Genomic DNA, 115,619 nt, shown 5'->3' with positions numbered 1-115,619 from the left:
ATGACAGACCTAGACAGCATATTGAAAAGTAGAGACATCACTTCACTGACAAGGTCCATGTAGTCAAAGCTATGGTTTTTCCAGCAGTCATGTAAAGATGTGACAGCTGGACTCTAAAGAAGGCTGAGCAAAAAAAAAAAAAAAAAAAATTTGATGCTTTCGAACTGTGGGGCTGAAGAAGACTCTTGAGAGTCCGTTGGACAGCAAGAAAATCATACTAGTCCATCCTAAAGGAAATTAACCACGAATATCCAAATTCAGACTTAAACTGAAGAAAGTAGGGAAAGCCATTAGACCATTCAGGTATGACCTAAATCAAATCCGTTACGATTATGCAGTGGAAGTGACAAATAGATTCAAGGGATTAGATCTGATAGACAAAGCGCCTGCAGAACTATGGACAAGAGGTTCCTGACATTGTACAGGAGGCACTGATCAAGACCATCCTCAAGAAAAAGAAATGCAAAAGGGCAAAATGGTAGTCTGAGGAGGCCTTACAAATAGCTGAGAAAAGAAAAGACGCAAAAGGCAAAGGAAAAAAGGAAAGATACATCCATTCAAATGCAGAGTTCCAAAGAATAGCAAGAAGAGATAAGAAAGCCTTCCTCAGTGATCAGTGCAAAGAAATAGAGGAAAACAACAGAATGGGAAAGACTAAAGATCTCTTTAAGAAAATTAGAGATACCAAGGGAACATTTCATGCAAAGATGGGCTCGATAAAGGACAGAAATGGTATGGACCTAACAGAAGCAGAAGATATTAAGAAGTGGTGGCAAGAATACATAGAAGAACTGTAGAAAAAAAGACCTTCACAACCCAAATAATCATGATGTGTGATCACTCACCTAGAGCCAGACATCCTGGAATGTGAAGTCAAGTGGGCCTTAGAAAGCATCACTACGAACAAAGCTAGTGGAAGTGATGGAATTCCAGTTGAGCTATTTCAAATCCTGAAAGATGATGCTGTGAAAGTGCTGCACTCAATATGCCAGTAAATTTGGAAAACTCAGCAGTGGCCACAGGACTGTAAAAGGTCATTTTTTCATTTAAATCCCAAAGAAAGGCAATGCCAAAGAATGTTCAAACTACCGCACAATTGCACTCATCTCACACACTAGCAAAGTAATGCTCAATCTTCTCCAATCCTCCAAAGTAATACTCAAAATCCTCCAAGTACATGAACCATGAACTTCCAGATGTTTAAGCTGGATTTAGAAAAGGCAGAGGAACCAGAGATCAAATTGCCAACATCTGTAGGATCATGGAAAAAGCAAGAGAGTTCCAGAAAAGCATCTACTTCTGCTTTATTAACTACACCAAAGCCTTTGAATGGATTACAACTGTTAGGCAGGTAGAACAGGGAAGAGGAGGCCAAAATGGCGGTGGCTACAGACAAGGAAGGGAAAAGCCCGCGAAAATGAAACAAAAGAAGGTCCGAGGACTGGAGTGAGGACCTCAGGTAAAACAAACAACACTCCTGGCTGGCCCAATTTATACAGGACAGGCCCAGGGAGAGATAAACATATAAATAGAGGAGCCAAAGCCAGTTCTCTCTCTCTCTTCCCACCCCCCCAACCCCCCCAACCCCCCCAAACCCCCCCAAACCCCCCAACCCCACCCCCCCCGCAGCCCCACACCGTGCGCTGGGGCGCTCTTCTCCTCGTGTCTTTAGATCAACCTGCCCTCACGCCTTGAAGATGGATTTTCCTGCTATCTTCTAAATAAAATGGGCTTCCCTGGTAGCTCAGAGGTTAAAGCATCTGCCTGCAATGTGGGAGACCCGGGTTCGATCCCTGGGTTGGGAAGATCCCCTGGAGAAAGAAATGGCACCCCACTCCAGTATTCTTGCCTGGAGAATCCCACGGACGGAGGAGCCTGGTGGGCTACAGTTCACGGGGTCACAAAGAGTCGGACATGACTGAGTGACTTCACTTTTACTTTCTAAATAAAATAGAGCTGTAACACTGAGCTGTAACACTGATTTGTCTAAGAGCTATAACACGGTCTATCCAAGACCTGAGAGCTGTGAAACACCGAGGGGGCCTTAATGTCCATCACTCCAAATCTTTGTTGTGACGAGACAAAGAATCGAGGAACATAGACTCGCGTGACGCAACAAACTGGAAAATTCTTCAAGAGATGGGAATACCAGACCACCTTACCTGCCTCCTGCGAAATCTATGCAGGTCAAGAAGCAACAGATAGAACTGGACATGGAACAATGGACTGATTCCAAATTGGGAAAGGAGTACGTCAAGGCTGTATATTGTCACCCTGCTTATTTAACTCATATGCAGAGTACATCATGAGAAACGCTGGGCTGGAAGAAGCACAGCTGGAATCAAGATCGCTGCGAGAAATATCAAAAACCTCAGATATGCAGATGACACCACCCTTATGGCAGAAAGTGAAGAACTAAATAACCTCTTGATGAAAGTGGAAGAGGAGAGGGAAAAAGTTGGCTTAAAACTCAACATTCAGAAAATTAATGTCATGGCATCTGGTCCCATCATTTCATGGCATATAGATGGGGAAACAATGAAACAGTGAGAGACTTTATTTTGGGGGGCTCTAAAATCATTGCAGATGATGAAATCACTGCAGCCACGAAATTAAAAGACACTTGCTCCTTGGAAGAAAAGCTTTGACCAACCTAGACAGCATGTTAAAAAGGAGAGACATGACTTTTCCAACATAGGTCTGTGTAATCAAAGCTATGATTTTTCCAGTAGTCATGTATGGATGTGAGAGTTGGACTATAAAGAAAGCTGAGCACCAAAGAATTGATCCTTCTGACCTGTGGTGTTGGAGAAGACTCTTGAGAGTCCCTTGGACTGCAAGGAGATCCAACCAGTCCATCCTAAAGGAAATCAGTCCTGAATAGTCATTGGAACTACTGATGGTGTGGCTGAAACTCCAATACTTTGGCCACCTGATGCAAAGAATGGACTGATTGGAAAAGACCTTGACACTTGGAAAGACTGAAGGTGGGAGGAGAAGGGGACATCAGAGGATGAGATGGCTGGATGGTATCACCGACTCGATGGACATGAGTTTGAGCAAGCTCTGGGAGTTGGTGATAGACAGGGAAGCGTGGCATCCTGCAGTCTATGGGGTCGTAAAGAGTCGGACACGACTGAATTACTGAACTGAACTGAACTGAACTGATTCATTGGAAGGACTAAAGTTGAAGCTGAAGCTCCAATCCTCTGGCCACCTGATGCAGAGAACTGACTCATTGGAAAAGACCCTGATGATGGGAAAGATTGAAGGCAAGAGGAGAAGGGGACGACAGAGGATGAGATGGTTGGATGGCATCACCGACTCGATGGACATGAGTTTGAGCAAGTTCTGGGAGACACTGGAGAGCAGAGGATACTGGACTACTGCAGTCCATGGGGTCACAAAGAGCTGGTCATGATTCAGTGACTGAACAACAACAAATGCATTTTGCTATTAATCTGTTGGTTTTAATTATTTATTCATGTTTCCTCCCTGTTACATTGCCCTCTGTGCTTCCAAGGCTCGCCATAGACTCAGCAGCGAGAGTGTTTCCTGGTGTTTGGAAACTTCTCTCTTTTTAAGACTCCCTTCCGGGACAGGACTCCCTTCCTGGGTCAGAGCTCCCACCCTACCTCCTTTGTCTCGTTTTTCGCCTTCTATATTTTTTCCAACTATTTTTGAAGATAATGATCTGCTTTTCTGGGTGCCTGATGTCCTCTGCCAGCATTCAGAAGTTGTTTTGTAGAATTTACTCAGCGTTGAAATGTTCTTTTGATGAATCTGTGGGGGAGAAAGTGGTCTCCCCGCCCTATTCCTCCGCCATCTTAGCTGGCAGCTGCATTTTGCTATTACACAAGTAATATGTGAAAACAGAGAGACACCTCCCCAGCAACCATTTATTTTTTTTCCAGCTTTTTTTCAGGTAAGACTGACAAACAAAAATTATGGATATTTAAGGTGCGAAACATGGTTTATCTGATATACGTAGATTATGGAATCATCACCATGATAAAAGCTGATTAACACCTCACAGAGCTACCCTTTCGGTGGGAAAGGTGAGAACACTTAGGACTACTATTAACACATTTCAAATGTACAATGTTTTATTACTAACTATAATCACCACACTGTATGTTAGAGCCCTGGAATGTATTCCTATTATAATTGGAAGTTTGTACCCTTTGACCAACCTCCCCTTACCACATCCCAACCAGCATTCCACTCTTTGTTGCTATGAGTTCAACTCTTTTCTGGATTCTACATAGAAATGAGTCCATGCCTTATTTGTCTTTCTGTGTCTGTCTTTTCTGACTGAGCACAATGTCCTCCAGGTTCATGCATGTGGTTGCAACTGATAGGAGGTCCTCCTTCCTCAAAGCTGAGGAACACTGCGTTGTGTTTATACAGATTTTCTTATCTAGTCACCTGTCCTTGGACACTTAGGCTGTTTCCAAGTCTTGCTTATCACGACTCATGCCGCAATGAAGTTGGGGGTGCAGGTATCTCTTTGTGACAGTGATTTTATTTCCTTGGGGTATGTATCCAGAAATGGGATTGCTGAACCACATGAAAATCCTATTTCTAATCCGTTGAGGAAACTCCGCACTGTTTGCCATAGTGGGCGCCCCGGTTTACATGCCCACGGTGTACCAAGTTTCCTTTTCTCCAAGTCCTTCCACTAATCATTTAATTTATATGTACACATAAACAGATATATCTTTCCCCTCAAAATACGATCATCCGGGAAATTCCTTGGAGGCCCAGTGGTTAGGACACTGAGCTTTCACTGCCCAGGGTACGTGTTCAGTCCCTGATTAGGGAACTAAGATCCCACAAGCTGTATGGTACACCTCATCCCCAAACAAAAGATCATCTTGAAGTTGCTGTTTTATAGCTAGGTTTCCCCCTTAGTAGGCGTCCCTGGTGGCTCAGTTAGTAAAGAGCCTGCCTGCAATACAGGAGACCTGGGTTTGATCCCTGGGTTGGGAAGGAGGAAATGGCAACCCACTCCAGCATTTTTGCCTGGGAAATCCCATGAACAGAAGAGCCTGGTGGGCTACCGTCCATGGGGCCACAAAAAGGGTTGGACATGACTGGGCAACTAAACAGCAACAACAAATCTTATGCAGAAGCAACTGTTTAATTCATTGTATAGACATAGACAGGGGACTTCCCTGAAGGTCTGATGGTTACCACTCGGTGCTCCCAATGCAGGGGGCAGGGATTCAGTCTCCAGACAGGGGACTAAGATCCCTCGTGCCACACAGTGTGGCCCAAAATAAATTAAAAAATCCAAACAGGGAAGGATACTGAGGTGCTAAGAGGGTGACTAACTTACAAAAACACATCCCAAAACTGGTCAATGACGGAATTAGAATTTGAGGCCAGGCAGTAATTCCAGATTCTCACTAAGCTACGGTGGCCTTTTTGACAGATTAGAAAACAAATGCTCAGTCAACGGGGCGTCTCAGGTGGCTCAGAGGTAAAGAATCGGCCTGCCAATGGGTCAGAAAGATCCTCTGGAGGAGGAAATGGCAACCCACTCCAGTATTCTTGCCTGGAGAATCCCCATGGACAGAGGAGCCTGGCGGGCTACAGTCCATGGGGTTGCAAGAGTCAGACACGACTTAGTGACCGAACCACCACCCCCGGCCCTTAATTGTTCACCTGCAACCGTGAGAGTTATCAAGCCCAAAGTATCTCGCCAGCAGTGAATGTCCGGTCTGAGGAAGCCACCTGCAACAAGGCGCCTTCTAAGGCGACGCTTCTCAAACATCCTGGGAATCTGAGTCTCCAGTCTGGGACATTTTGATTTAGGAGGTCAGGGGTGGGGGCCTGAGACTCTGCATTCCTACCAAGCGCCTGAGGGGTCCTGCTTGATTCTCTGGTTCACGGTTACACTTTGTGCAGCAACGTCCTGAAATAATTAGTTATTAAATACTTGACCAGGCTCTCTAGAGGGTAAACCTTGGAATCCATGTTTTCACTACATTCTCAAGGTGATTATAATTTTCTCTCTTGTTTTCTGGTGGCGTTTCTATTTTTGTTGTTGTTTTTATCTGCTTGATTTTTTGGTGGTAGAATATATTGTAATGTCAAATTTGCCGTTTTAACCACTTTATTTTTTATAAAGTATTTATTTGTTTTTAGCCGCGCAGGCTCTTCTCCAGTTGCCTGAGAGCGGGGGCCGCTCTTCTGTGCAGTGCTCGATTTTCTCGCTGCGGTGACTTTTCTGTTGCGGAGCGCCGGCTCCAGTGGAGCGCGCTTCGGTAGCTGCGTCACGTGGGCTCAGAAGCTGCAGCTCTCAGACTCCAGAGCAGTCTTAGTAGTTGTGGCGCTTGGGCTTAGCTGCCCCGCAGCATGTGGAATCTTCCCGGATCAGGGATCAAACCGGTGTCCCCTGCATTACAAGGCAGAGTCTTAACCCCTGGGCCCCCAAGAAGCCCCATTTTAACTATTTGAAAGTATGCAATTCAGTGGCATTATGCACACGCACGGCACTTGGCAATCATCCCTCCTCTCCAGTTCCAGAAGTTCTTCATCCAGAAAAGGAAACCCCGCATCCGATATCAGTCCCTCCCTATTCTCCTCTTCCCCAGCCGCGGGCAATCATGGACCTGTTTGGGGGTTTTGTTTGGTTACAATGTGGCATTCGGGATATTAGTTCCCCGACCGGGGATTGAACCTGTGCCCTCTGCAGCAGAAGCACAGAGTCCTAACCACTGGCCCGCCAGGGAATTCCCCGAATCTGCTTTCTGTTTCTCTTTCTGTCTGTTCTGGATATTTCATAGAAATCGAATCACTCCATATATCACTTTTTGTGTCTGGTTCCTTTTACCCAGTATGATGCTTTTAAGGCTCATCCAAGTTGTAGCGTGTGTCAGTGATTTATTCTTTTCCCAGGGTGTCTCTTATGTCATCTGTGTGTGGAGAACAAGCTGGATCCTATCTGGGCAATGTAGCAGTAGGGGCTGAGAGTACAAGCTCTATGATTTGATGGTCAGTTACATCCCCTCGGAAAGCCTCAGTCTGCTCATCTGTAAAATGGGCTAATAGCCTATCCCTCACAGAGTCAGACACGACTGAAGAGACTTAGCTCACAAGCACAGGACTATTTGCAAAGTGACTGGCATGTGTTAAGAGCTCAGTTAACTATTAGGTACTGCTGTTCTTCCATCTTAGGGGTATGCTGTAATCAGTCAGACCAATCTCCTACAGTTGGACATTACAGTTTTTCCTATTTTTTTGCTGTTTTCAACAAATGCTGAGACAAACATCTTTAAATACTCAACACTTTCCCATTATTTCTTTAGCATAAAACCCTGGAAGTGCCATTGGCGGGTCAAAATTTTATTTACATTATGAAATATTTCTGACATGTAGAAAAAAACAGGGAATATAGTGAATTCACAGCTTCCACCTGCCAGCTTAGAAAAAATAATTGCCGGTAAGAATGTCCTGAGTAGCTTTCCTGACTGCATTCCTTCCGCTCTCCCCCAGGGGTCGCCACTAGGGCACCCCCACCCCCACCCCATGTCATACCCAGGCAAGTTTGCGTTTTATTACATGTCCACACACAACTCCTGTTTCTTTTTTTTTTCTTTAACCGTATGCATTCGACTCTGTAAACTTCTGCAACTAGCAGGGTGCTTTGGGATTGTCCAGGCTGATACACCGAGTGCTGGATCACTCACTTTCACTGCTGTATAGCATTCCCCTACGTGAAGATGCTGTAGGCAGTGCTTAGTCGTTCAGTTGTGTCCGACTCTTTGCGACCCCATGGACTGTAGCCCGCCAGGCTCCTCTGTCCCTGAGGATTCTATAGGCAAAAATACTGGAGTGGGTTGCCATGCCCTCCTCCAGAGGATCTTCCCAACCCAGGGATCGAACCTAGGTCTCCCGCATTGCAGGCGAATACGTTTACTGTCTGAGCCATCCTTGGCGGAAGTGGAGGGGGGATGTGCCTAAGTTGGGGGTGTCTCAGATCTGAGGTTAAGTCCTAGTTGGGGAAGGGACAGTAAGAACAGAAGATGAGAGCCTGGAAGCACAGATGAAAGACCCTGGGGAGGGTGTTCAGGAAGATCTCTCAAAGAGGGGTTCTCATTTTATAGATGTGAGCCTCAGGCCCGTAGAGAGCAAGCCGTTTCTCCACAGTCACAGAAGGGCTGTTTGCAGAAACCAGCTTCATACATTCATTCCTTCAGCACAAATTAACGAAGTACCTATTCCATACTACACATTGTTCCAAGAGCACAGAATATTTAGCAGTCAACAAAACAAAAACCGCCTGCTCCAAGTGTGCGGCTTATTATTCTGAGCGTAATTATGATGAATTGCTAATTATGTTCGCTTCTAGGATTGTAGCAGGAGGGTGATCCCTATTGGGGGCGTCGGGGGGGTGCCCCATGAGAGCGCCCCATGAGAGCGCCCCATGAGTCACGGCTTTCTCCAAAGCCCCCACTTCCGTCTTTCTGATCGATTCACCCACAGAGTGTTATTGTGGTTATTCAAAATTAAACAGGGTTTTTTGGGGGACGAGAGGGTGATCTAGAACGGGGAAGGAAAGGAAAAGCCCTTTGTACTCGGCAGGGTTGTCAATAAAGTTTTGTCGCCTTGGCAACCGCAGGTCCAGCCGAGTTGGGGGTAGGGGGGATGGAAAGAAAGAACAGAAGTGCGCGCGCATTCACCTCCCTGGTCCGCCGCGGCTTTCCTGCTTTCTCCCTCTGGTGGCCGAAGGTTTCGCCGGAGAAGGAGAACAGGGAGGGCGTTACCCTAACGGTGATAGGCGGAGACCTTAGCCAATGGAAGCATGAGTCGCTCCAAGGCCAACCAATCACACTCGGGCTATGTAGCCGACGGAACCCTCCCTCTTCCCTCTTGTACCCAAATAACCCGACCCAAACCCGAGTTTCTCCCGGAACGACAGCGCTTTCGGCCAATGAGAGCGTCAACTTCTGGCTGTGGGCGGGGACTCGTCTCCATGGCAGCAGCGGAGGGACAGGGGCGGCAGCCACTAGATGCAGTTGGCGGCGCTTTGACGGCAGGGCGGGCGTGGCGGGGTTCTGTAGGGGCACCGAAGGGGGGCTATAGGGGCGGGGCAGAACGGAGCCTGACCAATGGGGGCGGCGCAAGCTTCTAGGCAATTGAAGAGTGGCGGAGACGTTGGCCAATGGGAGGCCGTAGTGGCAGTGACGGGGTGGGCCCGGCAGGGCTAACTGGAGGCGCGGCGACCCGGTCTGACGAGAGCTGGAGGAGGCTGTGGGAGGTGGTGGCAGCCGCGGCGCGGGCGCCTGAGGAGGAGGAGGAGGAGAAGCGGGTGAGGGGCGGCGCGGGGCCCGACCTCTGAGCCCCTTCTCGGCCCCCGCCCCGCGCCGCCTTGGCTCCCGGTCGTCCCCAGCCCCGTCTGTCCCCTGGCCCGCCCGCCCCTCCTCGTGCCCAGGCGCCCACGTCTCCTGGCCCTTCGGCGAGCCTCAGGCTGCTCTCGGTGCCCAGCCCCTTCCCTGTGCTTCCTCCCCTAGTCCCCGCTCTCGCGCTTCAGGCCCTTCCTTGGACCCTCAGCTCGCCCTCTGACTCTGCACTCCCGTCCTTGGCCCTCAGGCGCGTCCCCTGCACTCTCGCCGCCTGCCCAGGCCCCTGGAAGCCACCCCTCCCCCAAGGTCTTCCCCAGGCCCGTGTCTGCTCCCCCCAGTTTTCCTCAGCACCTCAGCCCTTTAGGCTGGGTTCTCACTGCCTACCCAGGCCCTACCCTAGAGCCCGGGCGTGCTCCTCGCGGCTCTTGAGGGTTCCTTCCTGGAGCCCCAGGACTCTCCCTGGCCCCGTTTGCTTCTCCAACCCCGTTGTGGAACCCCTGGACCGCCCCCCTCTACCTTCCCAGGACCCTCCCTGGACCTCCAGGTCCTTCTGTGCTTTCTCCGGACCCCTGGTCTCCCTGCTGGCTTTTCCTGGGGTCCTCGCTGGGTCCCCAAGCCTCCCCGCGGGCAGCCCGGGCCTTCTCCCTGCCCTGGCTCCCTCCCTGTGGTGTCCGCATTTTGCCTTTACCCCCTCGCCCCTCTGCAGCTTCAGTTCCGTCCCAGCGCCGTCCCGCAGCGCCCCCTCTTTAATTTTCCTCTGCCTTGGGGTCTCTGCCCCCTTTCCCAGCCGCTGTAGCGCCCCTTCCTCGCAGTCCCCCGTCGACTCCCCGAAGCACCCTGGTGTGGGTGCCGGGCAGGCCTCCGCCGTCGGGGTTAGGAGGCTTGTTTTCGTTTTGCTAATCGCCGTCCTTCTCGCGTGTTTTTTCTGGGCTTCCTCTGCCTCTCCACACGTTCCTTTTCTCTCCCCCCTCCCCCCGCTTTGTCCTCCGCGCCCCTCCCCCGGAATCCTTGGAGAGAGAGCAGGTGCCGGAGCCTTCCTCGCCTTTCCCTCCCCTCACCACCCCTCCTCCTCCAGACTGCCTGAGGTTTCACCCCGAGCCTTCCGAGGAGGGCTCCCGAGGGCTGCTGGGGAGGGGGGTGGCGGCCGAGGCCGGGAGAGTGGGGGTGGGCTGAAGAACGAGCGGTTCTGGCCGGGCCGGAGCTGCTGCTGGGGGCCCCCTGACTCCCACCTCCTGCAGGACTAAGCCTTCAGGGTTATCCCAGACTGCCAATGAATCAGCCTTCCCTGGTCTGTAGGGACCTTTGCGTGCCTTCAAGCGTGCGCGCGCGTGTGTGTGTGTGTGTGTGTGTGTGTGTGTACGTGTATATGGGAGTCCTAGGGAATCTGCGTGCACACATGGGGTCTGTGAATGTGTGTGCGTGGGCAGGGGCGGGGGAGTTGTCATAAGTGGTTTATGTCTGTGCTCAGGAGGCTGCAGAGGTGCAGCTACTGAGGATGGTGGCTGGCATCCTTGGGGGGGGTCTCCCCATTGTCAGAAGCGCTTGTTGCCTTTCGCCTTCACTGAGAGCCCTGCGAAGTCAGTACTGCTTCTCTCCCCGCTTTATAGATGAGGCCAAAGGGCCTGGCCCAGGCTCACAGGGCTCACAAGTGGCAGAGAGCAAGCATACACACGGGATCCCAACGCTGCGCCCCTGCCTCGCGTTCCCCACCCCCTGCCGCCACCACCAGAGGCAGCATGGTGCGTGGGGCACCATGGGGCCCGACAGAGTAACCGCCAGAGAACTGTGTGAGAATGACGACCTGGCCACCAGCCTCGTCCTGGACCCCTACCTCGGCTTCCGCACCCACAAGATGAACGTCAGGTGAGGCGACCCCGGGGACGGTGGACCCAGGGATATTGGGACCCGGGACCCCTGCCCCGCCACCACCACCCCTCTGCCCCATCCTCCTCTCAGCTCCCAGCGGGGGTGGGGGTGGGGCCTGGGAAGGCCCACAGGGAATAGGCCAAGGCCCTGGGACCCAGGCATGCCCTCTCCCCCAGCCCCGTGCCCCCCCTGCGACGACAGCACCACCTGCGCTCAGCTCTGGAGGCCTTCCTGAGGCAGCGGGACCTGGAGGCTGCGTACCGGGCCCTGACGCTGGGAGGCTGGATGGCCCACTACTTCCAGAGCCGGGGCCCACGGCAGGAGGCTGCCCTCAAGACCCACGTGAGGGAGCCCTTCCCTTTCCTCCCCTTGGCCCTCATGTTCTGTCTCCCCCACCTGTCCCAGGCCCTCCGCCCTATCGGGCAGACCCTCAGCGCAGCCCCCCAGGACTCCCTGACTTCCTATCCATTGGGACCATCTAAAGCAAGGCTCAGAGACTGCTAGGACAGGTGCGCTGGGGGGCCCTCTGAGATGGAGTCTAACCTCTTATTTGACAGATGAGGAAACTGAGGCCCCAACAGGGGAAGTGAGCCTCCTGAGACCACACAGTGAGTCAGTGGCAGAGCAGGACTAGAACCCAGGAGAGAGAGGGCCAAGGACGACCCTGCCCCAGCTCCTCACCCCACCCACCCCCTCACCTCCCCCAGATCTATCGCTACCTCCGCGCCTTCCTGCCTGAAAGTGGCTTCACCATCTTGCCCTGTACCCGTTATTCCATGGAGACAAATGGAGCCAAGATTGTGTCAACTCGTGCATGGTAAGAGGGCAGGATTCGCAGCCCAGGCCTTGCAGGAGGCATCTCTCCCCAGGGACAGCTGGGAGAAGACACCCCCCTCTCTTGTGGAGGAGACCCAGCACTGTGGCAACAGGGCCATGTAGATGTCGGTGTTGAGAGAAAGGAGGCGGGGCCTGGCCCTCAGGACCCCCTGGCCTACCACAGCCCTCCGGGAGATGAGACCCCCTCCAGCGACCCAGGCTTCCCAGGGCTGCTGGGAAAGGACTGACCTTGTGATCGAGAGTACACTGCTGTCCTTTCTCTCATCCTCACCAGACTCCCCCCCGCCAAGCAGCAATCACTGCTGGGTATGAGGGCCAGGCAGTAAGCAAGAGGAACCCTGCCCTCGGCATGCAGTCTAGTGAGGAGGGAGGTGGTAGTGGTGCAAGCTCACAGGGCTGAGCACAGCTGTGCATCCTGAGCCTGCCGGGGATTTCGAGAGTGTACTTGGGAGCCAGGCCGAGGCTGAGACCCACAGAGTGACTGAAAGGTCTAGTGAAGAGCCTGGGGTGCCTGGGTTGGGGGGTCTTCTAGGCAGGACTGGACCGCGGGAAGCTGAGGCAGTGGGCACCGGAGGAGCTGAAAGCAGGAGAGGATGCGCACCAGGCATCTGTGGGTGTAGGGCAGCAGTGTGCCTTTCAGAGACATTTGGGTGGTGGAGCGCGCTGGCCCGCATCAGTTCTTCCCACAGGAGGCTTGGGATGAGAGGCCCCTGTTCCCAGTGCTGGTGGCTGGGGAGGTACTCACTGACCCACAGCGAGCCGGCTTCTTGGCAGGAAAAAGAACGAGAAGCTGGAGCTGCTAGTGGGCTGCATCGCGGAGCTGCGGGAGGCCGACGAGGAGCTGCTGAGGGCTGGGGAGAACGACTTCAGCATCATGTACTCGACCCGCAAGCGCAGCGCTCAGCTGTGGCTCGGCCCTGCCGCCTTCATCAACCACGGTGGGGGCGGGGCTAGGGGCCGGCCCAGGGGTAGGGGCGGAGGGGCGTGCCCCAGTTTTCTGGCTCCTCTGACGCGAGTCTCTTCTCTCCCCTGCACCCCCACAACTGGCTCCAGACTGCAAACCCAACTGCAAGGTGAGACCTGGGAATCCCACATCCGGGGAGGAAGGGGCACGTGGGGAGGAGCTTTCGGGTCAGTGAAGAGCTAGAAACTGTCGGGGGTCTCCCTGCCTGACCGTGCAGCTTCCCACCCGTCCTTGCCCGTGCCGGGAGGGAGGAGGGGCCTCTGGTAGAGCCACACTGGGACCCAGTCACACTGCCACCTGCTGGCTGCAGCGCCCCCTCTCCGAACCTTGGCCGGGGGCGGGGCCGGTTGAGGGGGAGGGTGGTGGTGGGCAGACCCGAGGTGCCCCTGCCTGTGCCTGTTGCCCGGCCTCCCAGGCAGAAGCCCCTGCAGCTGTGATGATAGCAGGAGGCGGGGGAGGCCCCGGGAGTGAGGTCAGAGAGAGCCCTGCCCTCCTGGAGATCCAGGGCTCCTCCTGATAGGAGGCCCTGGGAGGCAGAGAGAGGCCCCCCTGTTCTGTGTGTGTGGAGGACCGAGTGCGTGGGAGGGAGTTGAGGGGTGACGCCCAGCAAGGCCTTGGGCGTCTGCCCTGCAAGTGTGGGCCTCCCTGGCCTTGGCCATCCTCCAGAGCCCCCCACGTGAGGAGGTTGGAGTCCTGGCTCCACCGCCCAGGCCCTGGTTTCTCTTCTCAGATGGGAAAGGATGAGAACTTGCCTGCTGGCACAGCTGTGAAGGCCGCTGAGTGTCAGTGTCTTGTGGGGTTTGGGGCACAGACAGTTGTTAGGAGGGAGAGGAGGCAGGGCTTGGTGAGAGGGGTGCCAGCCTCCTCGTGATGCAGAGCCGAGGCTGTACCAGTCAGAGCCAGGTGCTGGAGGAGGAGGAGAGTTTTCCCAGGTGTTGAGGGCGAAGGGGCGCGCCCTAGGGCATCTCAGATGGGGCGTCAGGCTGGAGGGCTGGGAGGCCGCGGCACGGGGGCTCCCCTCGTGTGTGAGCTCGGTCACCCCATGGCGGCTCCCGTGGGGTACAGGCTGAGGCTGGTGGGTAGCCCAGGGCAGGGAGACCCTGAGGGGCCGGCTCCAGAGGGGTCTTAGGCACGGAGGGAATGCAGACACCTGGCAGTGCCTGCTCGGGAGATGCCGGGCAGCTGTTCTGGCGTCAGGCAGGCCAGAGGCCAGGGCCACTCCCAGGTGTGTGTCAGCCTGGGACGAACAGACCAGTGGACAGATGGACAGGCGGGTGGGTGGGAGTCCCGCCTCTCCCAGAGGAGGAACCTAGAGGCAGGAGCAGCCAGATGAGGGGGCTGGTGATCCTGGACTGGGGCTGGGGGTGGGCCTGGGCCTGGAGAAGGGGAGGCGGCAGAAGCAGGCGGTGCGGGCCAGCCACCGAGGAGCCAGGGGTTGGGCCGGAGGGAGCGGTTCCTTTGCGTTGCCAGGCCTGGTTAGGTCATCGTCCTGCAGCGAGGGCGGGAGCAGGCAAAGCAGGGGGGGATCAAGGAGCCGGCACTGAGGGCAGGCCCTGGGCAGAGCGCGTCCCAGGGCTCGGCCCCTGCCCATCCCAGGGGCAGGCGGTGAGGCCAGGGGCCCAGGCCAGGCCAGGAGGTGGGGGCGGGGAGCCAGGCCACCCCCAGGGCGGGGCACTGAGCCTCTGGCCCCCAGTTTGTGCCTGCAGATGGAAACGCAGCCTGCGTGAAGGTGCTCCGGGACATCGAGCCGGGGGACGAGGTGACCTGTTTCTACGGCGAGGGCTTCTTCGGCGAGAAGAACGAGCACTGTGAATGCTACACCTGCGAGAGGTGGGCCAAGGGCCTGGGGCTGGGAGCTGGAAGTGCGTCCTCGGGGGCCCAGCCCTCCCTCCTCACCACCCTCCCACCCACAGGCGAGGGGAGGGTGCTTTCCGACTGCGGCCCAGGGAGCCCCTGCCACCCCGGCCGCTGGAGAAGTACGAGCTCCGGGAGACCAAGCGGCGGTTGCAGCAAGGTCTGGACGGGCCCCGGTCCTGTGCCCACCCACTCCCGCTGCGCCGGGACCCTTTCTGCGGTGAGCACGGGGTGGGCGCTGTCCGCGGGCCCGTCCCCTGCCCCGTCTTTGCCCTCCTCCTCTCTCGTCCCTCCAGGAAGAGCCTTGGAGGCGGCCAGCCTGAGCGGGAGCTGTGCGCCCTTGCAGGAGCCCTGCTCACGCAGCTGCCCTCTCCTCTCCCCTCCCCCGGGCCTCCACAGCCGCCTGCCAGCCTCTGCGCCCCCCACCCTGCAGCGCCCGACTCGATGCCTCGCCCCTCTGGCTCCAGTGGCTGCCTCAGCCCCAGCTCCGGGTGCGTCCCCGGAGGCGCCGACGCCTGCAGCCCCGGCGAGCCCCGCCGCCTCCTGTTCTCCGAGCTGCCCGCATCTCCCTGCACCGGTGGGGAGGCTGCGGCCCCCACTGCTGCCTGCGGGCAGAGGCCCGGGTGGCCCTGGGTCAGGCCCCCCGCGCCTGCTGGGCCCCCCAGCAGGACTGGCACTGGGCCCGGCGCTACGGGCTGCCTTCTGTGGTCCGTGTGGATCTGAGCCGCGTGGCGCCAGCCCTGCCTGCCACTGCCAACCCTGCCCCCGCCGGGACCCCAGGCCCCATCGCCATCCCCAAGCAGGCCCTTGCCTTCACCCCCTTCTCCCCACCCAAGCGCCTGAGGCTGGTGGTCAGCCATGGCTCCATTGACTTGGATGTCAACAGTGATGGGCCGTGATGGGCTAGACAGGGAGACCTGGGCCCGGAACGCAGGGTGTCCTTCCTGGTCCCCTCCTGCCCAGCTTCTCGGGGAGCCACCTCCAGAAGGAGCTCTTGGACCCCTGGGAAGGAACTGACCTTCGACTCCAGCACAGCTTTGACCTGGGGGCAGGTTGGCTTGGATACCCCCAGGGATCTGACCCCTGACCCTTTGTGACTGCTGACCCCTGAGCCACCCCCATCCTGGCAGGGAGCCCTGGCCACTGCCCTCTCTCTGCCCCCGCCCTCGCCCCCAGCCCGGCCTGCAGGGCTGAAGGAGCCTTCACCTGCCCAGGGAGCAAAGCCATAGGGGTGGGGCTGCCCCGCAGGCCTGGGGGAGGTGGGGCTGGCTTGGGTGGCCTCCCTAGACATTGCCCTGTGGGGGAGGGGTCAGTTTGCTCTCAGCCTGTGACTGTCTGAGTGGGGGGCGAGGGGGGTTGGCCAGGGGCTTGTCCCCACCACGCCCGTGGGTCTCAGGGAGGCCGGGTGCGACCTCATCTTTCTCATGGTGCTATCCCTGGTGCTACTGGGGTGTGGGGGGTCTCTCCGCTCCCCCACACCAGAATGGGATATGTTGGGGGGTTGGAAGCACTTGAACTTTTTATTTTATTTTATTAAAACGTTGTTATAAACAGCGCTCTTGGAAACATTTCATTTTGATTTATGTTCTAAAGAGATGTCCTTTGGGAGGGTGAGACCCTATGCCTTGATGGGGAGACCAGACTGGGAGGAGGCAGCCCAGACTTTGGCCCCTGAGAAGCTTGGGAGGGTGAAAGGATAGTGGACTCTGAGGATGGCCAAGTACAGAGGCAAGAATCACACTACCACACAAACTGTGCTTGTGAAGAATGCTTCCAGACCCATCATCTCATGCAGGAGGGGAGTCTGCCCATTTTCCAGATGAGATACCTGAGGTCCAGCAATAAGAGTGACTCACCCTGGGGCACGTGGGGCCAGATCACCCTTGTCTGAAGTCAGAGTCCCTCATGTGTGTCATCTGGGTTGGCCTAGCTGCATGAGGCCAGGACAGTGAATCGTCTGATTTCTTGAGATCCAGTTCTGTTCTCAGTTCCCTGACAAGGGATTGAACCTGGGGCCATGGCGGTGAAAGCCCAGAATCCTAACCCCTGGACCACCAGAGAACTCCTCCCACCACCTCTTAATTCTTACCTCAACCCCCTTTTACAGAAATACTAACAGCTGACAATTAGTGCTTCCTAACACCAGGCGCCCCCCCCCCCCAACCCCCTGCAAAGTGTCTTGTGGACATTTTCCTTCTTGTTCATTGAGGCTTCATGACCATATCGCAAGTGTTGGGGGTCAGGTGTGGGCTGCAGGCCCTGGTTTATCTCCTCCATGACAACCATGGAAAAGTTTACGCTGGAGGCTGACAAGGCCAGGCTGTGTTGGTGAGGAACGTGGAGGGCCTGATGGGACTGTCGAAAGACCCGGGTGGGCCAACGGGGTGGCCAGTTCAAAGCAGGTGACTATTCTTTTTAACTTTAAAATTTGTTTCATATATGTTTGAAGTTTGAAATGAAAGTTACTCAATTGTGTCTGACTCTTCGTGACCCCATGGGCTGTGGCCCATCAGGCTCCTCTGTCCCTGGAATTCTCCAGGCAAGAATACTGGAGTGGGCTGCCATTCCCTTTTCCAGGGGATCTTCCTGACCGAGGCATAGAATCCAGGTCTTCTGCCTTGCAGGCAGACTCTTTACCATTTGAGCCAGCAGGAAAGACCATTTATGTGTAGCCTGTTTGATTCCGAACGAGGAAGTGTCTTTTTTTCCATGAGAGTCCTGCTGAACCTTGTTAGCTTTCTCCCTGAGGTTAAAAGTAAGAAGGGAGAGGGCCTCCCAGTCAGCAAGTGGCAGTGAGGAGGATGAAGAGAGATGGCTGACACAAGTCACTAAGGAACCCATCCCTCTAAACAAGCAGAAGTCCATGCCTTCTAGACAGATGTGACAGCTGAGCAGGAGTCAGCCTGGATGGACGCTGGAGGTTCCAAGGGCCCCGTTTCCCATGTAGAAACTGCACATTCACGTGTGTGTTCTGAGCCCAGAGGGCTGAGAGCCTTCGTCCAACCCTCAAAAGTGTCTGGACCCTAAAACAATGGAGATGAGAAAGCAGTGATCGGGTCTCTCATCCTCAGCACGGCTGCCGCCTTAAGCTGCCAGTCCTGTGTCTCAGGACCAGGGCTGGGCTCTCCAGCCTCCACCCAGAGATGCCAGTAGCACCCCCTCCGTGGTGACAAAAATATCTGTGGTCCTTGCCAAATGTACCCCTCGGGGCCAAAGCCAGTCCCCTGCAAGACCTCTGGGCTAGAGTGACAAGATGATGGGGAAGGAGATAGGTAGGTACTACAACCGATGCCATCATGGCCCACAGCATCTGCCCCAGCGTCTGCCCCAGCATCTGCCGCCACAGCAGCGCTGCCAGGATGGCCCCGCACCTCTGCAGGTGGTCCCAGAGGGCTGGCGCATCTGCCTGAGGCTGCAGAGCTGGTACTGAGCCGAGCCCACCTTGTGCTGCCAGGCAGATGGAGCCCTACCCTCGACAGGGAGCTGAGAGGCGTCCCTGTGAGCCCGCAGCCCCTGGAATGTCCGGGTGGATCTGGGGCTGGGCGAGCCCAGGGGGAGGGCCGGAGGGTCAAGGCTCAGGCTGAGAACCCCATCATAGACCAGGGGGCCAGAGCAAGGAAACGGGGAGGTTGGCTGGAGGAGGAGGAGGAGAGAGCTGAAAGAAACGGGAAGTAAGCGCAGAGTCTCAGGAAGTGCCTGAGACAGCAGGGGACCCAGGCAGGCCTGGCTCCCATTTCTCCCCTTGAGGGCACTGTCTGACCCTCTCACCCTCGGCCTCCAGGAGCTCCCAGGTGGCGCTAGTGGTAAAGACCCACCCACCTGCCAATGCAGGAGAAATGAGTTCAATCCCTGGCTGGGTTGGGAAGATCCCCCTGGAGGAGGGCATGGCAACCCACTCCAGTATTCTTAACTGGAGAATCCCGTGGGCAGAGGAGTCTGGCAGGCCACAGTCCATGGGGTCGCAAAGAGTTGGACATGACTGAGGCGACTGAACACACACCAGGAGCTCCAGGGCCCTGTTGATGTGTTTGGTCACCCTGGGCTTGCCGATCGGGAGGGCAACTGACAGTCAGTCACCCCACCACCCGGTGTGATGTTGGGCACCAGAACTGGACCGACATGCCACAGGTTGTCCGACAGATGGAGATCTCACACCCCCTGAGAGCAGCTGGGCTGGACACTGTTCTCACTCGTCACACGACATCATCCTACCCATGGCCCTGCAAAGTGTAGGTGTTATCACTGTGATCTGGGTGAGAAGGCCCCAGCCCAGAGGCCTCTTAGGCCATGGGGCTGGCAGGCTTCAGGGCTGGACTTGAACCCACGTTCAGAGCTCATCCAGGCTCTGAGGTCTTTGGGAAAGAGGCAGGTACCAGAGGAGAGGCCGGCTCTGAGCTCACGGGAGGCCCAGGGCTTGGTTCAGCAGTGGCTTTCATGGGATGGTGGACAGAGCACAGCGCCCGGATGGCTCACAGAGCGAACGGTTTTCTGATTCTATGATCCTGAACCTGTCAGGGGAGGCAGGAGCTGCAGAGGGACGGGAAGAGGGTGGTGTTGATGAGAGGAGGCTGGAAGAGGTTGAGGATGGAGAGGAGGGGAGCTGGGAGGGGAGCAGGGATGCAGGTGGGGGGAGGGGTGGGGGACGGGAGATGCCGGAGGCCTCCATTTCCTTTGTCCTGGGAGGCTGACCTGGGGGTTTCAGGATGTAGCCAGGCAAAGCTGGCCCGGGCGTGGTGGAGGAGGTGTTCACAGCCAGAGTTTGGGGCCTGAGAGCGTTGGTCCGCTGGCTGGAGGTGAGGTGGTTCTGGCCCTGCCCTGGGCTCAGGCATCCAAGGGACAGAGGTGGCCAGCAAGGAGGCTGGGCGAGTCAGAAGTCCCAGAGGCGGTGGAGGGATAGGGCCGGGATCTTGGCCCCAGAGGGGAAGAAGGGGGAACGGGAAGGGGCTGCGGCGGAACTGGTGCCTGGGGAGGTTGGGAGGCTGGCCGTGGTTGCGGCCGCACAGGTGTCAGGTAGTGATCGGCACTACCTGGGTGACCTCAGCGAGTGTTCAGACGGCCTCCGGTCCTTGCTGTGACTCAGAGCTTGCCCGCGTGGCACCGCGACTTGCTTTCTTCCCCGCGGCAGCGCCACCTCTATGTGGGCCAGAGGTCTGCAGGTCAGCGGAGGTCGCAAGAACGCCTCACACCGCCCCCCCCCCCCCCCCCCCGGCCCCGCCATAGCTTCCAGCCTGTCTGAGTCCACACCCTGTGCCCTCATTTGCCCGGGTGCCTTGCAGGTTGTGGTCTGAGAGCGGAAGCCTGAGGCCAAGGTTTCAGTGGAGCCATCGTGGGAAATGGCACGTTGGGGTGTGCCCTGGGGAGGGGGGAGATGAGGGCAGTGTAGAGGGGTCGGGGGGAAGTGTTCTCCCCCAGCTCACTCAGCCCCACCCGTCGTCCCACCTCTCCTGATAATGGGGTTTGCACCATCTCTCTGCACAGCTGGAGAAACTGAGGTAATGCAGGTCAGGAGGCTTGCCCCGGGGGGGGGGCCCCAGGAAGTCATCACATGATTAGTAATAGCTACCTTTGAACCCTGGGCTTGAATGGGGGGCCTATGAGATCACTGCAGGCAGAGTCTGGGGGTCCGGGCTGCCCCAAGAGGCTGACAGCTTCAAGAATAAACAGTCAAATCCACCCCACCCCCACTCCCATGTCCATCTAGGGCAGGACAGGGCTAGAAGCCTCAGGCTCCAGGTTCTGTCAAGGGTCACTCAGCCTGGCTCAGGGCAACGGTGGTGGTGGTGAAGGTGGAGGTGGCCAGAGAGGGGATATATTGAGAAGCATCTGGAATCAGGATGAACCTCAGCATTGTTGTGCCTGAGCTTGGCTGAAGGGAGGCTCAGAGATGGAGTGGGGCAGGGGCAAAGAATAATTCAGCCTGGAGCTCCGGGTGTCTTGGAGGCGCTCACAGGGAGGGGTTGGCAGGAGAAACTGAAGTGACGTGTTTGAGCAGAGAGGGCTGCTCCTGGCCATGGACAGGTGCTGAAAAGACCAAGGGGACCAGGCGGGGCACCCTGTTGGGAGAGGCTCAAGTGGTGGGTTCCGGGATGTACCGGGAGGGGAGGGGAGTCAAAGAGGATGGGGGTGAGGGAAAGGTGGAGAGCCAGGAATGGTCTGGAGCAGGGAGGGAGAGACGGGGCCAGTGCCGGGCGGTATAAACATCGCTCCTCTGTACTTGAGATGGGATGGAGGGGGTGGGACTGGTGGCCCAGGAAGGGAAGAGGACCCTGAGGGACTTGAGTGACAAGTGGGGGACTGAGAGGCAGGACGACCGTGGAGCAATCGTAGCGGAGGAGTGCTGGGACTCAGAGAGCCAAGGCAGACCCTGCTGGAGCGGGGGTGGGGTGGGGGGAAGCTGGGGAGGGGACAGGAGGAGCTCCCTCACCCTTCCCACGCCTGGAACCAGTAGTGTCGGCGGCAGGGTACCGGAAGGGCCTCTCGATGCTCCCTCACCTTACCTCACCTTACCGACAAGACATTAAAGAGAAATACCAACAGTAACACCACTTTATTTGAGGCTTAAAGACGGGGCGGAGCGGGGTGAGGTTTGGGGTGGTGGGGCCCATTTTCCGGGAGATGAGAGGATGGGGCGGGGATTGTCACTGGGGCTGATTCTTCGGAGGCGAAGCCGAGTTCAGACCGTTAGATTTTCCCAGCAAAAGTCCCGTCCTTGATCTGCTCTTTCCAGCGCTGCACCTGGGGGTGGGGAAGAGGGGAGTGGGCGCCGTCCTAACTCAGCCGACCCATCCACCCTCGCCCGGCCCGTCCGTGCGGCCCTCTGTCCGCTCACCCAGCTGATGGGGCACAGCGAGTGGTACACGCGGAAGTAGTACTCGCAGGGCTGTGTGCTCTTTCCGCGGCGGTTCATGGTCTTGATGCAGCGATGGTAGTCTGCCGAAGGGGGCGGGGCGGGGCGGGGCGAGCAGGTGGGTAGTCCCGCCCCCACGGGAGGCCCCGCCCCCCGCCGGACCGGCACTCTCCCCGCCCGCCCCCTCGTAGCCACGCCCCCCGAGAGGGCCAGCCCCGCCTCCTTCCCCAAGGCCCCGCCTATTCTCTCTTCCCTCCCTTCCAGGACTCTGTCACACGCCTCCAAGATAGGCCCCGCCCCTTCCGAGATTCAATCCCAGCCCAACCTGGAGGGCCCCGCTCCGCCCTCCAAGGCCCCGCCCACCTCCCATAACCGAGACCCCTTCACGACTCGGACCTTCCTCTTCCAGGCAAGGCTCCGCTCCTCCCTCGACCCCCCGCCTTCCACGGAACGATCCCGCCCCCGTTAAATAAGGCCCCGCCCCTACCTGGTAGGCCCCTCCCCCTCCGAGATTCAGTCCCAGCCCAACCTGGAGGCCCCGCTCCTCCATCGCCCCGCCCCTCCAGGAACGATTCGCCCCCTCTAAACGCCACGCCCCCTTCAAAGAGGCCCCGCCCCTTCGACCGTCGCCGGCTCCGTCTCCACCCCAACGGTCTCCGCGACCTCGTGCGGGGCGCGCCCCTCCCCGCCTCGCACCTTCTCTCACCCGCCGCCCCTGACCTGGCCCGCGAGGTCTTACCCAGGAAGTTCTGGTAGCAGTTGCGGGTCTGGTTCTGGTTGGGGAAGCGCGGGTCGAAAGGCGGCGTTGGCCATTTCCCCTTGCAGGGCTTTGGGCACTCAGCACCCAGCATCGGCGAAGGCGGCGCTGTGGGGAGGAGTGGGTTCCGTGGGGCCGACCAGCGCCCCTCGCTCCGCCCGGCTCCTGACGCTCGCCGCGAAGCCCAGCCCCCGTCCCCACCTGTCCGGCGCTCAGCAGACGTCGGCTGGTCGCTGGGTCAGCTGTGCCTGTGGTTCCGTCGGGGGTGGCCCTTGCTGCGGAGTCTCGGGGGTCCCAGCCCAGAAAGCACTACCCCTCGGGCCCGATTGGCTGGGCCCCCCGGAGCCCCAGCCAATGGGAGCCGCTGCGCTGCAGGAAACGTTGCAGAACGCCGGGCTGGGGTCGGTGCGGACGACCCCCGCCTCCGCCGCCCGCCGCCCCCTCTCGGGGCCGACGCGAGCACACAGGCAGCAGGCGCTACTCATTCAGGCCGAGTCTCAGACTCGGGCTTTTAATCTCTGCGAAGCTGGGGCACCACGCGGGCTCTCCCGGGCCTCGGCTCCCGCCCCATCCCGTCCCCTATATAAACGTATAGATAGCTCTGATCTCTACCCGACAAGAAGCACCCCGCCCCCGCCCGGCCTTTTCAGCACCCTGCTTCTTACAGTAGAGGTGCACAGCACCTGGGGGCCTGTGAGGAAGAGGAAAGAGCCAGGGTAAGGGCCGGGCTCCTGGACGCTAGGGCCAGGTGTCAGGCGTCAGGCGGACCTACAGGGCTCAGGGGCTACCTGGCCCCGGTAGGCTCCTCTGGACACTGGCGACTGAAGTTGAGTCCCTCGCATCCCACTATTGAGACTGCTGCGAGTGCGGCCTGCTGGAGAGAGAGAGAAAGAAAGCTAGAGAGGGCTTGGGGGACCCGCGGGGAGAGAGTAGTGAGTGCCGATGGGGGGCGTTCCTGCTCCTGGGCCTGGTAAGCCTGACCTGGAACCCATGTTTCCTCCAAGGTCCCTCCTAGGTTTCCCTCCCTCCTGCCTCCTCCATATCAAGCCTGACTCTGGATCCTTCACCCCAGCATCCAAATACACTAACAAACATCTCCTTTTTCTCAAGAAGTCCTCTCATGTCCCACATCCCGAACCAGCTTCCTCTTCAGGTTCCTCCTTCCCTTCCAGCGAATTTCTTGAAAAGAGCTGGTGAACCCCTCCTCTCCCATTCCCCTTTACGTGTGTGTGTGTGTGTGTATGTGTGTGTGTAACGACTGGGGAAATACACAACCTGCAAAAATGACCATTGTAATGATTTGAAAGTGTGCAACTTAGTGGCATTAAATTGCACTCATAATGTTGTGCAAACACATAGTTTCCAGGACGTTTTCATCACCCCAGAAGGAAACCTCGCATCCTTGAGGCAGTTGCTCCCCACCCCTCCCATCCCTTGCAGCTCCCGGCAGGCAGCCACCAATCTGTTTCCTGTCTCTTGGGATTTGCCTCATCTGGACGTTTCATGCAAACCACATCGTACACGACGTGGCCTTTTGTGTCTGGCTCCTTTCACTCAGCCACGTTTTCAGGAGTTGCAGCTCACTGATCCTGCCCCGTGCTCGCCTGAGCCTGCCCCATTCAGGTCCTCCCTCTTCCCCTCCTTGCTGTTAAATCCAGAGGTTCTGTCTGCCCCCCGACCCCCCGTCTTCCTTCACCTGCTTGCAGCATTCGACACGGCTACTCCCATGATGTTCCTGGTCATTTTCTTCACTTGGTGGGTTCAGGACGCTTTTCCATGCTCACCCTCTCTGACCGTGTTTCCCCTTTCCCTAAACACCGTGGACCCTGTCTCCGCCTGCCCTCACTCCCTGGTGACCTCCCAGGCTTATAGCTTGCAGAAGCTGTCCACGTGCGGGTGAGTCTCCACATCATTCTAGACTTGTGTCCAGCAGCTTACCCCACCTCCTTACCTGACATCTCAGAGGTGAGATGTCCAGGACGGAATTCCCAGTCTTCTCCCTGACACCTGCCACACCCACAGCCTCCGCTGCCACACCTTCTGGGTCCCAAACCTCAAGGTCACCCTCGGTGCCGTATCAAACATGCACGAGCTGGCCCATGGGCTCAACCATCAGAGCATCTGCAGAGCCCCACTCCTCCATACTCCTGTCCCTGCCCCTCTGGTCCAAGCCACCATCACCTTGTGCCTCAGTCACCATGGGAACAGCCTGGCCCACTCCTCTCCCGGTGTCCCCCCCCCCCGTCCCCCTCCACCTCTCCACCCTTCAGCCAGAGAGCATCCTTTCTAATATACGTAAGTTCCAGCCATCCTGCTCAAAACCCTCCAGGGCCACTCAGCAGCGAACCCACACCACTTCAGGTGGCCTGCAAGGCCCTGCGTAACCGCGATTCCCACTCCGGGCCGTCCCGGAGCTCCGTGTCAGCCCAGCACATCACGTGCTCTCCTGCCTCAGGGACTTTACCGCAGCTGTTCTTTCTGAAGGGAACGGATTTCCCCAGATGTCCGCACAGCTTCCTCACCTCCCTCCCTGAGATCTTCACACAGATGACACCAGATCACTGAGGCCCTCCTGGACCAGCTCAACCCGGTCCCGGAACCTGCCTACCCCCACACCTAACTCTCCCTACCCTGCGATGTGCCCAGAGCCCTCCCGCCTTCTACCGTACAATACAGTTGATATGGATTCTGTTGTCAGAGTTGCCAACCTCAGCACTACTGCGATCTTGTGGGGTACCATCCCTTACACTGTGGGACGTTGAGGGGCATCCCTGGGCTCCACCCCAAAGATGCCAGGAACAACCCCCTCCCCAAATTGCTCAGTGCCACATCCCTAGTGCATAGAATGATGCCTGGTGCCTGGTCGACGCTCACTCTATGCTGAGAGCCCAGAGGGAAGTTAGGAAAGAGGGAGTGAGCCCCCTGCCTCCTTGTGGACACCAGGCAGAGAGGATCATGACCACCGCCTAATACCTGGGTGACGGAGCAAAGGCGCCCAGCTCGTCCTTTATCTTCTCCACCTTGGAGGCCTCATCCTCCATACTCTCGATTTCCAAGAGGGTGGGCAGGAGGATCTCCAGGTTCGACCCCACTGTGGCCACAGGGCCCTGGTCTGGCCCCCTCTCAGGCTCTTGAGACACTCTCCTGGGCTGCTGGGAGACCCTGGCCTCCATCTTTGAGATGGGGGTCAGCGAGGTGGGCGACTCGGGTATGTCCTCCCATCTCGTGGAGGGCAGAGGGATGGGAGTCTGAGAGGCAACATTCATCTTGGGGCTGCTGGCCCCACGCCTGGGGCGAGAGGACACGTTGGAAGGTCCCTTTGAGTCCTGGGGCATCTCCTCCACCCTGACCCCCAACCGTGGCTGCTCCCTGACCCCCACCAGCGTCTCCTCCAGCATGGACAAATGGGTGGGGCTGAGGAGTACTCTGCCCATCGTGGACAAGTCACACCCCTGCGAAGTTGAGAGCCAGGAGGGCAGGTCGACCAGACCTGACCTCAAGGTGGGGTCCTTGGAGCCGGCGATGATCATCAGCTTGGCAAGCGTGAGCCCTTCCACGGAGAAGGGCCTGGTCTGCTCCTGGGGGGCTTCTTGGATGGCCAGTTTCTTGGTCTTGACCCACTTCTTCTGCTGCCCCACCTCCTTGGATTTGAAGCCTGGCATGTCCAGAGCAACCTCCTCCTTCATCGTACGGACCCTGTCCTCCAGTTTGCCCTTGCCCTTCAAGCCGTTCATGGCGATCTCCTGGGCCCTGCGGATCAGGACTTCCTCTGACTTCTTCTCGGTGGTGGTGAAAGGCACCTCCACGGTTGTTTTCTGAGTTCTCGTGTCTACCACGTTCTTCTCCTTGGTGCCCATTAACTTCACCGGCTCTGGCTTCTCTTCAGGCTTCCTCTTCGCAAGCATATCCCCTCCGTGGCTTCTGGAGGGCACCACGCTGACGCTGTCAGGGCCCAGTGTCATGCGGTGTTGGGTGGGTGAGGTCAGACCCTTCTGGGAAGGGGCAGGTAGGAACACAGATTTCCTGTTGGGAGCAGGGTGGGAAACAGCCTTTGGGGAAACACCAAGTGTTCCTGGGGCCCTCTGAGATGGCGCAACCATGACTGGGGCCTTCTGGGGGATGGCTGGTGCATGACGGGGTTTCTGAGATGGGCCAGGCACAGCTGAGGCCTTTTGGGGAATGGTTGGTACATGAGGGGGCTTCTGAAATGGGGCCTTTTTGGGAGCAGGAGAATAAGCTGTGGCCTTCTGGGAGGGGCCGGGTGCAGTGGACATCTGCAGTGGAGCAGGCATGGCTGAGACCCTCTTGGACTGGTCAAGGATGAATGGAGCCTTATGAGGGGCAGTGGGCACAGCTAGGGGCTTCCAGGTGGGTGGCAGAGGCCTGGCCTTCTCGTTGAAACTGGGGAAGTTGGGAGTGTAGGCGGCCGGGCAGATGGAGCAGCTGGACATGGTGCCGGTCTCAGGGTCCATCAGGTTGTCCATGTGCTGCTGCCACGCGCACATATCCAGGTGGTCACTTGTGCCCAGAAGGGGCGTTTCAGGGCTGTGCTCCGAGATACAGTGTAAAGGGGTCTCCAGTAAGCCTGCCAGGCACGTGCCGCCCACAGAGTCAGAGCAACCCTGTGGGTGGGGGACGCAACGGGAGCGGTGGTCAGGCTGCTGGAGACACCCAGACGCCGGCCGCGGCCCCTCCGCCCTCAGACCCGGGGGTCCAGGCCCCCCGGCCCCTCCTCCCTCAGACCCTGAGGTCCAGGCCCCCTGCCCCTCCTGCGCTGTCTCAAGCATCGCCCCAGCCCTGGATACACATCTGCCTTGGGAGAAGGCTCCACGTGGTCTGTTGTGTTGGAAATGATGCTGAAGATGGTCCGAATGGTGATGCTGGGCTTCTCTGGGGGGTGGGGGGAGGGGATGCAGGGAGAAAACAGTCTAAGCCCTCCGCAGAAAGGTCAGAATTTCGGGGGTCCATTCATGGAGGAGGGTGTGTGCTCACCAGAAACTTGGATTTCAGTCTTCGGTCTGCCAGAGGGGAGATCGGGTTGGGGCCTGCAGGGGAAATTCGATGTGAGTCTGGCAGCTTCTGCACCGTGACCCACCCCCGGCCCCCTTGCCCTGCTGGGCGGTGAGGCCCCACGCCTACTTCTTTTCCGTGGATTTCTTCCTGGCGTCCACGTGCTCCAGCTGGGACCACAGGAGAGGCAGAGAGTCGCCCACGGCCTGAGACTTGAATTTGCGCTTGAGGGGCTGGTGGTGTGTATGTAGTGGGGGGCGGGTGGTGGTCAGGAGGTACAGCCCCTCAACCCCTCATGCCCCACCCTGCTCTCCCCGACCCCCGCCTCCCCAGGCCCAGCGGCCCACTCACCTTGGCCTTCTGTCTCTGAGCTGTCAGAATCTTGTAAGGAAAGGTGGGCTCGGCAGTCGTGACTGGAAAGAGACAGGGACCCGTCAGGTCAAGGACCCAGGGATGGTGGGCGGAGGCCCCGAGGAGACTCACGGCGGGGCTCAGCCAGGGGACAGGGGAAGAGAGGGACTGCTGGGGCTCCGTCCACGCATGGCAGAGGAGCTGAGACTGGGGGATGGGCCTAGTGGACACCCCAGCCAGCTCACCTGAATGTCTGTGGTGGGACGGGACCTGTGGAAGGGGAGGGGGGCAGTCAGGAAGGGGGTCTCCTCCTGGTGTCCATATCTCTCCTCCCTCAGACCTGGGGGTCCAGACTCCCAGCCCCCTTCCCAGGGCTCCTATACTTTCATGGCGTTTGGTCCTGACTCCCTCTGGAATCCAGAACCAAAGCTGCCCCCAGGGGTCTGTGGGGGTCAGGGCCGCACCTGGAGGCGCCAGGTGGAGGCAGGAGGCCCTAGGTGGGAGAGGCCCGTGGGGGGCGTGTGCAGGGTCCTAGGGGCCCAGGAAGTGGCGGGCTGCTGGAGCTGGCTGATCAGGCGTATCCAGCGGTCGAACAGGAAGCCGACCTCGCCGTCGGGGGCGTCCAGCTCCAGGTAGTAGTAGCGGCCTGTGACCAGGCGCAGCTTCAGGCGCCAGGCGGACAGGTCGTGGACGTAGAGGTGGGCCAGGTCCAGCGGGATCATCCTGGGAGGGGGACACGGCGGCGGTAGCGCGCGCGCCGGGCGCTCGGGGGCCGGCGGCGATAGAGCGCGCCCCCCGGCGCGGGGCACGCGGGCGCGGGTGGAGGCACCTGGTGAGGACGAGGTTGGAGCACTCCCTGTCCTCGGGGGGCTGGGCCATCAGCAGCATGTCCGGCAGCACCAAGCCTGGCAGGGAGGCGGCCACGCCCATCGTCACTCGGTTGGTCCTGTGGTGCACGTACACCGGGGCCCCTCGATTGGTCACCTGGGGGGGTCCAGGCAGAGGGGCTGGGACCACTCGGGTCTCTACTCTCCCCTGGCTCCCCCACAGCGAGCCTCCCACCCCCATCACGCCTCCCAGCTGCCTCTTGCCCGCCGAATCCGCCAGCCCGAACCGGGGAGCTCCCGCCCCTCTTGCCCCTCTTCCGCCTGCCCGCGGGGCGCAGAGAGCCGGGGACCTGGATGAAGTTACTCTCGAACATGGGCAGCGGGCGGAGGGGCAAGTGCTCCCCCTGCTGGAGGGTCTTCTGCAGCTCGCCCAGAGTGGGGACCCACTGCGGGGGGCCCCGGAGTGGCTCCGGACGCCTCCTGCTCCGGAGCCGGTTCATGGAGGCTGCAGAAAGGACGGGTCACCCGGGGGCGCGGAGGCAGGGACCCGGCACCCCGGCGCCTGGCTGCCCCGGCCCCTGCCCCAGCCCACTGGGCCCAGCCCCTCGGACTTCAGCGGCTCCAGCGGGTGGAGCTTCCCCAGGGCTCGGGCATGGCCCTGCAGGGGTGGTCCGCGCCCGCCTGGGGGAGGAGCCTTCCTCGGAGGGGCTTTGTGACCTCATGGACCACAGGTGCGGTGCTTCCCGGGAACTCCTTAGGGACAGTGGGCTCCCTTTTCCTCCTCCTGGGACCCTGCCCCGGAGTCCCAAAGGCTGGGGTGGGTGAATCAGAATACCCCCTGCAGACCCAAACTAGACAACCCAGGGCCCTGGGAGGGTCCCTCTGGGAGGCTATAAATGGATAATTAAATCCAAGGGTTTCTGACTGTTAAAGAGGGGGAGGCTTCAGTTACAGTCCCCACTTGCCAATGACCCTTCTCCATGCTGCCAGGGGCCTCAGTTTCCCTGTGTCTAACTTGTGTCTGTGGTAATGGTTGCCGTATGTGGTTACAACGAACTTGCACTGGCCCAGTGCTGTACGTTCGGACATCAGGTTTGGATTGAGCCAGACTGGGCAGAGTCAAACTGACTCTCCCTAGCTGTGCGGCCTTAAACGACAGGATTCCCCAGGAGCTTGTTCCCTCCTCTGTAAAATGAGGGGGGTGGGTCCCAGGGAGTGCAGGCAATCTGGTAAGGGAAAGCCCACACTTAGGGCCTGGCCCACAGCAGGCCTGCCATGAATGCTCATTCTTGTCCCTTTCTGAGGTCTTCTGGGGAGGGTGGGTGCTGCTACTCTGTCATTCTAAATATAGTGTTTATTGTTTTTTTTAATGTGTCATGCAAAATACGTGGTCATTGTAAAAGTTCTGGAAAATACAGAGAAGCACAAATAATGAAAGTCACCAGCAACTCCACCCCCACCTTCTACCTGAGCTGGCCATTGCCAACATTTTGGTGTATTTCCTTCTAGGGTTTTAAAATAATCCATATATCTATCTCTATCTAGCTCTGTGTGTGCGTAAACCCACACACAATGGGAATCACACAGTGGCTTGTAGCCCGCTCCTCCTATGCCAAAGGCAGGCTCTGCTAACATCTCTCTTCGCGGCTGGCATGTTCTGTCACATAGATAGGCACTATAATTTATATAACCATCCCCTACTATTGGGCATCTAGGCTGTTTTCAATTGGCTGTTGTAAACACTGCCATAAAGGACAGCCTTGAACTTGCAACTTTGCCCTGTACTAGTAAACTTCTGGAATCTTCCATTAAATATTTATTGAGTGCCTATGAAGTGCTGGCCACCAGGTGAGGCTCAGCAGCACTAAGAACTCATGGTCTCTGGGGGTGACCCACAGAGTAGATGGTCCCCCCCCCAGGGACCCCAGCATCGAGCCCCCAGCCCCCAGAGAAATCACCTCTAAGTGGATGTGTATGACGAATTTAATTCCCCCTTCTCCATCTCACAAAGGTTTCTCACATTTTTGTACAAAAACCCAGGCCTCCTTTCCCCCTCCCTGCCCGCCCCAACACAAAAAGTTAATAGTTTAATAAATAATAATATGCTCCTGCCCAGGCCCAGAGGGGTGGGGGTCAGGGAGACCCTGTGGCCAGACTTCTTAGAGACCCACGAATCTGGGAGCCAAGTTCCTTCCTCCTCAGGGACCCTGGAGTGCACCTGCCTCCCACCACCCCTGTTAAATAAATAAGTATAAATAAGGCACAGATGCCCCTCTGCCCAGGTCTCCGGGGGACGGATCCTGGAGGGATCGTCTCTAACTAGGAGAGAATGGAGTCGGGGGAGGGGGGGATCCTCTGACCACCAAACTCCATCCCGAAATAAATAAATAAATAAGATCTGGCTTTGAACGGCGCCGGTGGCTCTGGGCGGAGGGTCACAGCCGAGTTTTCAGCAGCAGCAGGCCCCGCACGGCCCAGTCGAGCGTCAGCTGCAGCCCCCCTAGGATGGCGTGGGCTGCCCGGATGCCCCCCCAGGCCGAGGCCGGGGGCGCAAGGGGGGGTGCCGGAGGGTCTGGGGGCGCCTGGGGCAGGGCCAGGCGGGACATCTGTCAGGAGAGGACAGAGGGTTAGCGTCAGGCCAGGGGTGCAGTAGGGTGTCTGAGTAAGGGCGGGGGGGGGGGGGGGGAGGGTTGTTTGAGGCCTGTGCTGAACCAGGATTGGAGGAGGACCAGGGGCCTATTTCTACAGCGTCTCGGGGCTGGAAGCTGGGGTGTCGGGGGAGAGTCCTGCAGGATGCTGAGTTCAGAAGTTTGAGGATGGGGTTCCAGAGTCAAGTTCAGGGGGCTGGGGTGGGTCTGTAAGTTCAGGGCTGGGATCCTGGGGCTAAGGTCTTAGATGTGGGATCTCTGGGATCAGGCTCAGATACTCATGGGTGAGGGCTGGGGCCTCCAGGCTGGGGTCTCAGAGCTGAGAATCGGAGTCTGAGTTCCAGGGCCTTTGGGCTGATGTCCAGGAACTGAGGATTGAAGGCTTACCACCTCAGGGTCTTGGGTCTGGGGTTTAGAAAGTCAGGGTCTTGGGGTCTTAAGGGGTCACAACCTAGGTCTGAGCTCTTGGGGACTCAGGGCTCAAGGTCTGGGGTCTTCTCATTGGAGACTTCAGGATCTAGGTCCTTGGGGTTCTTGGGGTCAGGATCTAGATCCTTGCAGAGCAAGGGTCTCCAGGCTGGTTTTGAGTCAGAGCTCATCCTTATAGGGTCTGAGGTCTTAAGCTGTCAGAATCTTAGGGCCAGGGTGTGTGTGTGGGGAGGGGGGGAGTCTCAGGGTCTGGAGGTTCAGAATTTCCTGGGCTTGGGGTCTGGAATCTTCCTGTCTTGGGGCCAATGTCTCCAGGTCTTGGGATGAGGGTTTGGACTCTCAAATCTTAGGACTTCAGGGTGGGAGACTCAGAGTAACAAGATCATGGGGTCCGAGTCTCCAGGTGACAGTTGAGTTTCCAGGCAGGACTTCGGAGTCCGGGGGCTCAGGGACATGGGGAGAGGGTCTCAGAGTGGGCCTGCAGTCCAGGGGCTCAGGGCCAGGTCATCGTACCAGGAGCTGCAGCCGGCGCAGCAGCCGGTCCAGCCGGGCCTGCAGGGTGCCCAGCTCGGGCTCCAGGGTCCGCAGGGAAGGGCCTCCTGAGCGTCGCAGCCACTGCACATGCCTCAGGTAGGAGAACAGGTCTGCCCGCAGCCGTGTCAATACTCCTGGGAGCTGGGGGCCCGGCGGGGGAGGTGGGGGCGTCAAGGAGCGCCTGGCAAGCGCCCACACCGGCCCTCAACCCCCTGCACCCGCTCCACTGGCCCACCCCCGCCCTTACCTGCAGCGCTCCCAGCGCCCCCGCACTCATGGCCAAGGTGGGGAGCGAATCCAGGCTGTGGTCTCCGTCAGCTGGGAATTTGTCTCTCTTGGGGGGAAAAGAGACCGTGAGAGGGACCCAGGCCAGCCCCAGGGGGTCCTTCCTCCCCCATCACACGCTCCTGACCCCCTTTCCCCCGACTCGGCCACCCCGGTAGCCCAGAAGCCCTCTGGTCTCGGTCCTGGCCCCTGCCCGTCCCCTGCAGGCTGTCCTACCAGCTGTGCGGCCAGCTGCCGAGTGTCCGCCAGGAGGGAGCGGGTCAGGAGGACAGCGCTGTCCAGCTCAGCGCGAGGGTCCGGGGAGGCCCGCGGCGGGGCGGGCGGTGGCCCCGGGGCAGCAGCTCTATCGGGCCACAGGCTCAAGGCGGCCAGGACCAGGCAGCAAACACCTGGGTAGGTGGAAAGGTGGGGGGAGAGGGCAGCGGCGCAGCCCCGACCGGGGGTCTGAGGGAGGAGGGGCTGGGGTGCGGGTCCTGGGTCCCCGGGCGGAGCGCCGAGGGCTCGGCGAAGGACCTGGGCGGGTTTCCCTCTCCCTCCCCGGCTCGGGCTGCCCCGCCCGTCGGAGCAGACGCGGCCCCGGGGCGGGTAGACGGGCCGGGCGTCTCCCGTCCGCCCCCGGACGCCGGAATCCGGGCCCCGGGGCGGGGCACGGTCGGGGGAGACGCACAGGCCAGGACCTGCCCCCCTCCCGGGGCTCGGGAGCCCGAGCCGGACCGAGAGCAGGGGAAAGAGACCCGGGGGAGACGGAGCCGCCGGAGGAGCCCCCGCGGGGGCCGGCCCCAGCGAGCCGCAGAGTCGGCGATGCCCCGCCGCGCACCTGGGCGGCGGGCGGCGGGGAGGCCGGCGCGCCGAGCGCGCACGCGGCGGGCGGAGAGGGCGCCGGCGGCGAGGTGCGCTGGGGCCCCGGGCCGCCGCCGCCCATCCCCCCCGCTCCGCCCACCCCGCCTGCCGGCCAATCAGCGCCCCCCGGCCCGCCCCGCTCCAGCGGCACGCCCCCGGCCCGCCCCCCGGGCCCTCCCTGCCCGCGGTCCGTCGGTCTGTCCGCGTTCGTCTGGCTCTGCTGTTTCTGTCCGCGCCCCTGCGTCTTCCTCTCTCCTCCCCTTGGCTGGGCGCGGTGGGAGGTGAGGGGTCCGCTCTGACCTCCTGGGGCCCTCTGCCTCAGTTTCTCTCCTGGAGCCTGTCGGTTGGGGTCCCCGGGTGTCTGGGGCCCCCTGACGCCCCGGGGGTCCCGGGCCCTTCGGGCTCAGCCCCTGGCGTTTGTCTGCCTGTCCGTGGGCCTCCCATCTCTGTCTCTTCGCCTGGCGCTGCCCCGTCTGGGTCTCCGCGTCCCTGACCCGGCCTTGCACCCCTCCCGCTGCCCGTCCCTTGCCTAGGCCCCCTGCGCTCCCCGAAGGTCCTACTCGCTGCGTCTCCGCCTCCCCATCGCTGCCTCGCGCTCCTCCGACGCTCTGTCTGCTCCCCACCCTTCCAGCGACGGTCCCTCCCTCCCCGTCCACCCCCCCCAACTCCCCGCTCCAGGAACTTGAACCAACTTACTGTTCATGTCCCCACAGGGCAGGGATTCCCCAGGGCAGGGGGCAGGGGGCTGGGGGCCTTTAACCCTTCCCTGTCCGCTGCCGTGGGAGCCCTGGGGGTCAGCTGGGCCTCGGCCTGGGGAGGGGAGGCATGTGCGTGTGAGCAGAGAGGGCCGCGGCAGTGAGGGAGTGTGCACGCCTGGGGGGTTATATAGGGGGCCGAGGCAGGCGGGCGGGGGGCAGGCGGCAGGGGAGGGCAGCCTGACACATCCTGACTCACCCTCCCTGCCTGCCTTTTCCATTCAGACGGAGCCGGCTGCCTCGCAGGGCTCACGCCGCCGCCGCTCTCGGAGGAGGGCACGGAAGGAAAAGTTGGAAAACTTGAAAAGGGAAAGGGGGGGGTGGTCGGAGAGGGGCTGGTGAGGTCATTGGCGTCCCCTCCCTCCACCTCCTCGGCCGGCCGCCGGGGCAGACACACGCTGTTGAGAACGGGGCCTGGCTGCAGGGTGTGTGGGGGGGGGGGGGGCGGGTGGGCCCGGGCTGGCAGAGAGATGGGGAGACGGGGAGCTGAAGATGGGGGCTGGAGGTGCGAGCGCACAGACGCTTTTAGGAACAGAGAGAGAAGGGGCTGCAGAGACCCAGACCCAATCAAGGAGGTCCAGACACACAGAGAGATGGGCCGCAAGACAGTGATGGAGCATCTGAGATGCAGAGAGAGACACAGAGATCTCCCCAGAGAGACAGAGACAGCCAGAGAAAACCAGCGGAGAGAGGTGAGGTCCAGGAAGCGACACAAAGACAGCAGGAGAGATTTGGAGAGACCCTCCCCCCAAAAAGGAAAAGAGACAGAGACAGGTGTGTCCGAGAAAGGCGAGGCAGGGCAGCAGCAAACAGAGACACAGGCAGGGTGACAGAGATGCAGCCACCCCCAGGGGTCGAGGTCCCGAGAGAGGCATCTGCTGGCAAGCGGTCAGCCATGGGGACCGATGCGGAGGGGGGCATTCTCCCAGAGACATGCTGGAACGTGGAGAGAGAGGACCAGAGGCACAGACAGGGACCAGGGGCGAGAGACACCCAGCAGGTGTGGGACCTCGGACACGTGGCTTCACCGCGCTGTGCCTCAGTTGCTCTGTCTGTGAAATGGGGACCCCCCAGGCACCCTCCCCAAACGCCTGCGCAGGGAGACAGTGAGTTCACTCCTGAAAAGTCACAGTCAACTCTCAGCCGATGTGAACCATTGCCATTCTCACCACTGATGTTTTATTAACATATCCAGGGAGACAGATACAAAGATGTGGCCCCTAGGGAGATGGAGATAGGGAGACAAGGAGAGAGCTGGGGGTGGGCAGGGACAGGAAGAACACGTGCAGAGAGGCAGAGAAGCAGACAGGGGCTGGAGCCGAGGGGGACACGGATTCCAGGGGGCAGTGGTGCCAACACAGACGCACGTAGACCGGGGAGCACCAGGGGTACGGAGCAGAGGTGGCCCCTGGGGTTCATGGCAGGACGGAGTGAGGGACCCAGACAGGAGCCCAAGCCCCCAGGAGCACCCCCCAGGATAAAGGTAGCAAATGAGGACGGAGGAACGTGAGAAGTCAAAAGGTGACCAGGACTGTCAAAGGTTCCTGCAGAGCACCCCCCCACGCTGCCCCCAGACTGTGCTGAGCGGCTGCAGGGGGACCCTTGGGATGCATGGCGGCTGGAGGCCCCCTCCCATCCCCCACCACTTGGGGGGTGACTGCTGAGGCCCCCGGGGAGGTGAGGTCACAGCCCCCCACGGTGGGACATGACCTCATCGCCTCAGGTGAGAGCTCGCCCTGCCTCTCTCAGTCTGCCTGGCCACCCCTGCCAGGGCCCCCCAGGGGCCCTCCCCAGCCCCCGCAAGCGCTGGGACCCAGGCCTCTGACCACTGGGTCTCCGCCCCACAGGGGGCCTGTTTCCGGCTGAGTCAGCGTGGGGGGCCCGAGGCTGCGTCAGTGAGGGGAGAACTGACGTAGCCCCCCCCAGACTGGCGGGGCCAGCCAAGGTGACTCAGGCCACCAGCCTGGGGGATGGCCTGGCCCGAGGGGGTGTGGGGGCCTGGGCCTGGGGCCAGCCTGTCGGAGGGCAGCCCCTCCACTGACAGGGGGCAGGACAGGGGAGGTGCCAGCCCCCACCCGCTGCTTCAGCCGAGGATCACAAGAATGCCCCCCCAGCCTTCTCCCTCTCTCTCGGGGATCCAGACCCCCAGCCTCCACCTCCTCCTTCACGTCCAGGAGCCCAGCTCCCAGCTCCCTCCTCCTGCAGACCCAGGTGTCATCCAGGCGTGAAACCCTTGTTTCTCTGGAAAGAAAGACGGAGAGAACTTGTGGGCATGCTACAATCTGGGGAGTGCAGTCCGGAGTCCGGGTATGGGTCAGCGGCCCGGGCCCAGCGCCAGCCCCAGCCCCCTCCTCGGCCCCCACCTGAGGGTGTGGGAGTCATCTCCCCGCCCAGGGTAGGGGGCGGGCTGCAGGAGGCTGGTGGGTTCAGGACGGGAGGGTGGGAGTTCTCAGGACTCCTGGATCTTCCCCGAAGCTGGGGACACTCGGGCCACTTCTTCGGAGAGGCAGAGACAGACCCCAGGGAAAGACATGGTGGAGAATCACAATGACAGGAGATGACAGTGAGAAGCGGAGACGGGACCACACTGAGGCACCAGAGAGAAAGAGACGCAAACAAGCAAAAAGTTGGGGCCCACAGAGAGAGGAGCTCAGGGGCTTAGAGGCAAAGACCGGGAGAGACAGAGGGGATTTGGGCGCTGAGGGGTGGTCACAGATGCGGGAGGGGGGGTGAGATGCCGCTGGGAGATTGCGGGCCCCAGGGGGTCCTTGCTCATGGGCTGGCCCCCGGCTGAGGTGGAGCTGGCCGGCGTGAGGTCAGCAGGTCCGAGGCTGTGTGTGTCCGTCTGTCTGTCCCTGGGGGGTCCTGTCTGGCCTCTGGGGGGTGACGGGGCAGGCGGGCCGCAGAGGCAGCCCAAACCTGTCATTAGCGGTGAGGGCCGTGACGGTGGGCCCCCCCAGCCCCAAGCCGCGGTCCAGGGCGTGCGGCCCCGCCCCCCACCCCCTCCTTGATCCCTGAGGAATCCCGGGAATTGGGAAGTGGGTCCAGATGATGTTGACACAGGAAATGGTCAGCAGCTGCCGGGCCTCAGCCCCGCAACCCCTCTGACCCCCACCCCCGGCCCCCTGCCGAGCCCCTCTGACCTGTGTCATCTCTGACGAAGGCAACCCCGGGCCCACTCAGCACCCACCAGGATGTTTACAGGAGGTGAGGAGGCCGGGAGGCAGCCTCACAGGGCTTCTGGGGAGGGGGCTCTGGACTCCTGGTCAGCTGCCCTCAGACCTCGGCCCTGCCCCCTGCACCCTCAGACTGAGTCAGGACCCCCCGGGGCCACCTCTGTCAGACCTGAGTCAGGACCCCTGGCCCCTCCTCCTCAGACCCAGGGGTCCAGGCCCCCATCCCCTCCCCACTCAGACCTGGGGGTTCAGGACCCCATGCCTCCTCCTCAGACCCGGGGTGCAGACCCCAGCTCCTCCCTTAGACCCAGGGATCCAGACCCCCGGCCCCTCTTCCCTCAGGAACACAGAGGTCCAGAACCCCAGCCCCTCCCCATTCAGACTCCAGATCTGGACACGAGGACAGACCACTCCAGGGGCGATGAGCCCCATCCTCCCTGGCTGGAAGCCGAGTGCAGGTTCGGGGGAGAACTCAGGATCAGTTCCCAACCCAGTCCCCAGGTTGGCCTCCTCCGCCACCACTGGGGAACCGGACCAGAAGCCTGGGGACCCCAGTTGGGTGTGTTTCCCCGTTTTCGGGTGGAGAAACTGAGACACGCTAGACGGGGCTCCTTTCCTATGACCCCCTGCCCCACCAACCAGGCCTCAGAGGTCTTGGATCCCGGGGGGCCCAGCCCTCTGGTTGGTTACACATTCCCCATTGGGGGCCTGGGTGCTCTTGGGACCAGGGGGCGCCTGAGCAGGAGCTATGTGGCCTGACCCCCATTTTCCTCATCACCCTCCTAGGTCTGGTTGCTCGGGAGCCTCCCTAACAATGGGGCTCAGTGAGGTCCTCTGGGCCTCAGGCCCCCCACCCCTGGTTGCTAGGGAGGGCATCCTGGTCTGAGGAGCCTTTGGGCCCCGTGGACCTTCCCCTCAGGCATCAGTTTACTAAGCAGAGGGAGGCCTTGGCAAGAGGTCTCGGGGTGCCCACTCTTGGGGTCCCCTGGTTGGCGAAGGGGAGATGATTTAGACTCCCCCTTGCTTTGCAGCCGGGTTGCTGAGGGGACTCTTCTAACACCAGGGACCCATCCCACCCTCAAGGCCCCTTCCACCTGGTTGCTAAGGAAGCAACTCCCTAGCAACCAGGAGTGACCAGGCCAGTGTGACCCCCCTTTTTTGCTTCCCCACTGCTGAGGGGGGCTCCCTAGCAACAGAACTTAGAACTTTAGGGGTCAGGCAGGGAGGTGGGTGGGGCCAAGTCGGTTGCTGGGGTGATGGCCTTCAGGGTCCCTCCCCACAGAGGCCCCAGGAGGCTGGGGAGGCAAGATGGTGGGCTCTGGGATCCCAGCTTTGGGTCTCCTCCTGCTCATGCAGGGCTCAGCAGGTGAGGGCGCTGGCGAGAGGGTCGGAGGGCGGAGCCGGGGGCCTCCTCAGCCTCCAGTCTCGCACAGGTTCTTTCTTTCACAGACGGGAATGGAATCCAGGGATTCTTCTATCCATGGAGTGAGCAGTGGAGGACACTCGGGGTCCCTCCAGGGACAGAGAACCCTGGGTCTGAGGAGGAGGGGCTGGGGGTCTGAGAGAGGAGGGCTGGGGCCTGGACCCCCGGGTCTGAGGGAGGAGGGGCTGGGGCCTGGACTCTGGCTCTGACAGAACAGGGGCTGGGGGCCCGGGCTGGAATGGGCTCTGGGCAGGTGGCCTCGGGCCCGGCCGTGGGCTCCGTGAGGACGCTGCCCCTCGTGATGGGCCCCCAGGTTGTGAAGGAGACGTGTGGGACCGGGAGAGTTGCGGGGGCCAGGCGGCAATCGAGAACCCCAATCTCTGCCTGCGTCTCCGATGCTGCTACCGCGACGGTGTCTGCTACCACCAGCGTCCGGATGGTGAGCGGGGAGCCGGCGCCCCGGGGTGGGGGCTGGCGGCGGGGAGCCCTGGGTCTCACCGCCCCCGTTCTGCGCAGAGAACATGCGGCGGAAGCACATGTGGGCGCTGGGCTGGACGTGCGGAGGCCTCCTCTTCCTCATCACCAGCATCTGCCTGTTCTGGCGAGTGGGGCTCGGGTGCGGGAGGGCGCCCCTAACCCGGGCATGGGGGCAGGGGTACGGCGCGACTGACGGTGTCCCTTCCCTGCCAGGTGGGCCAGGCGACACGACCTGCTGCGGCTGCCCTGGTTCCTGAAGGGCAAGTGCAACCTGTCCAGGACGGTCTCTTTGTTGTCCAAGGACCGGACTCCGAGCGAAAAGAAGACGCCCTCTGTCGGCCGCATCCCCCCCGCCCCGCCCACGGAGGGGACCCTGGATGCCTCTGGGAGCACTGAGGGGGAGGGGACGGAAGGGGGCGAAGAAACGGAAGGGGGGGACGAAGATGATTAGGGGCGCCCCCTGGAGGGGCCCCTCAATACAGACGTAGCACAGAGATGCTGTCTCTTTTCTGAGAAGCATGAAGCAGAGGGCGCGGTGCTGGGAATGTGTGTGTGTGTTCTGGGGGGGTCTTGGGCTGACGGGGGGGTGGCCTGGGCTGTGATCACGGGGGATGCGAGGGGACAGGCGTTTGGAATGGGAGGGGCCCTGGGGTAAGTGCGGAAGGTCTGAGCTGAGAGGTACCTGGGCTAATGGGCACCCTGAGTTGAGTGTAGGTCCCAGGCTGTGATTAGAGGGGGTGGGGATGAGTGGGGGTGGCCTCAGCTGAGACTCCAGCTGGGCTGGGGGGGGGCGGATTCACGGGCAGCCGAGCCCCTCATCTGTCCTTCTGCCACTGTCTGACAGTCTCTGCTGCCCACCCGCCAGCCCATGGGATCCTGCGGCCCTTGGGCCAGCAGCAGCTTGCCCCGCTTCCCACCAATGCTGGACGACTGCAGCCCTCGGTCTTGGGAGGGAAACCTTCCTGGAAGCTCCTTACGGTTGAAGACTCATCCTGCCTGGCCCCCTTCCTCCCCTCTTCCTTTCTCAGGAGACAGAGCCCACACCAGCCTACCCTCCACGTGTGTTTTGTGTTTTTCCCAATAAATATCTTGCAGTCTTTGTCCCTCGTCTGCCTCTCCGGGCACCCCAAACTAACCGAGGACACTGGGCTGCAGGAGGTCTGGATGGGGGGTTGGGTCTGGGCTTGAGATTCTGGCCTCCCTGCACCACCCCACCCTGCCCCTGGCTCCTGTTCCCCCTCCACAAGGGGGCGGCCTGGACAGCTGGGCTCCTAGGGCCCCTTCCTCTGCTCCAGCAGCATCTCTCCCCAGACAGACACGCAGTGCTGGGAGGCAGAGCCGTTTATCTGGGGCAGGAGAGATGGGAGACAGGCAGGCGTATCCTGGTGGCCAGGGGCTGCTGGGGGTGGCAGCGCATCTCCGTCGGGCGCTCACAGCTGGGGCCACGCGTTCATCTGCAGGAGGGAGGGTGGGGTTAGTGGCTGCCCGGGACCCCTGGATCCCGGGTCCACCACGCACGGCCAGGGGCCCCTTCCTCCTGCTTCGGCCCCTCACAATGGACTCTCACATTTGCTTATTCAGTGCTCCTCCGTTCTTCGCGGCCTGCTGTGCAGCAGCAACTGCGCCTTTAACTCAGCAGACCCCAGGGGTACAGGGTGGGGGATGAGAGGCAGGCAGAGGCCGAGAGAGGGAGAGAGAGGTCGAGGGACCCACAGAGGGACAATGATACAGAGGGACATGGGAGATGGACTGTGACAGACACAGGGACACAGAGAGGCAGAGAGAGATGACACGGGCTGGGGCTATGCCTCTCCACGGGTTTTGGTCCCAGAGGCAGAGAGGAGCACCTGGAGTCCCACCCACAGTCCCTCTGTTCAAGTTCCAGTTCTCTTTCGGGTGCTGGAGCCACCTCACCCTGCTCGTGATAGAGTCCTGTCTTTGGACAGGCCCGTTCTTCTCAGAGGGGCCTAGAGTCTAATCAGCTTGTTCGCCAGTTTCTAGCAAGTGGTTCTGGCAGCAGAGGTCCACCACAGCTGGGTTAGACTTCTGGGCAAGGTAAAGTCTTTCCAGGGGGTAATGTTAACCACTGGTGGTTATTTCCGCATGGTATGTCAAATTGTGTGTCAGCTCATGCTTTGTCTATGCATACATTTGTTCATCTTCAACTGTTTCCTCATCTGAACCACAACATAGCATATGAACCGGGTGACTATTCTCGAAATTCTCTCTCTCTCACACACACAATAAGGTATATAACTAGCATCCTTCTGGTTGCAGAGGAGGAAAGTTAATTCATCACCAATAGAGAATGTCTTAGGACATGGATTTAATTCCTTTATGGAACCCCTCATTTGGGAAACTGGTTCGGTCATCCATCCACTGCTCCACTTACCTATTCACCTACCAACCAACCCTTTCATCTGTCCTCTCATCTGTCTGCCTACCCATCTGACCCAAATCCATTCAACTACCCATCCACCTAACTGTCATCAATCAGTCCCACCATACTGGGAATTCTCTGGAGGTCCAGAGGTTAGGACTCAGCACTTTCACTGCCGTGGGCCTGCGTTCAGTCCCTGGTCAGGAAGTTTAAATCTGACAAGCCACACAGTGCAGCCAAAAACAAAATTCCAAATCCCCCACCATATCCATCCATCCACCCACCCATCCATCAACCAGTTCATCCATCCATCCATCCATCACTCATCTATCCATCCATTCATCCACCCACCCACCCAATCATCAGCCTCTGACTTCCTGAGTTCACTCTTAGCTGGAGAATGCTAAGAACAAAGACACCAGAGACCCAGATCTTACCCTCGAAGGTCTCCCTCTTGGGTGTGAGAGACAGTATCAGTACACACACACACACACACACACACACACAACACATGGCAATATAAACAATAAAAGAGGGTAACTCAGACCATGAGAAGACCCAGAAAAAGGCACTGAAATCGGAGTAGGATCGTAAAAGACATCTGGTAAACTTTCTGTGCAGAGTGAAGACCACAAGTGCGCCCCTGATGAAGGTGAAGGTGTGGACAGAGGCCAACCGGTGCGAGACATCCCAACCCTGATGGACGGGGGTGGGGGGCAGAGAAGGCAGGAGAGTGGGGGACACACACAGAATGAGTGGCTTGGATTCAACCAGAGGGCAGCAGGGAGCCACAGCAGGTCTCTGCACTCTGGAGAGTACAACAACTAGCCCCCCGGGGCAAGACGTGGTACCTTTGGGGGACCTCAGTGTCCTCCCTGGGATGTTACGGTAATATTAGTGACCTCAGAGACTGGTACACTGGGAGGACTGGATGGGAAATGAGACCGGGTGTGCCTGAAGACTGGAGACACTGGGACCAATATCCCCAGATATCCAAGGAGCCGACAGTGACTCTCTAGCCCTCATGGCTGAGATGTGTGTGTGTTCGTCGTTCAAGTCATGTGCGACTCTTTGCAACCCCATGGACTGTATGTAGCCCACCAGGCTCCTCTGTCCATGAATCCTCCAGGCAGGAATACTGGAGTGGGCGGCCACGCCCTTCTCCAGGGGATCTTCCTGACCCAGGGATCGAACCGAGGTCTCCTGCCCTGCAGGCACTCTTCTTCACCATTTGAGCGACCTGGAAATTCCCACGTCTGGGGAAGGGCTCTCATTTGTCTCTCCCGGCCTGTACCCACGCGTACTGTCTCTGGGTCTTCGTCCTCTGGTCTCTGTGCTCTTCGCTTCTCTCCCTCCCAATCTTGACCTCTATCTGTCTCTCTTCCCCGCGTGTCCCTGTCCCCTTCTCTCCACTTTCCTGTCCCTTTGACGCCTCTTCCCTCGTCCCCGCCCCGCCCCGCCTCCCCACCCCTCACCTCGGGCTCACTCGGTGCCCGCTCCCGCCGCCCCGGGCCCAGCCTCCAGCGAGGCGAGCTGCAGGCGCACGCGGCGGGAACCGGCGGCGGGCGGCGGGGGCGTGCGGGCGGCGCGGCGCGCTCCCCGGGAGCCGGGCGCGGCGCGCCGGCCGGCGGCGGAGGAAGCCGGCGCCGACCAGCGGCGGGAGAGCTTCCGCGCGAGGCGGGCGAGCGCCGAGGGCCTCAGGCCGTAGTCGCGCTCCAGCTCCTGGCGCGAGATCTCGATGTTGCCGGTGTACCAGAGGATCCAGCCGAGCAGGCTCAGGAAGACGAGCAGCGCACCCGTGTAGATAAGCAGGTCGCCGAAGTCGCGGCCGCGCACCTGCAGCTGCGCGAACACGCCGGTCAGCAGCGCCGCCATGCCCGCCACGTCCAGAGCCACGGCCAGCAGCAGCGCCATCCGACAGCGGCCCAGGCCGGACGCCAGCCCCGGCGCGCCCGCCGCCGGGGACGGTGCACCGCTCGGCGGGGTCCCCGGCGAGGTGCACACGGCCGGCGCCGCCGCCATGGCTGGCTGGCTCTGACCCGCGGAGAGCGCGTTCCGCGTTCCGGGTGCGGTCCGGGGCGGGGTCAGGGTTCTGCGCCAGGTATGCCCAGCGCTCTCCTGGTCACCTGGGCTGGGCCGAGTGTGGAAGGGCCCGGCCCGGGGGCGCCCTGGCCCTCAGGAGCCGAAGCTGGGGCCGGCTGGGCGCACAGGTTAGTGTGGCCCGAGCCCCCTGCGCCCCCAAGGAGTCTGAAGCCGCACGTGGTCCAAACTTAGGACTTTCTGATGGAGGCACCATAAGGCGCGGGGGGAGCCCTGGCATTGTTTCTCTGCCTGCCTCCCGCGCCTCCTGGGCAGTTGCCCCCGCGGTGGGGACAGGTGGGGTCAAAAAACAAGGATCAGACAAAGCCCTGGGCCCTCAGGAGGAAGCAGGGGATCGGCAGTCAGAGCGCCTTAAGGGATGGAAGTGGGCACTTATTGCCTGCCTGCCGAGGTCGCCTGTGTGGTCAGGAGAGAATGATCCCAAAGACAGAACGGTGGATCGGACTCACAGGAACTCTGTTGTCACCATCAGATTTAGAGGGCTCCAATGGAAGGAGCAAGGCAAACCCCAACGTCCCTGTTTGCTCAGATTTCTCCTGGGGCCTCGGGACTCATTAGGGGCGAAGTCCAAGGGCAAGGAGATGGACAAAGCCTCTGCCCTCGAAGAGTTCCTGGACATAATCACGAGTTGTCCTGATGGAGGTGACATAAAGGCCCTGTCATTCCTTCTGTTCACTTGGGAGCCTCCCCAGGCCCTGTGCTGGCCAGGCTGCAACAGAGATGTATCAGGCGAGGCTCCTTCCCCTTAAGGAGGACCCTGACAACAGAAAAGAAAAGATTCATAAAGTGTAACGGCCGTGAACGGTGCTGGTGGGAATGGGGCGCCAGGCCGCAAGGCACAGGGAAGAGGGGGAACGGGAATGGAAGCTCTAAGGGAACCAGAGGTTTCGCAGGCAAACCTCCTCTCCTCCAACACAACTCGCCCTTAGAGGAAATCCACGTCCCCCGAGGGTGGTGGACTGCGAGAAAGCTTCGTCCAGCTTCTCTCTAGACTCACAGGGTTCAGGCGTTGAAGAGGGGCCAGAGGAAGGCGAATTGAGAGAAGGGGCTCCCGGGGATAGCCGAAGCTTTCCGAAGGTGGCCGAATGGGGACCGAGTGTTTCCGAAGCGATCCGAAGTGGGCAGGAGGCAACAGGACGGAAGGCGGCCCTCCTTCCGAAGGGCGTTTCCGGAGAGTTCCGAAAATGTCCGAACGGGCTTGCTGCCTTCGTCGGGAATAGCCGACGGTCTACGAAGAAGCTGGAGGTCCTTGAAGTCCCTGGAACTGGGGTTAAATAGTGCACGCACTCACAGGTTCATTTATCGGACAGATGTGTACTGAGCACCCATACTGTGCCAAGCATTGGGTGGCCATGTTGGAAAGAAGCCGCTGAGGAAGGGGACTTGGGGGGGTCTCTGGAGCGAGACTTGTTCGGAAATCCGACCATGGAGTTCCTAGGACACATGAAGGACCCTCCCTAGCGGAAGGCTTCCGGAGGGCCCCGAACAGTTGGCGACTGGCTGGCGGAAATAGCCGAACCTTGACGAGCTGCCTCGGAGGCAGGGGGAGCCGACCGCACGCGCGTGCCCAGACAGGAAGCGGAAATGCGTGTCGGTATTAAAGGCGTCGCCCCGCCCCCGGCTTGCCTCTTTCCGTCTCCGGCCGCCGCACAGAGAGGAGGTGAGTGGAGGCCTGTTCCTCCTCCCGCGTGCCTAGCTCTCGTGCCCGATGCCCGTGTTTGTGCCCCGGCCTGGTCGCTCTCACCGCGCCCCTCTCGTTCTTGGCTGCTTTCCGGCGCTGCCGCCTTAGGTCTCTGGGTTCTCATCGCCTCGTCCCCTGTAGTGAGTCTGGGCCGCCTGAGTTCAGCCCCGCCTGGCAGACTTCTAGGAGCCCTCGGCCCACGTGGTGTCCCCCCTCATTCCCCGCGACCCCCCAAAACACCTCTGTGGTCAGGTTTCTGCCTGTTGCTCCCCTGACGGTTCCCCGCGCCCCTTTCCCCTCAGTCGCCGCCATGTCCGCGCATCTTCAGTGGATGGTCGTGCGGAACTGCTCCAGCTTCTTGATCAAGAGAAACAAGCAGACGTACAGCACCGTAAGTGGGGACCCGACACGTCGGTCGGAGGGAGGGGCCTGCACTATCGCCCCTTCCGACCGCGATGTGTTCCCGTTCCCAGGAGCCGAATAACCTGAAAGCGCGCAACTCCTTCCGCTATAATGGGCTCATTCACCGCAAGACCGTGGGTGTGGAGCCGGCGGCGGACGGCAAAGGAGTCGTGGTGGTGATGAAGCGGAGATCCGGTGAGACTTTACCCTGGCTGGGCCCAGGCAACTGACCCCCATCCGGCGCAGGGGGCTGTGGCTTTTCAGGGTTGGTGCTTGTGCTGTTGAGTCAGAATTCCTGGGCTCGGGGTGTTTGCTTGGGAGGCTGGTTCCTTTCCAAGCGAGCCTCCCAGTTATGCGAGCGCATCATCTGAAAAGTGGAGAAATTAATGAGTCAGGACTACAAAATTGCTGCTGTTTGATGATTTTTTAAGAATAAATCCTTGAAGCACTCCGGGTGGAGGTGGGCGTTAGTCTCTCCAGAAGTGGGGAAACGGAAGCAAACAGGTGAGGGACCGACTCTTAGTTCCCACATGTGGGAAGTGAAGCTTCTGAAGCAGTAGATTCGAGTTGTGGCTGGAGGAGCTCAGAAGGAGGTCTCAGCATTCCACTACCCCCACCCCCCATAAACTGGTTTCCCGCACAGACTTGCTCTTCAGACTCTTAGAGGGAGGTCAAGGGGAGGAGGGGTTTCTGGATAACAGCTGAGTTAGTGTATCGCACCTTCAACATTTGTTTTTAAATGGGCACTGGGTTTTATGAGATAGGAACGAGTTTTTCCAGGTCCCTAGTTGATTTCTCTGTGGGTTTTGACCTCTGTGTCCTGTTCAGTGACAGCACCAACCACAGCTGCTGCCTCGTGGTCTCAGGGAGGAGGGTTAGCCTCTCTTCCCAAGAGTGCAGCCAGGGGCAGCCAGTTGCTTATGCTGTTAGGCTGCCCAGATCCCCACACTCTTGAGAACCCTGTTCTGGGGTGCTGAGTCCCCAAAACCTTGCTTTGCCTTGTTGCATTGTTGGTGGCTCTTTCTGGGCTGTCAGAAACTGGGTTGACCTGAGGGGGTAATGTGGGCTCCCTTCTGGGGTCAGCGAAGGCTAACATCAAACCTCCAGTGTGGTACGGGGTCCTGGGCTTCTTGGGGGGCACCCAGAGGCACAGGATGCAACCAGGACCCCATCAGTTCTGAGGCACAGCAAAGGAGGGTGGGGTTTCGTTTCCATCCTGCCTGGGCAGTAAAGGGCAGACTCCAGCTGTGTGCAGGTGAGGGGCGGGTGCTCGGCACACACCCAGACACGCACTGCCCCGCGCCCCCCCCCCCAATGCTGCCCTTCCTCCTCCAGTCCCTGCTGTGGCTTCAGATCACCCCTCATTGATCAGGGCCAGGCCTCAGAGCTCGGCCTTTTGGACTCTTGTTGCCCAGACTGGTAGCTTGGGCCTGGGAGGGTGTGGACGTGAGAGGAGCAGAGCTGCTTTTTGGGGAGCACTCACTCCTTGGCCCGTGCGGTGCCAAGTGCCCGCCTTGCTTGGGTTCGGACAACTGCTGTGCACATGTGACCTTACACGTGAGAGTCCACCTTTTGTCCAGTGAGCTGAGCAGTGTTGTTTCCGGGCTGGGGTAGGGAGGAGACACCTGTATCGTTGCAGGGCCTGGCCTGTGGTCGTCGCTGTGATTGTTCCCTAAGTGGAGCTGGGAGATGAGGCAGCCTCCCGCACTCACACGGCCCAGCCACTCGGACTCTCTGGGTGGGATTCTGCCCTCACAACAGGTGTGGGCACCAACATTCCAGACCCTCCCTCTGACCCTTGGGGCCCCTCTTCTCCCCATCGCCCGCCAGGCCAGCGCAAGCCGGCCACTTCCTACGTGCGGACCACCATCAACAAGAACGCCCGGGCCACCCTCAGCAGCATCCGGCACATGATCCGGAAGAATAAGTACCGCCCGGATTTGCGCATGGTGAGTGGGGCTGGACCCGCGAGGTGGGCAGGGGCCCGGGGCACCTGGGCGGTGCCGCAACGGGCGGTCCTCTCCTGACTATGGAGCCGGACCTGCGCTCTGGGAACACAAGATGGGGGGCACAGACTCCCAGGGAGGTGACCTGAGCCCACCTCGTCTACAGGCCGCCATCCGCAGAGCCAGCGCCATCCTCCGCAGCCAGAAGCCTGTGATGGTAAAGAGGAAGCCGAGCCGCCCCACCAAGAGCTCCTGAGCCTCTGGCCTCCCTTCCCCAGAGCAATAAAGCTGTCAGCCGCCGCCTCCACCTGCGTCTTCTGTGCAGCCGCGAGTGCGTCCCCACTCCCATCTATCCCCCAGGGACTGCCAACACCACAGGTTCCCCAGCATCTTGGGTCTGAAGGGCCAGCTCCAGGCAGGGGGCCTGAGTCCATGGCCCAGCGTTTTTGTCTGGTGGTTGGTGCACATTCAGACACTCGGGAGTCTAGGAACTGCACGTGAAGTAAAGCCTAGAATCATCGCAGCACCGCACGCTGCCAGTGCATGCTGAGGCTTCAGGATAGACGTGTGGAAGTTCCTGGTCTCCGAGTAGTGTCTCTCCTGAGGGCTGGGCATCTGGATGGAGGCTCAGCGCACCTCCTGTTAGGGTAGTTCTGTGGCCTGTGAAGGTGACGTGTGTGCTGTCTGGGACCCTGGCTGTGGATTATTGTTCTCTGGCGTGGTCTGGAAGCCCCACGAGGAGCTGTGGTGGGAAGGAGGGGTGCAGACTGACCCTGCCCTCAGCTGAGGGTCCAGGGCAGCCCACAGTCTCCAAAGGGACCCTGCAGGTGTGAACTGAGGATCTTGGGACTTAGGGGTGGGCAGGGCCCACTCATTCCTTGGCCTTAGGTTCAGGGCCAAGTGCCCATCTGGAAAGGAGCCTGCCTTTGGGGGCACCAGGCAGCTCCTGAGTCCAGGACCCTGTGGGGCCCTGTCCCCAGTGGCAGAGGGGAAGGTGGGCTGCAATGGCCACATCCTTGCACAGCCTCTTGGCTAGGAACCCGCCTGGCCAGCTGTCTGCCTCCTGCTGCATTGGGAGTGAGCCCTCAGGCCCTACAACCCTGACTTCACCTGCTGCCTCAGGTGCCTGCCCCCGCCGCGCCCAGCCCCCCTCGGCTCTCCTTGCTCGCTCTGCGGCAGAGCCTGCCTCCAGCCCTTGCCAGGCGCACAGCTCTGCCTCTAGGGTCTGTTTGCTGGGTCTGAAGTTGGTTCTGCTGCTGGCTTCCCGGTGTCTGTTACAACCCGGATGTAGCACCGCAGCTGGGTGCCTCCCGGGCACCTTCCAGCTGTTTCTAGCCTTCCAGCTGTTTCTAGCCGTGTGGTCTTGGGCAAGTGCGTGCCGCTTTCTGTGCCTCTTAGAATTGAGGAGGTTCATGAGTGCCTGGGGAACAGCCTACACATGGTAAGTGTGGTAATTAGCTGTCGGTACGAGATCGACCTGTGCCATGTATACGTGTGTGTACACAAAAGTATGTGCACATACTCGTGGAGTGGCTGTCTTCCAGACACCCCATGAAGCAGACATCCCATCCCCAACCTTATAGATGGAGAAAGTGAGGTTCAGATGAATAAAGGTTCCCCACGTCATGGCTCCTGGCATGTTCCTGGTGTACCTACTGTGTGCCGGCCATCCTGTCTTCCTGAGGACCCTGCCCCAGCTCTGAGCTGGGATCAGGAGCTCCATCTTTCCTCAGCGGACATGATCTGTTCTTAACCCTGGTGGGGCAGTCTGTAGTTCGGGTGGAACTTAAGAGACTTAACACTTGCTCAGAGCTCTCTCACGGTTCCTGTCCCACTCCATGGAGAGGCAGCCCCTGGCCGTGGCCAGTGCCCCCCCCTTCCCCCAAGCTGCCATCCGGCTGCCTCTCAGTGAGCCTCGCTGTTCTTTGGGAGGTGCTTGCCCACACTGAGCCTTGGTCCTGGGCACACCCACCCCAGTGAGTGTTTAGCCCAGCAGGTCAGAGGCATGCAGCCGTGGGTGTCCACTGTGCTGCGTGGCAACTGATGGTCAGATGCAGGGGTCTCCTTGTCTGCCCCGGATCCCTGCTGCTGTGGGCGCTCAGCACACATGCAGTCCAGCTGGGCAGATACACATCCTGGCAAAAATGCTGGATGCCGTGACAAAGGGAAAACCTGGAAGGCAGCAAGAGAAAAGCAACTCGTGAGGGAGGGCCAGACTGACTGCTGTCTTCTCAGCGGGGACTGTGGGGCCAGGGTAGGGAGAGCGGAAGACAAGTGCCCAGAGATGGGCCCTCCGCCCCCCCCACAACACCCCTCTCCATGCCAGTGGCCAAGCTGCCCGGGTGCCAGTTCTATGCTGTGGCACTAGTCTCTCTGGGCCTCGGCTTCCCTCCGTGTTAAACGAGCTCCTTTCTTGTCTGATCCCTTGGGGCTCTGAGAGGCAGAGATCTTGGTTCTGTGTGCTGCGTTGTGTCCAGTGGTAACCTAGGAACGTTTACAGAGTTGAGTGTAGGGCACGCCCTTGGCAGCTGCCCCACACAGGGTCACTCAGTAGTGGAAACCTGCTCCTGTCGAGGGAGAGGCTGGCCTCGATTGGACTTCTGTCTGCATGGTTACCTCAGGGCTCCACCACTCTGAGGCTGTGCAGCCTTGGGCGGGTCCCTTGACCTCTCTGTGCCTATGACACGTCTACTTCAGTAGACCTTACTTGCTAGGGTTGTTGAGGTTAAATGTGCAAAGAGCTTGTGAAACGGCCTGCTGGGACAAGTCCTCAGATCTCCCTTGCATGTATGAACGGGTGCAGTTTATCTTGAGCAGATGGACTCAGAACGAACACAAACGTCCTTCCTTGTCTACAGCTATTTGCGCACAAAACGGTGCTCGGGTGCTCTCTGAGCCCTCGGAGGACAAATCCAGGTGGTCATGCCTGCTGCTCCCAGTCTTCGTGAGCTACGTGAATACCCCTGTGCCCTCTGCTGCGTTTCCTCCAGGCTGTCGCTACCCTGTCCAGGAATTTCAAAATGTTACTTTTGTTACTCTTGTAGTCATCTGCTGGAATAAAACCTACTCTTTAAAGTCTCCTGTTGTGAAAATAACGTGTGCATGTGGTTTGGAGACATGCAAGGAGCCCAGGATCCCAGTTGGGGACCCAACCATGCCACGTGGCATGTGGGATCTTAGTTCCCTGACCAGGTATTGAACCCATGCCCCCTGTAGAGGAAGCACAGGGTCCTCACCACTGGAGAGCCAGGGAAGTCCTCGCGCCCCTTGGCCAGGCTCTCACAGCCACACCAGCACAGTGATTTCAGCAACTTCGTGTTTACGGAGGAGACGCAGCCAGGAGGCACCCTGTACTGTCTTCACAATTTCTGGGTAAAGCCCAAACTATTGTTAAGTCTATTAAAGATGACTAAGTGTTCGCCTCTCAGGCTGAGAAAAAGCCAAGTTGGATAAAAATCAGTGCTGTTGAGGCTGTGGGCAGGGGTGGGGTGGGGGTGGACACAGGTTGCTGGCGGTGTCAAGCGGTACAAACCCTCGGGGGACGACTTGGCAGTATCTGTACAGTTACACACGGATGTACCCTCTGGCACAGGAATGTCACAGAAAAGGGTGACTGCAGACTTCTTGTGTGTCCTGGGCTCCATGCACCGAGGTAATTTCTTCTAGTGTTGGTTTTTTTGCCATACATTGGGGCGTGACTGAGAGCATGGAAGGGCTGGGTGCTACAGGCCAGCCAGCCAGACATGCTAAGTCCAAAAGCCCAGGTGTGACATGTGCAGGTCACTGCCAGGTATACACAAATGAGACAATGGACGTGAGAGCGCAGGTGTTAGGGGGCTTGCCCTGCTGGTCCAGCGGTTAGGACTCTGCGCTTTCACTGCCGAGGGCACGGGTTCAATCTGGCCAAGGAACTAAGATCCCACAAGCCACGTTGTATGGCCTAAAAATAGAAATAATAAAAAGAACATATGCTTAAATTTGGGGGGCTTTCTTGGTGGCTCAGTAGTAAAGAACCCACATACCAATGCAGGAGACCTGGGTTCGATCCCTGGGTCAGGAAGAGCCCCTGGAGAAGGAAATGGCAGCCCCCTCCAGTATTCTTGCCTGGAAAATCCCATGGACCGCGGAGCCTGATAGGTTACTGTCCATGGGGTCGCACAGAGTCAGACACGACTGAGCGATTTCACTTGCAGGTGCTAATGTCACCTTCTGGTTAAGTTTAAAAAGAGAAATGGTAGCATATTTTATACAGTGTTGGCATGTTGCTCTTTCTTACGTAATATGTTTTGGACATTGGTCCATCTCTCATAATGTGCTTCTTCATGTTCTTTTTTTGTGTGTTTTGTCTTTTTAAAAAATCAATTAATTTTAATTGGAGGCTAATAACTTTACAGTATTGTAGTGGTTTTTGCCATACATCGACATGAATCAGCCATGGGCGCACATGTGTTCCCCATCCAGAACACGCCTCCCACCTCCCTCCCTTCATGTTCTTAAAATTCTGAAAGCCAGCAGATGCGCAGAGAAGCACACATGTACACATTCATGCTTTGCTCCGGGGCGGCTTGCTGGTTAGGGGTAACCAGTATCCTGAGTCTTGGGGAAACAATCTTGCTCTCAAACACAGCGTGACCACCGAGGTATGTGTGTTTAGCAGCAGAGCTTGGTTTTGATGGTTCTGGAACTGCATGCGATGGCATTCGGACTGGGGGTCTCCTGAAACTTGCTTGTTTGGCTGATGGCAAGCTTTCCTATGCTGCTGGGAGTGATGGCCCACTGCTCTGGTGTTGCATAGTGTTGCTCCTCAACTGTATACAGGCATGTTTATGCTGCTTGCAACCTGGGACAAATGTGGCTTTGCAGCTCGTGGTGTGTGCAAAAGTGCTGAGTAATGACATACTCCTGCTTCCGGCCTTTCCAGCGTGTCTCCACGTGACTGATTTCCCGCTCCTGCCAAGGGTGCACCGTGGACTGGGAGAGCATCCGTGGGCTCTGCACTTGGCCTTGCCAGGTCTAGCGGGGTCACGGGCTTCTGCTGTATCTTTCCCATCACTTGTGATGGTGGGAATCTTGTCTGTTTGCCTGGTGGTCACTGGGATTCCCCCTTTTGTGGCGGTGTTTGCGCAAGAGCCTTTGCTTTCACATTTCTACTGACCTGTAGGCGCTCTTCACACGTTTCAATGTCTTTTCCCGTGTGTCTTGTTAACTGTCATCTTTCCCACTGAACAGAATGCCTTGATTTAAATTACATCAAATTCTGAGATGTACTTTACAGAGTGCAATACACCGATTTTAAATATACACATTCACATAATTATGCAGCCATGTGAGCCCCACGGTAACCGGTATCTGGAATGTGCTCATCACCAAGGCTCTGTCCTTGAACCTCCCTGATACCAGCCAGCCAAGGGTCTGCTTTTGGCTGCCTTCTAGAATTTCACGGAAGCGGAAGCAAATATTTTGTACTCGTACATGGCTTCACTCAGCGTTTTGTGTACTTACGTTGTATTCTGCCGAGTGACTGCACAGTTCCTTCACTCATCTGTTGATGAACACGCCCGCTGCTTCCAGTCTGATCACAAAAGCAGCAACTGTGACGGTTGGCATACCAGTCTGACGGGCCTTCATTTCTCTTTGTGCTTTTTGGTCACTTCTGACGTTGTCCTGAGGCCCTGCTGAACCTGAGGGCGTCCCCCTCTGTGCCTTCAGGCTGCTAAACCAGCAGCTCCCTGCTGTCCCTTCATGCTTCTCCAGGCTTTGCAGCCTCACCCTGGCCCTCCACAGCCGCCCACAGGTGCAGTGACTGCCACTCTGCACTCCTGCAGATGGGGAAACTGGGCAGGGAGGAGGGCCATGACCCAGACCCACCCCTCTTCCCACCGGGACAAGCTCCTGCAGACAAGTTTTCCCCAAGGGTTCATCAAACAGCTCCATCTAATCAACTAGGCCCTGCCAAAGGGCCAGGTCAGCCACAAATGGGGGGCATGGGGTGAGGACCCTAGCAGCTTCCAGCTGAGGACAGCCCCAGGGCCACAACCCAGGAATGGAAGCCTGCAGAGAACCTGAGGAAGGAGTGGGGCCTGGTCAGCTTCACCTGAGACCTGAGCAGCGACCTGCCCACCACGAAACCGGTGTCATGAGGCCTGGCAGGAGAGTCAGAGGGCCCCGAGAGCACACTCTGCAGCCAGAGCTGGACCAAGAACCCGGAGCAGGGCAGACACATGGGGCCCGCACCTGCCGCCTGGCCAGACCCCACCAGTCCCACTGTGCCTGTTTCAGGACAAGGTCAGGAGCGATTGGGACCAGGCCCCACTGACCACTACACCCCAGACGGGCCAGGGTGCCCGCTGCTCACAGCCCAGGCGGTGGAGGCGCAGAGCTGCTTTTCCAACTTTATTTAGAAAAACAAATCCAGGTCCCAGTGCCCTCGTTCCCTCCCCCACCCCAGCCATAATTTAAATAACTTAGAGACAGAGTCGGGTCAGGTGGGAAGGGAGGGGAGAGAGCCCACTACAGGCGCCGCAGTGCCCGCTTCTTGTCCGTCTTTTTCTTGGCTGCCAGCTTCTTGTCCCGCTCGCCCGCGTGCTTCTTGGCCATGGGCCCCTCAGCCCCTGCTGGGCCCCCCGGAGCTGTGGGGTCAGCAGTGGAGGCCGCTGCCCCGCTGGCCGTTGCCCGGCCGGGCTCAGGCCTTGCGCCGCTGGGCCCACCGGCGCCGCCGTGGATCTCGGTGAGCAGGCGCGCGCGGGCTGCATACTCCTCGTAGTTTTCCAGCAGCAGGCGGCCCGCCTCCTCATTGAGGGCCGACTCAGGGTTGGGGTGGATCAGCAGGCACTTGATGGTCTGTGGGGAGAGGGCCAGGGTCAGGGGCCCGCCCCCAAACCTCTCAAACCCCACACTGCCCCGGCATCAGTGCTCCGGCCGGGACAGGGGAGCCCAGGTACCGGCCCGGCAGACCACACTCCCCACCCGGTGGGCACGCGGGCACTCGGTGAGCTCACCCGCAACCTCTCTGGCAGCCGCTACCAACGCTCCAGGGAGAGGAGGAACAGGTCTGGGGTCAGTTGACTCTGGTGCTCAGCCCTCCCCGTGCCCTGCCGGAAACCCCAACTCCCCATCCTCCCTACTGTTTGCCCTAGGGGCTCATTAGAAAGTCAGATTTTTAAAAAACTTTTACCTTGTGAGGCAGGTGGGGAGAGGCACCAGGTGACCTCCATGCTCTAAGGGGCCCACAGGGACCCTGGGGCCCCACCTGGGGGGCAGGCAGGCATGGCTCTCCAAGGGGCAGCAGCTCCCTAGCGTCCTCCCACTGAGGGTGGAGCACCCCAGCAGGGACAATTAAAGACGTCCCGGGGACACAGAGCCACCTCTGGGTGAGAAACAGCGGAATCACAGCGCTGACTCGCCGTTCCGTTCAGTGTCGGAAAGGCTCTCCAACCAGACGCTCGGCCTGCGCCTGCAAAAATCTATCCCCACACAAGCCCCTCACCTGCCCCGTGGCAGAGCTCCCTGGGCGCTGCCTACCCTTCTAGAAAAGCTGGAAACCTGGACTCTCATGTGGAGGCCCCCACCACTTCAGCATTGATTGTTTTAAAGAGGAACAAGGCTCTGTGGCTTGGACGTGACTGGGCTGGCCAGGAGGCAGGCCGGATGCAGCAGAACTCACCAGAAGCACGTGCCGGATGCCCAGCTCAGCGGTCCAGTCCCTCTTGAGCACGTTGACACATATCTCGCCATTGGCGCCCACATTCGGGTGGAAGATCTTCGTCAGGAAGTAGCCCTTGGGTGGGGAGGCCGGGAAGTCCTTCCCCAGCAGGAGTTTCATGCGGAAGAGGCCTCCGGCGTAAGGGGTCCCCTCTGGAATGCAAGGAGGGGATGCATCAGGAGGCTCAGGTCTTCCAGGCACCCCCAGCACCCAGCCTCCCCGGTCTGTCGGTGAGGCAAATGCCCCCTCGTTTACTTCCCCAGACTGGAGAGGACAGGGCTAGGTTCCCAGGGGCCTGCAGGCACTCTGCCCCAACCCCAGCTCAGAGCTAACCTGACTGGTGGTCCCCACCCACGGAGGCTCCTCAGTCCCTGCTGAAGCCACAGCACACTGTTCCCAAGTGGCACAGACATATATGGCCCCTCAGTCCCCCGGAAAAACATCTGTTTGGAAGTCTCTCAGGCAAGACTCAGGACAGTTCTGTCCACTCCAAGGTCTCCCCGCTGCAGCCACAGCCGTCTCGTTCACTCTCCTGATCAGGTCAAAAACCCGTGGGAGCCGTTTCCAGGGCTGTTCTTGGTGCTCCAGCCCCCATGTCCAACCCATCCAGTTCCCCCCATAAATGTGAGGTCCCCTCCAAGTCCAGCAGAACCACTTCGCTCACCTGATGGATGCCAGCCTCCAGCCTGCAACCCCACCCAAACCCCCACCGAAGTCACAGTGAAGTCCTGCTTTAAACCCACCAAGGGCTTCCTTTCTAAACTCCTGAAGAGACCTACAGACCCTAAAAGATCTGCTTCCTGTAAGCTTCACCAAGTGTTTTTCTTCTGTTCTTATAAAACATCTAATACACCCCAAGACTGCCAAAAGCTTTTTGGGATCCTCACTTCCCACCGAGCCCGCATCAGCATGGAGGTGAATCACCTTCTCACCATCTCAGAAAGCCTTCCCTGAACCACTGCCCACAAACCCGATTCCAGACTAGGTCTTTTCGTTACATGCTCTTCATTAAATCATAAAAATTCAATAATCTAAACGTAGTGCACGTGAAGTGACATATTACACCAACCTACAAGATCAAACACCTGTAGTGACTTAGTTATTATCTCCCCCAAGCCTGCCATCTGGCTTATTCTCTGCTTGGTTCCCAGAGCCCCCGACACTGCCGACAGGAAGGAATCTGAGATGGTCCACCCCACCCTCCAGGCCTTTGCTGACACTTCTCCCCACCTGGCATCCTTCTCCCAATCCCACAGAACTCCTACCCAACTTCAGGATGGAGGAAACATGCAGAGCCAAGCTAAGGACCCATTACATGCTCTCTTTGCCCCCAGTTTTTTCTCACCAACATTTAATGGAGAGAGAGTACACAATTATTTGTCACTCCTAGTGTCCAGCCCTGCACACCAGGAACACACGTAACAGGTGTGTGTGCTTGTCCTGCCCACCCTTGCGTCCCCAGGGTCTGGCAATCCACTTAAGAGTGGGAGCCTCCTATTCTGGCTCTAGGGTGACTAGGATCTAGGAAGCGCACTCCTCCCTGTCGATCCGACACTCACCAGGGCCCTCAATGGTGACCTGCAGGTCGGTAAGGTCCTCCTCGTTGGGAAAGACCTTGATGCCGTCAGGTGGGTCAGCGGTCAGCGTCGTCACCTCCTTGTACACCAGGCGGATGATGTGGGGGGGCAGGTTCTCCACGTTGGAGTTCTAGGTATGGAGACAAGCGGGTGAGCCAGGGGCAGAGCCAGGGCCTGGAGCCTCTTGCAGGATCTAGGAGTCGGTGGAGTCCCGGGCTGGTCACTCACTCACCCCGAGCTTCCGAAACTCCCAACCCTGGAAGACTCAGGCGACAGCCCCAGGCTAATCCACTAGAAATGGGAAGCATCTCCGAGCTCCTGCGGACGACTCCACCTTCCCCAGAAGCCCCCGAAGCCCGTTCGTAGCTCCGCACAGGCTCCCCAATGATTCTGGGTAAGCCCGATGCCTACCTGGGTCCCTTTCCCCCATCGAATCTTGTTAAGACCACCCTGGAAACCCCAGATCGGTCCTGGAGACGGCCGCAGAGTGTTGTTCCCGGAACACCCACAGGCCTGCCCAAAAGGCCGGAGCCCTCCCCGGGACTCGGCCGGGCCTTCCCTTCCGCCCCGCCTACATGAAGGCCCCTGGGCCCAACTCAGGCCTCGGACCTCCAGGTGGGCTCTCCAACCCCTCAAACCGCCCGAGAGAGGGTCCTGAGACCACGCCTCTTCCTCTACGGGGGGGTACCTCGCCTACTCTTCCCGGGCCTGAGCGCCGCACTCACCATGACTGCAGCCGGCCGGGGGCGGGTCCCCCCGGCCCCCTTCCCGCGCTCTCCGGCCGCCTGCCGGGGCGGGGGGCCCAACTGCTGTCGCTGCGGCCCTAACGAGGCCCCAGCGGCCCCGCTCTGCTCCTCTCAGCCTCCGACGTCCGCCGCGAACCCCAAAGCAGCTTCACCCGCCCCAGTGACCGGCCGCAGTAAGCCAGCCGCGCGCGCACGGCCACCCTTTTATATCCGCCCCAGGCCACGCCCCCCCTCACGGGCCCCTCTCGCGGCGCCTCGACCCGTGACGTCAGCGCGCACGGTCTTCGGCGTTCGACGGGCTCGCTCCCTTCCTGCAAACTGCGGGCAGAAGTTGGAGAGGGGGCGCGCGGCGGGCTGGCCACTCGGGGCGCGTAGGGGTCCGGGAGGGGATCCGGGAGAATGGAGAGGTGGAGAAGGGGGAAGCAGAAAGGAAGAAGACGTAAAGGGCGACGCGAACGCTGATTGGGCCGTTTGAATGAGACGCCTGCGTACGCGCGCGCCCTGACGCCCAGAAATCGCGCACGCGACTAACGGTCGGCCGTGGAGCCTGGGCGGGGCGAAAGGAGGTGGGACTCGCGGGGTTTAAAAGGATGATAGAAGGCATTCCGACCAATAGGGACGCGCAGTCGCGGAGTGGCGTCACGAGACACGAGCGGGCCAATCCTTGACGTAGAAGGCGGTACCAGAGGGGCAGAGAAAAGGAGAATGACCAATGGGGGCTCTGCCTAGCGCGGACCCAGACTCTCACAGCCAATGAAGTTCGTTGGTTTTGTGTATGCAAATAAGTTCGCGGACATTCGCGCCCCTTCCTCAGCCCGTCGTGGGGGTGGGCGCTGGCCGTCGCGGTACGTTTTTCTTCGAGGCGCCATTTTGTGGTGGGAATGACGTGTGACCTGCGTCCTGCATAGCGGAGGTTCCAAAGCCAGTCAGCCCGGCGCTGAAGGCTTAGAAGCCTTGCCCTCCAATGTGTGACCTCTGGCCCCGGCCGGGCCTCAGTCTCCTGTGAGGACGGTGTCTAATAAAGGAAGAGCCTTCAGGCCTTGCTGAGGGCCGGGCCTTGCCTGTGACTGACCCCGTTCTTCCGCCAACCAGGCCTCGTCAGGACTCCTTTTCCCTGTCTGGGGACCCGGCCCGGCATGCCCCGGGCGGCCACGTGTCGGCGCCCTTACAGCAGGACCCCCGGGAGTTGAACTACCGCCACAGCTACTGTGTGGCCCAGCGCCCCCGCCAAGGTCTCTCAGACCCTCTAGAGAGGGTCCCGACAAGACCCCAAGTGGGACCCTAGCTTCTAGAACTGGGGCAGAAACATGCAGAGACGGCCACCGCCCTAGCCAAAACCAGTGTGTGGTGGGTTGACTGCACTCGGGCACCCCCCACGCCTCACCTTAAGTCCGGCCCAGTTAACATGCAAGGACACTGATGGAAGAGGGGTTCTAGTGATTTGCCCAGGGGCCCCCACTCGAGACGAGGCGGAGTTGGGGGTCAGACTGATCTGTAGCTTCGGAGTCTACCCGACTGACAAGGACTGATGGTGCTCATGAGAGTGATGGTTACTGATTCATGCTTGCTGGCCAAGGCACTGTTGTAATTTATTTGCATGTCTGATCTCATTGAAACCTCGAAACAACCCGGTCAGGTGGATGTTATGAGGTTCCTCTCTGGACACTGGCAGTTATTCAGTATGCTTTGGGTTTTTGAGCACCTTCCTTGGTGACTCAGTGGTAAAGAACCTGCCTGTCAATGCAAGAGACTCCCCTTCGATTCCTGGGTTAGGAAGATCACCTGGAGAAGGACATGGCTATTCACTCCAGTATTCTTATCTGGAGAATCCCATGGGCAGAGGAGCCTGGCGGTCTACGGTCCATGAGGTTGCAGAGAGTTGGGCAAGACTTAGTGACTAAACAGCAACAGCCCTGTGGCAGGCAAGATGCTTTGGGGATACAGCTGAGAGTAAAAGGGACAAAACCCTGTGCTCAGGGTGCTGACAACCTCTTGGGGAAGCCAGACAGTAAACAAGTAAGTATGTCCTATTACGTCGGCGAGTGATAAAGACAGATCGGATCAGTCACGGCCCGGGGGTGCAGGGAGAGAGGGCTAGGGCTTCTCACTGACTTGTTGGAGGAAGAATTGCCTGGGCTCCATATGGCAAAAGCTCTTCAGAAAAAGGAACAACCCGTACAAAGGCAAGGCGAGGGGATCACGCGTGGTTTGTTTGGGGCGCCACCGGGAAGCCGGTGAGGCTGAGTGGGCGGTGTGTTGAAGCGTTCAGGTCCTGGAGAGCCGTTGGAGGCTTTGATGGGCCATGGGCGGGATCAGACAGGCCGGTGAGCACGCTGATGTCAGGGCGGGTGGGAGACGTGCTAGGGATCCCTGACGTGGACAGGTCCTGAGGGAGAAGGAAGGAATCTCCCGCAGCCTTAAAACTGGGCTCAGCGAACCTTCTCAGTCAAGGTTTTTGATTCTGCAGGCCACCCATCTCTGTCCCAACCTACTCCGTTCTGCTGCCCTAGCCAGAGCAGTCAAGTGGATGTGCAGATGAAGGGGGCTGCTGTGTCCCAGTCAGCCTTTGTTGACAGAAACAGGTAGTAGCTGGGGCCGGTCCTCAGGGAGGCTGCCCTTTATCAACACCTGAAATTCCAATAGGCCCTATCTCTGCTAAGAACTTCTCATGATCTTTGCCTTTTTTGGGGTTTCCTGTGGTAAGGGAAAATAGACACAGAAGCAAAAGGTAATAAACAAAATACATGGTAGGTTAGAAGGGAGCGAGTGCCATGGAAAAAGAGAAAAGTAGAGCAAGGGAGGAGGGGTTCGGGTGGGGGTGCCAGATTGTGGGATGCCAGCTGGAATGAATTTTAAGCCAGGTGGCCAGGGAAACCTCACCACTCAGGTGTCATGTGAACACAAGTTTGAAGGAAGAGAGGAAATGAGCTATGTGCTTATCAGGAAGCTGTATTTGGGCAGTTGAAACAGCTGGAGCAGAGGTCTAGCACATTTGAGGAACTGCAAAGGAGGCCAGTGTGGTTGGAACAGAGTGGGCAAGGGGAGAGTATGGGGAGATGAGGTCAGAGAAATGTCTGTGTGGATGGAGTTAGGGAGGGGATATCATGCTGGACCTTGAAGGCCATGATTAGGACTGTGGTCTTGTCTCTGAGGGAATAGGGAGCCACTGTCAGATTTTGAGCAGAGGACTGCTGTGGTCTCAGTATGACTGCTGGATGGAGAAGAGGATGAAGGAGGATGCTCATGGGGATGTGGGCAGAGCCAGGGAGGCCAGAGAAGAGGCTGTTGGAATAACCCTGAGAAGACATGGTGCTGCTGGTCAAAGATATATAAATGGCCAGTAAGCACATGATAAGATGCTCCGTGTCATCAGCTATCAGGGAAAGGAGAATCAAAACCGCAATGAGATATCATCTCACACCACCAGGGTGGCTGTAATCAAAAAGTGAGATAATAGGTGTTGGGAAAGATGTGGAAAAATTGGAACCCTCACACAGCTGGCGGGAATGAAAAATGGTGTAGCTGCTTTGGCAAACAGTATGGCAGTTCATCAAAGGGTTAAACCTAGAGTTACCATATGACCCAGCAATTCCACAGCTAGGTACATACCCCAGAGAAATAGAAACATGTCTACACAGAAAGTCATACACAGATATTCATAGCTGTGCAGATATGCATATCATGTTTGTAATACCCAAAAGATGGAAATAACCAACATATTCGATACCTGGGGAATGGGTAAACTAAATGTGGTGTATACTTACAATGTCAGATCAATACACATAGAAAGGAATGAAGTACTGTTACCTACTACAGAATGGACAAACCTCCAAAACACTGTGCTAAGGGAAAGAAGCCGGTTACAAAGGACTGCATTTGTATGATTTCATTTATGTGTAATGTCTAGAACAGTTGAATCCATGCAAACAGAAAGTAGATGAGTGATTGTCTAGGGCTGAGGGATGGGAAATTGATGTCTAATGAGTAGATTTGGGGGCAGTGAAAATACTCTAAACTTGACTGTGGTGATGGCATAGATGTGTGACTCTGTGAGTATACCAAAACACTTCAAATTGGTAAGTTTTGTGTATGGTGTGTGAGTTATATCTCAATAAAGCTGTTGTTTCTTAAAAGAATTTTGTGAAAACCCTCAGATGGGAGGAACTGAGAGAAGGGCAGAGGAGTGGGGAAAGAAAGGTCTGACTGGGGAATGTTCTGGGCTGGGAGAGGTAGGCATGGTCGGTAGGGCCCTAGGGAGCCAATGAGGAATTCTGACCCGGAGACGTGAATGGATTTGTTGTGATTCTAGCTCAAGGCTGCTGGTTAGAGACTTGACTGGAGGGCCCAGAGTGGAAGCAAAACTTCAACAGGAAGTTGGCTGTGGCTTGGGCTGGGATGGTGGCCATAGCCATGGCGGGAGAAAAGTGGGCAGATCTGAGAAGGAGTCGGGAGGTGGCCTAGTGATGGGGCCTTTTGAGTTAGTTTGGGAGATGGATGGGCAGGAGATGGGCTGGGAGAGGGGTGTCCTTCCTTTGCTAAGTGCTGGAGGCCCAGAAACTTAACTTTTGCTCAGTGAAACCCAAATTTCTAGCTTTAGAAATGAACCTTCATTTCTTCTGTTCATATGTATTAAGTCATGAAAGAAATACATGTTTGGAGGGAAATTCACAGTGATTGCAGTGAAACGAGGAAGCACAGCTCTAGTCCTCCTTCCCCTCTCATGTTCCCATTCACCACCCCTCACGTAGCTGCTGTAAATATCTGGTGTCTTCCTCCCCACACTACTCGCACATTTACATTCCCACACATCCTTCCTCAGCAGCGTGCACTGTGATCCTCCATAAGAACCTAGGAGTTTCTAGCATTCTCCAGCTAATGGGTGTTTACGCTGGTCTAGTGTGTGGTTAGGAGCTGCAGTGAGCATCCTTGGGCAAAGCTGTGAGCTTTCCTGAAGGGGAAGTTCCTAGAAGTGGAATTGCAGGCTCAAAGAGCACAAGTGTCTGAAGTTCTGCCAAGTAGCCCTTGGCAGGGCTCTCCTTATTTGGATCCCCACCACTAGGATCTGGTCCCTTCATTCAAGTATTTATTTATAGCCAGCTGTCTGCCAGGCTCTGTTCTGTGTGCTTGGGATACATCAGTGACCAAGACAGGAAGCAAGGAACCACCTTCCTGGGGCATCCATTCTGTGGGGAGACAGATGATAAACCGTAAGCACTAAATTCAGGGTGGCCGACTGTCCAGCTTGCCCACCACGCCGAACTTTAGTGCTGACACGGGGAAAGTCCCAGGCCAGTTGGTAAGAAAAGTTGGTGGTACAAAAAGATAATTACTATAAAAATTAGAGCAGCTAAAGCAAGACGGTTCAGTAACACTAGGTGGAGAGGAAGGGGGAGGGGGAGAATTTTTAGATTAGAGGAGTCCGGGTAGACCTTTATTGAGAAGGAAACATTTCCATAAACATTTAAAGGAAGTGAGGGAGCAAGTTTTGTGAATATCCAGAAGAGAAAGACTGTTCTAGGCAGAGGAGGCTGCCGATGTCAATGTCCTGATGCAGAAATGAGACCAAGCATCAGCAGTCTCTGAAACGTGTGTCAGTCGTGGAAAGACAGAAGTGCCTTGTCTTTCTCCTGTGTTCCCTTTCTTCTCAGTGAGGCTGAGCATCTTTTCGTGGCTAAATGCCTCCATATTTATTACTGAGTCCATGGTCTGTGGTTGCTGACAAGTTCTTTGCCCCTTAGTGGCCATAATATTTTAAAACATGTCATCTGTAGGGGCTGTGGTAGGTGATTAACAAGAACCACTTTCTTCTGTGTCCCTGAGCAGAACTTAGAACTCTCTTCAGTGGTCAGAGCTAGTTAATTGGTAAATATAAATTCTTAAAGAGATGGGAATATCAGACCACCTTACCTGTCTCCTGAGAAACCTGTATGCAGGTCAAGAAGCAACAATTAGAACTGAACACAGAACAACGGACTGGTTCAAAATTGGGAAAACATTGGGAAAAGAGTACATCAAGGCTGTATATTGTCACCTTGCTTACTGAACTTATATATAGAGTACATCATGTGAAATGCCAGGCTGGAGGAATCACAAGCATCAGCCTGGAGAAGTATCAACAACCTCAGAGATACAGATGATAACACTCTAATGGCAGAAAGCAAAGAGGAACTAAAGAGCCTCTTGATGAGGTTGAAAGAGGAGAGTGAAAAAGCTGGCTTAAAAAACTCAACATTTAAAAAACTAAGATCATGGCATCTGGTCCCATCACTTCATGGCAAATAGGTTGGGAAACAGTGGAAACAGTGACAGACTTTTATTTTCGTGGGCTCCAAAATCACAGAATGGTGGTTGCAGCCATGAAATTAAAAGATGCTTGCTCCTTGGAAGAAAAACTATGATGAACTTAGTATATTAAAAAGCAGAGACATCACTTTGCTGTTAAAGGTCCCTGTACTCAAAGCTATGGTTTTTCCAGTAGTCATGTATATATGTGAGAGTTGGACCATAAAGAAGGCTGCTGCTGCTGCTAAGTCACTTCAGTCGTGTCCGACTCTGTGCGACCTCATAGATGGCAGCCTACCAGGCTCCCCCATCCCTGGGATTCTCCAGGCTGAGTGCCACATAATTGCTGCTTTGGAATTGTGTTGCTGGAGAAGACTCTTGAAAGTCTTTTGGACAGCAAAGAGATCAAACCAGTCAATCCTAAAGGAAATCAACCCTGAATAGTCATTGGAAAGACTGCTGCTGAAGCTGAAGCTCTAATTCCTTTGGCCGCTGGATGTGAAGAGCTGACCATTGGAAGAGACCCTGATGCTAGGCAGGAGAAGGGGGTGATGACAGAGGATGAGATGGTTGGATGGCATCACCAACTCAGTGGAAATGAGTCTGAGCAAACTCAGGGAGATAGTGAAGGACAGGGAAGCCTGGAGTGCTGCAGAGCATGGAGCCCCAAAGAGTCAGACCCTACTTAGCGATAGGACAACAGTGCCTGCAGTGGATCAGGTGCTCCCTCTAGTGACAGCAACAGTGAACTGCACTGCCTGGCTCTCAACTTGCTCCAAAACCCCAGACTGCAGGGCTGACTTCGCCTTGGATAAAAACCGACTTTAGCTGCCAGAGGATTCCTTAAATGGCTGTAAAACTGACTTCTCTGATGCGCTGCAAGATTAACTAGAACAATGCCTGATGCTGGCAACTGTGGGAGCAAATGAGCATTCTCACATACATGGACTTGGCAAGGCTCTAGGAACTGCATCTTGGCCTCATGTAGCAAGTCTTAAAAACACACCTCCCTCCAACCCAGAAGTTCTCCCTCCAACCCAGAAGTTCACCCTCCTAGGAGCTCATCCCAGGGAAAACTACGTAAATGCTCCATGTGGTGTGCAAAAACATATTCCTTAAAGTATTGTTTATCATAGTGGAAAATGGGAAAACCCCAGATGTCTACTGGTAGGGACTGAAATAAAAATTATGCTGCTCTTTGGACTCCAAAACTCGTGAAAGATGCTGAGAAGCTGTTCAAGTCTCGAGAGACACAATAACTACTTACAACACCTAATCCCAGAGTAGCAGGGGCTGAAAAGAGAATTGCTCCAGAGGACAATATTGGGACAGTTGGTGAAACTTGAACATGGACTTCATCAATGTTAAGTCCTTGATTTTTGATAACTGTACTGTAACTGTGTAAGAGAATGTCTGTGTTTTTCAGAAATGTTCCTTAGGGGCTGCTCACTCTCAACTGTCTTAAAAAAATATTTATGTGGGAATAAAACTGGAAAGCAGTGTAATGAATTGCTAACAATTGGTGAGTTGACAAAAGCTGTGCAGGAGTTCTTGGGCTTATTCTTGTAATTCTTGTACATTTGAAACTTTATAAAGTTTAAAAGACACGAAAAGAAAAAAAGGCACGTGCAGGAGAAGGCAATGACACCCCACTCCAGTACTCTTGCCTGGAAAATCCCATGGATGGAGGAGCCTGGTGGGCTGCAGTTCATGGGGTCGCTAAGAGTCGGATACGACTGAGCGACTTCACTTTCACGCATTAGAGAAGGAAATGGCAACCCACTCCAGTGTTCTTGCCTGGAGAATCCCAGGGATGGGGGAGCCTGGTGGGCTGCTGTCTATGGGGTTGCACACAGTTGGATACGACTGAAGTGACTTAGCAGCAGCAGCATACAGCATCTGGTACAGATATCAGAAGTTTACAAGCCTACCCCGGCAAATGCAGGTTAAGAATACCTGCTCAGAGGCTGAACTTTTTTTAATCAACACAGTGAAGTTGCAAATTGAGCAAGTGTTAGGTTCCAAAGGCAAAACTCTTGTGCCAGATCTTGTCCTTGACTTGCCCAACCAAAGCACGGGACATGTGGATCAGATTACTTTCTTGTTTGAGCAGAAATGAAATAGTTGACAGGCACATAGAGGGTATGTTGAATGAAAAATAGGTAACATTTAAGCCCTGGCATTACAACTGCATTGGAAGGGAATGAGACTCCTGTCTCCCATATCACCCTCACTCCTGGCCATCTATCTACTTAGTGAGGGCAATGGCAGCCGAAGTTGGCACTGTTGACATTCAGATTTAAACTTTTTTTAAATTTGAAAATATAAAAAAAATAATTTAAAAAACGAATTTAAACTTTATTTTTAAAAACTAGGTTAAAAAAAGTAAAAAAGTGTTAGTTGCTCAGTTGTGAGCAACTCTTTGCGACCCCATGGACTGTAGCCTGCCAGGCTCCTCTGTCTATGATATTCTCCAGGCAAGAATACTGGAATGGGTAGAATTCCCTTCCTTCTCCAGGGGATCTTCCCAACCCAAGGATTGAACCCTGGTCTCCTGCATTGCAGATGGATTCTTTACCATCTGAGCCATCAGGAAAGCCCAAAGGTAGGTTAAACAAATACAAAAGAGTCACAAGTGCAAGTCAGTCAGTCAGTTCAGTTGCTCAGTCGTGTCTGACTCTTTGGAACCCCATGGACTGCAGCACGCCAGGACTCCCTGTCCATCACCAACTCCCGGAGCTTGCTCAAACTCATGTCTGTGGAGTCAGTGATGCCATCCAACCATCTCATCCTCTGCCACCTCCTTCTCCTCTTGCCTTCAATCTTTCCCAGTATCAGGGTCTTTTCCAGTGGGTCAGTTCTTCATATCAGGTGGCCAAAGTATTGGAGTTTCAGCTCAGCGTCAGTCCTTCCAGTGAACACCCAGGACTGATCTCCTTTAGAATGGACTGGTTGGATCTCCTTGCACTCCAAAGAACACTCAAGAGTCTTCTCCAACACCACAGTTCAAAAGCATCAATTCTTCAGTGCTCAGCTTTCTTCACAGTCCAACTCTCACATCCATACACAACTACTGGAAAAAGCATAGCCTTAACTAGACGGACCTTTGTTGGCAAAGTAACGTCTCTGCTTTTTAATATGCTGTCTAGTTTGGTCATAGCTTTTCTTCCAAGGAGCAAGCGTCTTTTAATTTCATGGCTGCAGTCACCATCTGCAGTGATTTTGGAGCCCAAGAAGAGAAAATCTGTCACTGTTTCTGTTGTTTCCCCATCTATTTGCTGTGAAGTGATGGGACCGGATGCCATGATCTTAATTTTCTGAATGTTGAGTTTTAAGCCAGCTTTCAATCTTCTCTTTTGCTTTCATCAAGAGGCTCTTCAGTTCCTCTTCACTTTCAGCCATAAGGGTGGTGTCATCTGTGTTTCTGAGGATATTGATGTTTCTCCTGACAACCTTGATTCTGGCTTGTGCTTCATCCAGCCTGGCATTTCGCATGATGCTCTCTGCATATAAGTTAAATAAGCAGGGTGACAATATACAACCTTGACATACTCCTTTCCCAATTTGGAACCAGTCAGTTGTTCCATGTCAAGTTCTAACTGTTGCTTCTTGACCTGCATACGGATTTCTCAGGAGGCAGGTAAGATACAAATGCAAGAGAGTACAGCAAATAGCCCCCAGCCATCCAGTCCCCTTCTCCACAGGCAAGGTGCATCAGCACAATAGGCTGCAGTGTCCCACAGTAACAGCAGCCCCAGGTGCTAAAGCAACAGGGTTTGTTTATATCTGGCATGTCTAATAACGTCTGGGAGGCAGGAAAGTACTTTCCTAGTCTGTGCCCAGGAGGAGACCCTCTGAGTGCTCAGTGATCCCATACTTAGATGCAGTGCATCGCCACCCTGCCTCTCCTTCCACCCCACCCTCCAATTACCTGCAGACAAAGCCTCCAACACAAAGAATAGATGGACGAACAACCCTTACATGGACCAGATGGGGGCATTTTACCAGTGACCGACATCAGTGTTTGAAGGCATTACTCCCTTCCCCTCCCATTAATCTAAAGTCAAACAAATGGACCCAAGCAGGTGAAATCTAGCCGGTGGTGAACATGTCACGGAAGGGGAGGAGTCTTTCTCAACTGCACATCACACTGTCTCCCAGCTAGCCCTTCCCTGCAAGGATGGTTAGGTTTCATGTGTCAGCTTGGCCAGGTGACAGTGCCTGCTTGTTGGTTCAAACACAGCCCTGCTATTGCTGTGAAGGTATTCTGTAGACACCTACAGTCAGCTAACTTTGAGTAATGGAGTTATCCTAGATCATACGGGGGGCCACATGCAATCAGTCGAAAGCCTTAGAGCAAAAAACGGAGGTTTCCGGGAAAAGAATGAATCCTGTCTCAAGACTGCAGCCTAGAAAACCTGCCTGAGTTTCTGAAGTGCCTTACAGACTGAATTTTCCAGCCCCCACAGGAGATGCAGGACACACAGTTTCAATCACTGGGTCAGGGAAGATCCCGTGGAAGAGGGCATGGCAACTCACTCCAGTATTCTTGCCTGGAGAATCCCATGGACAGAGGAGCCTAATGGGCTCTAGTCCTTGGGGTCACAAAGAGTTGAACACTGCTAAAGCAACTGAGCAGGCACACTCACACAGGCCAGTTCCTTGACAGAAATAGACACACACACACACACACACACACACACACACACACAGGTTCTGTTTCTCTGGAGTACCCTGACTGATACAGAATAAAATCTAATATTTGAGATGCAAACACTTAAATGCACTAGAGGGGAAGGGGTTTTCTTAGTGATAAAACTGATACTGGAATGCCCTGCACACACAACTCAGAGAGACCAGCAAACTCAAGCTTTTGATGTAATGAGAGCTGGCAGTTGGTAAAAAGCATTTAGATGCTCCTGGGGTAGGCTGGCCTAAAGTTCATAAAACCCTGCCTTTGGGGCACCTCCTGAGACGGAGGGGACAGTTCTGTCTTCACTATGCATATATGTTAATACACTGGGCGGGAAGAGAGAGGTGTGGAAAATGCTTCCTGGTTATCACAAAAACTGACACTTAGACTGTATTCTGTCACACGTCTTGTTATGGGTTGAATTTTGTCCCCTCCTCCCACCAAAAAAAAAAAAAAGTGTTTTAGTCCTAACCTCCAGGACCTGTGAATATGGCCTTGTTTGGAAATAGGGTCTTTGCAGGGAAAATCATTGGGGTGAGCCCTAATCTGTCATGATTGGTGTCCTTATGAAACGGGACATTTTGCCTAGGAGTCGGGCGTACAGAGGGAAGATGATGTGTTGAGTGCCAGCACTGCCCGCAAGCCCCCAGAAGCTGGGGGGGTGGGGAGGGCACGGAGAGATCCTCCCACCCAGCCTCAGGAGGAGGGGGCCCTGCTGGCACCTCCCCCTCAGACCTGTGGCCTCCAGCAGCTCCAGGTGAGAATGCACTTCTATTTAAGCTGCCCCGAGTGTGGTACTACTGTTACCACAGCCTAAGGAAACTAACACAGCTCCCCCAACACACACACTTTAATGATATTCAGTCAAAAAAATTGATGCAAGGAGGTGCAAACAAATAGAATCTGCAAACAAATGCTTAAATGCTTAGAGTCAAGACATGTAGGAAGAAATGAAGGATTTAAAAGCATCTAGCAGGGCAGCCTGACTCCTCACCACCCATCTGCAAAGACACGCAGATGCTCACCCTGCCTCGGCCACAGCGAGGACTCCCCAGTGACCTGCAGACGCGGAGGTGGAAGCCCATCCTTTCCACAGTAAACCTGAGGCCGGGGATCAGGAAAACGTGTTTATTAAAAAAAAAATACCCAGTGCAGCTTGGCTGGCTGTCCTCACTAAGGAGCTGGGGCGAGTCTGGTGTTGGGTGGAGGAGCAGGGTGGGGAGGGGTAAGGAAGCAGGCAGAGCTGCAGAAGGTCTTCTGGTCCAGAATGGATCATCCTCTCTCCATACTGCCCTCCACTGCCCCTCACTGGAATGGTTGTGTGTGTGTGTGCGCACACGTGCGCGCACAAGCCTGTATGATGTAGAAGGCGGCAGGGCAGGGGGGAGACAGATGGCGAGGTCTCAGCTCTGGAAGCATCAAGGGAGTCTGGCAGGACATGCCCACTTCCTCACCCACCTCGAGACCTCTCCCCACTATGGCTTATTTGAGATAAGAGGTCAAGGCCCCAGGGTCGGGCAGCCTGTGTCGAGTGAGTGATGTGTGGTGGGTGGCGGGGGGTGAGATGCCTGGAATCCAGGCCAGGAAAGAGCGAGTGGAAGGGGAGGGGGCATAGAAAAGATGAGAGGCCCCAAACCCTGCAGATGTGGGGGCTGGAGAAGGCTGAGTGCTCCTTGGGGGTGGTGAGTGGAGGGGAGGGGCTCTGGCGGGGCAGGTGCTCAAGCTGGCTCCTTTTGGGGGAAGTCACAGTCTGCCCTAGGGACCCTGGGCATGTTGAGGCCCTTGCAGGGATTGGAGGAGCCCAGCGGAGCAGCTGCAAGCAGGGGGCTGAAAAACTGGTGCTGGGGCCCTGGTAGCCTGGGGCTGGCCCCTCAGTGTCCTCAATGTGGTGGGAGCCGTGCTGTGTGTGCTCAGTTGCTCAGGCGTTTCCAACTCTTTAGACCCCATGAGTATTGCCCTCCAGGCTCCTCTGTCCATGGGGTTTCCCAGGCAAGAGTACTGGAGGGGGTTGCCGTTTCCTCCTCCAGGGGATCATGGTGGGAGTCGAGGGCCAAGTTTCTGCCCCAGGCTCCCGACAATAAGGGATGAGCTGAGGTGCTGTTATTTGTGGGGAGAGGAGAGGAAGGGGGGCGGCCCAGAGGAGGGAGAAGAGGCCCCCCGACCTGGCCCTCGGGGCTGGGAGAGGGGGCGTGTAGCCCTTTAAGAGTGGGGGAATGGCCGCCCCCCAACATGGCTATGTACAAAGAGAATTTGGGCAAATTGTGCGTTGGGTGTTGGGGACTCCCCAGAGGGTGAGGGGGCAAGGGGAGGGAGTGGTGCTTCTCTCATCCCGGGGAGATGCAGAGCACACCCTGCCCCGCGGCTGGCAGGGGCGGTGGCCGCCATGCTCCAGATGTGCCCTCCTGGGGCCAGGCAGCAGCAGACACCACTGAAGGCCCTGGGCAGGTCGACAGCGGTTGGCCTGGCCCTGGGCGTCTCCAGGGAGAGTTTGGCCCAAGCCAGTGGCGTGCGGTGCTGGGTGCGGCTCCGGTGCCAGGGACGGGACTGGGGCTGTGACATCACCCAAGGACTGGAAGGCCCCCCTCTGGGGATGGTAAGAGGTCTCTGTGTTGACCCTGTCACCGGTCAGATGGTTGGGTGAAGGGCAGTAATCCGGAGGGACTGGTGCCCTCACCCAGGGGTAAGCGGGCACTGGCCAAGGCCAAGTCTCTGGTCGGGTTGAGGCAGGCATCAGCCTGAGTCAGGAGCAAGGTGGTGACATCACCAAGAAGGGCTGGAGTAGGATGATGTCATCAGAGGGAGCCCCACCCCACGCTCTTTTTGAGGGAGGGGGGAAAGAATACACATTGTGCTGGTTCCTCTAAAGGGAACGACTGTAGGTGACCCCACAAGACAATTGAAATACAGCTGTCATAGTACTTGGCTCCCAAGGGGATGGATCTTGGAAGGTGATGATACATGGTTGACGTGGATCCTGATGAATGACATAATTGGGTGTCCGGGATCCTGGGAGATGATGATGTCACAGTTATGGTGTATCCCAGTTGATGATGGTACCAAGGTTGAAGTGGATCCCGGGAGATGATGATGTTGGATGTCATGGGTCCCGGGACACCATCGACTCTCATGGATGCTGGGGGCCGGTGGCATCGTGGCTGAATCAGATCCTGGGAGGTGATGAGAGCACAGTTGTGGGGGTCTGTGGGAAACTGGGGGATCATCAGTCCTAGTGGATCCTGGTAGAAGATGTCACGATCAGCCATACTGGGTTCTGGAAGGTGATGACATCACTGGTCATGTGGATTCTGGGGGATGATGACATCATCAGCTGTGGTGAATCCTGGGAGATGATGACGCTGTGTTGGTGGAGAATCATGGAAGATGGTGACACCACTGGCTCTCGGCTACCTTAGAAGGTGACATTATAGTTATGACGAGTCTTGGATGAGAACGAGACCCTCGCTGTGGTGGATCCTGGGAGATGAACATGCTGTAGATCACAGGGAACCCTGGGAAATGACATCATCATCAGGCATGGTTACCACGGGACCCCAGGTGCAATGAGACCATGAGTGGTGGAAGTCTTGTCAATAGCAGGCACACCCCACTCCTTACCCCAACAGGAGGCCAGGACTTTGCAGAGTTGATGATGTCTGTAGTTGTGGCAGAGAGATGTGGGGCCGCCTGAGTCCCCAGGACTCCAAGAGCAGTGGAGCAGCCTCCTTGGGAGCAGAAGCCAGTCTGGGAGTGCGTGCTGTCCTCCAGGAGTCACCAGGAGGTGACATCCCTGCACGGGGGGAGGGCCCCTGGCCCAGCCTCGCTTGAGGGGAGGGTCTGGTGGAAATAGCACAGGGCTTGTCCCTGGGGTCAGGGGAGAGAGCAACCAAGCTAAGTCATGGTGGGACAAGGCGTAAACTCTGGTGACACCATCACAAGGAATGGCCTTCCAGAGCAGGCAGTGTCTCCGGTGGTGACATCACAGCTCCGGGGCCCCAGGGGCGGGCTGTCACCTCTGGCCGCAGCTTCCCCACAGGGCAGCCGCCCCAGCAGTGACACCCGGGGTAGCGTCTCAGGACCAGTCCCTTCCTTGGCAGCCCCCAGGTTAGTCGTGGGCTCTGGGTGGCCCACCTTGTGGATGCTGGGCCATCGCAGTGGACGTGTCTCACGGGGACATAATCTCTGCTCAGGCAGAGTCTGGTGCTGTGGTGCAGAAGGGCCTCACCCCGGAGAAGTCCCGAGCGGGCTGCCCGTCTTCGGGGATGACATCACAGGGCAAGCCAGCTCCTCTGGCGATGGTGTCACAGGAAGGAAGCAGAGCCCCCCTGGCGACGTCCTAGAAAGGAGGCCTTGTGTCTCATGAGGATGTGAGGCTTTTTTCCCTGTGGCGCGTCCCGGAAAGATGGCTTTGTCTGCAGGCACGGCTTCATAGACAGAGGCATCTTCTTTGGAAGAAAATATTTTCCTGGTGACGATGAGGTCCACAGAGGCCTTTGGTGCCAGAGACAACATCAGAGGGTGAGACTTATCTGTGTAGTGACGTCACAGGAGGGCTCCTTGTCTCTCGGGACGATGTCATGGGACAAGGCATTGCTCCTCTTACGACGTCACTGGAGGGAGGTCTTCGTGATGACACTGTGGAGCAGACACGGCCTCCAGCGATGACTGTAGTGGGCCTGTTCCTCTGCGATGACCTCATGGGAAGCAGGGTTTGTCCCTGTGATGAACACAGACGTTTTTTGCTACTGATGACTTCACATACAGGCCTCTTCCTCTGTGATGACGTCATGGGAAGGAGGCCCTGCTTCAGACTGTGCAGAAGGAAACTTTTTCTCTTGTGAGTGTTTCGTCCAAAACCATGTCCTTGGAGGTAGCCCTCCTGGCCCCCGCAGGTCTGGATTCCAGGCCCGCCAGCTGGGTGTGGCAGGGGGTGCAGGCTGGGATGGGGGCCGCAGGCCACAGCGCCCCAGCCCCCAGCCCGGCCTCGGACACTCAGACAGTCACCTCGTTCTTGCTGGCCGTGCGGAGGTGTTGGGGCAGGTGATGGCCGGGGATGAGCTGCAGCTGCTCCAGCGTGCCCTGGCGCTGGAAGGGCGGCCTGCGGGCCAGCGTGCCCCCACCCCCACCGGCGTCTGACATCCAGGCTGGCTGCGGCGAGCCGTGCAGGGCGTGGTGGTGGTGCGCGTGCAGGCCGGGCGGCGGCGGCAGGCCATGCAGCGGCGTGGGGGGGCCCCCGGGCCCCAGCAACAGGTTGGAGTGGGAGGCGGCCAGGCTGGCGCGCGCAGTGGGCTCGGGGGGCAGCGCGGGGCTGCGCGGGGGCGACAGGAGGCGCTCGCGGCTCTGGCGCAGGGCCTCGGGCGACGACAGAAGCAGATGCTCCTGGGACACGAGGCGCGCGCGCGGCAGCGTGAACTCGTAGCGCGACCGGCCCCCGTCGCCCAGCAGGTGCTCCTGGGACATGACGCGCCGAGGGTGGGGCGCGGGGGCCAGGCCCAGCTCCTCGGGGCCGCCCCAGCCTTCCATGCGGTAGCCGCCCCCCGTGCCGGGTCGCCGCAGCGTATGCAGGGGCAGCGTCCCGCGGGGCACCTCCGCCAGGTGCCGGCGCTTCAGGTAGGCCTCGTCCAGGTCCTTCTCGGCTGCGGGAGAAGCGGGGGGAAACCATAGAGCTGGGCCCCTAGCCGGCCCAGAAGCTGCCTGCCTCCCTGGGCCATCCCTCTGCCTCTCCTCGCACTGGGCTCCCGCCCCCAGGGAGCTCCAGACATCACTGGAACTTCCTGGGCATTAGCCTGGGCAGGGGCACGGTTTTAACCAGTGGGAACAGTCAAGCTAGAAGAAAGCATGTTCCCAGGCCCAGCTTGTGGTCCTGGCGCGGTAGATGAGGAGGGGGATTGTTTTTTAAATCGCTTGGGAATATCCTTTCTTTTGGGTGTAGAACCTAGCTCTTGCTTTTTGAGGAAACTTCCTTCTCTTTCATACTGTAGAAAGTATTTTTCGATTCGACCCATTCATGGATTGTAAAGTCAATGTTGTGGGTAGAGACAGTATTTTACAAAATGAAATAGGATAGAAAATTATTAGAAAGTTTCCCACAATAAGAAAAAAGTGAAAGAAAGTGAAGTCGCTCAGTCATGTCCGACTCTTTGCGACCTCATGGACTGTGGCCCACCAGGCTCCTCAGTCCATGGGATTCTCCAGGCAAGAGTACTGGAGTGGGTTGCCATTTCCTTCTCCAGGGGATCTTCCCGACCCAGGGGTTGAACCCGGGTCTCCTGCGCTGCAGGCAGACACTTTACTGCCTGAGCACCCAGGGAAGCCCATCGAGAGAATAAGGGTGAGTGCCGTTCATACAGTTTTTGTTTCAGCTGTGTGTGTTATTGAAATATCAGTGGTTGAAGGAGGGAGTAAGAAAATGTTAACGCTGGGTGATAGGAACCTAGGGGTTCATTTTTGTCGTTTCTCTGCTCTTGAACCTCTTTGAAAATGTCCACAATAGCAAGTTTCAAAACTTTGCTGTAATTTAAAAATTGCCAGTGTACGTGGGTTTCATGAGACACAGTGTAAAAACCCTTTCTGACCATGAATCTGTTTAAAATGTGTGACGCCTCCTCTACGACCAGGAATGTCCAATCAAGAGTCACGGTGACTGGATCTGGGACAAGCTCCTGACCCTTTCTTGGCCAGTGGGGTTCAGGTTTGGGAATTTTGCTGCCATCATTTGGAGACACTCTTCTGGTAAGAACTGCCCTGAAGATTCTCAGGGCAGTCTTTGCCATCAGAGGGGGAGATTCTGTCTGAAAACGAAGCCAGCCCACCCTTCAGCAGAGCTGAGAGAGAGAGAATCTTGGCGCCAGCTCTTGAGCACCTGGGTTCAGCCACACCTGAAGTTTGTGGCACACAGAATTTGCCTTATCAAGCCAGCGTAATTACCTTTCTTTTTTAAGTTGTGTTTCAGCATAGTTACCTTTTTTTTCCTTTAAATTGTGTTTCTATTAATTGCAAACACAAGTCCTGATGAATGCAATAGATCTTGTAGAGAGGACCATGGATTTGCATTTATGAAAAGCACCCTAAGTGGTTAATTGCGATGCAGAATGACCTTGGGTCTTTCTGGAAGCCCTTGGAGAAAAAAAAAAGAACCCTAAACGGGTAATCGAGAGCTTGAGTAAGCGCTCGAGCCACTGTCCAGGGTCCTGAACCCAGGCCCTGCCCCTGCCCCGCCGCCCAGGCAGCCTCCCTCCCGGGACTCACCGAGCCTCTTGAGAGAGGAGTAGCGGTTGAGCTCCGATTTCACGGCAGCCTCGTAGGACGGGGGAAGATGTGAGAGGTTGTGGAAGGACCGCGAGCAGGACAGCGTGGAGTAGCGCAAGGAGGGGCTGGGCGGCGGGACGGCCCGCCAGTCTGGGGCAGGGGGCACGGCCGGGGTCAGTCCAGGCCAGTCTGGGGCAGAGGGCACGGCCGGGGTCAGTCCGGCCCTGCTCCCTCGGACCCCGCGGTTCCGCCCCCGCCCCCTTAGAACTTTAGCAGCCTGGGTTCCAGCCCCTCAAAGCTGCAGCAGTCCAAGCTCCCTCTGCTCACCCCCACCACGCCCCCTCGGGGGCTCCTTGCTGGGGAAGGAGCAGGAGGCGCAGCCGGCACATCCTGTGTGCCCCACCCCAGGCAGGAGGGGCGCACTGCAGGCCGCTTCCCGCGGACCGCTTCGGGGTTATCCGGCTGGTCAGTGAGGACAGGCTCCCACGGCCTCCCCCGTCCTACCGGGGCGCCTGGCTCCGACTTAGTGCCAGGTGGGGAGGGAAGGAGCCCTGCCGCCCGGGTGCATACCCAGAGTGGCAGCGCGGTGTTTGGGGCTGCTGACGCTGAGGTGCAGGTAGTTGTGGTGCAGGTTATCTGTGGGGACCAAGAGGGGCGTCACTGCCGTTGCCGGCGGCCAGCGGGCACCCCGTCCTGGTCCGTGCGCAGGGCTTCCTGCTCGCGCTTTCCTGGTCCCCAGCTCTGCAGTCTTTGCCCTGACTTCCTTCTCCCTCCTGGATCGTCACACCAGCCTTCCGCCCAGCTCCAAGACCAGCCCTGCCACGGTGCTACACACAGACACACACACACAGACAGACACACAGACACACAGACAGACACACACAGAGACACACAGACACACACACAGACACACAGACACACACATAGACAGACAGACAGACAGACAGACAGACACACACACACACCCCTCTGCTGCACGAAACCCTCCGCCGGTCTCACCATCACCGATGGAACATAGCCTAAGCTGGGGGCGGCCTCTGAGGCCTTCCGAGCTGCCCTCAGTCTCATCGTTCACCCCTCCCCTCAAGCCCTGCTCCCCTCTGGTGCCCAGCGGTCCGGCTCAGCTCCGCCACAGGGCCTCTGCGCGTGCTGTTCCGCTGTCTTCCGCGCCTTGAACCCCTTCCTCCCCTTCTTTGTCTGAAGACCTCCTTCCTGCTCATCCCTCCAGATCCAGGTCAAATGTCTCTTCTTCATCGCTAGTGTTCAAAGCCCTCTTTTCTCCTGCGTTCCTGACCTCAGATCAATCCGCGTACTTTACTGCCTGGACCCGCCTCCCAGCCTCCTCCGGAGCCTTCCTCCTCTCATTTCATTCTCTGCATACGGGTCCCAGAGACATGGTCCTGCCCACTCGGCACTCTGCTCCTCTCCTGCTCTAAACTCCTCCCTGGCTTGCCATTGCTCTCAGGACACAGAGCTACTCAGCTCGGCCCGGTGCCTGCCCACCCTCTCCCCAGACTCAGCTCTGGGCGCCTCACAAGCTGAGCTCCCCCTGCCCAAGAAACTCCCCTCTGTCCCCTGGCCACTGCCCCGAGATCTCTTTCTGAGGGCGCCTCCTCTGCCTCCCCAGACGAGACCCTCTGGACCCTCTCCAGCCGCCTGGACCTCTCTGCCGACGCTCTGGCCACGCCCCGTAAGAAGAGCGGTGATGTGAGGCGACCCCTCCTCTGATGCTCATTTTATGGATGAGGAAACTGAGGCCCAGAGAACTGAAGCCGGTCGCCCCAGGCCACAGTGGTAGAACTAGGATTCTAACCAGGCGTCTAGCTCCAGACATTCTAACTCAGTGGCTACCTGCGTCCTTGTGTGTCACCGGCAGCTGCGTGGTCTGACATGAGTTTCTCAAGCGCAGTGGCTTGAGAAACCGTCGACGCGCCCGCGGTACCCACCTAGGGTGCCCACGGAAGGGCAGGGAAGGGGGCGGGCTCACTGCTGCTTCCGGAGCAGTGTCCGGAGCAGGGCTCAGCCCGGACTGTGCGGGGAAGGCAGATTCCGGGCCGGTGGGAGGCGGGGCCACATGATGGGGCGGGGCCGAGGGCCTCCTCAGCCCCGCCTCTGCTCACCGAGATTGGACGGCTTCACCGGGTTGTAGAGGTTCTTGGGCGTCCTCGGCGGCATGCTGTCGGGGCCTCCGACCCCTGGGGTTAGGGAGCTGCTTCGTGCCCGGTCCGGGCGGGCCCCGGGCCCCGCCTGATGTCTCAGAATGTCCACCAGAGCCCTGGAAGGGGCAGAGGGATGGTCAGTGGCCTGGGGGCTGCGGGTAGGGATGGAGAGAGGGAGGGCGCAGGCCTCTTTCCCCTCCCCTTCTCACCTTTGCGGGTATCTTAGTTCAGCTGGACTTCTCGCCTTTGGCCACGCCCCTTGCTAGCGTCAGTCTGAGCCCCGCCTGCCTGAGGGTCCCGCCGACCCACTTCCCCAATTCATCTGGATCCTACCCCTTGTGTGGTCCCTTCCACAGCGTCCTCTCTGTGGCTCTGCGCCACCCCGAACCTGGGACCTTACCCCTGTTTCTTTTGCTGCCGTCCCCATGGCGCTAAAACCTTAGATTCATGGCCCTTAGTAATCCCCTGGATTCGCTCTCCAAAATATATCCCAACCATTTGTCGCAACCTCTGCGGCCTGCTTCTCGCCATGGACCCACCTGCCCTGCCCGTTTCTGCCCTTGTTCCTTGCGGCTAAGTTGACATGCACAGCCCACGGCTCAGGTGGCCGCACACGGAGCTCAGGACACTCCAGTGGCCCCCCCACACACACACTTAGGGTGAACCCACCTCCGCCTGTTTCTGTCCACCTCCTCCTCGCCCACTGCGCTCCAGTGTCGTGGGCCTCTTCACAGTCCTTCCAACACGCCACCCCAGGGCCTTTGCGCTTACGGCCTCCTCTGCCTGGCGTGCCCTTTCCATAGATACCTGCTTGGTTCTCTCTAGCCCTCCAGGTCTCTGCTCAGAGAGGTCTTTCCTGACCCCTTCATGTAAAACAGCACCTCCCCTCCCACTCACAGCGCGCCACACTGCGTTTCTTCGCAGCAGTCATTAGCATCTGAAAGCATACTGCCCAAGTGCAGGGCTTCCCTGGTGGCTCGGAGGGCAGAGAGTCTGCCTGCTGTGCAGGAGACCAGACTCGATCCCTGGGTGGGGAAGACCCCCTGGAGAAGGAAATGGCAACCCACTCCGGTATTCTTGCCTGGAGAATCCCATGGACTGAGGAGCCTGGTGGGCTCTGGTCCATGGGGTCCCAAAGTTGGACACGTCTGAGCAACTAACACTGCTTGCTTACTATGTTAATGATAACGGTAGCCAGCATTTATTGAAGGCTTACCATATGCCAGGACTGGACATGAATCAACCCAGTTAATCTTCATTGCTGTCCGAATGGGTGGGGAACAATGATTAGCCCCACTGTACAGACACAGGGAACAGGCACAGAGAGGTTAGGCAACTTTCCCCGGGTCACACAGCCCGCAGGCAGCTGACCTGGGATTAGAAGCCAGGTTCACTCGTCAGTGCAGGGATTTTGTCTTGTTCACCGCTGTGCCCCAGCTCCTGGCTCACAGAAAGCACTCAAGAAATATTTGCTGAATGAAGGCCTGAGCCAACCTTGTCCCTCCCTAGCCTGTCACTCAAGTCACCTGTATTCTCAGACCCCGCCTGTCTCCTCAAAGCTTCGGCTGCCTCAGCCTCTGGCCATGCGGGCCCACCCCCCTCACTCCATCTGGCCCCGCCCCTGCCGCCCAAGTCCAGCCCCCAGCACGCCCCGCCCCCCGGCCCCAGAGTACACACACCTGGGCACGTTGATCTCCCTGGGCGCCCTGGGCGCACGGGACGCCTTGCTGAAGGCCACTTTGGCGCCGACGCCCACGGCCAGGGCGAAGCTGATGACCCCGCACACCACGTAGGCCGTGCTGCCCCCTGGGCCCTCGCCCCCACGCCCCCCAGCGCCCCCCGCCCGGCCCCCTTCCAGCCAGCCGGCCTGGCCAGGCCCAGGCCCCCCGCCCGCACCCCCAGCGCCCCCGGCGCCCCCGGCCAGCGGCGGCGGCGTGGTGGCCCAGCGCGGCGTGTCGTAGTTGGAGCAGGAGGCCTGCGCCAGGCGCATGTGGCGGTGTTCACAGCAGAAGCGGTAGTGGCAGGTGCCGCAGCAGAAGCGGTAGGAGCCGGTGCTGCAGTTGAAGGTGGCGTCGTACTGGCCCATGACGTCGTAGTAGCCGTGGCACAGCTCGGCCGGAGGGGGCGCGCGTGCAGCCGCGCCCGCCGAGCTCGAGGTGCTGGCTCTGGTGCCGTTGGCCCCCGCGCCCGCTGCACCCCCGCCGCCCGTCAGCGCCCCGGTCAGGCGCCGCAGGTGTGCCAGCAGGGCGGGCAGCGGACCCGGGGGCTCGGCGCTCGTGGCGTTGGACGGACGCGCCCCAGCCTGGCCGGTAGTCGAGGCCAGGAACAGGAGGGTCCCGAGGAGCAGGAGGGCCGGCATGGGGCGCGCAGGAGCTCGGCCGGGGCAGCCAGGCTGGGGGGAGAACCGAGGCTGGAACGGTGCACGGAAGAAAGGCGCCAGAGGTGCAGAAATGTGGAGATGGTGGTGGGAAAGGATGAGGAAGGCAGCCCAAGGGAAGACAGAAGCACGGGGAGGGGGCGAGCAGGAGCCCGGAAAAGGGGGGTACGTGCATGGGCCCGGGGTTGGCCAGGCCCAGGGGGCAGTGGTCGGTGATGCGCGAGCCACAGAAGAATGTCCCGATGCCGCGGAAGGGGAACAGCAACGATCACGGGCAGAGAAAGGGTCAGAGAGAGGTGAGTGGGGAGGCAAGAGAGGGAAAGTGGACGGGGTGTGAAGAAATAAGAGGTACGGAGCAAAACCAGAGGAGAGATGGAATGGAGGGAGAAGAAACCAAGGAGCCAGGTGAGGGAGAGGGGGGAGGCAGAGGCCGAGGGGAGCCAGCGAGCCAGGGCGGAGGCGGGCAGGGGCAGCGTCGGCGGGACCGAGGGCGGCAGTGAAGGGGGCACGGTGGGGTGGGGAGACGGGGAGGAGGGAGAGCGGAGGGGAGACGGGGAGGAGGGAGAGGAGGGGAGACGGGAGGAGAGAGAGATCCGAGTTGAGAATCTGAGTTTAGACCAGGAGGCGGCCGGGGAGGGACCGCCCTACACTACTGCCCGGGGGCGGAGTGCACTTTGTAGCGGCTGTCCCTGCACGTGGGGTAGCAGCAGCTGCTGGGTGCAGGAGGGTTCACACCCCCCACCGCATGGGGACAACATAGGGTGCCTCCAGGCATTGCCCAGTGTCCCCCTGGGGGCACATTTGCCCTCAGTTAGAACTGCTGGCTTACATCCCTGTGGTCCTCAGTTCTCCCAAGGCTTATTTTTTCCCCTTTATTTAGGTCTGATAGTCAAGGGGTCTTGAGCCTCTGTCTCCCTTCTCTCTCTCTGCCCCACCCCCCACCCTTACCCCTCACACACACACACACACACACACACACACAATCTTACAATTTCAGCTTTGAAGTGTCTCCTTGCACGGCTGGCAAGTCAGAGTAGCAGTGGTTCATCTCCCAGCCCCACCGTGTGCCAGGTGCCTGGCACTGGACACACCTAAGTCCTCACGTGCCTCAGTTTCCCCATCTGGAAACTGGGGGTAAGGGTGGCTATCACTGGGTGGTTGGAAGGACGAACCCACCCCAGTATTCTTGCCTGGAGAACTGCCTCGACAGAGGAGCCTGGCGGGCTGCAGTCCATGGGGTCGCAGAGAGAGGCACTCAGAGGGCTCGGGCAGCGCCTGGCCAGTGCAGGCACTGCACTCCCCGGAGGGGACACAGGGTGAGAGGGGCCAGACGGACAGGCTGGCCTCGCCGTGTTTGCAGCAGCAGGCCGGCAGGCGGCTCCTGCGGCTGTTTACTGAGGCTGGGGGTGCAGTGGTGGGCGAACCGCAGGGCTCCGCCTCTGTCTTTATGGGGCTGGCATTCTGGCACGCAGACAAAGCCAGCACACAGACACGCGTCAATGGGCTGCATGCTGAAAACTGTCATGAAGAAACGCTACGAAATTATGAAGGAGGCCATGAAGAAATGAAGCAGCGGGAGGAGGCGGGAGTGAGGGTGGGTGGGGGGACGCGTTTAATAGACGCCTGTCCGCTGTTATTTTTACCCTTTCTTCCTCCCCACTGAGCACACGTGTATCTTGGGACCACAGCATTATCAAAGGCTGCTGGGGGCTGGGATGCTGAGAGGGCTGTGGGAGGCTGCGGCGCCACCCGCGTTTCCATGGGGCCCCAACCTTCCCTCTCAGCTCTGCTCTGGCCCCTGTCCTGCACTCCCCGCTCACTGCCTTCTGGACGCCCCCACTTGGTGTGTCACAGTCATCTAGGAAGTGCCTTGGCCCACACTCTGGAAAGCACTTCGGCAGCTCCTCAAGAGTTAAACATGTAGGGACTTCACTGATGGGCCAATGGTTGAGACTCTGCTCCCACTGCAGGAGTCACAGGTTCTGTCCCTGGTTGGGAACTAAGATCCTGCATGCAGCAGGATGTGGCCAAAAAAAATTAGAGTTACCACATGACCCAGGAGTTCTCCTCCTAGGTATCAGTCCCAAAGAGTCAAAAACATAAATGTCCTTAGCAGCATGGTTTACAACAGCCCCAGATGGAAGACCACCCAAGTGCCCATCAGTTGATGAATCGGTAAACAAAATGCGGTCTAGCCATTCAGTGGAATAATACTCAGCCACGAAAAGGGACGGAGCACCGATAGATTCTACATCCTGAAGAACCTCGAGGGCATTAAGAGAGAAAAGCCAGACACAAAAAGTCACATATCCATGATTCCGTTGATCTGAAATGTCCACAACAGTCACATCCATGCAGACGGAAGCTGATAAGTGGTTGCCTGGGGCTGAGCGCAGGTGGCAAGAGGAGCTGACTGCTCAGTGGGGGCAGGGCCTTCTTTGGGGGTAATGAAAATGTTCTGGAACTAGACAGTGATGGTAATCACACAACATCATTAAATACCATTGACTTGTACACTTGAGATGGTTAAATTTTGTATTACATGTATTTTACTACAGTTAAGAAACAGAAAAACAACCAACATACCTCAAATGGTGTCACAGCTAGACTTTGAACTCAGGGCACCACCGCCCATAGAACATGGATGCCCCTGTCCCACACAGAGAAATGCAGGCCCTCATGCTCACAGAGATACCCCTTCTGTCCCACACAGAGAAATGCAGGCCCTCATGCTCACAGAGATACCCCTTCTGAGAGCGACACGTGCCCGTGGCGACGTGGACTTCTTCATTCATACAAGGGTGGCCACGTATGGTTGGGCAGGTTGTGCGCTGCACAAGAGGGTCTGGCAGAGAGACTGGCTCTCCTTCCCAAGGCACGCTGGCGGGGTGGCATCCATCTGTGGGAAGGGGCACTCCTTCCAAACACACGCGAGGGTGCCAGCTGCCTGCTAAGTCCCAGATGCTGGGGGGCTGCACAGGGCCAAGGGGTGCCTTGGTCCCATCTGCCCGCATGGGCTAGCAGTGTGCAGGCTCTGTCCCTGTGCTGTGGCAAGCCTCTGGCGGGGCTGCATCACGGAACTTCTCCCTCTGCGCACAGAGCGCCCTGGTCCCCTCCAACTCCACACACAGGCGCATTCCCAGGGAAATTCCAGCTCCTGGTCATTGACAGCTCCGGGGAGTGGGGCAGGAGGAGCAGGGCATACACCCCCTCAGGTCCAGCAACACACAGACACACACGTGGCCCCTCTGTCAGCGGGGGCCCAGAGCCTTCCACCCCTGCGTCCCACCTCTTGCCCTGCAGCACCTATCCCTGCAGACACTGGGCCAGATGCGCGGATACAGAGGACTGGCCTTCCTCGGCCTCACAGAACTCTGCACGGATGCACAACAGAGCTTGTGTACGCAGCGACACAGGACACAGCACGCAAGGACACCCAGGGTCGTCCTGGCAGCACGCCCGAGCCTTCTCCCAACACACGCGCAGGACAGCTCCCTGTGGACACACAGCCCTGCGTCTCGGGGCATTCCCGCCCACAGCACCCAACAGTCAGACAGTCTCAGACACCATGACACCCTGGGACCACACACAGCTCCAGAGCGCGGCCAGAGGCCCACCCCAGCCAGCTGCACCTGGACCCGCTGCCCACCGCCCGTAGACCGTGGACGCTTGTATCCCAGCCAGACGGGCAGCCTTGTGGGTACACAGGCCAGTGCAAACCCCGTGGCGGAGCGTCTGGAAGCAAGCATGTGACCCTCCGTCAGACACGCCCAGACAGCACCCCCTCCCCGACACACACACACACACACACACACACACACACACACGAAGGCACGATCCTCCTCCTCCCCCAAGCCGTCTTCTCCCTCCCCGCCCCGGGCACAGCCAGCAGCTCAGGGCCAGAACCCAGGATCCTAGTCCAGGACCTGAGAGAAAACAGATGTGGGCACAGAGCTCGGGGAGCCAGTGTGAGACAGGGTCCCTGTGCTCCTGGAGAACCCCATCTTCCCCCTGCTGCCCTGCCAGCACTGCGCCCCACCCCCCACCCCCCACCCCTCTCCTGACCCTGTCAGCTAGGCTGGGGGGGGAAGGAGTGCCTTGTGAGATGCCTGGGAGCAGAGAGTGAGAACAGGATGCCGGAGGACGGGGAGAGGGTCTTGGGGTGAGGGCAGAGGGTTAGAGAGAGGGAGGGGTAACGACCCAGAGAGAGGGAGACATAGAGAGTCAGGGAGAGAAACGGAGCCTCAGGGAGAGGGACAGAGACCCAGGGAGAGGGAGACGGGGACCCAGAGAGAGAGAGACAGAGCCCAGAGAGAGAGAAATATAGAAACTCAGGGAAACAGAGCCTCAGGGAGAGGGACAGAGACCCAGGGAGAGGGACAGAGACCCAGGGAGAGGGACAGAGACCCAGGGAGAGGGAGACCCAGAGAGGGAGACGGGGACCCAGAGAGAGAGACGGAGACCCAGAGAGGGAGAGACAGAGCCCAGAGAGAGAGAAATATAGAAACTCAGGGAAACAGAGCCTCAGGGAGAGGGACAGAGACCCAGGGAGAGGGAGACGGGGACCCAGAGAGAGAGACGGGGAGCCAGAGAGAGAGAGACAGAGCCCAGAGAGAGAGAAATATAGAAACTCAGGGAAACAGAGCCTCAGGGAGAGGGACAGAGACCCAGGGAGAGGGACAGAGACCCAGGGAGAGGGACAGAGACCCAGGGAGAGGGAGACCCAGAGAGGGAGACGGGGACCCAGAGAGGGAGACGGGGACCCAGAGAGGGAGACGGGGACCCAGAGAGGGAGACGGGGACCCAGAGAGGGAGACGGGGACCCAGAGAGGGAGACGGGGACCCAGAGAGAGAGACGGAGACCCAGAGAGAGAGACGGAGACCCAGAGAGAGAGACGGAGACCCAGAGAGAGAGACATCCAGAGAGAGAGACAGAGACCCAGAGAGAGAGAAATATAGAAACTCAGGGAAACAGAGCCTCCGGGAGAGGGACAGAGACCCAGAGAGAGAGACTGAGACCCAGAGAGAGAGACAGGGAGAGGGACAGAGACCCAGAGAGAAACATAGAAACTCAGGGAAACAGAGCCTCCGGGAGAGGGACAGAGACCCAGAGAGAGAGACAGGGAGAGGGTCAGAGACCCAGGGAGAGAAGAACAGAGATGAAGAGAAGGGATATTCTCCTCCTTTCAAAGAAACTGAAGATATTCAAAGAATATTCAAAGAGAAGACGGCAGAGACCTTGGGAGGGCGAGCAGTGACGGGGAGAAAAGACCCGGAGAACTGGGGATCAAAGGAGAGCGAGAGAGAAGGAAAGAGACAGCCCGAGAAGGACAGAGACCCGCAGGGGGCGGAGACCCAGAGAAAGTCAGAAGCCTGATCTCGGGCTGCAGGGAGTTGGAGAGTGGTGGGCAGGTGGGCGCTGTGGGTGCGGGGGTCCGAAGGCGAAGGGCGGGCGGGCCTCCTGGGAATGTCTGGAGTTGAGGGTGGGTTTGGGGTAGGGATGTGGCGAGAAGGCAGTAGGAGGGGCGATCCGGGTTCAAGAGGAGGCGGACTCGGCCGCAGGGGTCCAGGTAGGGGGCGGGGATCCCAGCTCCCGGCGGGGGCGGCGGGGTGGAGGCACCCGGCCCCGCCTCCAGCTCGCCGCCCGGGGGCGGGGTTTGAGGGAGAGACGCGGCGGGTCCCCACGCACCCCCCGCCGCCCTCCGGGTGCCTAGGCCTTCCCGTCCGCTCCCTCTCACTGGGAGTCTCTGCGTCTCCCTGTCCTGACCTCCTCCCGGGATCTCGTGCCCACTGCCCCTCCCTCGGCCCGCCGGCCAGTCTCATCTCTGCAGGGAGGTGCCCGGGGTCACGGGCTCTCTTAGCCCGTCTCTCTCCACGTGTCTCAGCGCATCTCTGCATCCTGCCGTCTCTGCCTCCACGTCTCCTCCGCGTGCCAGCATTTCCTCCTCCCCTCTTCCCCGTCAGTCTCTTCTCTGCACATCCCCGTCTCTCGCTACCTCTGACTGCGTGTCTCCATCTGTGTGTGTGTCTTTCCCAGGTTTGCTGTCTACAGATCTCAGACCCTGTGAGTGTCTCTGTGCCCCTTCCGACCCCGGACCACCCATCTCCCTTCCTGGGCCCCTCGCTCTCACTCAGGCTCAGGTTAGAGGGGCGGGGTGGGGGGGCGCTGCAACGGGAGCTGTGTGTTCCCAGCGCAAAATAGACTCCTGTTGCCATGGCGACGCGAGCGCGGCCTCCGAGACGCGAGGCTTCAGGCTGGGGGGTAAGGAGGGGGGACACTTGGATCCGGAAGGCGGGGGCCGGGGGCGCTAGCGCCCGGTCCCAGGGGTACCTGGAGGAGGGGGAAGCAGGGACTCCTAGGTCCCTGTGGAGAGAGGGCCCTGGGCGCTCTGACGCGGGGTCCGGTGACCGGGCCTTCTGAGATCTGAGGTCTGGGATCCAGGGACGTTGGGAGCGGGGTGCTCTGATTCCCCAATGGGGTTGATCTGGCTGAGAGCTCTGACGCTTGGGTCCCTGGGGGACTCGGATTGCCTTCTTGGGCCCCCAAAGATTGCGAGATGGGGGTGGGGGAGCCTGAGAATCTAAAAGGGCTGAGCGGCCCTGACTGGGGGGCTCGTTGAGTCCCGACTTCCAGATTTCCAAGAGGGCTGTAGAATTCTGGAAGCCCGCATGCGGATCCCCGGGCTCCTGTGTCTTAGGGGAGTAGGGACCACTCAGATGAATCTATCTGTCCTTCCCAGCCATCCGTCCATCCATTCAACCGCATGCCTGTCTCTCTTCCTTCCTCCGCGTACCCAAGTCCCTCCTGCCTCAGTTTCCCCCTCCGCACCGGGGTGCGGCCGCGCTCACCTCACTTTCCGGATGCGGGACCCTGGGGGAGTCGGGGGGTGGCGGCGACGTGGGGGGCCGGCCGGGGGAGGCAGAGCGAGCGCGTGTCTGCGAGCCAACCCGGCTGGGCGTGTGCGCGCGCGCTGCCTGAGGGGCGGCCGGCAGCGTGTCGGGGACCCGGGCCGGCAGTCCCTTTGCGGGCAGATGCGCGCCGGCTGCGGTGCAGATGTGAGTGGCCGCCCTCGCCTTTGCCTTGCGCCGCCGGCTCGGAGTTGAGCGGAGGCACCACCCCCTCCCCACCTGCCGGGGACCCCTCTTCCCCCGCCGCCCGCGGGCCCCGGTCGCCCCCGGGACACCCCCCAGCCCAAGAATGGTTCGGCCCACAGTCACATCAGTGTTTATTCTCCGCGAGCGGGTCCCACACAGACTGTGACGCCCTCCCCCTCGCCGCCCCTTGGAGTGGCCCGGGGCCGAGCCCCGCCTCCAGCCCGGCTCGACCAACCCTCGCCCAGGTCTGGGAGCTTCATTTGCATTTCCGGGAGCTGCGGCCCAATGGGAAGGCGGCACCCACCGCCCTCCCGAGGGGGCGGTTCTCCCTGTGGACTGCACCACTCTCGGGACCCGGCGACGGGGGGAGAAGGCGCGCCTGCCAGAGTCCCGAGGACAGGAGAAGAGGGTGTCTCCGCTCAGCGCAGGGTGGCGAGGTCAGCGGAAGAGGGGGTTCTGGTCTTGGAAAAGGCCCAGCAGCCCGCTGTCGGGGCTGGGCTCCTTGATGAGCTTCTGGATCTGTAGGGGGTGTCAGGAGGAGTCAGGGGTTCCCGTTTCCACGACAGATCCATTTTCACCTCCCTCGCCAACCGCCCCCCCCAACCCCCGGGCAGTAACTGGCCGGACTCACCGCCCCCTCCCCTCAAGACTTCTGCTGGTGGTCTCCCTTTCACCACAGCTACCAGGGGTCGTGCCTGATTATCTGTCGCCTGGGCCCACCTTGCCGGCTTCGACCACTGAGGGTGACTGACTGTCCTGGGGCTTCCTGTGTACACCTGCTTCTTAAGTAATCTCCCCTCTCAACTCTCAGGTCCAGCCCACGCCTTGCGCCTCAATTCTGGAGGCACTTATGCAACTGCCTCTTAGATGCTGGTGCTCATTTGACTGGGTTGCCACGGCTTCGCACCTTGGCCCTTAGGGTAATGGAATATGCTAATATCCCAGTCCGTGCTCAACCTGGAGCCTCTCTGGGCTGCCTTCTCATGCACTGCACCCACCAGCAAGTCCTCTCATGCTAACCTACAGAAATTACAAAATAAAAGTGAGCCAGGCCTGTAATCATGCTGCCTCCACCCTCGTTTCCCTCCTTCCTACCCCATGTCCATTAGCCACCCAGCACCACACACAGATCTGACAGCGTCCCGCTCCCGGGTGCAACCGCACCAGAACCTTTGGGAAGACTGCTCTGGCTCCTCCCTGCCCCCCCGCCCCTCCTCCACCCTGAGCTTAGCAAGCCCTGCTGTGGTTCCTTGAATAAGTCAAGCTTAGTCCCACGTTCAGGCTTCTGCCCTAGCTGTCCACTCTGCCAAGACTGCGTTTCAGATGACTGGTTGCTCACCGCCCCCACTCCAGGTCTTCACTTTAAGGCCACCCCCGGGGCCTCTGCGCTGCCGGCCCCCATCTCATCTCACACACCCCACAGATTCCCTCCCCAGCTCCTGGCTGCCATGTGAAACTGAATACAGATCGTCTTTTTCTGCGATTGCCCCTGGACCTGCCACACTGGCTGGCACACAGTAGGTGCTCAGTAAATGCTCAACAGACCTGATCTACAGGAGAAGGGGCAGACCTCAGAGGACTGGGATATTAGCATATTCCGTTACCCTAAGGGCCAAGGTGTGAAGCCGTGGCAACCCAGTCAGACCTGGGTACTGGGAAGGCCACTTGCGTGGTGGCTGTGGAGGCTGGACCTGAATCCAGACTGGAGGAGGAGGAGGGGTGCTGGGGAAGGGCCGGGGGGAGCCGTCGACAGGGTCCCCGTGGCTCCCTTCCATCTCCACCTCGCTCTAAAGTCCCCTTCTCCCAGGAAGCCTCTGGACTGCCCTCAGCAACCCGTTCTGGCACACCCAGCCCTCCCCTGCTTTCTCTGTCTCCACAGCCCTCAGGGCCAGCCGGCTTCTCTGCTTCGGGATGTACGGCAGCGTTGACCTGCAGTGTCCCCTGGGGGCAGCAGCTTGCTATGTTCCGGGATGTATTCTGCCACTGTACCGTGGGCGCTAGAAAGGCATTTGCTGTTTGAGTGAGAGAAGGGGGAGGTCGGGTGTGGGGGGATCCAGTACCTCCTTGAACTGAGGGTGGGCAGCATCGCCCATGAGCTGCAAAATGAGCCCCTCGCTGGTGGAGAGGAAGGCGCCGCTCTGGCGCATCCGCGACAACGCCACCAGCCGGTCCACCTGGCTGAGGGGGTGAGGGAGAGGGTGTCTCGGTCCGCACCGCAGGCCCAGACAGCCGGTGAACTCAGCAAGGATCCGCCCCCGGGTTCTCCCTGGGTGCCCCAAACCCAACCCACACGCACCTCACCCCTGAGAAGAGCTCACCTCCGGGAGGTACAGGCGTCCACCACCACGTGGACCTGCAGCCCGCGATCCAGGAGGTCCAGGGCCGTTTGCTGGGGGTGGAGAGAGGTCAGGACCACCCCAGCCAGGAATGACGGGGGCCAGGGTGGAGCTGAGGGCAGATCAGGGCAGGAGGGGTGGGGATTATAGCGGGATCCTCAGCAGGACGAAAGACCAGGGGTCCTGAGTGGAGGTGAAGATCCCAGGTCAGGAGGGGAGCCACGGGTCAGGAAGGAGAGCGTCCAGGGTTCCGGGTTTTCAGGTTGGGGAGGTCTCAGGTGGAGAGGAGGTCCCAAGGGTCAGTGGGGGTCTCACCAAGATGCAGGCTTGTGTCTCCAAGCCACAGAGGAGCACGGAGCGCAGCTGGGGCCGCGCGTCCAGCTCCTGCTGCACCACGGGCACCATGCTGAAGCAGGTCTTGGAGTGCGGCTGCAGGCCCTGGGCGCCCAGCTCGGGCACCGTGGGGCCCAGGCCCTGGGGGTACTGCTCAGTCAGCACTGTCGGGACATTCAGCAGCCGGGCCACCTGGCGTGGGGGCACAGGAGCACTGGTCTGAGCCCAAAGAGGGGCTGGGGCCTGGACTCCTGGTCTGACGGACGAGGGGCTGGAGGGCTGGACCCCCGGGTCTGAGGGAGGAGGCGTGGGGTCTGGACCCGGGCCTGAGGGAGCAGGGCTGTACCTTGAGCATGCGCGCAGCCACGGAGACGATCTGGCGGAAGTACACGACGTGGCGGAACTTCTCCTGCATGTCGCACAGGAAGAGCATGGAAGATCCGGGGAGGACGCGGCCCAACGCGGGCCTCGCAGCTGCCATGTCCTGGGATGGGCAGAGGGCCCAGGGAGTGCGGTTAGGCTCAGAGGGGGCTTCTCTGCATGTCCGGGGTCCACACACTCACCCCCTAGACTCCCCCTGTGACCCTCCCGCAGCCCCGGGGGAGACTGAGGCTCTGAAGGCACGGCCAGCCCGAGGCAAAGCTGCACCCCCTCCCCCGCCCCCATGGCCTGTGATCCCTCAGGTCTGACTGCCTCTCTGAATACAGTTTGCCCATGCCTGAGACTCACTAGCTGAACCCCACCGCCTCGGGGTCTTAGAAAGAAAGGCTGGGGTACCCGCGGCGTGGAGTATTCGGCCACGAAAAGGAAAGGAGCGTAGACACCCCTCGCCGTGATGCTGCCGTCACAGAGCACCGCGCAGGAGTCCCTTTACAGGGACCGTCCACCGAGACGGAGCGGGCGGAGGAGAGACTGCAGAGGGGCCTGGAGTTCCCGTCTGGGGATGGAAGTGCTTTGGAACCAGAGAGCAGTGCTGGGTGCACAATATTAGCGACACACCAAATGCCTCCTAACTATACGCTTTAAAATGGTCAGGATGGTAAGGTTTAGGTTATGTATATTTTGCCGCAATTTTAATTATTTTTATTTTGCTTAATTTCTGACTGTGTGGCAACTGTTCCCCAACCAAGAATGGCACCCGTGCCCTCAGCATTGGAAGCACAGTCTTAACCCCCGGGGCCTCCAGGGGAAGCCCCTCCCACCATTAAAAAGAAAGCAAGCAATGTAAAAATTAAGGGGGGCACTGGTAGAGTCACCTGGCCAGCAGCCCTTTTAAAGGGGAGGACACTGAGGTCCAGGGGAGGGGTCCATGAGGGCCGAGGTGCTGTGGGGACTAGAGGGGTGACTGCCCCCTCTCCCCATCAGGGCCCCGGACACCCCGAGTCTCACGGTCCCAGCCCATGTTACCAGAGACTTGTCTCTGGTTCCTGGAACTGATGCACAAATGGGGAGTCCTGGCTTGCGTCTGCAGCTCCCCCCATCTCTGCATGTCACTCACTTATTTGTTAATTTATTTAGGAAGCAAAGGCCCTGCGGACCCAGTGCACCCAGCGGAGGGCAAGCCAGCTGACCCTTGCTCAGGGCAAGTTTCAGTGTCGGGAGTCCCACAGGTGTTTTCGGTTACTCTTTAAATTGAGCACATCTCCCACTGGAAATGTTTCCTACATGGAACATCTAAAGTTTAAAACCTAGTGGATGGCTAAAATGGTGAATTTTATGCTGTGGGAATTTTGTCTCGAAATACAAATGGAAGGGAAATTCCCTCAAAAATGAAACCACACTGCGTTACTTCATTGTGTAAAATTAATTACAGCTGTGGCCAGGGTGAGGCTTTCTGGGGAAGCTACTCTGTCTTGGCAGAGTTCTCCCAGAGAAAGTGGAGAGAGAGAAAGCAATCTTTTAGAAAACACACAGGTGACCCTGTTACCCCATCTTAGCTCTCCCCCAGGCCTCATGGCTTTTCTCTGCCTTCAACACTAAGAGGTACCGTCCCCCCACAAGGCGCTGGACTGCCACATCCCCCTTCAGGGCCTTTGCCCAGGCAGCTGCCTCCACCTGGAGCGCTCTCCTCACTCCGGTTCTGGGTGGTAACTCTCCAAGAGACGGAGGGACAGGGTCAGGAGCAGGCGGGGTGCTGGAATGCCCGTCTGTGAGGGGCGCCTGCAGGAGCTCCCCTTTGGGATGGTAGGGGTGTAAACTGCAGCAAGCACCCCCTGGGGAGAACCATGTGCCCACAGTTCTCAAAATTACAGATTCACAAACCCTGTGACCCAGGGAACTCATGCTAAGTGTTTAGCCTACGTGCATGCCTGCAGACATGCCTGTGAAATGACCCGTTATTCGTTATGGGACAAGGTTATTCACTATAGACCCCTCCCTGAGCAAAAGAACAGAGATAAATCTAAACATCCACGGTTAGGGCACTGGTAACCAGAAGGAAGATCTAAGTAACAATGTGGAGAAGTGTCTGAGAGATGTTAAGGAGGGGAGGTGACAGGGGGGACAGACGCGACAAACATAGTGTGTAAACAGTGCTCCCATTTGTGCCAAAATGCAAGAAGGAAAAAAAAAAGCCTACATACTGCTGCAATCCGTATTTGCTCTCTGGCGAGCACGTAAGAACAGGCTTTTTCTGCATGGACAGGTCTCTGAGGGGCACAGTGTGAAGGGTGTTTGACCACTGTGTGTATGACTCTGTTGCTCTTGAATTTTTGACAGTGTGTAAACAGGTTCTCCGGTCAGGTAAATATAATACAGTGAATACAATACAGTAAAACGTTTACATAAGGCAAGAACCCAGCCAAACCCATCGGTGGCATTAAAGTCATGATAATGATTGTCCTTGGGCAGCAGTGATGAAGGAGGGGCTGGGACTTCGAGTCGGGGGTGTTTGGTTTCTGCGTTTGTATGCTGTTCACATACTCTTTGTGAAGATACGTGAGCTGTGTATCTGTGATTTGTACTTTTCCCTACACGTGTAATAAACTTCCACAAGAAAGTTTTGAAAATAGAAAACAGGGAGGCCTCGCTGGCCGCCTGTGGGGCTGGACTGGAGGTGGAGGCCGGGAGGGCAGGGTCCAGTCCAGGCAGCGGGGACGGAGAAGAGGGGGCAGGCGGGCCTGGTTTCCAGTCGTCAAGAGGGTGGGCTAATTCCCTTGAAGAGCCCACCAGATTGAGGCAGAGGAGATGAAAAACGTGGGGGCGGGGCCTGGCTGGAGACAGAGTTTGGGGGTGCTCTAGGGGAGTGTTGAGGATCCAGAACGCAGCTCAGGGTAGAGGAAGCCCGAGGCCGGGCGGAGGAGCGGCCCGCGATGCGGGGCCACCTGCGGAGCGAATCGGTCTGTTGAGATCCCCCAGGTGGCCTGGGGGGAGTGCGTCCGCACTCAGCCTCGCTGGCTGTGTGACCCTCAAGTTTCACGCTCCGTCTGAGCCGGTTTCCTTCTTGGGGAAACAGCCGCCGCGCAAGGGTGATGCGGGCACTCGGCGCGGAGGGTGGAATCGGCCCTGGCCAGCCACTAGTGTCGGGCGCGGGCAGGAGTCCTGCCCCGGCCGCGTCCCCTCGGCTCCGGATGGCCCCGCGGAGCCTTGGTCCCCCCAGCGGCAGGCGGGGAGGTCCGTGCCCCCACAGCGCCGGCGGGGCCTTACTCGGAAGGCTCCGGAGGAAGCCGGGCCTGCCCTCCGCAGGTGAGGCCTGCAGTCACTCACCCGCTGCCGCCGGACTCGCGCAGCTCGACTCCTCGGGTAGGGTCCGCAGGCCGGGTCAACGTTTCTCACCTTCTGGACACGGAGCCCCACCCCGCGCCCTCCACGTCCCGCCTCCCGAGCCGATCCGCCCAATAGGCACTCGCCTAGCTCTGCTCCGCTCCCTTGGCAGCCAATCCGCGAACGCCGCTTCTTCCCACCCGCCTCGGGGAGGGGGGCCGTGGGCCAGGCTGTCCGTCTTGAGAGCGTGATTGGCCCGTCTTGGAGAAAGGCAGAGGGTCGGGCCAATGGAGAGTCGCGAAAGGCGTGCGTGGCGTGTCTAAAGGCGGAGCGGTGAGCCGGGTACAGAGAACTCGGGACTGCAGCCCCAGAGGTTGGGGGTCAGACCGACTGTAAAGTTCGAACGACAGCGGGGAAGGGCGCGAGGTGCGCGGCGCAGGGGGAGACCTTGGGTCCGAATTTGGCCCTTCTAGCTAGAGACAGAAATTTAGACCCACGGATTACATCTTGGAATGTGAAGTCAAGTGGGCCTTTGAAAGCATCAGTACGAACAAAGCTAGTGGAGGTGATGGAATTCCAGTTGAGCTGTTTCAAATCCTGAAAGATGACGCTGTGAAAGTGCTGCACTCAATATGGCAGCAAATTTGGAAAACTCAGCAGTGGCCACAGGACTGGAAAAGGTCAGTTTTCATTCCAGTCCCAAAGAAAGGCAATGCCAAAGAATGCTCAAACTACCGCACAATTGCACTCATCTCACATGCTAGTAAAGTCATGCTCAAAATTCTCCAAGCCAGGCTTCACCAATATGTGAACCGTGAACTCCCTGATGTTCAAGCTGGTTTTAGAAAAGGCAGAGGAACCAGAGACCAAATTGCCACCATCCGCTGGATCATGGAAAAAGCAAGAGAGTTCCAGAAAAACATCTATTTCTGCTTTATTGACTATGCCAAAGCCTTTGACTGTGTGGATCACAATAAACTGTGGAAAATTTATGAAAGAGATGGGAATACCAGACCACCTAACCTGCCTCTTGAGACACCTGTATGCAGGTCAGGAAGCAACAGTTAGAACTGGACATGGAACAACAGACTGGTTCCAAATAGGAAAAGGAGTACGTCAAGGCTGTATATTGTCACCCTGCTTATTTAACTTATATGCTGAGTACATCATGAGAAACACTGGACTGGAAGAAGCACAAGCTGGAATCAAGATTGCTAGGAGAAATATCAATAACCTCAGATATGCAGATGACACCACCCTTCTGGCAGAAAGTGAAGAGGAACTAAAAAGCCTCTTGATGAAAGTGAAAGAGGAGAGTGAAAAAGTTGGCTTCAAGCTCAACATTCAGAAAACGAAGATCATGGCATCCGGTCCCATCACTTCATGGGAAATAGATGGGAAACAGTGTCAGACTTTATTTTTTTTGGACTCCAAAATCACTGCGGATGGTGATTGCAGCCATGAAATTAAAAGACGTTTGCTCCTTGGAAGGAAAGTTATGACCAACCTAGACAGCATATTCAAAAGCAGAGACATTACTTTGCCAACAAAGGTCTGTCTAGTCAAGGCTATGGTTTTTCCAGTAGTCATGTATGGATGTGAGAGTTGGACTATAAAGAAAGCTGAGCGCCAAAGAATTGATGCTTTTGAACTGTGGTGTTAGAGAAGACTCTTGAGAGTCCCTTGGACTGCAAGGAGATCCAACCAGTCCATCGTAAAGGAGATCACTCCTGGGTGTTCATTGGAAGGACTGATGTTGAAACTGAAACTCCAATACTTTGGCCACCTGATGCGGAGAGGTGACTCATTTGAAAAGACCCTAATGCTGGGAGGGTTTGAGGGCAGGGGGAGAAGGGGACAACAGAGGATGAGATGGTTGGGTAGCATCACTGACACAATGGACATGGGTTTGGGTGGACTCCAGGAGTAGGTGATGGACAGGGAGGCCTGGCGTGCTATGGTTCACAGTGTCGCAAAGAATCGGACATGACTGAACGACTGAACTGAACTGAACTGAACTCCCAATTCACTGTCTGCCTTTCAGCCCCTAAAATGCCCACCGTCTTACACTTTCCTCCGGCTCACTCCACTCCAGCCAGGCTGGCCCTCAACATCCCACCGTAGGGCCTTTGTACCAGCTGGTCCCTCTGCTTGAAACCCCAGACTTTTTCACAGTACCAGCTCCTTGTCATTGAAGGACTTCCCTGACCACCCTGTATGAAGGAGTCACCCAATCGGGTTGCTATCCGATCAATATTTTCTTCCCAGCACTAATACCAATCTGAAATTGGAAATTTATCTTGCCTTAAGAAAAAAAAAAAAAAAGTATGAATGTACTCATTTATTTTCAGTGCTCCCAACTTTACCCCCCACCCTGCCATGTCAACTCCACGAGGGCAGAGATGTGTGTTTTATTCACTGCTGAGTCCTCACACCCAGATCTGGGCCTGGTATGCAGTAGGCGCTGTGCAGTCTTTGGGAATAAACAAGACGAGACCAGACATTAGACAGAGCTGAGCCAGGGTGAGAGGGAGCTGAGGGGGACAGTCACCAAGGAGGTGGGGCTGAGCAGAAAGAAGGGAGAAGGTGAGGGAGGGAGAGAGCACCCCCTCCCCCATCCCAGAGGCTGAACTGGGGGCCCTGGACCTGGGAGACGACCCTTGAGGCCGAGGCGGGAATCTGGGCTTGATTCCTGTGGCCAGAGGTTGCCAGGAAGCTCGTGGATGGGACAGGAGACTGCCCGGCAGGCAGCTGAGGAGCTGTCATGGCGGGGGCTCTGGTCCCTCTGGGAGCCTGGGCGGGGTTGTGATTGGATGTCACGGGAAGTAGGTCCCCCAGCCTGCAGGGGTACCCTGAGAAGGGCAGGCACAAGGCACCTCCCACCTGACCCCCTCAGAAGCCAAGAGCTCCTCCCCTCCACCCAGGGAACGCGGGGGAGGGAGCAGGGGGTCGTAGAGCCGTGTGTCCTGCCTCAGGGCCGGCTGGCCTGGCACACAGAGGGACAGGTCAGATGAGGCTGAAGGACACGCCAGGGGGAGCGCAATGTCCTCAAAGAGGTCGAGGGTGGAGGTGTCCAGGGCAGCGAGACTCAGGCTGGGGCCAGCGTGCAGTGCCTCGGTGGGCGCCACGGCACAGGCCACACCCAGGAAGGGGGAGGGAGGTGGTGGGGGTGGCCTCTGGGGCGGCGGTCTTTGGGGAGGCGCCTCCTGGGACAGGATGGACACGGCCAGGCGCTGGGTGGCAGCTTCGATCTTGGCAAACTGCCTGCAGAAAGAGCCGGGCGTTACAGGGGTGACCGCGAAGAAATCCCCTCCCGTCTGCCATCCCCGGAGTGACGTGTCTCTTCTCTCCCTCCCCATTTGTCTTTAAGCTACTGTCTCTGCCCTGGGTCCCGTTTCCTTGAGTCCCACAGTTCTAACCCCATCCATGGGCTTTCCTGGTGGCTCAGATGGTAAAGAATCTGCCTGCAATGTAGGAGACACAGGTTCGATCCCAAGATTTCCCTGGAGAAGGAAATGGCAACCCACTCCAGTATTCTTGCCTGGGAAATCCCATAGACAGAGGAGCTTGGCCGGCTACTGTCCGTGGGGTTGCAGAGTCGGACAGGACTGATCAACTGACCCTTTGTTTCACTTTCAACCCCATCCACAGGGAAGCTATAAACAGCTGTGGCGCTTGCGCATTGCGCAGGGCAGCACTTGCCATCCAACACTGTGCGCACTTGAAGATGTTTCTTTATGTTTGCCCGTGCTGGGTCTGTCGCTGTGAGGGCTTTCCCTCCTTGGGGTGCACGGGGGCTCCTCTAGTCGGGGTGTGCGGGCGGCTCATCGCGGTGGCTTCTCTGGTTGTAGAGCACGGGCTCTAGGGTGCACGGGCTTCAGTAGCTGCAGGCTCGTCGTCAGTCATGTCTGACTGGGACCCCATGGGCTGTAGCCCACCAGGCTGCTCTGTCCATGGAATTCTCCAGGCAAGAATACTGGAGTGGGTTGCCATTTCCTTCTCCAGGGAATCTTGCCAACCCAGGGATTGAATCCAGGTCGCCTGCATCGCAGGCAGATTCTTTACCACTGAACCATCAGGGAAGCCCCAGGGCCTCAAAACAGGACTGCATTTGGAGATGGAGTCTTTAGAGAGGTGATTAAATCAAAATGATGTCATCAGGGTGGTTCCTAACCCAGAAGGAGGAGATTCGGACACACCGAGGAAGGACCACAGGAGAAGCCGAGGAGGAGGCCTCTCTCCGCCAGCACCTTGGTCTGGGGCCTGAGGCTCCAGAATCGTGAGGTTATCCTCAGTGCCCGGCCCGGTCTGTCATGTTTGATCGTGGCTGTTCCAGCAGATGAATGGAAAAACATGGTGTTGAACGAAAGCAATGAGACTTAGTCCGTGCGTGCCGCTGCTGCTGCTGCTAAGTGGCTTCAGTCGTGTCCCACTCTGTGCGACCCCACAGACGGCAGCCCGCCAGGCTCCCCTGTCCCTGGGATTCTCCAGGCAAGAATATTGGAGTGGGTTGCCATTTCCTTCTCCAATGCATGAAAGTGAAAAGTGAAAGTGAAGTCGCTCAGTCGTGTCTGACTCTTTGCGACTCCATGGACTGCAGCCTACCAGGTTCCTCTGTCCATGGGATTTTCCAGGCAAGAGTACTGAAGTCGGTTGCCATTGCCTTCTCCCAGTCGGTGCGTGACACCATAGAAATAAAGTTCAAAACCAGGCTAACTCGATCAACAGGGAGAGATGTCAGCATGGCGACTCATGGGAAGGGGATCCCACCAGGATCTCTGGGGGCAAGAAATGCCCTGTTCTTGGATCTGAATGTTGATTTTATCAGCGGGTCCCCTTTGGGAAAAATTCATTAAGCTCCGCACGGATGATGCGTGCATTTATTTATTTATTTATTTTTTGTACTGTTAAACCTTTAGGGAAAGGTTTATTTAAAAATGTATCCGTTGAAACTTCCCTGGTAGTCCAGTGACTAAGATACCACGCTGGGTCACTGATCAGGGAAGACCCCACATGCCCTGGAAAGAGTAAGCCGGAGCATCACAACTGGAGCCTGTGCAGAAGTCCGTGCTCCCCAAGGAGAGAAGCCACCGCAACGAGAAACCCATGCGCACACCTAGAGAGGAGCCCTGCTCGCCACAACTAGAGAAACCCACACAGCCGCGAAGATAAATAAAAGTTAATTAATTAATTTTAGAGAATATATCTGACTTTCCCAGTGGTCGAGTGGCTAAGACACCATGCTTCCAAAGCCGGGGCCCCGGGTTCGATCCCTGGTTGGGGAGCTAGACTCCCTGCACGCCGTGCCGCGGGGCGCAACTGAGACCCAGAGCTGTCGAATAAATAATCAATTAAAGTTTCAATAAAAGAACTGCTGTGTCAGACAACCGTCTTTCGACCTTTCTGCAAGTTTGAAAATTTTCACACGGAGTTAAACAATCTCTAGCGTGGGTGGAGGGGGATCCGGGGGGAGCAGGGCCTGAGGGGACCCAGAGAAAGGAGGGCGTGGGTGGGGAGACACAGCGGAGCTCGCCCTGCCCTGGATCTTGTCGGGCCGGGCTGCGCCTGCGTGCCCAGGGGGATGTGCTCACTGTGGGCGGCCCGGGCCTCGGGGACCCTGGGGCAGAGACGCCGTGGGGGTGGGGACGTCTGTGCTGTGGAAGCTGGCCCTGGGGGTAGGGGAGGACAGGCAGGGAGCTGCGGGGGGTGCCCAGCAGCGGCATCGCCACGGGGCCCAGGCTGGGGGCGGGCTGAAGGTGGGGAAGGGTCCTTGAGCAGTTGGTGAGCAGGCTGGCTCTGGAACATGGGGCGGGACCGTGTTTGGGGGCAGGTGGGTCTTCCATCCTGGGCTCCCTGGAGGAAGGCCGCTTGCGGCAGGGGAGAAGTGGTTAGGCTGGGCGGCTCCCACTCATTCACGTGTGGTCCAGGATCTCCTGGGGCGAGTCCCCGGAGCCACCCACTTCCAGAAAATCAGGAGCTTGGGCAAGTCACTTTCCTGCTCTGTACCTCAGTTTCCTCATCTGAAAAGGGAGGACTGTGAGAGCACCTGCCTCCTGGGGCTGCTGTCAGCGATTCCTGAGCTTATGCTCACTGTAAGGGGCATCAGGGGCTAAAACTAAAGCACTTAGAACAGTGCCACGGAGAAGGCGATGGCACCCCACTCCAGTGCTCTTGCCGGGAAAATCCCAGGGAAGGGGGAGCCTGGTGGGCTGCAGCCATGGGGTCGCTAAGATCAGACACGACTGAGCAACCTTACTTTCACTTTTTACTTTCATGCATTGGAGCAGGAAATGGCAACCCACTCCAGTGTTCTTGCCTGGAGAATCCCAGGGACAGGGGAGCCCGGTGGGCTGCCGTCTGTGGGGTCCCACAGAGTCGGACACGACTGAAGCGACTTAGCAGCAGCAGCAGAACAGTGCCAGGCACATGGGAAGTGTCCCATAGGTTTTAGCTCCCATCGCCACCACCCTCATCCTTACCATCACCTCAGCCTCAGCACCACCACCACCCTCACCATCACGACCACCGCCGCCATCATCACAGTCACTACCATCATCCTTACTGTCACCTTCATCATCTTCATCCTCAGCACCATCACCACCATCACCCTCACTACCCGGTCCCTGAGACGCTGTATCCAGGCAGGACTGCAGAGTGGTCCACAGCATGGACTCAGACTGCCTACAGCCGTCTCACCTCTCTAGCTGTGTAGCCTTGGATAAGTCATTGCGCCTCTCTGAGTTCCCTCGTCAGTAACACGGGGAAAAGACAGAACCTACCGTGCAGGTTTGTGGGAGTGTTAAGCGACCTAGCGTATTGCAGGGCCTTAGGACAGTGTACCTGGCACACAGCAGCCTCAAAAAACAGTCACTGCCACAGGGTGAGGGGCGAGCACAGGGCCGGAAGGGTGTGCGGGCGTGGACAGGCTGGGCAGAGACCCGGAGGAGCAGAGGTCTCCATCCACGTGCCCGGAGACAGGGCAAGGCGGGGCCCCCGCAAGAGGCTGGTGCAGAGCCAGGTGGGGAGCTGCAGCTGGAGGGGAACAGGGTCTGGCGGGGCAGAGCCTCTGTGCTGAGGGCCACGGGAGCCACGGGAGGGGGTGCTGGAGCACGAGAGAGGCCGAGTGTGCATGGTGTGTGGGTTAGAAAGGCGCTGCCTTCAAACCGCCCCGGAGTCGGACCCCGCCTCCATCGTCTGAGCCACCACCATCCCTAGCCACCTGCACCCCCGATCGACAGCCTGAGGGTCCTTTCAGACCCCACCACGTCCCCGCCCAGAGCCCAAGACCCTCCGAGGCCCACGAGGTCCCCGGATCAGTCCCTTCTCTGTCTTGAGCCTGAGTCCCTCCCCTCACTCTGCTCCAGCCTCCCTAGGCCTGCTCCCTGGCGCCTCTGGGCCTTTGCAGTGTGCCCCCTTCCAGAGCTGCCCTCTTCATCTCCCCAGGGCTACTCCCTCCCCTCCCCAGGGAGGCCCTCCTAGACACCTTTCCTAAAATGCCAGCTTGCCCCCAGCATGCCCTCGGCAGCACTCACCACCTTCAAACACACCGTATCGTTTGTAAAAACTGAGGTAAAATTCACAGCACTTAAAAGGAACCATTTTAAAGCGTGCAATTCAGTGGCCTTCAGTACACTCATGATGTCGTGCAAAAACCCCCTCTAGTTAGTTCCAGAACTTTCCATCACATCCCAGAAGACCTGGCGCCTGTTAGGCATGTCTCCCCAGCCTGCCCCCAGCCCCTGGCACCCACCAACCTGCTTCCTGCTCGGTGGTCATGCCCGTTCTGGATGTTTCACAGGAATGGACTCGCACAGTAGGGGGCCCTCCCGGTCTGGGTCCTTTCACTCACCATCCTGTCATGTTGTAGCCTCCTATGGTGTCATTCACTTCTTTATTTTTTTTTTAAGTCTTTATTGAGTTTGCTAAATATTGCTTCTGTCTTATGTTTTTGTTTTTTTATTTTTTGGCCACAAGGTATGTGGGATCTTGGGCCTCCCTGGTGAGTCAGACAGTAAAGAATCCACCTGCAATTCGGGAGACCCGGGTTTGCTCCCTGGGTCGGGAAGATCCCCTGGAGAAGGGAAAGGCTACCCACTGCAGTATTCTTGCCTGGAGAATCCCATGGACAGAGGAGCCTGGCGGGCTACAGTCCGCAGGGCCGCACAGAGTGGGACGCGACTGGGTGACTAACACTTTCACTTTTATGCTATGTGGGCTCTGAATTCGCTGCCCAGGGGCCGAACCTGCACCCCTTGCACTGGAAGGCAAAGGCTTAACCCTGGGGCCGCTGGGGAAGGCCCCACTTCTTTATTTTGACAGTCCCTTATCAGCTGCCTCCCCACTGGAACACAAACTCCATGAAGCAGAGAGTTTTTCTGGCTATGCCCGTGGCATGCAGAGTCTTGGTTCCCGGACCAGGGATTGAACCCACGCCTCCTGAGTGGAAGCATAGAGGCTTAACCACTGGACCGCCAGGGAACTGCCGAGGCAGAGAACTGTGCTTCCAACGATGGGTCTCTGGGGCCGGGCACACAGCCGGCACTCCGTAGATGCATGTTGGGGGCATCTGGCCCCGGGGTACCCCCCGCTTTGTGCTGTCTGGGCCTGAGTCCCACCCCGGCCCCTCCCAGTCCCCTCCCACCCTGCCCCCCTCACCTGCAGATCTGGTTGTGTAGGAACCGCCTGTGGTTGGGCCTCCTTTTGGGGGGCCTGGCCCGCCGCGGGTGCAGGGCACGTAGCACGTGGGCAGCCGCCCCGCTCACAAAGGCGCACAGCTCCCGGGGGCCTGCCTCGGAGACTCCAGGGCCTGTGGGAGCCCCGGGGTGCATGGCTGGCGTGACGGAACGGCTCCCCACAATGCTGATCAGAGAGCAGCCACCCCTGCAAATCTTCGAGGGGCGAGGAGCAGCTGGGGCTGGGGGCCCAGGGCCAGGGACAGGCACGGGAAGAGAGACGGGGGTGGGGGACCATACAGGGACGGGGGACCTCGGTTGGCAGAGCAGGGCCCGGGGAATCGGAACTGTCCTGTGCCCTCACCCCGGCCCTGAGGTGTGAGGAGCCCATAGGTGGGGGTCTGATATAGGCCGGCCAGGGGACAGGGAGGGGAGGGGTCGTTCTGTGTGTCCCCCCCAAAGGCCCAATTAGCACATAGTTGGGCCTGGGATCTGGGACAGGCAGCGAAGGTGGGGGGGTCAGAGAAAAGCGCCTGGAGATGGCCAATTAAGGGGACAAAGGCCTCATTAGGGAAGCGGGGCCAGGAGTGAGTCAACCCCGGCGATTAGCCTGGAGGACCCGTAATTGCAGCCCAGGGGAGGGGGTGCAGGGAGGCTTGGGTGCCCAGCGCCCAGAGGGAGTGGGCAGTGCCCCCGGGAGTGTGCTGAGCACCTCCAGCTGTGGGGCAGACACCCCACATCTGCCCAGCCCCCGCCACACCTCCTCCCCAAGCCTTCCTGCCCCTCTGCTCCAGGGCTCAGGGAGGCCTGCTCTGCCCAGGGCCTAACAGCTGCAGGGGGCTGGCATCTAGGGGGCGGGCTGACTCCCAAACCCAGACTTTCCCACCTCAGCTTCCGAGCGAGCAGGGGAGAGGGGCGGGGACCGCCTGCAGGCTGGGCCTGGCTGCTCAGGTTGTCCGGGGGGATGACCTGAGGGGATGCCAGCCAGATGGGACCGGCCTGGTTTCCCCCCAGGCATTTCACTGAGGGGCTGGGGGGCTGGCCCTGGGGCCTTGCTGTGTGGGAGGGGCCTCTCCGCGCTTGAGAAGACCGGTGGGAGTCTGTGTTGGGAGGTACATGAGCCCCGTGGACGCCCCAACACGTGGCCACAAAGCTGGCGGCTTCACACCATGCACGTGGCTTCCCCTGCAGTTCTGGGTCAGGATCATGCTGGGTCCCCTGAGCTGAGGTCAGGGCGTTGCTTCTGGAGGGTCTGCTCCTGCCTTTCCCGGCGTCTTGAGGTTGCCCGGATGGCTCCTTCCTAAGTGAGTCCTCCTCCTCCGACGTCTCCTTCTGACCCCGCCCCTGGTGGCTCCTCCCGGGCTCCCCCTGGAGGCCACGGCAACTGGGTCAGTGGTTGCAGCCCAGGCCGAGCCGGGGGCTGCCCGGCGCGGAGGCGGGGCTCCGGGCGTGCTCCGGCATCCAGGCAGGGAGACAGACGGACACAGCACGGTGAGGAGGAGCCCCCGGGGTCCCCGGCGCCTGACACGCTGCCCCTTGGCGAGGCCCCCTGCCTCCAGGCACGCACAGGAAGGCATGAGTGTCCCTGTTTCCTGAAGGAGAAACGGAGGTCAGGGCACACGCGCACCCAAAGCCACTGCAGCTGAGCTGGGATTTAGCGTACGTCGGGAAAAAGCTCTCAGGAGGGAAACGAAGAACTTTCTGAAAGCTCTCATAGGGCGTCCCTTATGACTCAGCGGTGAGGAGGCTGCCTGCCAACGCAGGCGATGCAGGTTTGATCCCTCCTCCGGGAAGATCCCACAGGTCGCCGAGCAACTGGGCCAGTGCGCCGCAACTACTGAGCCTGCGCTCTGGAGCCCGGCAGCCTCAAAGACTGAGGCCGCGTGCAGCAACTATGGGGCCCGCACGCCCAGCGCCCGGCGCTGACCTAAGGGAAGCCGCTGCAGTGAGAAGCCAGCGCGCCGCAGCTGCAGAGCAGCCCCGCTCGCCGCCAGCGGAGGAAGCAACCAAGACCCGGCACAGCCGAACATAAATAAATCTTTTAAAAAGCTCTCAGTCGTTAAGTACTAAAATATGTTATTTCTAAGTCCATCCCTTATAAATTTCCCCCTGAACGATTCCCAGGGAATATTATCAGCAACAAATTACAAACGACTATAACACGGCTCAAGAAGAGAAGATAAATTACAGGAGTCTCCCCCCTTCTCCCTGTCCACCTTTTTTTTTTTTTTTTTGGCAGAGAGGCTTCAGGGATCTTAGTTCCTAGACCAGAGATTGAACCCAGGTCCTGGTAGTAAGAGAATGGAGCCTCTTGGGAATGCTTAGCAAGCCATCCTTTTGAAAAAAGAGCTACCAGATGGGATATAGCATAAAGTATTGGAGCTTCAGCTTCAGCATCAGTCCTTCCAGAGAATATTCAGGGTTGATTTCTGCCTGATGAACTATGGACTGAGGTTCGTGACATTGTACAGGAGACAGGGATCAAGACCATCCCCATGGAAAAGAAATGCAAAAAACCAAAATGGCTGTCTGGGGAGACCTTACAAATAGCTGTGAAAAGAAGAGAGGTGAAAAGCAAAGGAGAAAAGGAAAGATATAAGCATCTGAGTGCAGAGTTCCAAAGAATAGCAAGAAGAGATAAGAAAGCCTTCTTCAGCAATCAATGTAAAGAAATAGAGGAAAAGAACAGAATGGGAAAGGCTAGAGATCTCTTCAAGAAAATTAGAGACACCAAGGGAACATTTCATGCAAAGATGGGCTCCATAAAGGACAGAAATGGTATGGACCTAACAGAAGCAGAAGATATTAAGAAAAGGTGGCAAGAATACACGGAAGAACTGTACAAAAAAGATCTTCACGACCCAGATAATGATGATGATGTGATCACTAATCTAGAGCCAGACATCCTGGAATGTGAAGTCAAGTGGGCCTTAGAAAGCATCACTACGAACAAAGCTAGTGGAGGTGATGGCGTTCCAATTGAGCTGTTTCAAATCCTGAAAGATGATGCTGTGAAAGTGCTGCACTCAATATGCCAGCAAATTTGGAAAACTCAGCAGTGGCCACAGGACTGGAAAAGGTCATTTTTTCATTCCAATCCCAAAGAAAGGCAATGCCAAAGAATGCTCAAACTACCACACAGTTGCACTCATCTCACACGCTAGTAAAGTCATGCTCAAAATTCTCCAAGCCAGGCTTCAGCAATACGTGAACGGTGAACTCCCTGATGTTCAAGCTGGATTTACAAAAGGCAGAGGAACCAGAGATCAAATTGCCAACATCCGCCAGATCATGGAAAAAGCAAGAGAGTTCCAGAAAAACATCTATTTCTGCTTTATTGACTATGCCAAAGCCTTTGACTGTATGGATCACAATAAACTGTGGAAAATTCTGAAAGAGATGGGAATACCAGACCACCTAACCTGCCTCTTGAGAAATCTGGATGCAGGTCAGGAAGCAACAGATAGAACTGGACATGGAACAACAGACTGGTTCCAAATAGGAAAAGGAGTACATCAAGGCTGTATACTGTCACCCTGCTTATTTAACTTATATGCAGAGTACATCATGAGAAACGCTGGGCTGGAGGAAACACAAGCTGGAATCAAGATTGCTGGGAGAAATATCAATAACCTCAGATATGCAGATGACACCACCCTTCTGGCAGAAAGTGAAGAGGAACTAAAAAGCCTCTTGATGAAAGTGAAAGAGGAGAATGAAAATGTTGGCTTCAAGCTCAACATTCAGAAAACGAAGATCATGGCATCTGGTCCCATCACTTCATGGGAAATAAGATGGGGAAACAGTAGAAACAATGTCAGACTTTATTTTTTTGGGCTCCAAAATCACTGTGGATGGTGATTGCAGCCATGAAATTAAAAGACACTTACTCCTTGGAAGAAAAGTTATGACCAACCTAGATAGTATATTCAAGAGCAGAGATATTACTTTGCTGACTAAGATCTATCTAGTCAAGGCTATGGTTTTTCCTGTGCTCATGTATGGATGTGAGAGTTGGACTGTGAAGAAGGCTGAGCTCTGAAGAATTGATGCTTTTGAAGTGTGGTGATGGAGAAGACTCTTGAGAGTCCCTTGGACTGCAAGGAGATCCAACCAGTCCATTCTGAAGGAGATCAGCCCTGGGATTTCTTTGGAAGGAATGATGCTAAAGCTGAAGCTCCAGTACTTTGGACACCTCATGCGAAGAGTTGACTCATTGGAAAAGACTGATGCTGGGAGGGATTGGCGCAGGAGGAGAAGGGGACGACAGAGGATGAGATGGCTGGATGGCATCACGGACTTGATGGACGTGAGTCTGAATGAACTCCGGGAGATGGTGATGGACAGGGAGGCCTGGCGTGCGATTCATGGGGTCACAAAGAGTCGGACACGACTGAGCGACTGAACTGAACTGAACTTCCTTTAGGGTTGACTGGTTTGATCTCCTTGCAGTCCAAGGGACTCTCAAGAGTCTTCTCCAGCACCTCAGTTGCAAAGCATTGACTCTTTGGCTCTCAGCCTTCTTTAGGGTTCAGCTGTCACATTCTGTTACCTCACTGTTAAGATGGGGATGAGAAGGTGGCCCAGGGAGAAATCCCGCAAACTCCCACAGCGACTAAGTGGCAAAGATGGGGTTTGTACTTGAATTTGGAAACCCCATGGACTGGACAGAGGAGCCTGGCAGGCTACAGTCCACGTGGTCACAAGGAGCTGGACACGACTTAGCGACTAAACAACAATGCCCAAATCCAGGCCTTTGCTTCCCGGGCCTGTTCACCATCCAGCCGTGCCCCAGGTGGCAGCCCAGTGGGTAGTGGCCAAAGCCCGGCCGGGCACAGGGCTCAGAGGGGGCACCAGGCCAGCCGCAGCATGGTAGCAGCGGCCACTGAGTGTGGCGGCCTGCATGGGGCAGGCGACCCGTGCCAGCAGCAGGCAGCCAGCAACGTTGCCGGAGGTCCGGTGCCCCTGGCAGCGTGTTGTGAGCTGCAGCCAGTGCGGCCAGTAGCAGAGGGTGGACCAGACGCCCTGTATCACCCACGCCAGCCACAGCTCCAGTGTGCTGAGAGCTGTCCCTCCCACCCCCAGTGCCACCCGTGTGCCACCCCACAGTCGGGGACAGGGCAGCATGGATGCAGCGTGGGGGCCTGGGTGTTGGGTCCGCCTGGGGGCATCACGGGCCTCCTGCGCTCCACCCTGGCCCTTTCACCATCCGTGTGTGAGTCCCCCTGACTCCAGGGCTGGGTCTGTGTCACCCCTGCTCTCTCCTCCTCTGTGCCCAGCTCTCCTGCCCCGCCCTGGGTCTGCACGTCTCCCTTCTTTGCGGTGTCTCTGATGACGCCCCCGACTCTGTGCTTCTGGCTTGTCTCGCTGTCTCTGTTACCACCTGTCACCATCTCCGGAGCATGGCTCAGACTTTGAATGTGTGTCCGTCTTGATCTGGGCCAACTGTGTGTGTGCGTGTGTGTGTGTGTGTGTGTGCGCGCGTGTGTGTGTGCATGTGTGTGCGCGTGTGTGCGTGTGTGCGTGTGTGTGTGTGCGCACGTGTCCTGGACAGGGATGTGGCGTCCTAGCTAGGTAGGCCTGGAAGGTTTCCTGGCCTGTTACTCCCAGGCCCAGAGGGGAAAGTCCAGGATGCCTGGGCGGCGGAGTGCTGCGGGGAGTGGACCTCCAGGTCTCTGCAGGGTTAGAGGTCAGAGCTCAGTACCCAGGACAGCCAAGGGGCTGCCCCTGCATGGCTGGCATGACCTTTTGTCATCCCAGCTCCGGGAGCAGACTCACATCCAAGCCATCACGGGTCACAGGCAACAACTGCTGACCACTCCGTCCCCGTGGGAGGGCCGCCGGCCGGCAGGGTGTCGCCTGGATGGCCCACCAGGGGGCGCCAACGCCTGAGGCTGGCCTTGGGACACCCCGAGGGAGGGACGTGGCTTGCACTTTCGAGCCACTTTCCTTCTCCTCCTGTCTCCGTCCTTTTTTTAAAAAAAAAAAAAGCAAAAAAAGTCTTTAAAAATATTTATTTATTTCTCTGCACCAGGTCTTAGTTGCACATGCGGGATCTTCCAGCTGCGACGTGTGGGGTCTAGTTCCCCGACCGGGACCCAGGCACCCTGCATTGGGAGCGCAGTCTTAGCCACGAGACCACCAAGGGAAGTCCCCCGCGTCCTTCCTTTCCTAACAATCATTTTTTAGTGCGTTTATTTTGGGCCGTGCTGGGTCTTCAGTGCTGCGTGGGGCCTTCTCTAGTGCAGTGCTCTGGCCTCTCGTTGCGTCGCCTTGTCTTGCAGAGTCGCGGCTTTGCGGCGTGAGGGTACCAGTAGTTGTGGCTCCCCAACTCTAGAACATGGCCTCACTGGCTGTGGTGCGTGAGCGGGACGTGGGAATCTTCCGGGACGAGGGATCAAACCCGAATCTCCTGCGTTGTCAGGTGGGTCCTTTACTACTGAACCACCGGGGAAGCCCCACTGTCTCCTTCCCTGATGAAAGCCCCAGCAGCTGGGGGTCGGCTTCATCTGAGGACCTGCCCTTGCAGCTATGAGAACGTATTCACAGACTCCTTTCTCCTAGCCCCGCTCTCGGAACTGGTGGTAGAGGGTGCATGGAGTCACGCAGCAAGCATTTATGCGGCACCTGCTGTGTGCAGGGACTCAGGATGCAGTGGTGAACAAGACAAGCACAGTCTGTCCCTGCAGGAGTCTGGGAGGGAGCTGTCTGTAAACTAGAAATTACGGTTCCAGAGGTGCCATGAGGATGCAGAGGCTGGACAGGAAGTCGCAGGCAGGGCTGATGCTTCAGGTGGAGAAACCCTCTCTGAGAAGGTGATAATTGTCTGGCAATGCTAATGGAAGGGGTGGCAACCAGGAGCTTCCCAGGTAGAGGGCACAGTGGGTGCAAAGGCCCTGAGGCAGGAGTCAGCTTGAAGGGAGGGAGAGAGAGAGAGAGCGATGTGAGGAGATGAAGTCAGACAAGTGGTCAGGGGCCAGACACGTGGGGCTTTGTAGGCTAGGCAGGAGTTGGGTTATGAGTGCAAGATGGGAGCCATGGAAGGTTTGGGACAGAGGTAGTTCCCGGGGCTCAGGGCCCTGCCCCAAACCTCCTTTGCTGGCCTCGCTGACCCTGCCCCTACATCCCTCTCTGGTGTGGGGAGGGGGTTTCAGGACCCCGATGGGAGTGAAATGTTGTTGTTGAATCACGACGCCGGGATTCTTGGCCCCCGGAGGAGAAGAATTCAATCCGGGGCCAGAGACGAGGCTTGATCGCTCAGAGCTTTTGTGTGATACAGTTTTATTAAAGTATAAAGGAGATAGAGAAAGCTTCTGACATAGGCATCAGAAGGGGGCAGAAAGAGTACCTCCCTGCTAGTCTTCAGCTGGATGTTATATAGTCACCAGCAGTCTGTTCATGAAAGAAAGGAATGTCTCAAAACTTAGAATGGCACCAGGCCCCTCACCCATAAGATGTATTTTGGGATAATCTTGGCTCCAAATGGTTCATCTTGGGCCATAAAAGGATTAACTTGAATCTTGAAGAAGGGCAGATCACCATACAAATAGTTTCATTTACATAGGAACAATATCGGAGTATAACATACTGGTTTATCAAGTAGGTTCTGAGCCCAAAAGGCAGAACCGACTTGAAGACAGAGTTTGGGGTAAATGCATAGTATATTAGCATAGCTTAAGATAAACATTTCCATAAGAAAAAGGCAATGGTTAACTTCAAGTGAAACCAGGTGTTATTATGGCAACACAGAATTTTAGGAGAAACCTCCTTTTAAATTTGTATAGAGAAGGAAAAAGTATCGCTAGTTTGTTTCCTCCTGCCGCTTAAGAGAAAGAAAAATGTCTGACACTTGCAGGCTATTTCCTCCGTTTGGAGACCCCTGGCCTTCCTGCCTGTTACCCTCTCAGGAGCCTAGACAAGGCTTCTCCCTCCCTGCCTCCGCCCCTCCCCCACCCCGCCCCCGTCATATGCTGCCTCCCTCAACCCAGTCCAAGAGGGACTTTGTCCCCATAATATTTTCTTTTTAAAATATTTATTTATTTATTTATCTGTGCCAGGTCTTAGTTGCTGCATGCAAGCTCTTACGGCCTGTGGGATCTAGTTCCCTGCCTAGGGGTTGAACCCCAGCCCCCAGCATTGGGAGCTGGAGTCTTAGCCACTGGACAGCCGGGGAACTCCCTGTTCCCCACAGCATTTATTGTAAACATTTACAGATGAGAGGTTCCTGGTGTTCTCACCCCGTAACCCAGAGGCGCCAGCACTGTCACGTTTGCTTCATATCTCTTCTTCTGAGAAGAGGGATGGGTTCAATTATGTCTTTCTGAACTCGTGTGTTGAAGTCCCAGCCACCCAACCTCAGAATGTGACTATGTTCAGATAAGGTCTTTACAGTGGTAATTAAATGAAAAGGAGGTCAGTTGAGTGGGCTGTAGTCCAATGAGTGGTGGTGGCGGTGGTTTAGTCGCTAAGTCATGTCCGACTCTTGCGATCACATGGACTGTGCCCACCAGGCTCCTCTGTCCATGGGATTCTCCAGGCAAGAATACTGGAGTGGGTTGCCATTTCCTCCTCCAGGGGATCTTCCCGACCCAGGAATCAAACCCAGGTCTCCTGCATTGCAGGCAGATGATTTACCAAGTGAGCTATGAGGGAAGCCCCAATATGAGTAGTGTCCCTATTGCTGTCGTTCACTTGCTCAGTCGTGCCTGACTCTTTGCAACCCCATGGTCTGCAGCACGCCAGGCTTCCCCGTCCTTCATTATCTCCCAGAGCTGGCTCAAACTCATGTCCATTGAGTCGGTGGTGCCATCCAACCATCTCATCCTCTGTCGCCCCCTTCTCCTCCTGCCCTCTATCTTCCCCAGCATCCGGGTCTTTTCACATGAGTCAGTTCTTTGCATCAGGTGGCCAAAGTATTGGAGCTGCAGCTTCAGCATCAGTCCTTCCAATGAATATTCAAGGTTTATTTCCTTTAGGATTGACTGGTTTGATCTCCTTGCAGTCCAAGGGACTCTCAAGAGTCTCCTCCAACACCAGTTTGAAAGCATCCATTCTTTGGAACTCAGCCTTCTTTATGGTCCAACTCTCATATGACTACTGGAAAAACCATAGCTTTGACTATATGGATGTTTGTCAGCAAAGTGATGTCCCTCTGCTTTTTCATATGCTGGCTAGGTTGGTCTTTTCTTCCAAAGAGCATCTTTTCATTTAACTGCTGCAGTGACCGTCTGCAGTGATTTTGGAGCCCAAGAAAATAAAGTCTGTCACTGTTTCCGTTGTTTCCCCATCTATTTGCCATAAAGTGATGGGACTGGATGCCATGATCTTAGTTTTTTGAATGTTGAATTTTAAGCCAGTTTTTTCACTCTCCTCTTTCACCTTCATCAAGGGGCTCTTTAGTTTCTCTTCACTTTCTGCCATAGGGGTGGTATCATCGGCATATCAGGAAAGCCGTGGTGTCCTCCAAAGGCCTGAGAACCAGAGAGCTCACGTTGCAAGCTCCAGCCTGGGTCTGAAGACACGAGAACCAGGAATGGCGAGTGCAGGCAGAGAGCAGGGTTGTCAGGCAGCTCAGATCATCAGGCAGACAGTGAAGTCCACCTCCTTCCACCTTTTGGTTCTGTTCAGGCCCTCAGTGGGTCAGATGGCATCCACCCACACAGGGCAGGGCCCCCAGCACCGCTCAGTCTACTGATCCAAATGCAAACTCTTCCAGAAACAGCCTCACAGGCACATCCAGAAATCACGTTTACCTGCTGGGCAGCCTAGGGTCCAATCAAGGTTACTCATGAGATGAACTCTCACGTTTCCCGTAGATTAACTCAAAGCCAGCTGATGAGGACCCCTGATTGCACGTGCTGAGAATGGGTCACAGGAGTGAGGGACACCCCCGCCGCACGCAGGGCCTTTGGGGCAGGAGTGATCCCTGTGCTCCCCAGGTCCTGGCCACCTTCAAAGACTGCGGGCCTCCCTCAGCCCTGTCCCCCTGGGAAGACTGTCCCGACTGGCCAGGCAGGGGGCTCGAGGCACTGGGGCTGGACGGGACCCCTGATCTCTTTGGAGGGGGTTCCTCCCCCTGTAAAGCACTGGGGCGGGGTGTCCTCAGCCAGAAAGAATGCCTTGGGGGACTTCCCTGGCGACCCAGTGGTTAAGACTCCATGCTTTCACTGCAGGGGGTGCAAGTTCCGTCCCTGGCGTTCAGCCCCTGGTTGGGAACCAAGATCCCGCCTGAGGACTGGAGAGGCAGATGTCCAGATGTTGGCTTGGTGCCCCGTGGAGCCTTCACCGCCTGCCCCCAGCCCTGGATGCATCCCCTCGCCCATCTCTCCTGCTGGTTTCTCCCGGAGACGCTTAGCAGCACACAGCCATTGTTCAGTTCAGTTCAGTTGAGTTCAGTTGTGTCCAACTCTTTGCGACCCCATGAATCGCAGCACGCCAGGCCTCCCTGTCCATCACCAACTCCCGGAGTTCACTCAGACTCACGTCCATCGAGTCAGTGATGCCATCCAGCCATCTCATCCTCTGTCGTCCCCTTCTCCTCCTGCCCCCAATCCCTCCCAGCATCAGAGTCTTTTCCAATCAGTCAACACTTCGCATGAGGTGGTCAAAGTACTGGAGCTTCAGCTTTAGCATTATTCTTTAGAAAGAACACCCAGGGCTGATCTCCTTCAGAATGGACTGGTTGGATCTCCTTGCAGTCCAAAGGACTCTCAAGAGTCTTCTCCAACACCACACTTCAAAAGCATCAATTCTTCAGCGCTCAGCTTTCTTCACAGTCCAACTCTCACATCCATACATGACCACAGGAAAAACCATAGCCTTGACTAGACAGACCTTAGTCGGCAAAGTAATGTCTCTGCTTTTGAATATACTATCTAGGTTGGTCATAACTTTCCTTCCAAGGAGTAAGCGTCTTTTAATTTCATGGCTGCAGTAACCATCTGCAGTGATTTTGGAGCCCAGAAAAATAAAGTCTGACACTGTTTCCACTGTTTCCCCATCTATTTCCCATGAAGTGATGGGACCAGATGCCATATCTTCGTTTTCTGAATGTTGAGCTTGAAGCCAACTTTTTCACTCTCCTCTTTCACTTTCATCAAGAGGCTTTTTGGTTCCTCTTCACTTTCTGCCAGAAGGGTGGTATCATCTGCATATCTGAGGTTATTGATATTTCTCCCAGCAATCTTGATTCCAGCTTGTGCTTCTTCCAGCCCAGCGTTTCTCATGATGTACTCTGCATATAAGTTAAATAAGCAGGGTGACAGTATACAGCCTTGATGTACTCCTTTTTCCATTTGGAACCAGTCTGTTGTTCCATGTCCAGTTCTATCTGTTGCTTCCTGACCTGCATATAGGTTTCTCAAGAGGCAGGTCAGGTGGTCTGGTATTCCCATCTCTTTCATAAATTTTCCACAGTTTATTGTGATCCACACAGTCAAAGGCTTTGGCATAGTCAATAAAGCAGAAATAGATGTTTTTCTGGAACTCTCTTGCTTTTTCCATGATCCAGCGGATGTTGGCAATTTGATCTCTGGTTCCTCTGCCTTTTCTAAAACCAGCTTTAACATCAGGAAGTTCACGGTTCACATATTGCTGAAGCCTGGCTTGGAGAATTTTGAGCATGACTTTACTAGCATGTGAGACGAGTGCAACTGTGCGGTAGTTTGAGCATTCTTTGGCATTGCCTTTCTTTGGGATTGGAATGAAAAAATGACCTTTTCCAGTCCTGTGGCCACTGCTGAGTTTTCCAAATTTGCTGGCATATTGAGTGTAGCACTTTCACAGCATCATCTTTCAGGATTTGAAACAGCTCAACTGGAATGCCATCACCTCCTCTAGCTTTGTTCGTAGTGATGCTTTCTAAGGCCCACTTGACTTCACATTCCAGGATGTCTGGCTCTAGGTGAGTGATCACACCATCGTGATTATCTTGGTCATGAAGATCTTTTTTTGTACAGTTCTGTGTATTTGTGCCACCTCTTAATATCTTCTGCGTCTGTTAGGTCCATACCATTTCTGTGCTTTATGGTGCCCATCTTTGCATGAAATGTTCCCTTGGTGTCTCTAATTTTCTTGAAGAGGTCTCTAGTCGTTCCCATTCTGTTCTTTTCCTCTATTTCTTTGCATTGATTGCTGAAGAAGGCTTTCTTATCTCTTCTTGCTATTCTTTGGAACTCTGCATTCAGATGCTTATATCTTTCCTTTTCTCCTTTGCTTTTTCCCTCTCTTCTTTTCACAGTTATTTGTAAGGCCTCCCCAGACTGCCATTTTGCTTTTTTGCATTTCTTTTCCATGGGGATGGTCTTGACCCCTGTCTCCTGTACAATGTCACGAACCTCAGTCCACAGTTCATCAGGCACTCTATCAGATCTCGTCCCTTAAATCTATTTCTCACTTCCACTGTATAATCATAAGGGATTTGATTTAGGTCATACCTGAATGGTCTAGTGGTTTTCCCTACTTTCTTCAATTTAAGTCTGAATTTGGTAATAAAGAGCTCATGATCTGAGCCACAGTCATAGGACATGCGTTATTATGTCCTGTTTATTGCCACCCCTCACCCACTGTAGAGACTCAGATGGTGAAGAGTTTCAGTGCAGGAGACTGAGGTTCAAACCCTGGGTTGGGAAGATCCCCTGGAGAAGGAAATGGCAACCTACCCCAATACTCTTGCCTGGAGAATCCCATGGACAGAGGAGCCTGGGGGCTACAGTCCATGGGGTCACAGAGTCTGACGCCACTGAAGCGACTAACACTTTGTGAACTCACTGGGGCCCAACTTTTGCTGCACCCCACGCCCCCTCCCCCCGTCCCGCGTGGCTATGTCCCAGCTCTTAGAGCGAGGCAGGGGGAGGGTCGGGGGTCGCGACTGAGGGTCTGGAGGCTCCGGAGCCTGGACCGGGTGCCTCTGATGACCTCCTGTGATGTCTGTGTCAGCTGGCCCCTCTGGGTCAGGGCC

General features: G+C 57.5%; 10 protein-coding genes across 12 annotated transcripts; 3 read left to right on the top strand and 7 right to left on the bottom strand.

The window, feature by feature from the left end:
* The first annotated feature begins 9,267 nt into the window (after window positions 1-9,267).
* On the top strand, window positions 9,268-16,156 carry KMT5C (lysine methyltransferase 5C). Of its 2 annotated transcripts, none has more exons than XM_068992694.1 (9): window positions 9,268-9,319; window positions 10,961-11,216; window positions 11,396-11,561; window positions 11,927-12,036; window positions 12,831-12,994; window positions 13,110-13,129; window positions 14,714-14,850; window positions 14,934-15,094; window positions 15,274-16,156. In XM_068992694.1, exons 2-9 carry the CDS (start codon window positions 11,107-11,109, stop codon window positions 15,771-15,773), a joined length of 1,368 nt encoding a protein of 455 aa, XP_068848795.1. In that variant the 5' UTR covers window positions 9,268-9,319; window positions 10,961-11,106; the 3' UTR covers window positions 15,774-16,156. The 2 variants fall into 2 exon arrangements, with proteins under 2 accessions (XP_068848795.1, XP_068848796.1); XM_068992695.1 differs by having other exon boundaries at window positions 15,221-15,672.
* A 5,399-nt stretch (window positions 16,157-21,555) lies between these two features.
* COX6B2 (cytochrome c oxidase subunit 6B2) lies at window positions 21,556-22,572 on the bottom strand. Its single transcript, XM_068993411.1, has 3 exons — window positions 22,461-22,572; window positions 21,704-21,804; window positions 21,556-21,609 (listed from the first exon to the last, which is right to left on the bottom strand). The coding sequence occupies exons 1-3, from the start codon at window positions 22,570-22,572 to the stop codon at window positions 21,556-21,558; spliced, it is 267 nt and encodes an 88-aa protein (XP_068849512.1).
* A 2,872-nt stretch (window positions 22,573-25,444) lies between these two features.
* GARIN5B (golgi associated RAB2 interactor family member 5B) lies at window positions 25,445-29,166 on the bottom strand. The gene is made up of 9 exons (XM_068993175.1): window positions 29,017-29,166; window positions 28,669-28,823; window positions 28,304-28,562; window positions 28,085-28,109; window positions 27,840-27,901; window positions 27,618-27,721; window positions 27,471-27,496; window positions 27,184-27,368; window positions 25,445-27,100 (listed from the first exon to the last, which is right to left on the bottom strand). The coding sequence occupies exons 1-9, from the start codon at window positions 29,164-29,166 to the stop codon at window positions 25,445-25,447; spliced, it is 2,622 nt and encodes an 873-aa protein (XP_068849276.1).
* Window positions 29,167-31,101: 1,935 nt separating this feature from the next.
* Window positions 31,102-34,170, bottom strand: IL11 (interleukin 11). Its single transcript, XM_068993403.1, has 5 exons — window positions 34,099-34,170; window positions 32,779-32,951; window positions 32,525-32,611; window positions 32,257-32,418; window positions 31,102-31,272 (listed from the first exon to the last, which is right to left on the bottom strand). Exons 1-5 carry the CDS (start codon window positions 34,103-34,105, stop codon window positions 31,102-31,104), a joined length of 600 nt encoding a protein of 199 aa, XP_068849504.1. The 5' UTR covers window positions 34,106-34,170.
* Window positions 34,171-38,641: 4,471 nt separating this feature from the next.
* Window positions 38,642-39,684, top strand: TMEM190 (transmembrane protein 190). Its single transcript, XM_068993483.1, has 5 exons — window positions 38,642-38,699; window positions 38,783-38,818; window positions 39,070-39,195; window positions 39,273-39,357; window positions 39,447-39,684. The coding sequence occupies exons 1-5, from the start codon at window positions 38,642-38,644 to the stop codon at window positions 39,682-39,684; spliced, it is 543 nt and encodes a 180-aa protein (XP_068849584.1).
* Window positions 39,685-43,095: 3,411 nt separating this feature from the next.
* Window positions 43,096-43,635, bottom strand: TMEM238 (transmembrane protein 238). Its single transcript, XM_068991741.1, has one exon. The coding sequence runs from the start codon at window positions 43,633-43,635 to the stop codon at window positions 43,096-43,098; it is 540 nt and encodes a 179-aa protein (XP_068847842.1).
* A 1,714-nt stretch (window positions 43,636-45,349) lies between these two features.
* Window positions 45,350-48,057, top strand: RPL28 (ribosomal protein L28). Of its 2 annotated transcripts, none has more exons than XM_068992583.1 (5): window positions 45,350-45,373; window positions 45,697-45,785; window positions 45,868-45,991; window positions 47,627-47,745; window positions 47,909-48,057. In XM_068992583.1, exons 2-5 carry the CDS (start codon window positions 45,705-45,707, stop codon window positions 47,996-47,998), a joined length of 414 nt encoding a protein of 137 aa, XP_068848684.1. In that variant the 5' UTR covers window positions 45,350-45,373; window positions 45,697-45,704; the 3' UTR covers window positions 47,999-48,057. The 2 variants fall into 2 exon arrangements, with proteins under 2 accessions (XP_068848684.1, XP_068848685.1); XM_068992584.1 differs by lacking the exon at window positions 45,350-45,373 and adding an exon at window positions 45,472-45,502.
* A 6,169-nt stretch (window positions 48,058-54,226) lies between these two features.
* UBE2S (ubiquitin conjugating enzyme E2 S) lies at window positions 54,227-57,917 on the bottom strand. The gene is made up of 4 exons (XM_068992998.1): window positions 57,747-57,917; window positions 57,004-57,151; window positions 55,406-55,596; window positions 54,227-54,582 (listed from the first exon to the last, which is right to left on the bottom strand). The coding sequence occupies exons 1-4, from the start codon at window positions 57,747-57,749 to the stop codon at window positions 54,253-54,255; spliced, it is 672 nt and encodes a 223-aa protein (XP_068849099.1). The 5' UTR covers window positions 57,750-57,917; the 3' UTR covers window positions 54,227-54,252.
* A 15,814-nt stretch (window positions 57,918-73,731) lies between these two features.
* SHISA7 (shisa family member 7) lies at window positions 73,732-80,505 on the bottom strand. The gene is made up of 4 exons (XM_068993443.1): window positions 79,826-80,505; window positions 78,108-78,262; window positions 75,988-76,137; window positions 73,732-74,375 (listed from the first exon to the last, which is right to left on the bottom strand). Exons 1-4 carry the CDS (start codon window positions 80,503-80,505, stop codon window positions 73,732-73,734), a joined length of 1,629 nt encoding a protein of 542 aa, XP_068849544.1.
* Window positions 80,506-87,751: 7,246 nt separating this feature from the next.
* Window positions 87,752-94,062, bottom strand: ISOC2 (isochorismatase domain containing 2). The gene is made up of 6 exons (XM_068992711.1): window positions 93,993-94,062; window positions 90,634-90,771; window positions 90,270-90,479; window positions 89,937-90,007; window positions 89,679-89,796; window positions 87,752-88,137 (listed from the first exon to the last, which is right to left on the bottom strand). Exons 2-6 carry the CDS (start codon window positions 90,766-90,768, stop codon window positions 88,057-88,059), a joined length of 615 nt encoding a protein of 204 aa, XP_068848812.1. The 5' UTR covers window positions 90,769-90,771; window positions 93,993-94,062; the 3' UTR covers window positions 87,752-88,056.
* Between the last annotated feature and the right edge of the window lie 21,557 nt (window positions 94,063-115,619).

Source organism: Capricornis sumatraensis, chromosome 20 (assembly GCF_032405125.1).
Source record: "Capricornis sumatraensis isolate serow.1 chromosome 20, serow.2, whole genome shotgun sequence".
Taxonomy (NCBI): domain Eukaryota; kingdom Metazoa; phylum Chordata; class Mammalia; order Artiodactyla; family Bovidae; genus Capricornis; species Capricornis sumatraensis.
The sequence above is the reverse complement of the archived record's forward strand: the minus strand, read 5'-3'. Positions and strand labels throughout refer to the sequence as shown.

Excerpts from the sequence above, each read along its gene's own strand:
- ISOC2 (XM_068992711.1), bottom strand. The coding sequence starts at position 90,768 with ATGGCAGCTGCGAGGCCCGCGTTGGGCCGCGTCCTCCCCGGATCTTCC. Across the intron at positions 90,480-90,633 it reads TGGCTGCGCGCATGCTCAAG|GTGGCCCGGCTGCTGAATGT; the intron begins GTACAGCCCTGC and ends CCCCCACGCCAG. Across the intron at positions 88,138-89,678 it reads CCCACCCTCAGTTCAAGGAG|ATCCAGAAGCTCATCAAGGA; the intron begins GTACTGGATCCC and ends CACCCCCTACAG.
- UBE2S (XM_068992998.1), bottom strand. Across the intron at positions 55,597-57,003 it reads GGTCACCATTGAGGGCCCTG|AGGGGACCCCTTACGCCGGA; the intron begins GTGAGTGTCGGA and ends CTTGCATTCCAG. Across the intron at positions 54,583-55,405 it reads GCATCCGGCACGTGCTTCTG|ACCATCAAGTGCCTGCTGAT; the intron begins GTGAGTTCTGCT and ends CTCTCCCCACAG.
- RPL28 (XM_068992583.1), top strand. The coding sequence starts at position 45,705 with ATGTCCGCGCATCTTCAGTGGATGGTCGTGCGGAACTGCTCCAGCTTC. Across the intron at positions 45,786-45,867 it reads ACAAGCAGACGTACAGCACC|GAGCCGAATAACCTGAAAGC; the intron begins GTAAGTGGGGAC and ends TCCCGTTCCCAG. Across the intron at positions 47,746-47,908 it reads ACCGCCCGGATTTGCGCATG|GCCGCCATCCGCAGAGCCAG; the intron begins GTGAGTGGGGCT and ends CCTCGTCTACAG.
- IL11 (XM_068993403.1), bottom strand. Across the intron at positions 32,419-32,524 it reads GGGCGCTGGGAGCGCTGCAG|CTCCCAGGAGTATTGACACG; the intron begins GTAAGGGCGGGG and ends CCGGGCCCCCAG. Across the intron at positions 31,273-32,256 it reads TGCGCCGGCTGCAGCTCCTG|ATGTCCCGCCTGGCCCTGCC; the intron begins GTACGATGACCT and ends CTCTCCTGACAG.
- TMEM238 (XM_068991741.1), bottom strand. The coding sequence starts at position 43,635 with ATGGCGGCGGCGCCGGCCGTGTGCACCTCGCCGGGGACCCCGCCGAGC.
- COX6B2 (XM_068993411.1), bottom strand. The coding sequence starts at position 22,572 with ATGCTGGGTGCTGAGTGCCCAAAGCCCTGCAAGGGGAAATGGCCAACG. Across the intron at positions 21,805-22,460 it reads CTGCTACCAGAACTTCCTGG|ACTACCATCGCTGCATCAAG; the intron begins GTAAGACCTCGC and ends CCCCTTCGGCAG. Across the intron at positions 21,610-21,703 it reads CGCTGTGCCCCATCAGCTGG|GTGCAGCGCTGGAAAGAGCA; the intron begins GTGAGCGGACAG and ends CCCCACCCCCAG.
- TMEM190 (XM_068993483.1), top strand. The coding sequence starts at position 38,642 with ATGGTGGGCTCTGGGATCCCAGCTTTGGGTCTCCTCCTGCTCATGCAG. Across the intron at positions 38,700-38,782 it reads GCTCATGCAGGGCTCAGCAG|ACGGGAATGGAATCCAGGGA; the intron begins GTGAGGGCGCTG and ends TTTCTTTCACAG. Across the intron at positions 38,819-39,069 it reads GGGATTCTTCTATCCATGGA|GTTGTGAAGGAGACGTGTGG; the intron begins GTGAGCAGTGGA and ends ATGGGCCCCCAG.
- KMT5C (XM_068992694.1), top strand. The coding sequence starts at position 11,107 with ATGGGGCCCGACAGAGTAACCGCCAGAGAACTGTGTGAGAATGACGAC. Across the intron at positions 12,037-12,830 it reads ATTGTGTCAACTCGTGCATG|GAAAAAGAACGAGAAGCTGG; the intron begins GTAAGAGGGCAG and ends GCTTCTTGGCAG. Across the intron at positions 12,995-13,109 it reads TGCCGCCTTCATCAACCACG|ACTGCAAACCCAACTGCAAG; the intron begins GTGGGGGCGGGG and ends AACTGGCTCCAG.
- GARIN5B (XM_068993175.1), bottom strand. The coding sequence starts at position 29,166 with ATGAACCGGCTCCGGAGCAGGAGGCGTCCGGAGCCACTCCGGGGCCCC. Across the intron at positions 27,902-28,084 it reads GTCCCACCACAGACATTCAG|TCACGACTGCCGAGCCCACC; the intron begins GTGAGCTGGCTG and ends GTCTCTTTCCAG. Across the intron at positions 27,101-27,183 it reads CGGGGGGCCTGGACCCCCGG|GGTTGCTCTGACTCTGTGGG; the intron begins GTCTGAGGGCGG and ends CCCCACCCACAG.
- SHISA7 (XM_068993443.1), bottom strand. The coding sequence starts at position 80,505 with ATGCCGGCCCTCCTGCTCCTCGGGACCCTCCTGTTCCTGGCCTCGACT. Across the intron at positions 78,263-79,825 it reads AGGGAGATCAACGTGCCCAG|GGCTCTGGTGGACATTCTGA; the intron begins GTGTGTGTACTC and ends TGCCCCTTCCAG. Across the intron at positions 74,376-75,987 it reads CTCCTCTCTCAAGAGGCTCG|CCGAGAAGGACCTGGACGAG; the intron begins GTGAGTCCCGGG and ends CTTCTCCCGCAG.